The sequence below is a fragment of the Carassius gibelio genome, chromosome B4 (assembly GCF_023724105.1).
Source record: "Carassius gibelio isolate Cgi1373 ecotype wild population from Czech Republic chromosome B4, carGib1.2-hapl.c, whole genome shotgun sequence".
NCBI classification, from domain to species: Eukaryota; Metazoa; Chordata; class Actinopteri; order Cypriniformes; family Cyprinidae; genus Carassius; species Carassius gibelio.
The window spans coordinates 20,686,823-20,808,718 of record NC_068399.1 but is presented as its reverse complement, the minus strand read 5'-3'; the positions used below and the strand labels follow the sequence as shown (position 1 = coordinate 20,808,718).

Sequence of the window (121,896 nt, the reverse complement as noted above, 5' to 3'; positions counted from 1 at the left end):
CACTGTAGGTGCAGCCTACAGTATAAGCAATGCAGAAAAGAAGGACACCTTTTGCCAAACCTTTGCAGAAGAGTCTTTCACATACCTCTCCTTTCAGTTCGGCTCCCTCGTCCTCCCCCTTCAGCTGCTCCCCCTCCCTCTCCTCTTCTCCCCTCCCCTCCTGCGCTCCGGTGGATGGTGTACTGCTCTCTCTCTCTCTCTCTCTCTCTCTCTCTCTCTCTCTCTCTCTCTCTCTCTCTCTCCCTCATTCAGGCTGAGCCGTGGACACAAGCAGCAGCAGTCTGTGAGAGTGTGTGTGAGAGCATGTGTGCGCGAAGCCGGAGTGAAGACAGAGGGTACTGAAACTCTACCTCTCCCGCAAACACACAATCCCACTCACCAGTCCTCCCAACCAGGGTCCAACAACGCATCCCTGAGGAGTACACCTTTACCCCCACAACTGGTGAAACGCCCCCCACATGGAGCCATGTGAACCCATGTCTCCTGCTTTGCTTGGGATCTGATTTCGGATTGCCTCCTTGGGGAGAAGCTCCAGGCGCTGGATCTTTTGAAGTAAGGAGGGACTCTGAAGACCTCTGCTATCCCAGAGGAAGCACTTTGCTCTGGGCACTGTGGGCTGCAAGCCCCCCTGGGCTGGAGGCCAGCGCTCCAGCACCATGGATTACCTAGTTGGGATTTTTCTGCTGTTGTGTGGGGTGGCGTTACCTGGAAAAGTTGCACCCCAGCACACCAAAGAGAGCGTGCCCAGACTCAAGCTCTCTTACAAGGGTAAGTTTTGGAACTAGTCCCATCACCATCCAAGATTTTTAACCTTTTTTAATGATCATTACCTGTCTTACACCAATTTACATTTGTAGTTTTTACTTTTTTGCCTTAATATATATTTGAATTCCATCACTGTCACTCTACTGTTTCATTTTGACAGTCTCTTCCACTCTCTTGCATGTGATTTAGTCTTGTTTTGCCCTAACAGATTATTTCCATGTGTTCAAAGTGCATGTGTTGGCTCTTCTACATAATTTTTCCAGTTGCACTGTTCTGTAGCTCTAAACTCTGCTCTTGTACCCTGTCATACGGCTTGTGAACTCTGAATGAGGTATCGTGGGTAATGACTCTGCATTTGCAGCCAGAAATCTAATTTCTGATGCCTCCAAATTGATTTTACAGCAATCCTTTAAGGGAATAATCCTGGTTCAATGCATGTTAAGCTCAACTGACTGTATGCTGATTAGCACGCATATAATTTTGACTCTCTGTTAAAAAATAAAAAAAGAAAGAAGATAAAAAAATGTGTTACAGTGAAGCACTAACAAAGTGAATGGGGCCAATTTTTAAGTGAAAATGTTAAAGTGAAACGTCTAAGTGGATAAGATAATAAGCATCGATTCTCTTGTTAAAATGTGTGCTGTAAATCTATTTTTAGTCATTTTAAGGTTTATGATGTTCTATTGTCATGGCAACAAAGTTGTCGAAATTAGAAGTAAATACACAGAAAAGGTTAGAAAGTGAAATGTTAACCTATGTATATGGTTTATGTTTTGTGGCTATATTGTTGAAACAGTAAGTGTTTTTACATTTAAAGATCTTTCCCTTTTACTTCCATTCTAAGTGCCTCCTTTTAACCTAGAGTTTAGCTTTTTTAGATGAAAGGGAGGAATAAGTGGGACGTTTAGTGCTGTCAATTCAACTTGTACTGACGCCGAAATATCTTTGAGTTTACTAGCTTTGTCACAATAAACTGACATGTGTACAGATTCTAGCAAATATGCATACTTGCTCGCACACATTGCGTATTTTAAAGCATTATTCTCTCATACTGTACTCCATACACTGTATTTGAATTCTTTGACGATGCTGGCCGCTATGCGTGAATGGTGGTAACAGCAAACATGTTATTCTCCGGGCTGTGCTATTTTAAAGGAGACAGCAGAGAGATCCAGACTATAACAGCCTCTTTGTAACCCAGAGCTTTCATCTCTCACGGAAATAAGCGGCAGCATTTTTGGCATATTTCGGGCTGTTTCCCTTTTTTAATGTAAGCTTAGCGTGCTTGCTGTGGTTCTTTGTTTAGGAACATGACCAAAAGTGTACGCATCTATGTGTGGCGGTGATCTCTCTCTCCCTCATTTGGTAAATATAGCCTTCTGTTCTGTCAGTGATTCTGCGCTTCTGGTGTGTTGATTGTAAGGTCTGTGTGTGGCATGGGTTTACCCCACCAGGGTCTGTTTAACGCCCTCTCATTTCTTTTATAGATACAGAGAATGAAGGAGGAGTGAAAAAGACCATTTATTTTTGTCTGAGAATGTGTTGTTAGGAAAGAGAGAGTCAGAGAACGGAGAGGATTTAAGAAACCAATTGTTGCTCCGAGCATCAGCATCTGCTGTTTAACTTTAGGAGGAAAGGCTGGAGACTTTAATACATAAAAGATGCAGGTCCACCTGTGATCAATCACATGCTTCTCTGAGTTAATGCTGTTGTGCTTGGATGGCACAAAGCATTGTGGGAAAACAGTCTCGCGTTGCGTCATCAAAATGCTTTCCAAACTTACGCCACCTGTGAACTTTATGGATATGTTTTTCTGAAATTATTTTGTATGTTGTAATGGATTTGGATTTAGTTTGATTGACAGTTGTAGTCAGATAAAAACAGAAAATAGCTATACTGCTATGCAAAATGTACAAATGTTGGGGATATCAAAATGGCAAACATTCTGTACAATAAGATATTTTTCTGATTTTTTTTTTTTTTACTGAATTCTGAATCTTCTTAAACTGAGAACAAACTTGATGTTTCCAATTATTGCAAAAATGTTGTGTGATGTAACACTGCCACCGCCCAATCAAATGATAATTGGTGTTTGTGTAACACTTTTGTGGAAGAGGATTTCGGACAAATGGGATCTCTAGAGCAGGGCAGCTGCAGTGTGATGCCACACACATTCATATCTAATCATTTGATAAAATGTCAAATGTCCTGTCGCTCAATGTTATATATGAGCAAAAAGTTTGAATCGCTTGTTACTTTAACGTTTTATGCCTGGTTAGAAAACAGTCTGTTGTAGCATTTTATTCAGGTGTGTTAAGACTAATTTGATCACCAGATAATGCCTAAAGAGCAGTTAGCAAACAGAAATGCAAGACTAGTAGCATGGAAATAGTAACATGTCATTTACAAGTTATTCTACCTCCAAAATCTACTGAAAGCCTTGTAAAAGAAAAGTTTCCCTTTTTAATAATTGTTAAAGAGTGAATTTTGAACAAATATTACTATAAATAATTGCTTTTGATACAACATTTGTTTGTCAATCTCATTTTCTGTCATAAAATTGTACATTGTATTTATATAATGTACAATTATAGGTGTGTGTGTATGTATATATGTGTTTGTATATATTGTGTGTGTGTGTGTGTGTATATATATATATAGAGAGAGAGATAGATAGATAGATAGATAGATAGATAGATAGATAGATAGATAGATAGATAGATAGATAGATAGATACCGATTTAAAAAAAATTAATTATAAATATGAAGATCAGTATCAAGAAAACTTGGGCCCCACATACAGTAAGTTGTACTGTAGAATAACTTGTTTTCCTATTGGATTATTATGAGTAAGACATTATATGTGTGTGTGAGACAGAAATGTGTCTGATGTGTTTTTGGCCAGCAAGATGTGTGAGAATGGAGGCAGGCTTAGATAATTAGACACCTGGCCATGGTGATAGAGCTGTTTGTGTGTGTATGTGTGTGATGGAGAGGCATAGTCCACAGGTGCTTGATGGCTCTTTTGATGCTCTGCAGTATGACAGATCGCTGTTCACACCCACACAGTGTCTGAGTGTTAAAACGAGAGAGAGGAAGAGAGGAAAGGATGGAGGAAGAGTGGCAAAGAGGGAACGGGAGGGGAAGAGAGCGGCTGTTTTAATGAAGGCGGTGGGCAGACAGTAGTTGGCCAGGAGAGGATAGTCGTTAAGTGAAGTGTCATTCATTCTCACTCCCCCTGTGAATCCAGCATAGTAATTAAGCCAAATAAACGCGCAGACATGCTCTCCAGAGACGTACTCTCCAACGAGTGCTGAGAAGGGGAAAGGCTATCTTTTTCTCACACACACACACAGATTTATCATGAGTTGCACATAGAGTTTGCAATTCAGTCGTGCAGCCTCTGGGGAGGCCAGTCGGACGATCACAGACGGAGAGATCCAGTATTAGTATTATATCAGCACTATGTGTTCTCTTTATTCCCCTCGTACGCTTTAAACTACCGTCTGTGAAAATTGCTCTTGTCAGAGCTATCAGCGGCCCGTTCATCTGTCAGTACGTTGTGGGATATGCCTTCACATGCTTGTCAGATTGCCTTTCGGATCTCAAACTTGTGGTTACGAGGTTGTGAATTCACACTGTAGGATTAGCAGCGGGTGACAGGGTCCATGTGTGCCCAAAAACCCCACATAAATACCATGTGAGATGCCAGATTAGGGTGGAGGTGGTCAGTGCATATGAAGACACTGCCCCCTGCAGGTGGCAAAATATGGACACACGCCTCTGATGGGGGGGTCCCTTTGTGGAAAAGGCCATCCCATTGTCACACGCTGGTAAAATGGTGCATCGGGGACTTTAAAGTGCTTGTGAATCAACCTGATAATTACTCACTACAGCGTAATTACCAGGCTTCGCATTTCATTACCCTGCCCCATGGCCTCCTGGGATTGATTGGGATGGGCGACACTGGGACGAAGAGAGACTGCGAGTCGTCTGAATTCAGCTCAAATCTTCCGAAATAGACACTCCGCGCCCGACCGCACTGGACGCAGACTGGAGGCATCCTATAATAGCGGGTTGTTCACTGGCTGCCGGGTGAAGTGCAAGCTGGAGTCGGGCCAGGATTCGGGGTGGATGGGAATGATTATATGGAGAGGCTGGGAATGATGTTGGTTTCTCTCACGGCCTCATCTGCATCCGTCTCTTGCCTGTCTGTTTTCACCCACTTCACCAGAAGTAGATCTCTGTCTTTCTCTGTTTCTTTTGTCTCGCTCTATCTCTCTTTTTCTCTAATTCTCACATAATGAAGCTACTTTTAAAATAGATAGTTAATTATTAGATAGTTGTTACAGTTAAACTCTTATTATTATTATTAATTACATTGAAGGCATTTAAAATGTTAAAAAAAAATACCCCATTTAAAATAATTTATAATATGTTTTTATTCTCACATTTAAATGTAGTTAAATTTGTCAACTATATTAAAACAAAGGACTTCATTAGTAGTTATGTGACCTAAGTTTATGTAAATATGAACTAAAATCAGTGTACAAATTATAATTATAATTTCACAAATTATAATTTGTGGCCACAGTATCTTTTTTTTTTGGACGGGGCTCCTTAATCAATAGCTGAATTTAATTTGATTGTGTTTTTTTAAGCACCTACTTTATCTATATTTTAAATGGCAGTTAGAATACTCTTTTGTAAATTATTTATCTACTGAATCAGCTGAATGAACTGATTCACAAAAAACATCTGGATTTCCCAAAGCTTCATTATGAGATGAAGGCTGAACACATTTGATAGTGTATATTGTTGTCTTGTTGTTCACTGCTTCTTGGAAAAGTAGTTTGTTAGTTTTTATCTATGATTCTGTGTGTGTGTGTATTTTATGTTTCATGTCCTTCTTCTCATTCACTCTCTCGCTCTATTTTGCTCTCTTCTGTCTGGAGTGCTGTGAGGAACTTGAAGGTCACCTGAACTCTTTCTGTCACATGAATTATTTACTCTGTGGCTGTGGAAGGGCTTCGTCCTTATTGACCTTTTTACGTATCACATCCTGTTGTGTTGAGTCTTCTGTTGCCCCTATTAGATGTTAGACTCCTTTAATGACCCTCAGAAACCACTTGGCTCAGTGATTTGCACATTTAGCTTCCTTTTCATTACACACAGTTATTAATAAGCAGAGTGATTTGTTATTCAGATGCAGTGTGTTTACACCTGTGTGTCATATGTTGTGTATTAGGTTACTGACTGGATACTGAGCGCAGTGTATTGGGAAGTGGTACACCTGTTATTGAATTTCAATGGTGTCCTTAGACAAGCGTTTCCAGACGAGTCAGATTTCGTATGACTTAAGTGGCTATGTGTATTAGTAGTGTACTTGTTTGCTTGTCAGGGCTCTAGACAAAAAAGGGGGTGGGCGGGGGTTAACATCTTCCAGCATCACTATGTATTTCCTTAATAAAAAATGTTTGTCATATTTATTTGTTATAATTTTGTACATGTTGTCCTGTAAAAGTATTGGCAAATGTATATACTAAACAATCCTAATGTTTAGTAGACTATATCATAGGTTTATGGTCCCTTGCGAATCGTACCAAAAAAAAAAAAAAATCTTATTGAAAGAATCACTTCCAGTTAAATGAGAGACTTAGTATGAACCCAGTAACATCTCTGAATGATTCACTGACCGAGAGAGTCTGGTTCAAATGAACATGTGAGAAAGTTTGAAGCTTTTGGGATTTTTCTTTAAATGACTTTAATTAAAAAGAACTGGTTCATAAGTCTGGAGCCCTGCTTGTAAAGGCGATATTTCTGTCAGTTCAAGTCAATATAGATGGCTCAGTCATCAGAATGAACCTAAAAAAGCAGCAAGTTTTTAACATCATCATCGTAAAAAAAAAAAAAAAACGCTTATAAGAGAACTAGAACTAAAAGTTCTGTAAAAATGTATATGTAGCTCAATTTCAGCACTGTGTCTCTCACTTTCACTCTTGTAAACCTCATCTCTTGGCGATTTGTTTTAATGTCACATTATCTCTGGCTGTCAGTCTCTCTCTGTACATGTTCTGTGTTTTGTGTGTCATCTGGAGCTGTGGAGAGCGGATTGTGCTTCCTCTGCATGGTCTGTGGCCGGGGGCCAGTTTCAAACAGACTCTGCGGTTCACCCGTCATGTCGCGAGCAGATTCAGGGGTAATTAAATGGTTCCACATACTCTCCCCTCTCTCTGTGGATCAGGGCAACACAGGAATTTCATGTGGTCGCGCACAAATATTGTGTTGCATTCTGCAACAAAGGACATCAGCGAGAGCGCTGGTTTTTATGCTGGCGTTCGCAGACAGACTTTCAGGCTTAGAGTGCAACAGAAGAAAGTGCATAAATGCAACCACTGACAACATGACATTTACAGTTTTGGCACAGATGCTTATGTTTTAAGCTAAAAAACGATTCGGTTTAATAAGGCCTCTTTTAAGGTACTTTTAAGATGTTTTTTTGTCATTGTCAAGATTCATTGTCAAGCTAAACAAATTCATTTCAACATTCGTCTTGCAAAAAGCATCACTCTGTTTCTTACCATTTGGCTTTGTGAATGGCAATTTTAGCCATTTGGCAGTGACATAAATCAGTTCATACAGAGGCATCTTTTATTAAAACCAATGTGCATAAATAAATTTGACACAGTGATTAAGTTTCCTGTTGGTGTCAGTGGAATTAAATGTCATCCTGCACTCAGCTGTCAATCCAGCAGACTGAGCTCCAGCACGGTTACTGGGGAAACTTACCAAAACCTGCGGCATGCGAGAGCAAGTTAAAATGAAGCGAAACTTCGGACTTATTAATATCCCAGAGCGTGTTAAGCAATTTCTGTTTCTAAAATCAAAGTTCTCTCAAGCACAAAAAACCGACAAGACTGAACCACACACTTAGCCCATTGAGAGAACAGAGAGAAGGAGCACTTTTGCCAAAACCGTGTCACGTTCGACGACGTGTGTTTTGAAGCGCGCCATTGTTCTGGCTTAAATAAACAGGTAGCGCCCCAAACCATCTGCAGGACTCTTTCACTTTTTATACCTTCTTTCCTCACTTCCCTTGCTCTCCTGGGGCGGCTGGTAGCCCGAGGCAGCAGCTCGCACACACACTTTCCCGTCTCTGAAACACATACACACAGATGCAGAGATACGTAACTGTATCCCCTCACTAAAATCCAAAACTGCTTTTTGTCCATTAGACTGTGTGTATTATTAGTTTTGCACTAATTTTCACTTCCTAAACACTGGTCTGTTCACTCTTAATTCATTTTTGGGTTGTGTTGGACATACTGCTTTTAAATTTTTGTCCTTAATAATCAACTTATTTCAGGCATGTGAATAACCTAATCACCTAATTGGTCAACTAATAGATTAGTGAGGTTGACTGTTTTATATTTGTATATTTTTATAATTGATATTAAAAATTTTCTAAAAACTAAAAAGTTTTTATATTTAAGTTTAATATATTTTTGTAAAAAATTATGAATTTAGCGGACACTTTTATCCAAAGTGACTTCAAAAGTGCATTCAGGCTAACAGTTTTTACCTAATGTGTTCCCTGGGAATCGAACCCACAACCTTGTACTGCTATGACAATGCTCTACCACTTGAGCACTTTTAAATATATTAAGTGAATGAGAGACTTCTCTATGATATATGAAGAGTTGACAGCACAGTTCTCAGTCTGCAGGATGGAGAGAGACTGAGAAAGAGTGAAAGACATTTGTTCAACTTCCTTTTTTAAATCTCACACTCCATTTACTCTAAGCTCCTATCCAGGTTGATGTATCTCCAGATAAAGTGAGTGTGTTTGTGTGATCATGGACCATATGACGGCTACCTTTTGTGATGGTCTAGCCAAGGCAGCGTTTTAAGAAATGGTCTTCAGAGTTCAAGCACCAGTCAATCACTTTGAGCAGGGGAATAGTGAAAGTGCCAGACGCGGCCGTCAGATCTTGAGCCAGAATGGCAGGAGAGTGAGGCTTTGGAGAAGTACACCTAATGGCAGTAATACAGACACTGGCAGAGAAAAGAGAGGCTAAGAATAAGAATATTTGGCACATGGATCGATGCAAAGACTAGATGAGTGAGAATAATAGAGTCAGGGGAGTGAGAAAAGACAAGAAAGATGAGATGTCCTTCTATGTTCTTTTAGGCCTCCCCTGAATTCTGGCAAGAAGGAATAAGTGTGGCTTTCTTTTATTTCCTGAATGCAATTTGCTTTTGACCATTAATATTTCTTATTAAATGTGTTCGCCAGAAGCAGCACCAGCCAGAAATTCCTTTAGATTCTTCTACTCAAGAACCTTGATTTGTTGAATAGGCTTCTTGAGTTGATTATGTGGTTCTTCATGATATAACATTCTTCATGTTCTTCATGTCAGTTGAATGGGTTCTGGGTTCTTGGTTCTTTAAGCACCAGTATATAGATATAGATTTCTGAATATGCAGTGTTTTGTATCTTACCGAAGTTTGCTTGTCATTAATTAAACACTTCTCTGGGATGCTTAATTTCTGATTTGTCATTTATGAATTTCTGCTGTCAAATATTTTTGTACACGGTTTAGCTAACTTTATTATACATTTTTGACCCCAAGAATCATCATAGTTTGATGTCTCTTGTATTACTTGGCAACCTCTGTTTTCATCTCCATTTAGTTATTTGTTTGGCAGCCTTTAATAAGTTTGGGGTTGGTAAAATATTGAATGTTTTCAATAGAAGTCTCTCTTTCTCACAAAGGCTGCATTTCTTTCATTAAAAAAACTGTAAAAACAGCAATGTTGTGAAATAATATTATTACGGTTTAAAATAGCCGTTTTCTATTTTAATAAATATAAAAATTAAATTTATTGCTTGTGATGGAAAAGCTACAATGTCCAATTCCTCGAGTCGTCAGTGTCACATGATCCTTCAGAAATAATTTTAATACGCTAATTTGTTGTGGATGTATTTCTTCTTATTTTTTTTTTCAGGTTTCTGTGAAGAATAGAAATCTAAAAAACATATAATTTATTTTAAATAGACTCATACTGTCATTGCTGATCTCTTGAAGTATCTTTTCTTTTAAAAAAAACAACAAACAACATCTTTTACACTTTAGTGCAAGTTAACCAATTACCGGAGTGCTGATATAGATCTTTTCCTCATGTGAAATGATTTAAATAAACCCATTCAAGGTGATAAAAGACCCTTCTGTATGTATCGTCTTGCATAAAAGAAAACTTGCTCAATATTCTGACTCAGCCGGAGTCTGTCAGACAGGCCTGGCATCTGTTCATAAATCTGGATATTGCTTGCGATCGCTTAATGAAACTCTCGTGTTAGAAGCAGAGAACGAATTGAGCAGGAACGGACAGACTGAACCGTGCCTGTTCTGCATTCGGTCCTGCGGGAACGCTGTTCTACATTTGATATGCACCGTTATTGACACAGGCAAAGGAAGGATGGTCTGTTTCTCCTTAACGCTTTCCCTTGCTCGCGCTCTCCCTCTCCCACAACCACACAGTTGTCCAGAATCTTAGCGGCGAGAAACACAGATGGCTACTATAGGAGCGGATTGATCTGGGCTCTGGAGGGGAGCTGCAGTCTTGGCGTGTCACTGTTGATTATGATTCGTGTGTGTGTTGCAGAAACGTTTTCGAGATGTTGACCTCACCCTCTCCCTTGAGCAGATGTTCTGGCCCGTGGCTCCTGCAAGCTCTTTTCCAAAGCCATTTCTCTCTTTCACCTCTTCCCTATCATTCTCACTTCATCTCCTCTTCACTTTTCTTTCCCTTCAGCCATCTCTTACTTTTATCCAACCTTGTTTCCTTGCTCACTGGTAGAGTGACAGATCTGGCAGATTTCTGTGCCTCAGGTCATTATATTTTCACAGTGTCTGGTTGAACAGATAGTTTCTTTGGCTGCATCTGCCATAACAACAGCAGTTTTTGCTTGATTAGCTATTCCTTTGACCCGAGTTACTAGGATTCCAAATAAAGCTGTACTAATTTTGTCTTGTGCAATCTAACAAACTGCGTGTGGTCTCTAAGCTGGTGTATTGCAAGTGATTTACTCAGAATTATTGTGCAAATAGGTTTGACACACCCAAATTTAAAGTAGGCTTTTAGTGCTGGTGTTGAAAGATGTATGCAGCAAACTACATTAGTATCAGATTCTTGTATCATGATGTTGCAGCGTTTCTATACACACAAATGCTAAATCAGGCCCTCTGGCTTTATATAGACTATGCAATGTAGATGTACGTGCCAAAGTGGAACAAGAACTATTAAATAAGCTGTATACACCAACATGTTTAAGACCTGTTCTGATACTACCTCAAACCCAGCACACACACACACACACACACACACAGAAATTTGGTTATTCGGTCATGTGTTAAGCTCATATAAATGATTACGTGGGTCAGCTGATCATACACTAGATTTGGTCCTTGTGATTTGTTCATGCAGTGTTTTCCTCAGCAGTTTTTCGTGCTATGCTTGAAAAGATACAGTTGTGGTTCACTAAACACCAAGGTGGTTTTAAAGAAATTGTAACTAAACATATGATTAGTGTTGTTTTTCAAAGATGCAGAAAGTGCAACAAATAACTTTCGAAATAGGTGTATGAAAACATTTAAATAAATAAAATATTTAAAAAAATTTGTTTTTATTGAAATTTATAGAAAAAATAAATGTGTTTATATTGTTTATACTTTTACAATTTGTTATTTAAAATTATTTAAATGTAAAAATTTTAGATTTAAATGAATTTTATATAAAATATGTAACAATATCAGCAATGATTTTTAAAATTATTTGAAATATAAGTAAATGAATGAATATATGAAAGTATATAGCGTTATTAGCAATAAATTATGGGGCCTACTTATTAAGTTTTCTGCTAACCTGACACACACAAAAATAAGTTAACTGTTATTTTGAAATATTTATAATTTAAATAAATAGGTGCATGATTAAATTTGTAATTATAAATAAATAAATAATCAGCAATACATTTTGGTACCTTCCTTTATGTATGTATGCATGTATGTATGTATGTATGTATGTATGTATGTATGTATGTATAAATAACATTTATGAGCATTTTTGGACCTACTTGTTGGATTTCTTCAAACCTGACACAAGCATCTTTCTGTTTACTGCTTTATAAAGCAAATGAACATATGAGTTCTAAGTTATGTATGCCTACTCTTTTTTTTTGTTCTGTCCTTCAGAAATGCTGGAATCCAGTAATCTAGTGACTTTCACTGGGTTGGCAAACAGTTCAGGTTACGACACGTTCCTGATGGATGAGGAGAGAGGAAGATTACTTGTTGGAGCGGAGGATCACATCTTCTCTTTTGACCTGGTCAACATCAACAGAGACGTCAAACAGGTGACGTACTGCACTGGCCTTCCTTAACATCAGCATAGATGAATGGATGTTCCTAGTCTTATTGTGAGCGATTAATATTGCATGCTATTTGAAGAGTCGTCTTATTCAAATTAATAGGTCATAATCCTCTTCAAAACACCATGTCACTTAGGCCACACAGCTTGTTAATCATGAGCTAAATTGAGTTTTTATTTTTTTATAGAAACTCAATTTTTCATGATCAAATCAAACTGTGCCCTTCCATTTTTCAAGCTGAATATCCTGCTTGCCTTGGAAACATGTCACATTCAGCAGTAAAATATGTTGTGAATGGTAATTCATGGTGTTTCCCTCTGTCTGCATTTAGCAAGAATGATTGGTGAGGGATTTTATGGAGTGTGTCGGAGAAACCCAGGGTCATCAGAGATGTCCATCTCACTCTTATTAGCTGCACAACTTTCTCCTTCTTTCCATCTGCCCATTTGATCTCAGCAAGCCTCCCTCTGTTTTTCATTCCCTGATCATATCTGCAGCGTAATGCTTCTCTTTCTATCTCTCTCAATCACTCTTTCTTTCTCTCTCTGGATTCCATTACTTTGGTTTCCTCTTTCTTTTTCATGCTTTTATTCTTTTTTTCTTTTTTTCCTGGAGGATGCAGACCTTTTGCTTTAAATTTGCTCCTTGTAAGGGTTAAAAGCTGGCTTTTATTGAACACACACAGAAATCATGCATACTTCACCAATGCCATCGTTTAAAGATAAGAACTTGGCAAATTATCGCAATTAACCAAATTACTTTCTCAGACAGAATACCTTAGCAGATCTTAGAGGAAGATAACACAGAATAAAAAACACTTCGCAGGCCTGTGTATGTATGTGTGTGTGTATCTATCGTGTGCTCCCTGGATAAGAGGAATGGTAGTTTTTATCCTCTGTCTTCATCGTCGTCACAGATGGAGGTGGCAGAAGGACGGCAGGCAGCAGTCGTTGATTATTTTACAGCCAGGTTTCATGCTGAGTGCCTTAGTCAGTCATTTACAGTTCATTGTGTTCGCTCTGCACATATTCTCACACCTTCTCTCTATTCTTGTTTTATAGATCTCCTGGCCTGCCACACCTTCCAAACGCGATGAATGCAAGTGGGCTGGAAAAGACCTTGGGGTAAGTGTGGGCAAACTTCCTTTTGAAATCAGAACTGCATCAAACTACATTGATCTTTTGGGTATATTTAGGGTATGTGACTCACTTCAGAAATATTCAAAGTTTTTTTGTTTGTTTGTTTTTTTTTAAAGAAAGAAATTAATACTTTTATTCAGCAATTGATCAGAAGTGATAATAAGGACTTTTAAATGTTTAAAAAATTATGTTTAAAGTAAATGCTGTTAGATGCTTTAGAACATTTTATCATAAAAGAATCTTGATATAAATGTATTATGATTTTCACACAAATATAAAACAACAGTTCAACATTGATAATATTTCTCAAAGTTCATATAACCCCGAAGACTGACTAGTAATGACTGCTGAAAATGTAGCTTTGCCATGGCAGAAATAAATTACATTTTTAAATATATTAAAATAGATAACATTTCCTGGTATAACTGGTTTTACTGTATTTTGTTAAATTAATTGTAGCCTTGGTGAGAGACTTTTTTTCAAGTGGCCATAATGTATAAATAATGGAAAAATATTCCCCTGAATTTTCCAGAATCAGCAGACAAAATAGCTGAAAAGTTTTCAGAGTTCATCTAGGCCTACTGTGAAAAATTATTTTAAAGATTTTTGGGACGTTTCACAAAAACGTTTTATTCGTACAAAAAAGGCTATTATAGTTTTTCTACTAAATGTAATGTTTAATTTAATGAGTTACTTGGCTATTCTATGTAATTGTTTGTAAAAATTTACTACACTCTTAAAAATGAAGGTGCTTCACGATGCCATAGAAGAAAATTTTTGTCTAAATGGTTCCATAAAGAACCTTTAACATCTGAAGAACCTTTGTTTCTCAAAAGGTTCTTTGTGGTGAAAAAAGGTTCTTCAATTATAAAAAGGTAAAAAAGAGTTCTTAAAAGAACATTTTGACTGAATGGTTCTTTGTAGAACCAAAAATGCTGCTTCTATGGTATCGCCGAGTGTAGCGTTTTCTATGGAAACCTGTTTCTGCCACTGAATAAATATTTACAAAAGGTAATTTGGTCACAATTCAAAAAGGTCACAATTCTGACATTTTTCGCAATTGCAAGTTTTCATCTTGCAACTCAGACCTTTTTTTCTTAAATAAGAATTGAAAGTGTGTGACAATTGTGAGTTTATATTCTGCTATTCTGACTTTTCTTTACCTGCAATGAGTTTATATCAGAATTGTGACTTTAACTTGCAACTAAAAAGAGAAAAAGTCAGAATGGTGAGATAAAAACATGAAATCACCTTTTTTTTTATATATATTTAGTGGTGGAAATATAGAGCCAATAAAGTCTCAATAAAGATAAATGCACACAGTACATTCACATATGCACACACAGGATTCATACATGCACACACATGATTCATAAATACACACACAAGATACACAAATGCGCACAAAATTTACAAATGCACACACTACATTCACATATGCACACATAGTTTTCATACATGCACACACATAATCCATAAATACACACACAGGATACACAAATGTGCACAAAATTCACAAATGCACACACAAAATTTAAAAAGCACAGAAGATTCACAAATGCATACAAAATTCAGAAATGCACACACAATTATGAAATACACACACAATTCAGAAATGCAAACAACATTTACAAATGCACTCAAGATTCAAAAATGCACAGGACAAGATTCAGAAATGTATTTCTGATGCACACACACATTTATCTTGATTTACAAACTGCTTGCTGTCTGTGAACTTCACTGCATTTGTGTGTGAATTTTGAGACTCCCTTGACTTGGCTCAACACACAAATGTCTTTTTTTAAACAGGGAATGATCAGCAACCAATCAGATATCTCCCTTCTTTTAGCCAATCACAAGAATGCACCCCACGTGGGGGATTGTTTACTTATAAGCCAATCACATGAACGCATTCACAGAGCCGATATGCCTGGGCATATTATAGCCTACTTATGAAATTGTATGAAGATACAGATGTTTAGATTACAATTCAGGTTTATTTTCTATTATTTTTTACAAAATATAAATAAAAAAATGTCTCAGTACATATAGCCCAGTGACTGCAGAAAAAAAAGTTAACCATGGATTCATAAATTTGAAATATTTTAATGAAAGTAAAAAAAAAGTTACACCTTTTTGAATATTTAAATATATCTAAATATTATTTTGGATGCAATATAGAAGTCACTTTAATTATAATATTCGGTCCCTACATGAAGAGAGAGTCAGTGGTCCGCCGCGAGAGGAAAGTGACTCTCCGGCTGCGCAAAGTGAGTCGCAGGCTGCGTGAGGAAAGTGAGTCGTTCGCTGAGGAAAGTGAATCGTTCGCTCAACTTCGCTGCGTGAGGAAAGTGAGTCGTTCGCTGAGGAGAGTGAATCGTTCGCTCAACTTCGCTGCGTGAGGAAAGTGAATCGTTCGCTGAGGAAAGGGAGTCGCTCGCTGCATGAACAAAGTGAGTCGTTCGCTGCGTGACTCGTGAGGAAAGTTAATCGTTCGATGAGGAAAGTGAGTCGTTCGCTGCGAGAGGAAAGTGAATCTCCGCCTGCGGAAAGTGAGTCTCCTGTTGCCCAAAGTGAGTCGCCGGCTGCGTGAGGTAAGTGAGTCGTTCGCTGAGGAAAGTGAGTCGTTTGCTGCGTGAGGAAAGTGAATCGTTCGCTGAGGAAAGTGAGTTGTTCGCTGAGGAAAGTGAGTCGTTCGCTGATTGGCTTATAAGTAAACAATCCCCCACGTGGGGTGCATTCTTGTGATTGGCTAAAACAAGGGAGATATCTGATTGGTTGCAGATCATTCCCTGTTTAAATAAAGACATTTGTGTGTTGAGCCAAGTCAAGGGAGTCTCAAAATTCACCCACAAATGCAGTGAAGTTCACAGACCGCAAGCAGTTTGTAAATCAAGATACATGTGTGTGTGCATCAGAAATACATTTCTGAATCTTGTCCTGTGCATTTGTGAATCTTGAGTGCATTTGTAAATGTTGTTTGCATTTCTGAATTTTGTGTGCATTTCTGAATTTTGTATGCATTTGTGAATCTTCTGTGCTTTTTAAATTTTGTGTGTGCATTTGTGAATTTTTTGCACATTTGTGTATCCTGTGTGTGTATTTATGGATTATGTGTGTGCATGTATGAATCCTATGTGTGCATATGTGAATGTAGTGTGTGCATTTATCTTTATTGATACTCTTTTGGCTCCATATGGAAACGGGCTTCCATAGAATTCAAAGTGAAAATCATTTTAACTCATTTTCTTAGTGTAGCTATACACTGATCTTAAAAACTATCAAGAGATTTTTTCATCTCTAAAGCACCATTAACATGGTTCTTGATGGTTTTCTAAAGCACCATGGACATGAAAAATGATTCATGACAAGAAAAGTGTTCATTAAAGAACCTTTACTATATGTGTATGTGTGACCTGTTTTACTCAGGCCGGGTGTTGCATGTGCACTTTGGCTTGATTGATCACGGTTGCCTTTAGCGAAGGAGTTTTGCTGGTGCACACGCTCGTCTGTTCCTCTCGAGAGTTTATATTCTGTGTTTAGATCCAGCAACCCTTGGCCCTTCTTTAAAACAGAAATGGTTTATTTATCAACCCGGCTCTCGCTTGCTCTGTACGTGTGTGTGTTGTTTCTGATGGTAATTTCACGGCTGGGTTCCCGTTGAGATGGTGGGGCAGAAGGGGAGAAGGATTATTACAGATAATTCACCAGACCTACTTCTGAGAGATGTACAACCTTAAATAAAGTCACCTGATATTGCAATGAGGTGCATAAATCACGTGTTTACCACATGCATCCTAAAGGAACCGTAGCTTTTGGCACTGGCTATGAAGGGTTTATCAGGCGTTACATACACACAAATTCACCAGCTCAGAATAATGGCATTTGCGTGCTGTGAAAATGTTTGTTCTGGAGACAGAGTTGTTGAAAGCTGCTAGCGAGAGAGCATGAATGCTTGATTAGGGTATTACCAGAGCATTTCCTTCTCCGCAACCATAAATCTCTTCATTCTCACATTTGGCTTGGCCAGCCGAGGCAAAAACAAGCCCAAAACGACAGCTGGTACAACTGCCCCGCTGCTCGGTCGAAACTCTGGGTGATTCATGTGAGACAAGGGTTAAATATCTCAGCAGCACTCTTCATAACTATTCATTCAAGTCTCAGTACTATATATTTACAATAAATGCATAATTTACAAAGAATTAGTGAGAATCAGTTCAGTTATTAAATACTTATGATAATAAAGCGCTTTATAAAAAATGCTGAGTGTGGGTTAGTAAACTCATGGCTGCTAGTTGCTGTAGTTGACAACTGTATAGTGTGTAACAACATTATGCAGTGAATCTCAAATATTAGCTGTGAAATTGTCTTAAATCTATCTTATGCATGTTTATGAATCAACTGTAATAGTGTTATGTCCAAATACTGGCACTTTTGAATCATTATAGTTCCACGTATATTTTTACTTCCTCAGCATTCTTTGTGAAATATTTATTTATTATTCATTTTATAAATTATCTAGATTATATATATTTTTTTTGGTATTTGCTAATTTACTTATTTCCTTTTACTTTAAGTCACTTGTTTTGTAATATATTTATTTTATAATTTGTTTATTTGTTGTTTTTAATACATTTAAATGTAGTTACTTTGCCATTTCATACTTAAATTTGTGAAATCTACTCGGGGTTGAGTCATCTTTAAAACTCATTATGAATTCTGAATAAATTAGTGCTATCAAATCGATTAATAGTGATAAATTGCATCCCCAATAAAAGCTTGTTTACATAGAATGTGTGTGTGTGCTGTGTATATTTATGTGTAGAATTAACAAAAATATTTAAATATTTAAGAAATATTTACATATATAAATATGAAAATGTATATATAAACAAAAACACACACACACACACACACACACACATATATATATATATATATATATATATATATATATATATATTAGGTTTTATTTTGGATGTGATTAATCGCAATTAATCGATTTGACAGCACTAGAATAAATGTGAAATATTCTTATTCATATTAAAGTAAGTCACTGAATTGATCATATTTTTTCAACCCTTCACACTGGCTGCGAGAACATTTATTAAAGGCAAAAATCACTATAATGAAGCTATTTTCATCATTTAATGACACAGTACAGCATGACTATTTTAAAATCATCTGTTCTGTTATCAAGAATTTAAAATTGCACTGATGTTACAGTGAAGTTCTGAATATTTAAATTTTTGTTAACTAATGTAAAACCCTGGTAATATATTTACAATTTGCCAGATTGGTGCAGGCTAATCTACAGTAGCTGTATTTTTTTTTATTTTTATTTTTTATATATATAACTGTGTGTTAGGTTTGACATTGACAAGCCCTATACTGTTATTATCTTTTCATGACTTCACTCATGTGTGAATTAAATTAGTCACTACCGTGTTGTTAGTATTGTACGTAATTACAGATGTGTCTAAATCGTAATCCCCAACACTCTTTGCTTATCTTATCTGAAAGGGGATCATATATCTCTCACTCTTATGAAAGTACACTCACTTTTCTGCTTCACAGCTTTGGCCGCGAAGCAGGTCTTTTCTTTATGGACCTTGAAGATAAAACAGCAGGGTTATATGTGTCTAATTACACAGTAGTTACACTGTAATTACACTACACCACCCAGTTATTACAACTTGAGGTTTGTATACATAGTTAACTTCGGAGAGTGCCAGTTCAGCCACCTCTCTCTCACGTGAACACCACACTTGGCTCTGTCGCAGTAGGCGAGGGCCTTAAAAACAATACCGGCCATGGGAAACTTAAAACATTCCGCCTGTTGCAGGAAGGGATGAATTTTATAGTGCACGTGGAATTATTATGTTAGAAATACACACATTTCCTTTAGCTTGGAAAAGCCATTACATTGAAACACTAATGTGCCTTTGTGTGGGTTGACCAAGATGGGTCACACATATGTGTAAGCAGCGATCGGATTGGCGGTTGCAGGTAATTGAGGTCACTGGATTTGTAAGAAAACTGAACATGTTGCCAGAAAATCTGAGCCTTATACAAGCATTTATTATCTGCTTTGAATAGCTTGCTCAAACTGAACTGAACTAGATGTAATCGAGGGAAACAGGCCTGCATTTATCTATTGTTTGGCTTTCTTCACACACACGTGTGCTAAATAAGAGTGTGTATGTGTCTTTGTGGTGAAAACACACACAGAGATGACAACACCCTTTCCTGTGCTCTTAAATGACAACTCTCATTCAGACAGCACACATCGGGCCGAGACCATCAGTGTTTACACAGATGGACCTGCTTTATTTTCTCAATAGCTGTGGAAAGGTGTGTGCATGCGCATGGTTGTGTGTTTGTTCGTGCAGTGTGTTTATAATGTGTCGGTTTATTATTGTTAAACCCTGGTCCTCGCATATCTTGCAAATGAAAGGGAGTTAAAGAGCATTCATTCACATGAAACAATTCACTCATCGGCTCTCGCCAACTCATTCAGATGGCCTTAAGACATGTGCTATACATTTACCTTTCATCAAAACCAGACACACACACACTTTTCAGCGCTAATGAGAGTTGGCTGACAGGATATTGTGATGGATGAAACAGGTGGGATCGTCATCACTCAACCGTCATGAACTCAAAGGCAATTTAATTACAATAATATCTTAAATATTAGGTTTACGTAGATTTTAAATGTCTCATTTACCTATTTATTATGGATCTTGTGTCAATTTAGATGTTCTTAAAATGTAAGTGCAGTATTTCATCATGAATCATAAATGTAAAATAACTGCATTGCATAAGAGGGGTTATACAGAACCAGAGAGTCTGAAAGTGAGAAATTATGATATTTACAAACTGTTTTCACATTTTTTAAAGAAAATGTGTGTGGTTCTTGCTTAAACAAAAGTAGGTTGATAAGGTGTTCGGGTTGTTGCTTTATATCCAAGTTCCATATACAATATCTTCTTAATAGACATGTTTTATATTATCTTGTTTAACAGATATTTTTGTATGTTGTCTTTTTCAGAAAGAATGCTCAAACTTTGTGCGTGTGCTGCAGCCATATAACCAGACACATATTTACATATGTGGCACCGGAGCTTTCCATCCTATCTGTTCCTACCTGGAGATAGGCAAGCGAGCAGAGGTACACAACACAGTCGATATTAATAATTGATCAAATTAATTCTCTTAGTCTAGTTCAATCTCAGGAAAGCAATGGCCCTAAAACATACTCACACGCTCATGTGCATACATACAAGATCTCCAAGGCACATTCACCAAAACATTTAAAGAAATGAAAAGGAAATTAATAGTGCCTATCTGCTGCTAACATCTACCCTGTTAACAATTTCGGCCCAGTGAAGTAGAAAATGAGAGTGTCACAAAGCACAAATGTGTTATTTAGAAGTGCCTCAACTGTGGGAAATGAGATGGCCTTTACACTGTGGAAAAATGTCAGTGAATTTCAAGATTTGATCCACGCAAATTAATCATGGCCTGAGCACGCTGAACATAATAGAAGATAACTTGAGAGCTGTTTTTTTTTTTTTTTTGCTGTCAGTTTGGAGATCCAAATCTAAACAGGTTTCTATGAATGTTTTTTTTTTTCAAAAACAGCGTCTTTTTGACAACTTTTTGAATATTGAGAGACTCACCTCTCCATTTATTATTCATGCCTTGCTGTGGTTGGTTTATTCATTATCCTTTTGCTCAGGACAACATCTTCAGACTGGATGCCAACTACATTGAGAACGGACGTGGGAAAAGTCCCTATGATCCAAAGATGCAGTCCTCATCCCTCCTGATTGGTGAGTTAGTCAGAGATGGTGATGTTTTGGTTTTAAAGTTTTAGAATCAGTGTTAACTAATTGGAGATTTCATACTCTTCTTTATATGTCAGATGAAGAACTGTATTCTGGAACATCAGCAGACTTCATGGGACGAGACTTTGCCATTTTCCGAACACTTGGGTCACATCATCCAATCAGAACGGAGCAGCATGATTCTAGATGGCTGAATGGTAAAAATGCTGTGTTCTCAACTACTTCAGGCTGGTTATTGAATATATACACGTTTACATTGAAATGCACACCATGATATGAACCAAGTGACTCTTTGAATAAATCACTGAATCATTCTTTCACCAGATTTGTTCAATGAGGGAGTAACTGTATTATTAATTTAACTATTTTTTTAAATTCTGAAGTGACTTCTGTCTTTGTGAGCAAGTGATTAAATCATTCAGTCAAATGGATCTGTTCAAAAATTTGGATCAGTTCAGGAACTAATCAAGTGACTGTCTTTATGAGTGATTTACTGAATAATTTATTCAACTTATTTGTTAAAAATGCTTATTCTTTCAAGAAAAAATTAAGTATTTGTCTTTATGAGTGAGTCACTGAGTCATTTATTCAACCAATTTGTTCAGAAAGACTTGATTTATTCAGGAACAAATTAAGGGACTGCCTTTTTGAGCATTGTTTTGAATTATTAATTCAACTAGTTTGTTCAAAAATGCTTATTAAATCAGGAACGAATCAAGGGACCATTTTGAGCGAATCACAGATTCATTTATTTAACTGATTATTTCAAAACTGCTGATTTATTAATTAATGCGTGTTGTTTGGAGAGGCACAACAGTTAATAATGCTTCTACCTCATTCTGTGATATGAGATATTAGTCATGCTGCCCATTCCTAGTTGAAATATTGTCTCAGTGTGTATTTTTAAGGAGTTCACAAAGACGTTATATATACATATGCTTGCGTATTTGTCTGTCCATGTGTTTTTATAGACCCTTTATGATTTTCATTCTAGCACTCAATTTCTATCCTTAGCTGCCTGGTAAAATCATCACACAGTATATGTTACTTTGCTAAGCATGTGTCTGCCAAGAGCAAATGTGTGAAATAAATGTAAATTTATGGGTTTTCTTTAGTGTGCACAAGTTTATGTCCCTTTACATGAATGTGTATGTGCCCATATCTGTGTGAGTGAAAGAAAGAGCCTCTTTGTGAACGTCTGCAGGAGAGATTAGCCCGGCCGGGGTGTTGAGTGTTTCCTCTAACATCCCGCCTGCATTTTTGCAGACTTATGGAACACAAAAGGTCAATATCAAGATAGGAGAGTCGGTCAGTGTTTTCCCATGAAGTTAATCCTGTCTCAGCTGTTCCTGCAAGTGGCTCTCATTTCAGTCCTCACACAGGGTCACCATCCACGCCATCAATACCCTCCTATATCCGCGAGGAAAGGTGCTTTTCAAAACGCTCATCTCACCTTAATCCTCACCATCTGTTACCACGGATACATCGGACGTTAGTTCTATTTCACCCGCTCTGAAAGCTGTCTCTCTCGCACAAAAGAGCCAGTGTCGTTTAGAGGATTAGTCAAATGGATATTCTATCAAGCCTTATCAATAGAAACACGGGCCTCTCGCCATCTTCAGACAATGAAGCCGATGGCTGTTGATGGTTATTCTTCCCGCACTTCAAAGAGGATCAGTATTTACAGGGCAAACAATCGTAAGTTTGGCTGGAACAAGTCGAGTTAAATGAAGCAGTCGGTGTATTGAATGACATGGGCGGCACTGTTTCATTGGCGTCTCTATGGACACATACACACTCTCAGTGCATGAACGGAGTCACTCTTTGGTAAATGTTCGTTCCGCAGTTTAAGCACCACATCCTGTTGGGTCTGTTGGGCCGTAATGCAGCACTGCATGTTGCTTTAAGCGTGTGCCGCCCACGTGGGTGGGGGACGTGTTACATTTCGTTTCTGCAAGAGAGAGCGGTCACGGTTGGGTAAGAGTGATCCCCCTGTAACTGGCGATACTGAGGTCTCGGCTCATTTTGGAACAGCTAAAAGGGATTCAATGAAGTGTTCACTCATTTCTTTAAACAACTCAATTTCTTCTTTCAGTCTTGTGGAAATTGAAGTTCTGATGCATTGTGTGTACTCCAGATCCCAGGTTTCTAGGAATACACCTGATCCCAGAAAGCGATAATCCTGAAGATGACAAGATCTTCCTGTTCTTCAAAGAGAACGCTATGGACGGTGAACATACAGGCAAAGCTACTATCTCCAGGATAGGACAACTGTGTAAGGTATCATCACAGATGGAAACATAAATAATGCACATTCAAGTGCATTTGGAAATAATGTCAGTATTCAAAGCTTTATGGGGTTTTTAAAGAAGATGTGACTAATCTACTTGCATTTTCTCCAGAATGACATGGGTGGACATAGGAGTCTTGTGAACAAATGGACCACCTTCTTGAAAGCCAAGCTGACTTGCTCAGTTCCCGGCCTCAATGGAATAGACACGCATTTTGATGAACTGCGTAAGGAATTTCTATGAACGTTTAGTTTGAACATAATTATATGAACAATAATATGAAGTCGGAAATGCATCTTTAAAGAAATCTTGTGGGAAATCCATGAAATAGTTAAGTCGACAGCATCCATGGTATGCTGTCACCACTGGAAACAATTTCTACTCATCCCTCAAGCTTTAAAAAACATGGAAGTTTATGGGGCAAACTTGCAACAGTTGGCCCATAAACCTCCATTGCAACATTCCAGATGCTGTCAGTAGAGTTTAAGGTGTTTTTTATCCACTTTTAATAACTCCAAATGTTTCTTTATTTCCCTTCCAGAGGATGTGTTTCTAATGAGTGCTAAAGACCCAAAGAATCCAGTGATCTATGCTGTGTTTACAACATCCAGGTAATACAGACATACTTAAAATACATACAATTAAGTGTTTGAAACATTTGAAGGGAAGTTGCATAGAACTCTTTCCTTTCCTTTCCTTTCCTTCTCATTACATTCCTTTCCTTTCTTTGCTTTTTTTATTGGTCTTCTTTGTTTTTTTCCTGTGTCCTTCTTTATTTTTTGTTTTCCCATACTATTCCTACCTCCTTTCCTTTCCCATATAATTTTTCTCCTTTCTTTTCTGGCTTTTTCCTTCTTTCCTTCCTTCCTTAATTTCTATATTCTATGCCTTACCTGACCTTTTTTATCCCTTCGTTCTTTTTTCTATCCTTTCTTCGTTTTTTCTCTTCTCTTTTATGAGATGGCAGTGATTTTTTTGATGTGTTTTTAGGAGCTTTGCAGGGCAGTAATCAGGTTAGACTCAGACAGGCGCTTCACATCACTACACTCTGGATGGGAATTTCCTCCTTATCCTTGTCTCTGCCCTCTCTTACCTGTTTCCCCATTCAGCTTCGGCTCAGCACAGCTCAGACGAAATATGATTAAGGTGGTAACCTGAATCTCACTCCCCAGCCAGACACCCTCTTCTCTGTGCCTGCTGGCGAGGAGCAGAGGGTTGGGGAGGGGTGTAGGCAGTAACAAAAGCAGATAAACGATGTTCAAAAGAAAAGACTTTTAAGATGATGGATGAGCACACTGTGTGTGTATGGAGGTGTGCGTGCATGTAAACACGAGATGAGGAAGAGGACAAACATATCACGATTAATCACTGTCAAAAAGCGAGAGAGAAGCAAAAGCAGCGGTCGTCCAAACCTGCACATCCTGTTCATGTGTTCCCACCTCACTGATTTCCTAATGTATGCAGGGAACACAACACTCGAAAATTCAATTACGGGCTTTAAAGAATTAGACTGCTTTAATTGGTTTTCTAAGTGCCCCATTTCTGAGATGAATAGAAGTGCATTCTAGGGACTTGCTTTTAATATTGCCACTTAATGAGGCATGAACGCTGGGGTGATGGATCAGTATTTTATGTCTCGCTTTATCTGGGTATGTGTGTTAGAGTGTGTAAGCACATGTATGTGTGTGTGCATTTTTATGTCTGGGACCCTGACTGAGTGATGGGGAATTAGTTTATTCATGTGCCCTGTGGTTAATTGATTTTCTCGCTAATTAACATTTTACAAATGCTATGGGCTGATCACCACAGTGTGTTTGTTCTCATGGCTGTTTAGGGGGAATAAGTGCTTGGATACACACACATACACTGCAATACAAATGCTAATTTTATACATCACATGAAATCAAAATCAACCCTATTAACTGTGTTAACACACGTTTCTGCTCTTATTGTGTGTGATACATCTGTGCATATTAAATTTGTCTTCATGATCTTTCATCAAAATGTACAAACCCAGATGACATTGCCAAGCCCTCTTAATTTTTCATTAGTCTTCATAAAGACTTTTCAATCTGTTTTGTCAAATCCTGATCCAAAAAAATAAAGAATCCACACATGTCCTGCCCAATTTATTCTTGGTAAATTAAAATAATTTTAATACATTGAAATGGATCATTTACTTTTGATATATACACTTCTAGTAAAACTTTACACAAAGTGTCAAAATATTTTGTTTTCTATCAATGATTTAGCTTCTGTTGTCTCTTCTTCTTTCCTCAGTAATATCTTCCGTGGATCGGCTATATGCATGTATAGTATGGCAGACATCCGAAGGGTATTTCTAGGTCCATATGCCCACAGGGATGGGCCAAACTACCAGTGGGTTCCCTTTCAGGGCAGAGTGCCTTACCCCCGTCCTGGCACAGTGAGTACTGGCCAATATATCTGGCATTATCACAAAACTGACAAACTATAGCTTCATATATGTGCACTTGGTAAAATACTTAATTGCATTATTTTTTCAACCGGTAATTTACTGTTATTACCCTAACTGTTTGCTTGCACATTTAAAACTAAATTTGTCTAAAAATTATCCTAAAATACATTGCTGCATTACTTTAAATGTATACTTAAAGAACTAAAATCACACTACATTATTCAGAGTGTGACATTGAAACTTGAACCTGTGCATCAATGAGATTTTTTTTAACCCTTAATCCCTCTCCTCCTTTACCCACCATAGTGTCCCAGCAAAACGTTCGGAGGCTTTGACTCCACTAAAGACCTTCCTGATGATGTCATTACATTTGCACGCCTGCACCCAGCCATGTATAACCCTGTGCAACCCATGGGTGGGAAGCCCATTGTGGTGCGCACAAATGTGGAGTACCAGTTTACTCAGCTGGTGGTGGATCGTGTAGAAGCTGAGGACGGCCAGTACGATGTCATGTTCATCGGCACAGGTTAGTAAAACCAACCAGCACATCAATACAGAAATATAACTGTTGTATAAAGCCAAGAAATCACTCCACTTTTATAATTCACAAGCAGCTGTTCACAAACGTTTTGACTTATTCTCCTCAACAAAGGCTCTATGACTTTCCCAGTTGCTTGTGATTTACAGGATGAGGATATGCTAATGGTTTTGTTCAAACTGTATATTCTATGGCCCTACACCTAACCCTAACAGGAAACTTTGTGCATTTTTACTTTCTCAAAAAAACTCATTCTGTATGATTTATAAGCATTTTGAAAAATGGGGACATGGGTTATAAATGTCATTTCAACTCATAATATATACTAATTTATTTAATTGGCACGTTAAAAAAAATACTCTTACAATTACTAAGAAATGTTTTACAAATGATGAATATTAAAAAATTCGAATCTTATAATCAGATTTAGGAACTGTGCTGAAGGTGGTGACCATTCCCAGGGAAAGCTGGTATGATCTGGAGGAAGTGGTGCTGGAAGAGATGACGGTGTTCAGGGTATGAGTGCCAACTGTTCATTACCCAGAGAGCTGTGTTTCTGCTTGCTATTGGAATTGAAATCCTCCAACTATAATTTTCACCTTAGTACATTTAATTGCTCCCCCATAAATCTGTCTGCATAGCCACAGCATGTCATCCAAAAAATATCCTCAGATCTTAAAATGAGATTAAACTTGTTCTGTTTTCCCTTCTAGGAGCCAACACCTATTACTGCCATGGAGCTCTCCACTAAACAAGTACGTCTGCTTGATATTACTCTTCACCAGCCATTAACAGTGAGCAAACCGTGTCCTAATAGACTTATATGTTCATCTGTCAACAGCAACAGCTGTACCTCGGGTCAGATTTAGGGATTTCCCAGATGCCCCTGCACCGCTGTGAGGTCTACGGGAAGGCCTGTGCCGAGTGCTGCCTGGCAAGAGATCCATATTGTGCCTGGGACGGGACAGAGTGCTCTCGATATTTTCCAACTGCTAAGAGGTAAGTACATTTTTGATGAAGATTATTTTATTCTTTAACATTTTGGTAGCTTTATTTTGGAATATGGATCAAATTACATATTCTTAAAGAGACCGTTAATCCACCGATAAAAGTTTTTCCATTTATTTAGCCTCATGTTATTTCATACCTATATGGCTTTCTTTCTTCTGTGAAACATGAATAACCGTTTTTGTCCCGAGGAGTTATTTTGGACCCCATTAACTTTCATTGTATGGACAAAAAAGCATTTTTCAAAATATTTATGAGAGTAAACGAAAACTATTTTGGGTGAACTATCCATTTAAGTCAATGACATACAGTATTGTTCAAAATAATAGCAGTACAATGTGACTAACCAGAATAATCAAGGTTTTTCGTATATTTTTTTATTGCTACGTGGCAAACAAGTTACCAGTAGGTTCAGTAGATTCTCAGAAAACAAATGAGACCCAGCATTCATGATATGCACGCTCTGCAATTGGGCAATTAGTTGAATTAGTTGAAAGGGTTGTGTTCAAAAAAATAGCAGTGTGGCATTCAATCACTGAGGTCATCAATTTTGTGAAGAAACAGGTGTGAATCAGGTGGCCCCTATTTAAGGATGAAGCCAACACTTGTTGAACATGCATTTGAAAGCTGAGGAAAATGGGTCGTTCAAGACATTGTTCAGAAGAACAGCGTACTTTGATTAAAAAGTTGATTAGAGAGGGGAAAACCTATAAAGAGGTGCAAAAAAATGATCTCCAATGCCTTAAAATGGAGAGCAAAACCAGAGAGACGTGGAAGAAAACGGAAGACAACCATCAAAATGGATAGAAGAATAACCAGAATGGCAAAGGCTCAGCCAATGATCACCTCCAGGATGATCAAAGACAGTCTGGAGTTACCTGTAAGTACTGTGACAGTTAGAAGACGTCTGTGTGAAGCTAATCTATTTTCAAGAATCCCCCACAAAGTCCCTCTTTTAAAAAAAAGGCATGTGCAGAAGAGGTTACAATTTGCCAAAGAACACATCAACTGGCCTAAAGAGAAATGGAGGAACATTTTGTGGACTGATGAGAGTAAAATTGTTCTTTTTGGGTCCAAGGGCCACAGGCAGTTTGTGAGACGACCCCCAAACTCTGAATTCAAGCCACAGTACATAGTGAAGACAGTGAAGCATGGAGGTGCAAGCATCATGATATGGGCATGTTTCTCCTACTATGGTGTTGGGCCTATTTATCGCATACCAGGGATCATGGATCAGTTTGCATATGTTAAAAAACTTGAAGAGGTCATGTTGCCCTATGCTGAAGAGGACATGCCCTTGAAATGGTTGTTTCAACAAGACAATGACCCAAAACACACTAGTAAACGGGCAAAGTCTTGGTTCCAAACCAACAAAATTAATGTTATGGAGTGGCCAGCCCAATCTCCAGACCTTAATCCAATTGAGAACTTGTGGGGTGATATCAAAAATGCTGTTTCTGAAGCAAAACCAAGAAATGTGAATGAATTGTGGAATGTTGTTAAAGAATCATGGAGTGGAATAACAGCTGAGAGGTGCCACAAGTTGGTTGACTCCATGCCACACAGATGTCAAGCAGTTTTAAAAAACTGTGGTCATACAACTAAATATTAGTTTAGTGATTCACAGGATTGCTAAATCCCAGAAAAAAAAAATGTTTGTACAAAATAGTTTTGAGTTTGTACAGTCAAAGGTAGACACTGCTATTTTTTTGAACACACCCCTTTCAACTAATTGCCCAATTGCACAGCCTTAAGAGCGTGCATATCATGAATGCTGGGTCTTGTTTGTTTTCTGACAATCTACTGAACCTACTGGTAACTTGTTTGCCACGTAGCAATAAAAAATATACTAAAAACCTTGATTATTCTGGTTAGTCACATTGTACTGCTATTATTTTGAACAATACTGTATTAACACAAATTATGGCACCATATTCACTTTTCAGGTGTTTAGTGCACTACAAACTCTGCATCTGGACACACATGCGTCGACAAGCGCAAACACCTGGATCCAAGTATTTCAGGCTGCTTTTAAACACACTATAAACACATGCTCACAATATGCCGCATATCCTCTGTTAACACACACGCACACACACACTGCATGCTTGGCCAGCAAAACCTTCACAGAGGAAGAAGAGGGCCATGGCTTTGGTCTCAACACACCCTCTTGGTCCACACACTAGTATGGGTCCACACGTCGCGGTTATTACAAGATATTTGAAGGTTGTGAGGTTTGAAATTCAGTAATGAACATCATGAAAGATCTCTCCATGAATCATGTTTCTGAATTAAAACTAGGGCACATTCAGCACTTTCTTTCCTGCATACACATAAAAGTGTGATGTGAACCACAGAACCACATGGAATTATTTCCCTTTCTGGCTTTTTATGTGGACAAACAGTTTATCCCCATCGGATGAGTCATTGTTGGGCAAAGTTGAAAGTGCCGCGGAGGCACATTGTTTACGTTAATGTTTTAATTATTGTTGTATAAAGCTAAAGTATTTCACCATATAAACCTCACATCATCTTGAGATTGTCTGAGACAATATGGTACAATGTAGTTGTTTGATTGAAACAACAGTGCCCTCTAGTGGCCAGACTGAAGTAGTGTTGCAAATACTAAACTTAATACTAGGTCAATTTTAGTGTTTTAGAATATGCAAAGATCTACATTACATGCGTCTAATCCAATTTATTTATTTATTCATTTATTTTTTTACAGGAGAACGAGGCGTCAGGACATCAGAAATGGGGATCCTCTTTCCCAGTGCTCTGATCTGCACCACAATGGTAAGTATATTTATTTATTTATGATCAAACATAATTAATAGGTTGTCAAAACCAACATGAGGATATGCACAGTTCTTGCAAGTCACCTTATTTCAAGAAAAAAATGCTTGAAAAAAGCTCTCCTTAGATATTCTATAACATTATATACAGTAAGGACCATTCATTACACCTCTTCTGTAATATAATGTTTAAAAGTTGTGCAGTTGTGAAATTGCACCTCAAAAGAAACGTCCTGTAACTAAACATTAATTAAATCAGCATGCCTGAACATTTGAGAAGGACTGATGCATTGGAATCTTTCATTTATGTAGGCTACACTGGCACACCGTTCTATTTCAGCACTGAACATTACCTCCTTGTGTGTGTTTGTGTGTGTTAGATGATCTGGAAGGATACAGCAGTGTGGAGGAGAGAAGTGTGTATGGCATAGAGAACAGCAGCATGTTTCTGGAATGCAGCCCGAAGTCTCAGAGAGCTCTAATCTACTGGCAGCTACAGAGACCCAGTGATGAGCGTAAACATGAGGTACACACACACACAAACTTATAAATAACGTAGGTCAGCAAAACATGCACTTAAATAATATGCTGTCATTGTGATCATTGGAAAATCCATGCAGAACTGCAAATAATATAAACGACTTAATGTATTGGAACCATTTTCCCATTTCTCTTGGCGTGGTCAGTTTCCAGATTCTTCACACATTAGATCAGTTGGCAATCTTAAAGGTTTTAACAGTCTAACACTGTTTTGAATTAATTTAAAGATTACTGCTATTCTGTTTAATCTGTCCAAAGTAGCAGTCATTTTGTATGAATGCAGAAAGAACATTTTTAATTTTCACATTACAAATGTCATTTCTGTGTCATAAGCTTTGCCAAACACACATGGAATCGCATTAGTCTGCTATTGGTTGGCCAAATAGATACAGAAGCACCACCCTAAACTCACTATTGGTTATATAAGTATTGCAGTGTCCGATTGACCATGAAGTTTTAGATGAAGATATTATAATAGTTCAAGTTAAACTGAAACATTTTTAATAGCCCCCCCCCCCCCACACACACACACACACTACTACTACTACTACTAAATGAAGGTATTTTATTGAACAGGATATGACATAGTGACCCCCCTTACCACCCACTATCACATACACCAGCTGTGTTTCTCTTTCAGATATTATCAGGCAAAAAATAGTGCTAAAGTAACACCTCACCGCAGACGGTCATTATGTTAATGTAATAATGGTCAGATTTCAGCCTTCCTGCTGTGTAAGAAAATCCCCAGCTGTGCTGTAGTTTTCTTTGCACCCCAGGTGTAAAATCAGCAGTTACGTTCTGAGGTTAAAATCTATGAAAATGTGTTCATAAACTCAATCTGTTTTTCTCCATGTCAGATTGTGATTGATGAAAGGCTGAGTCTTACAGGCCAGGGTCTGCTGATCCGAAGTCTAACCCAGGCCGATTCGGGAGTGTACCACTGCCACGCCATCGAGCACGGCTTCATCCAGCCCCTGCGGCGTATTAATCTCCAGGTCATCCCATCTCAGCGCGTGGGCGAGCTGCTGCTCCGAGCAGGCGCCAACGATAAGGATCCTTCCCCTAAACACAAACTCTGGTACCGGGATTTCATGAGCCTCCTGGAGCACCCAGACCTCAACAGTGTGGATGAGTTCTGCGAGCGCGTTTGGAAGCGAGAGAAGAAGCCAAAGGGAAAGAAAACCCCCAAAGTCAACCCCATAGCTGGCGTCGGGACAAAAACAGATAAGACCCCTCAAAGGACGGCTCAGAGTTTGCAGAACCCAACGCAGAGGGTGCAAAACACACCAAAGGTGCAGAACAACCCAACTCCTCAGATTCTCCCAAAGTCCACAGGTTTGCAAAGAAGTCAAATCCCGGGAAGTACAGTGAGCACGGAGAGCCAAAGCATCAAACCGGACACTCAAAGCGTGCAGAAGGTCCAAAGTGCTCCTGAGAACCAAAAATCACAACCCAGCCAAGGAAAAAGAGGTACCCAGACCCCACAAAGAGGACCTCCTAACACAGCCAAGTGGAAACAGCTTCAGGAGAACAAGAGGGGGCGCAACCGCAGGACCCACGAACAGCAGAGACCACCGCGCAGTGTGTGAGATACACTCACACACACTCAAGAGTCACTTGTAAACATCCGCATCAGTCACTCATACAACAGACAGGCGTGCATAATCAATAGCACAAAACTCAAAAATGGTGAATCCTGCTCACGTCTCTTGTTCACCAGGGAAAGCACATTGATTTTGTTGTTGTGATGTGACAGCAAAGACCTTTTACACTCCTAGTGTTACAGATCCGTCGTCATACACGTGATGTTTTCATCAGAGGATGTGCGGTGGTCGTTTGCCAAAAATCCTTTGCGATACAATGGGATAGTGCCAATGGAAAAAGAAGAAGAACTCTTTTAACAAGATATGAACAAAAGTCATGGTGGAGTGAACTGGGCACCTGGAAAACTGGAAGCCAGTTGCTTAGATTTGTAAAGACTGTAATATATAAGCAAGCATTGTGCTGTACATAGAACAACACTAAGTAATTATGGACACAACTGGTCAAAGGTGAAATTAAGGCATGCCTTAGTAACCGCTTGTCTAACCTCTGATCCTCAGAAGCGTTTTGATGTTCGTGTTAATTATGTTTCAGATAATCAAGTGGGCCTGACTGACTAAAAACAGTCAATAACTGTGGTGACCATTTCTGCCAAAATTTAAGTTTCAAATACAACGTGCATGAGTTGAATGAATAAGCTCTTCCAATCCAGTTGCATAGTGGAACTATCTGACGATTACAGCCGCCTAGATGATCGTTTTAAATGTTGGTTGCCTAAAAATGAAAGAACATCTTTTGAAAGATGTTTTTAGATACTTCCATAATGTCTGTAGTGTATTTCTAAATTATTATTACTCATATTACATACGTTTGCGTCATTGATTTCCTAAATCAGTCTATGTTAGGCTGAATGCTGAGTGACCCTAGTATATGTACATATATAAACAGCAGAACACCACTTGATTATTTATTGCTGGTTGGTTATTGTTTATTGTTCAAAGGGTTGCATTTATTTTTTATATAAGTTTTTCTTTTCTATTCATTTGTAAACGTGGCTCATTGGCCACGATTCACATAGGCGGACCAAGTATTTGTTTTTAGGCTCAGATTCTTGTTGAGTGTTTGCAGATCTGTATTCTTTTAATTCAGTTTTACATGCTTCCTTTCTTAAATTCAGTCATTCTTTCTTTTTTCTGTCTTAAACTTGTTTAGGTCTTGTTTTAACTTCATCGTGCAAAACTAACGAGAAATATTAAATCATCTCCAATGATTAGCTGTGAATCTCCCTAAAAAAATGTGTGGATTAGGACAGATTATGCCGTGGAGAACACACTGCATGTGAATTCTTCCTTTGTGCATCTTTATTTTTTATAGTCAGTGTGTCGTGCGAGAGGTCATTTTTGTGCCATGCAAGATGTACAAGATGTGAATATTTTTTCCATTTGCATCTAGACATACCCTGTCCCTTTTTATGTATTATAGGTCTATAGGTCTTTTCACACATACAGGTTTCCCCCCACAAAATTGTCATTTCAATGCAATGCAGAGGTATCTCCAGCAGATGGCCCTGACCCAGATGGAGTTGATTTGGAGCTGGCTGGTGCAACAAGGGAGGAGAAGGGAGCTGTCAGTTATGTAAAATTGGTGTTTCTGGCATGCATTTGGTTGTCTAAATAAATATTTCCTCTATAATTTCAGGGTGGTTGTGGGTGGATTATTTGTATATTTCTTTTATGTATATTTCTTTTGATTTTTGCAGCATTTGGAGGACACATGTACTGTAGGCCTAGTCAATCTGTGAATGTTGTTAACTCTCATATTGTGTTTGGTGAGAGGTGAAGTTACCACATCACGTAGTTTACAGTCTATTTTTTTTTTAATAGTCACAATACATGGTCAACTTTTGGAGCATTGGTAAGTTTTCAAAAGGAAGCTACCTGAGCTTGGAGGTGTGCAACACTGGTGAGCTGGTGTGTATTGTGATACAGATCTGATATTGTTGCAGCAAATTCCAGCTGCTGTTAATTTTAGTTACACATTTGTTAATTATTTAGTCAGATGTTTTCCTAAAATACCTATTTGGAATCTTGTGTAATCCAAGATGGACTTGTTCTTTGCAGTGTCTCATATATGCCCATGTGAAAGTGATTGGAAATTAAATTAATACAAATGCATGCCAACATAACTAATATCTCATTATATTATCATTCCAAAAAAAGATCTAGCTTGTGTGCTTGCGTGTGCGCGTGTAGAGGCGCATGCACATTTAAAGTGAGGGGGCACGAGGATTTTGAATGCAGCTTCCAAAAGACAAATTGATATTTTTAATATTAGATACAATCACACCGGCATGATTAGATCGTTCAGTACGTCGATCACATCACCAGCTGCTAAATTCAAATCCTCGTTCGCTGGCTGGCTGAGCCAGAGACGGGCGCGTTTGCACAGCGTTGCATTATAACCAATATTTGAGAATATTTCAAGGTTAAATTTACGTGTGGTATTTTTTCGAATAAAAAAAAAAATACAGGTGTCCCCTAAAAAAATAATGAAAGCATGACGCCCCTGTGTACGTGCGTGTGTGCGTGCGTGTTGAACTTGTATTTACTAAAGGTTATTTTGGCACATAAACTAATGTCTAAATAAGATAATAATCTTTGAACATCAAAAAAACAGTTAATAAAAAATTCGAGATAAAATTGGATTGTTAGCCAATAATTTCATTATTATGGGTTTCGAGTCTCGTTAATGAACTATTTTATGAAGAAATTGAATTAAACATTCAGAAAGCGTAATTTCTATCATACAGATCAAACTTTCTGCGATCAAAACATCTCCCTAAACCCTATATAATATGCTTAATTGTATCAGAAGTCACCATTTTCAAGCGTGGGCGTTTGTTTGCATAAAACCGGAGGCTCAGCCTTCTCGATGCCATATTAGGAAAGGTAGGCGGAGCAGTGGAAACTGCGCGCAAACTTCATTTGTTCTGGAGAACCTCGTGACGCGCTAGTTTTAAAGCTGGATGAATAAAATGGATATTTTTTTTTACAAATGAAGGGTTATATTTCGGACTGTTCTCAAAAAAAAAAACTGACATTAAGCTTGACTGTACAAGATGTTAAATATAGGGGACTACTTTTATGACACTGTAGAGCTCGACAGCCGCAGTTGACAAGAAACAGCAGCCTTGTCGTTCACTTTTAGAGTGTTTTTTTTTTTTTTTTTGGTCAAACACGAGTTCAAGAAAATTGGTAAGAATCTGACATTCATCTATGACTGTTTACAAAATTACCAATCATTATATTTTTTTAGCCAACTTACTCTATATTTTAAATGTTGAATTATTTCAAACAATTAGTAAACCGTCGTAAATATTAATGATTTAGTAAAAAGTTATTTATAACATTTATTTAATTTTTTAAAACCTTAAAGTTCCTTTTCATCCACATTCTGTAATGTAGCCATTTAAGTTCGCACTGTGTGCTTATTAGCACTAGATGGCGTGCAATCTCTTTTTTTCATCGCAATGAATCAGATGTATTTGGCTAAAATGTGTGCTGTAAAGATGTTGTATAAAACATATAGTTTTATATTATCAATCCAATTCAAAATCTATATGATGACAAAATTTGTATTTCTTTAATGTTTCAAATTCAATCAAAATATTAAGCACTGTTCATTTATTCTGTGCCCAGGGTTTGACCTGAAATGAGTGTGCACATGAAGTGTTTGTGACTCACAGGAGAGCAACAGAAATTAAGCTGCCCTCGACACATCCATCATCTCCCCCACATCAAAAGTGTCCTCAGAAAACAAGTGTGTCATTCTGTATCCTGGAGATCTGTGTGCGTGTGTGTGTGTGTGTGTGTGTGTGTGTGTCATAAGTACACTTATGAGAGCAAAAGGCATGTGTGCATAAGTGTTTGCCATGAATCAGAGGTCTCCTCACATTGTCTGACTCACACACATACACCATGGCCCTAAGGATTCTGGGTAGAATGGAGATTCAGGTCAAAGCCAAGGCAAAACATCTCTCTCTTGCTCTCTCTAAATGGAATTACTAGAATTACTATTTTACAGTTTGTAATGGATTTACTGCTGTAAAATTAATATTTCTGATTAATTATTTGCACACATGTGCAGTTGTCTGAATCAGAGTTGTTACTATAAACTAAACTAAAACTGTCAGAAATAAAATTCAGTAATATACCGTAAATAAAACTGAGAATTATAAAATGAACATTTTCTTTAAGCCTTATATACAGTATAATTCATATGAAAATTTTAATGCATTAATAATGCCTTGTGATTCACAGTTATAATGCATTATAACACCCTATTCATTGTTAGACTCTTGCAAAGTATAATGCATTAAAACACAACAAACAGATCATTTCAGATGTAACAAATAATCTGCAAGTATTATAATGCATTTGAATGCATTTTGTTTAATTATTTATGAAAGGATATTATTGCATCTACATGATAATGAATACATATATAATGCATTATACATAAGATGTGTTACCATTTTCCTTTTTCAGTTTTAGTTTTTTTTAATGCCTAAACATACTTATTTCGGTTAGTTTCCAAGGCAACATTTATCCTTTAACTTCCCTTTTTAATTTAAAACTGCTATTGTATCTGATTTCCTCTTTATTGTATTTACAGAAACAATTGGGATAGCTTTAGTTTGTTAAATGAAATAAATTAATAAACTAAAACTAATAAATGATCAAAAGCACATAACAAAACTAAACTTGATATAAAAATAATCAATTAATTTTTATATATATATATATATATATATATATATATATATATATATATATATATATATATATATATATATATAAGTACATTCTATAATAGCATTTAAATAATACTAAAATAAAAAGAAGTGCCTTAATTACAATCCCTCAGGTGGACAGGAATGAGAAGTGACTATTGAAATAACATAATCTGGTGGCCCAATAACTGGCAGCAGTGAAGTGTTTCTGACAAGATGGTATATCTTTATTTTTTACTACATATTAGAAAAGACTCCCAACTGCCTTGGTTATATTTAGCATCACGGCACAAGTGATGAAGTCAGCAGTCAGTCACCCAGCACAACCCCCCTTAGCCCCTAATCTCAGGCTCATTATGGAGTTAAAATGAGCTCTGCCCTTGATGAGAATGGTACACTTCAGCACACCTAATGAATTTCCCTCATTCCGTTCCTCCCTCCCCCTCCTTCCTTTCTTCACTTGCTTTTTCAATCCCTTCCTTCATCCGTATATCCTTCTCTATCGCTCTCATTTGGAGTTTCGAGGCCTAGCCCTTGGAGCGTGATGGAGGCAATCTCACCTACAATTTGCATTTATTAGAATATGGTGCTTTTCCACATTTTCTAAACAGCTTGAATAATTTCCGTTTCGTAATTTTCTTAATCCCATTTGTTACAACCCTTTGGTCGAAGTTGGGTTTTCATTTTGTAGTAATCCATGTCTCAAATTAAACTTAATTTACTCAGCCTCATGTTTTAGATCCTATATTCTCTGTTAAAAAAAAAAGAGAAATTTGAAGGAATATTAACGCTGATGTTTTCCATACAGTGAAAGTAAATAATAACAAGGAACTGTCAAACTGCAAATTGGACAAACTTTACGAGCCAGTATTGTGGTCTATATTCCAACATGCATGAACCAGACCAAAATTAGTAATTATTTACAAAAAAATCTAAATGATGCACATTCATATTCAAAATGGCTTGAAATATTCTTCAAAATTTCTCTTTTTGTGTTCCACAGAAGAAAGAAAGAAAGTCATACAGGTTTGGGTTTATATGAGGGTGAGTACATGACAATTATTAGTTGATCTACTTTGGAACAGGTGAAAACAGGAAGAGAGCGGAATAGCACTAGCAGACATGAGCATCAGCTCCTTAGAAACAATCTCAAGATCCCATTAAAAGAGAAAGCGACAGTGTGTCTTTCACAAACAATTGACTTGAACCTTATTCTGACTCTGGACTGAACGAAACCCCACCAGTGTCCCTCCCCACTCACACACAAGGAGCAAGAGATACTCTGAGCCTTATTATGTAACGAATTGGCAAAGTTTTGTTGTTAAACTTAACTTTAAGCCTAGAGAGGTTAAACCGTCATTGATAATGTCTTTTACCAATGTCAGCTGAATATTAAGTTAGGGATAAATAAATACAACAAGTTATAGTACTTACAGACAAATGTTTAATAACATGGCAATATTGCATTTGCAGATATTCACCATAAAAAAAAAAAGTTTATTGAAGTAATTGGATAAAGTATATCATTCAGTCATAGTTACCCAGAGAAAAATTGAGTTTGTTTGTAATTCTTATTTGATTTACATTACTATAATATATTTTTTTTAAATTAAAATCAGCCTAAATTGAGGTAAATTAATGAGTAATGAGGCAATATGTTAATGAAAGATATGGCACAATTTTAATGGTTCTGCTTAGTTTTTACACAAAATTGAATTAACTTTTTCCTTCCTCATGTGTATGTGTGTGTGTGTGCATATATATATATATATATATATATATATATATATATATATATATATATGTGTGTGTGTGTGTGTGTGTGTGTGTGTGTATTTACTGTTTAAAATTTTTATTAAATAAATCTGAGACCACCAATGAAATTTCTTTTTCATAAATTTTACTATAATTATAAAGGAATTACTAATTATATGATCAGCATACCAATTTAAGTCTTATGACCTACATATATTGCAGTTTTACATTTTTCTTTATTCATTTTAAAATATAGTTTCTTCACTCTTATAAACTTTATTTCCATCTTCAAATTATATTTAGATTCCCGGATTTTCAGTGTGGCTTTGACCTTAGTACTTGCACATGTGCTTGTAAGTGCATGTTCCCGTGTCTTATCCCAGACCCATGATTGGCCGTTGGCTCCTAAGAAAGCTGATTAGAGGTGTTTGTGAATTAAAGGGGGTGTGCTTTCTGCCAAAGCAGATGCAGGGCGCAGCCAGAGAGGTGAGAGACACCTTCCCTTTAAGAGAGTATTTTTAGCCATCCAGTTATTAGTGCTCATTGGGAGGGAAAACGGGGTGTTAAGGGAGGAATTAAGCACATGCAGACTGTCTAAGAAGGATGTGGAGATCAGGACGACTAATATACCACAAGTGAAACGTCGTCCCTAGGGAATGAAGTGCACAAGGAGCTGTCCACTCACGAGTACTACAGCAAACAACAGATAGTCAGCTTGTAGTGCAGGTATGTGACCATTTGCTCTTCTACATCCAGTTTTAAATCTTTTTGTTAGTTTACCTCTGAAGCACTCATAACTCTTGTGTGTGAAAGTTGTGTTAATGACTATATACACTTGTACAGTCACTTCTGAATCATCATATTCTCAACAGAAATTGTATTATGTTTGCAGGTAATTACTGTAAAAGTCTCTATCAAAACTACAACACTCTTCTGATTTGAAGACTAGTCATGATTCATATAACGCTCACAGCTTGTGTGTTACTTTAAGTAATAATGTTTAATCTCCCTTACATTCATTTGAAGGGTCATGCCAGCCATATTTTCTGTATTGAAGCCCATATTCAACTTTAATGACCAACGCACTGTTTGTGTGATTAGGTTTCAGGCTTCAGTTCCACTTCTCTGCTTCTCCGAGCGCTGTAAGTCACCCATACACACCAGCATACATAGGTCGCACAGCAACACACACACACACACACTCACTGGCATATTGTAAAGCACTATTAATGTGTACAATGTGTGTATATGAGTGTGTATGTATATTCATTAGAGAGATAGGCTGCTAGAGGAAGTCAGGTGAGCATTTGTGGGTATAGAATATACAGTACTGCTCAAAATATTGATTACATTTTTAACATTTATAATGCTACAAAACATTAGTACAATTAGTACAAAAATAAAGGCTCTTCTTTTGAACTTTCTATTCAAAATTCAGCATTGATAATTATTATTAGAAATGTTTCTAGAGTACCAAATTAGCATATCATAATGATTTTTAAAAGGACCATGTGACACTGAAGACTGGAGTAAGGGCTGCTGAAAATTCAGCTTTGCCATCACAGGAATAAATTAAATTTTAAAATGTATTTAAATATAAAACAGTTATTTTAAATTGTAATAATATTTCACAATATCACAGTTTTTTGGGACAAATAAATGCCCCCCCCCCCAACTTTTGCATGGCACTGTAAAACCAGTTTGACCAGGTTTCATAGCTGTATCTACAGTGGCATGTGTGTGTGTGTGTGTGTGTGTGTGTGTGTGTGTGTATGTGTGTATGTACTTGCGCTTCAGAGCATTAAGGTCATTAGTGTTCGCTCCAGCGGTCAGCCCTGTGTGTGGAAGGCTATCTGTTCTGGGCCGCCGTTCATCACTGTTGACGAGAGGGAGAGGAAACGAGGGAATAAGGGCAGGACAACCCCCTAACAACAATAATAGTAATCTCTGACTCTCCTGTCATTGTATTTATCCTGATTGTGGCGCCAACAGCAGATAGTCATGATAGAGAGCTTAAATTACTGCTAATGCCGTTTGATCTGGTTAATTGATGTGTGGAGATCGTTAGAGCAACTGTGGATCTTGATAAGAGTCCATCTCCTCGATATAGCTCAGGGACAACAGCTGGTCACGCAAGGACGAATTCCCCCTGGAGCTGTGGGCTGGGCTGAATAAGCCTCCACTGTCACATCACACAGCCGTCACTCTGATGTTAAATAGGGTGGAGAGGATAACACGTAATAGTTAAAAGGAAGCTGGAAACTGCATTAGAGGCATCTGAGATTCGCTGTTCTGTTTTACAGTGTATGGAGCTGTTGCATTGTTTAAACCATAGCTGAAGATAAAGCGGATGCTCAGTCGTGCTCCTGGGGATCTTCCTTCCTGCCGTGTTTGTTCTAACCCTGCTGTTGCACACCTGTCTGTAATTTTCAAGAGATCCGGAAGACTTTAATTAGCTGGTTCAGTATTTTCCCTGTGGCCTTGTTTGCCATTTTTGTTGATGAGACACTTTAGAAAGCACTTAAAATGATTGTGAGGAGAGGGGCCAACAGGATTAGGAAATTATTACTGCTCAAAAGATGCATGGGTGCTAACAGCTATGCTATGGTTCAGAATGTTTTTTTTAATTTATAGATAGATAGATAGATAGATAGATAGATAGATAGATAGATAGATAAAGCACCTCTGGTTTTAGTTTCAGAAATTATTGTAGCATTATCACATCTCCATATCAGATTATGCACTGATAATGGACACTTCCTGTAAAATCGGATCTGTTTTGGTCTATTCACAGGGTCCTAAATTCAGAATGACTCACCAAATGTGTTTTTGCATTTAATTTGGCAACTGTTTAAGAATTTTAGGAAATGAATTCAGCCCCGAAATTACAAATTTTATCCAGTATGTTTTGTTCAGAACTGGATCAGTGATGTGTTGATCTTGGTGAGAGTGATCCTGCAGACAGCTTCATCTCTGCACAAAAGTGGGAATCAATAAAGGTTGCTAATGGAGACGGGCTTTTCTATCGTCACTCCTCAAGGCTGCTCAGACACAGTTATATTAAGTTGCATGTCTGGGGCTTTCTTCGTTTTAATTCAGAGAAAATGCTATTGTTGGAGCAAATGAAAATCCTGCAGCCTTCAGACCTACCGTCTGCAATGTTGATTCTCTGTGAAACCAACAGGTTTTGTGTCCTCTAACATTTGATTTTAAGGACAAACAGCACTGTCGGGACGTACAGCCCTGTAAAGTGGGCAATGTGTCCCTGCAAATTCTCCCTCTGACTGTAGAAGTCATTGGTGACAAACTACTTCAGTGTCTCCTTCTGTCTCCAGGCCCTTGGCATAGCTGTGAGCCAAGGACATATTGATGACTTATGGACATATTGATGCAGTGACTCATGATTCCTATTCAGCAGGAAATCTGTGAGCAGGATGACTGAGTCTGTGAATGGATGTGTTTGTGAATGTGTGATCTATGCAGTGGTTGGATCACTAAACCTTACGGCAAGTAATTCACTCTTATGCACCACTGTTTCAGTTTTATTTTACACTTTTAACAATTATATTCTTCCTCAAAGCAGCTTGAAAAGGGTGCAAATATCACCAAAGTAACAGAGCAGGGAGCTAAGAATAATAATATTCAAGTACTAAGAGCCGAGGGAACACTTATAATAATGCTACAATATCAAATACAGTGCTGAGCATTTGGAAGTGAGACTAGCCTAAAGTAAGAACTAATCAATTTTAGACCATAAAATGTTACCCCCTGGTGTTCTGCTCTGATTGGTTACACTGCGTTCAGCTGCAGAATTTTTCACTTCAAAACAACTCATGAAACTGTTTATACATTTTAGTTTGGAGCCACCTTAAAAGAAAGCACACTTTTGGACTTTTTAGACCAAACTTCAAAGAACAGTTTTTCTAAAAATTAAAATTAGCTGAAAATGTACTCACTCTAAAGCTATCCAAGATGTAGATAAGTTTTGTGTCTTCATTGGGAAAGATTTAGAAAAATTTATCACTTGTTCACCAGTGGATCCAGTGGAAACAGCTGATAAAAACATAGCAACAATACACACAGTTCCAATCCATCAGTTAATGTCTTGTGAAGCGATTAGAAACAAATCCAATTTAAAATCATTTTAACTTTTAATCATTACTTATTTAAATTCAAAAGATACAGCGCTAATTTTCTCCAAATCAGCTTGAAGAAGAAACAAACTAATGGACATCTTGGATAGCCTGGGGGTGTGTACATTTTTATAAAGGTTTACATTTTGTGTGAACTATTCCTTAAAAAGTAATGAGATCTTGAATGTATAACAAGGTTAGGTTTAGGTTTTAGGTTTAGGTTTTTCCTGTCTATAAATTAACAAAAAATCTTGATATTAGAAAAAAAAGTTAATGGATATGTAATCTGTCGACTACCTAATTAAACATATTTACAGGCCTATGTGTAACGTGCTTTCCGTAATGCAAAGTGTTCCAGTTTTTGTTACTACAAAACCAGCTGCTCTGCACCAAATCGGTTCGTTAATTAGGGAATTATTGGCTCGGCTTGAATGCAAAATAAACATTGTAAATATGATATGAGACGATTTTTTTATGAGGCGCTTTGTCCCTTTAATTCATTTTTTATTTCAACGGCGACGTCTTGTGATCACCTGTGAGGGGCGGGACATGCGCGTTGGATGGATGAAGGAGGGAGGCGCACAACTCTAGACCTACACCCGCACGGAGAGGCTCTGCTCTTGGGATGTGCGTTATCGCACAGAGACCCTCGACTGAAATGGAGAAATAAAACGACATGCATCCAAGACAACCGCGGATACCGACGCCGATGCCTTATTCCGGACATTAAGAGCCGAATCGCCGCGTAATTAGCTGGAGGGAGGGGGGTTAAAAGGGAAAAGGGGTCGATCATGGGGAACGAAGCGAGCCAAGAAGGCGGCGAAGGGGCATTCGCTGGATTACCAGCGGGACTCGCACCTGATGGGAAGGGTGGTTTCATCCAGATGCCCGCTGGGGTGGAGGCAGACCTCAGTAATCTATCTGAGGAGGAAAGAAAGCAGCTTGTGGCCGCTATGGCCAAAGCGCAGTCCAGGCAAGTTGAAGTGTCTATAAATCTATGCCGTAATCACGATGATGATGTCCGTCCCTTCAGTGCCCGAGCTCTTGTGTTGGACGCGTCTATGATGTGCTTGTGTTTTGATCAGGGCACTGCAGGTTGTCACATCACGACAGCAGCACCGATGCAAAACATGATCACACCCATTCACGCTCTTGCTGCATGTCTAAGGCCGTTTTATAGCTAGATATTTAATCCTGCCAAAATTTCAGCCATGCATATGACTGCAATTCAATACCTCCTTAGAGCACTTCTGTTTTATAACTATACATATCGGTAGAACCTACCGCTGATTTGAACGAAACGCATTTTTTATAATTAGTATCATCATTGTTAATATGGTGGGGCACTGTATGTGCACAGTGGATGTGCATAGTATTTTAATGAATGTAGTTTTCTTTAAACCACCTTATTCAACCCATGCAAGACACCACGGTTATAGATTGAATTAAAAATAAGAGTTTCCTTATATGAAAATATGAATCCATGCTGACAAACATCCGTTCTCTATGTATCCAGATATCCATTGCGTTCTCCATGCACACTCCATCTTCCTCTTATGGGCTGTGTAGGTGATGTCATGAGCAGATTTGGATAACACTGCCTGAGAATAACACAGGTCTATGACAATTCGATCACTAGAAAGCACTCGATCGACATTAACTTTGACATGATCTCATTCGTAAGCTAATTGAATTGTGTCTTTAAAGCTGCTTAGGCGTAAATATGTTATTTTTGCCCAAGCGCAAATGGGGGAGGGGGTTTAAATATTAATATGACTAAATATAGCACCGCAAGCACAAATGCCATCATGCTCATTGATCGCTTTTGCTTATTTTTGGAGAGCGTGCGTGTAATATTACACCTGAAAACAAGAACTGTGCTACAGTCATATCATATATTGTTCGCTGTCCGTGGTGCTGAAACGCTTGAAGTGATGCCTAAGTGAAGAGCGCCGCTCGATCAGAAACAATACGAAAATTGGACGTGGCGTGATGATCTTTTATGGGAGGCTGAATGACAGAACGATCAAATATATGTAAAATAACGCTCCTGTGATCGACTAACCGTTTGAGATGCTGTGCTGAACAGCCATTGAGCTAACAATAGTAATCCACTGAAATTAATTATGGTGAAAATGGGCCAAAAACTATGAAACGTTATTTTAAATTAGTCTTTATTTTTAATAAATAAATTCTGTTAAAATTATCATATTTTGATAAGTAATTACACTTTTTCACCCTCAGTTGGCATCACTAGAATAACAAAGGATAGAGAAACTTTGCAGATGTAAAAACTGACATCAGGCTTTTGTAACTAGATAACAATGGACAAATGCACTAAAAGAAAGGTGTCTCTGTCTTCTTACATGAGAGGCACTTTCTCTTTGTATTAAGATGCGCTAAATAGCCTTATAGCCAAAATGCAGGACAACCCTATTTATTAAAGCACTAATAACCAAGAGAGCAGTATTCTGGCATAGGAACTTTAATATCATAACTGGGAAACTCAAATATGTTTGTTAAAATTTTGACCACAGTATAAAGGTGATAGGTAACCATTGGTATATAATTTGAGTTTTGGGCCTTTTGGGGGGCTTTAAGTTCTGGTGCATGCTTAGTTAGCCTTTATATTTATTTTCTGTCACATTAAATTGTGATGAATACATTGACAGTTAACTTTGTTTTTGACTTATTCTGTGTGTTTTGTTGCTGCAGTCTCTTAGAATTAATAAACTATTTAAATATTGTTCACTGACAGCAGTAATAGACTTCATATGTATTGTGGATACGTCTCAATATTGTTTGTCTTGCGTTGTGACCGCAGAGCCCATTTTAGATGTACATTTTTTCTGCTGCATGAATTTTGCTTTTGATTTGATTGTCTGATTAATTTGCAGTGGCCTTTGAAATGTATTTTTGGATTTTATCCACTATAGCTATTAAGTAAAAGTACATTTCAGTTAATCACATATTTTTTAAAATCTATGTTGACTTGAGGCTAATAAATGTGAAGTTGACCTTATGTCTGTTCACTCCACAGGCCACCAGAGACTCAAGCTGGTGGCACCAGAGTCCCAGCAGGTCTCAGTAAAAGTCGGACTGTAGATGCATTTGGAGAGGGGCCGCCTCCCAAGCCAAAGCCTGGACGGAGCCCCTCCTCACTCAGTCTCCTTGAGTCACGTTTCCGGCAGGAGCCCAAAGACCCAGAACAACCACGAACTGGCATGTTCTCATCTGGCTTCTTGAGTGGGGCCAACCCCCTGAGTGCGGTCTCTTCTGCTGTCTCCTCTGCCAGCATCCCAAAGTTTAGTTTGTTTGGTGATGATGAGGAAGAGGTGCCTACAAAGCAGGAAGGAAAGCCTCCTGGCCCACAGAGTGGAGCAGGGAAGGGTCCTCCTCAGCAAGGGGGTAAGCCACCTCAGCAAGGTCCACCTAAAGGACAGGGGCCTGGAGGTAAACCTGGAGGTCCTAGTCCCCAACAACAAGGACCAAAACCTAGTGGACCAGGACCCCAACAGGGACCTAAACCTGGGGGACCCGGACCCCAACAGCAGGCACCTAAACCTGGTGGACCAGGACCTCAACAGGGACCCAGACCTGGGGGACCCGGACCCCAACAGCAGGCACCTAAACCTGGTGGACCAGGACCTCAACAGGGACCCAGACCTGGGGGACCAGGAACCCAACAGCAGGGACCTAAACCTGGTGGACCAGGACCTCAACAAGGACCCAGACCTGGGGGACCAGGAGCCCAAGAGCAGGGACCTAAACCTGGTGGACCAGGACCTCAACAGCAAGGACCCAGACCTGGAGGACCAGGCCCCCAGCAACAAGGGCCTGGGAAGCCTGGTGCAGGGGTTACAGCAAAACCCAGTGGACCTCAACCACAGGGTAAACCTGGACTGGGGGCTCAAGGGAAAGCAATGTGTCCTCTTTGTAATTCTACAGAGCTGAATCTGCAGGCTAAAGACCAGCCACCTAACTACAACACATGCACCCAGTGCAAACAGCAGGTGTGCAGCCTGTGCGGCTTCAGTCCACCAGACTCAGCGGTAAGAGACATATCTGCTGCCTTCACTAAATCATTCACCTAGATCTCACACTGGTGTCACTTTTTACCTAGATATAGATAAGAGTGGCATATATTGTCAGCTTTTTGTACAAGGCACTATTATTCTAGTATTTCTTTGAAGACATCAGCAAAATCAGTTCATATTTTGCTCATTAAAGGTGCAGGGTTTTGTTTTAATAACCCTTCTTTGGTTCTGCCTAAAATGCTGCTTGCACTTATTCCTCTCATCCATGAGTTTGGGAGGAAAATATTGGCACAGAAGGTGGAAGATTATCAAGGTCACTTACATCACCCAGACAGGAAGTGGAGGAAGTTGTTATTCAGTGTGTTTAGAAACTACATTCATCAGTTATAAAGGCAGTGATTATACAGACGTTTGGCATTATTCCTGGTCCATGTTAGAGAGAATAACAGTATTACTCACACAGTGATGAGTGTACAGTGTTAAACTTGTTTTCTAAAGGATTTTAAAGTGTGCATTACAATAAATGTCTCCGCCAAACCAATAATACAAGTAAATTAAATGTTATTCATATAATTAAATCAGAAATTCATGACTTTCAGAGATAACTAATCAATCCAATAAGAATAAAGGATTACAAAGAATAAATGATAACAGAAAGTTCTCCACAAATTAATATGTTGCTTACTGGGTGTTTCTGTTGAGTGGCTGGCTATATAAATTAAAATATTGTGATTGCTATTTTCTAATGAGCTTGAGATGATGCAAATCAATATTCTTATAAAAATGTTATTTGCAGCATCAGTGTTCCTGTGCCTTGACTTTCTCTGTTTGTTACAACAGGGTAAGGAATGGTTGTGTCTGAACTGTCAGATGCAGAGGGCAGTGGGGGGCATGGAGCCTCCTGGACCTCCAATGATGAAACAGCCCCCCAAGCAGGGTTCTGCACCTCCCTCCCCACAAAGGAAGGAGCCACCTTCTGGGTTTCCCTCTAAGGATGAGCCAGGGAAGAAGCCCCCAATGCTGACCAAACAACAGAGTATTGCTGATACTGGGAAAGGAAGTACTCCTCCAACTACACCAAAATCTGGACCACAGCAGGGCCCTCAGCCTGGACAACTAGGGGCCAAGCGTGGGCAGCCACCACCTCTTCAAAAACCTTCACAGAGCCCAAAAGGTAGTCCTCAGCCTTCTCCTGCAAAAACTACTCCAAAACAAGATGGAGGGGGCTTTTTTGGAGGATTTGGTCTGGGAGGATTGACAGAGGTGACAAAACCCTCTGGAGGTGCCCAGGCTACTGAGTCAGTCGCAGGAAAACTCTTTGGTGGATTTGGTGGGTCGTCCAAACCTCAGGTCGGTTCTACTGCTCAGGCCAGCGAGTCGGTCACTGGAAAACTCTTCAGTGGGTTCAGTGGTCTCACTGAGTCGGCTAAACCTATGCCAGCAAGTTCTCAGTCTGCCGAGAGCGTTTCTGGAAAGATGTTTGGTTTTGGCTCTTCCATCCTGAGCTCTGCCACCAATCTCATTTCCGGGGAGGAATCAAAGTCTCCCCCAGAATCTCCTCCAGGATCACCCCCTGATTCCCCCATTGGGTCTGAAGCAGACTCCCCTCCCGGATCCCTCCCTGACTCAGGCTCAGAGTCACCTCCTGACACACCACCTGCTTATTCCAAAGACACAGCCTCTCCAGAACCTACAGCCGCTGAAGGAAAAACATCAGCAGACATGCCCCCTCCAAAATCGACAGAAGTAAAGGAGCCTCCAACTCCAATTTCAGGCTCTCAGGCCCAGTCCTGCTGTCCACTCTGTAAAGTGAAGCTGAACATGGGATCAGGAGAGTCACCTAACTATAGCACCTGCACAGAATGCCAGAAGACTGTGTGCAACCTCTGTGGATTCAACCCCACTCCACATCTCTCAGAGGTAAGAGTTCTGCTGCAGCTCTTTGTTAAAGTGTTTTTGAGCAACTCTTTACCTTAATTTATTGGTGTATTTCCTATTAACACAGGAAGTTGGGCCAGAACACCTCATAGAGCTTGTTCTGTTTTTAGCTGTCTATAGCTTTTAGTTTTTTCATCACGGCTGGCAACACTAAAAGACTATTTATGCTTCTTACATTAGCTTGTCGTAGGCAGGTGGTGTACATAATTTAGGAGGATGGGACATGCTTATTCCAGAGGGCATTTTATTGGACAATAATTTTTATACGTGTCTGTGAACAAGATGAGTCATCAGTTTTTTTTGTTTTGGTCAATTTTTCAGGTGTGTGCTCCTTTTTTTTATGGTGATCAAAGGTGTGATTTACAATGGGTTTTGTGTGATCTACATTTCAAGCATTTCTCTGGAGAATGGCTTTTTGCTGTTGCTCTTTGAAGTTTTTATTGTTCTTTTGCATTATACCTAAGTCTCATCATTCCTGTCCCTGTTTACTTAAAAAGCTTGACACTTCACTGTGTAATCCAGTGCACTCTAAGCCTTTTCGAGTCGATGTGTTTAAGAATGTCTCTGCACTCATAGTCTGATCCCATTTCAGATGACTTACCAACTCACTTCCTGTTGGAAATTAGACTTTGCTTTTTAGTGAACTCAGAAGGTAGAGGAGGTATGTTTTAATGTTTTAAAAAATGAGCAAAGGAATATATTTGAGAGGAGTGTTCATCTAAACATTAAAATTATGTCATTTACTCACCCTCATGAAGAATGAATTTAAGGTGAGCTATATAAAATGGTAAAAACTTTATTATGTTTATTATGCATAAAATTTACCGTCATTGATGATTCATATTAGCATGGGTTGCCTAGATGAAGGATAGACCTCAAGGAATTTTGTTTATTAATAGATTCTATAATTAGTTACTATATATTCTATAATTACCTACTAAATTATAATGTTTTGTAGCTAATTACTGTGTTCCTACTGTCTTGGATACCTGGAAATGTCAGGTTTAAAATTTTTATTTTTTCTTCCCAGAGAAGAAAAAATGCTCCCAAAAATGCTTTAGCTCTTTATGATTTGGCTGTGTAGAGCAACACTTGCATGCAGACCGGTGTGTCAACATCAGTCTGTCCGCTGAGGTTAACTGCCTGTGTGACTCAGAGCTAATAATTATCTCCTATGGGACACAAAGTTGTCTTCCTGGAGCTATATCAGATCTCGCAATGTGTGTGTGTGTGTGTGTGTGTGTGTCTCTGTGTTTTATTTAAGGTTTTTTTTTATTTTTGTATGTGACAATGAATATGATAATTTAAATGTATTAATTCGTTTTGTCCACCAACATACACATTTTCATTGTTTTTCATATGGAAAGATGCCACTGAATTAAACTGGTAAACAAATCAGTTACTGCAGAATAAACACAGTCCACATTATTATACAGTGCATGTTTTTTGTGTGTGTGTGTGTGTGTGAAATTTGTTTTCTGCTTACTAAATGGTGGTAGATGTGGTAAATAGTTAATTTTTGTATAGTTCTTTGTAACAAGATTTTTTATTCCAAGTGAGAGCATGTCTTTAAACAAATTATTACATTCCTCAAGGGTACTTCACGTGTTCTTCCATCCATATGAACAGGTTATGCTAAGCTCACATGCTTTGACCTCCACACTGTGGCCTTTGATGGCTCTCACATGTAAAACACCCCCTGTGTTTGATCATGGGTTTGTACACCAGGTTGCTCATTCTCTCTGTAATCCCATGAGTCTATTTCAGGTTTTCCAAGCAGATTAGCCTGAGCATGTGCGTCTGGTTTCACCTCACATGTTACAGCCAATGACTTCACTTATTATACTGTCAAGAGTACCCTACCAAGATGGCTGACAACACTGATCCTCATTAAGCTTAGACCAGAACGGAAAGCAGAGACAGTCCTGTCATTTTTAACTGCAGACAGGCCTTATTACACTCATTAAAATGAAGGTGTCTCATGATGCCATAGAAGAAACTCTTTGTCTAAATTGTTCCATTAAAAACCTTTAACATCTGAAGAACCTTACTGTTTCACAAAAGCTTCTTTGTTCCAAAAGAAGGTTCTTCAGATTATAAAAAAAGGTAAGAAAGAGATGGTTCTTTAAAGAAACTTTGACTGAATGGTTCTTTTGAGGAACCAAAAATAGTTATTCTATGACAGGGGCGGCGAACTTCGGTCGGAGAGCCACAGCCCTGCAGAGTTTCTTCAACCCTAATCAAACACACCTGAACAAGCCAATCAAGGTCTGAATGGTTACTAGCAAGCTACGGGCAGGTGAGATATTAGAATTAGAAGATTAGAGAATCAGGGTTGGAGCTGAACTCTGCAGGGCTGCAGCTCTCCAGGAATGTAGTTCGCTACCCCGGTTCTGTGGCATCAGTTAAAGAACCTTTTGAAGCACCTTTATTTTTAAGAGTGTATAGTAAACGTTAATGCATGAGACTGCGTGCTTTTGGAGTGTGTTGTTTATTCGTCAGATCATCCTGATCAAAAAGGCTCAAGGCCGTACAAAATTGCGTTATCAGGATCAGTGCTGAAGAGCTTCCATTCGAAGAACATCCTCACTTGAGATTAGATTTATTTTTTTTCTCTCTTCCTGTGACATTTAAACACTACTTGTGCTACTGTGACAATGTGGGGCGAGTGTGCATGTGAGAGTTGGTGTAGTAATCTGTTTGAGCTAACAGGATTTAAAGGGCAACAGCTGAGTTTTTCTAAAGGCCACTTTAGGGCCATATTTTAAAGTCTCTCAGTATGTACAAGGATTTAATATGACACACTTTACCTTTCAAAGATTTTCCCCATTTCTCTTCATTGTTTCTCTTACCTATCTCTCTAGTGGCAACACACCTTCTCCATCAGATTTTTCACTTACTCATGTGACTGGAATTCCTTGTGGCGCTGATCCTCTGCCTCATTCCATCCTCCTCCGTGGATTTAAATGACTTGAATTAGAATCTCCTATAACTCCCATTCTGTCTCTGTTCTTTCTTCATCTTCATTCCTTGTATTTCTCACTGGTTGTTTTGAAGAAGACAGGAAATGTTCCCTAGACAATCACAGACTGTGTATAATATAAAACACAAAGCATTTAAGTATATGCCCAGAATCTATGCTCTATTTATTTAGACTAGGGCTGTCAAACGATTAATCCCGATTAATCGCATCCAAAATAAAAGTTTTTGTTTACATAATATATGTGTGTGCACTGTGTATATTTATGTATATATAGATAAACACACACGCATGTATATATTTTGAAAATATTTACATGAATATATTTATATATTTTTATGAAAATAAATGTTTTGCTACCAGTGCGGTTGATTAAAATTAACTTCTAAACATGAAAAACTCCTTTATCTTGACAGTATTTAACCCGGGTCATTTAGTTGTATCCGCAGACTCTAATCAAATTCTTTTGTTTAACTATATCAATGTTATTAGTGTTCCAAATTCATAATTGGCAGGACTGCACTTAGTTGCACGTCATTTTACCTGATAAGTAATTTAACATCGTCCTTTAATCGCTAATGAAGTAGGCATTGTTGGACAAATCAAGTGTGCCGCTTTTTCTGTGTGGCACAGTGTTGACCGTTTCACAACAGTCCCACAGAGAACTGGACCAGGGATTAGAATGCACACTTTCTGTGTTTTTTTTTTTTTTTTGGTTGGCCATCTGCCTTAGGCTTTGAGTCACTTGCCAGCCACCTGATGTGTCATCCCTCCCCACAGAGCACCCCCACCTCAAAGATGACCCATTCATTCCATGCATACAGTCACAGACAGCCCAGTGTAACATGAAATCAAGTGCATGTGGTTTGTCTTTTGCCATGCCTCTATTCTCCAAGGTGTTGCCCACACAATCACGCTCACTGTGACCCATCCACCTCCCACTCCACCAGTGTAATAGATTTAGTTGACTCCCCTTCCTCAGTATTTCCAGCACAGGGTCAGATACAGCACTGCATGGCCTCCCTCAGAGCAGAACTCCACAGTTTTACATAATCAACCTCCTCCCTAAATCTGAGCATCTAGCAGCCAAAACTGCTTCCTGCTATTGTACCGTCTCTCTATAGCTGCAGAGCAGGCGTGATCGCATTCTGTTTTTGACCTGATTTTATTCAGCTTTGATATACAGAGAATAATATTGTCAATATGCATTTCACGTTTGCATCCAAGTCCAAATTAAATCATAATTTACTTTTTAAATATGTGTTCCTAGTCTCAATGTGCATGATTCATCATTGCAATTTATTCCAAAGAAAAAAAATGTGGTGACATTTTATTTTATGCCTTTATGTATAAAGCATTATAAACGGTTATTAAAGGCTATATTGCATTACAATTATTCATAATGTGTATTGTAATACATTATATATTGTCATAAATAATTATTACCACATTTAAAATGCATAGTGTAACAATAAATTGATAAGTGTTACAATGTCTTAACTGTGGTTACATGAGATTGTACAAATGCATTATAAGGTGCATTGCAAGGCATAATTAATGCATTTAAAACTACTTTTTTTAATGCATTATATATAAAAGCCTTAAATAAAGTGTTACCAAAAATATTTATTTTGTCCCCTTCATCAAAATGTGACTCCTCTGTCATTATTTTTTTAAGCATTATTTTTATATAAATACAGTATTTTGCTACATTTTCACAAAACATTATTTACATAATTGTTGTGGTGAAAATGGCACCACAACTGAGGAACAGTGTTAATGTGTGTATAAAAAGGTGTCACCAAAATGGTTTGTCTTTTGACTCTTTGATTGTATTATAATGGTTTTTTAAAATGTAGTTAAAATTTTATGATGTATTTAGGAAATGTTCCTCCCAAATTTTGGCCGTCTGTTCACAGTTTTGCCTAGAAATGAGAAGTTAAACTCCTTAATTCTTCCAAATACTTCAGCTCGAACACTTCATATCCGCTTTAAAGAGCTACTCAGCTGTCCTCTGTCTGCTTGTTCTGTTCCCATAGCTACAGTGCCATCTTTGATCACTTAATGTGTACAGACGTGTGTTTCTGTGTGCCCTCCATCGCCATGGAGATCTGTCCGCCTATCTGTTTAATTATGATGTTTGCTTTGTTTATCTTTAGCAATCTTGTGATTTCAAGCCTGCATTTATTAATAACACCACAGAGTCTCTTAATCTACAGGACGATGTGTCCATGTGAATGTCCTGTCACTCTGAGGCACCAAAAATTTGTTTTATCTGGAGTTTCAAAAATTCATAATGTATTCTTGGCTCAATCATACAGTGTAACTTAAATTGTCCGGTCTATCTGTGTTTTATTATACCTTTCTGTCTGGCGCGCAGTCAAAGCTGTGTCTCTGTACTCTCTTGTACGTTGAGGCAAAAATAGCCAAAGTGGCAAAAGAGTGGTAGAGGCAGAGCCAAGAATGACTGCAGGACATCAGGGGAGATGTTCCTCTTTGTGGCAGCAAGCTTTTATAGCCATGTATGTGACTGTGTGTGTTTTTCTTTGAGCTCAAAAGGCTCTCAATCCTGCAGTGTCCACCACGTGCCATCCTTTTCCTGATGTTTTGAAAGCAGTCATATTTTTAGATGTGAAGGTGTTTTTTTTTGTTTGTAGGATTGAGAGAGAGTGCCACCAGGCACCCTTTCCATTAAACCAAGCTCTAAACCAAGTGAACAAAGACAGCACTCTCACCACTGAGAAATACACTTGTTATGCTGACTCAATTTTTTATGTGTATCCCTCTATGTGTTGTTAACATCATACACTTAGTATAATGAAAACTGGCACATTTTAACGGTGCAGGCACCACCAGGAAATCAGTATGGTGCAGTCTTACAGGAAATGTGAACTTCACACAGACCTGCTGTAGCTAGCTAATAAGGAGAGGAAGAGGGGTGGTGGATGTGAGAGGAGGAGAGAAAAAAAGAGCATTGAAAGTGAGAGAGGAGGCGGTGAATGATATTAGAATTTGGAGGAGGAAGTGTGTGGAAAGGTTATTGAGAAAATGCAACTTCCTATTTGTTTGCATATTGTGCATAGAAGTGGAAAACAGTTTGACTTGATTTGGTCACATTTGAATTTTTTAATTAAATAAAAAGACTTTTTCTATGTATCTAAATGTACATAAACTTACAGTATACTTGCTATAGTTTTGATAATCCTACATTACTAGCCTTTTAAACATTTACATTGGTAACCAGTGATTCTACCAAAATACAGTTATTGTGTCACTTCAGTAAAATTGTGGTAAAATTGACATAAAAAATAATAATAAAAAAAGGGTTTGGAAAGTATCTGATTGAAAGGATTGCCATAGTAATGTTTCATTATTATTATTATTATTATTATTATTATTATTATTATTATTATTATTATTATTATTATTATTATTATCCTACATTTGTAAAAACAAAAAAACAAAACTGTAAATAACAAAATTTGGTGGAAAATTAATATGGTAGGTTTGTAGGTGAGTGTGTTTCATTAGTGAAATAAGTCCTTGGGCATTCTTTGGGCTTTTAGTAAATTTAGCTCAGTTTCACACCGTTTATTGACAGATTTCACACATGCACACATTCTGGCTTTGAGAGTAAGCACACCCATCTGTGCTCAATGGATAGAGATTATAAAGCACAGTTTTCCTGATTGACAGAAACAGAAACTTCAATTCAGATAATGTCCAACAGAAGAAAGAGTTTAAATGTATCTAAGAAAACATTTTGTAATCAAGAAGCTAAAAATCCCTCTTTGAATGGTGTCACAATAAAAATGAGAGATGGTTTTCTTAGGAAGGAAAGATGGGATGCTTTTTTTCCTACTCTGTTTTTTGGAATTTTCTTTTTCACAAATACTCTTCTTTTTTTCACTTCATCAGATACACTTCCACTGAAAAAGTTACGAAATTAAAATGGCCTGTTCCATTAACATGCAATTTTTTTCTATACCCTTTTTTTTCTCTTTGTGGAAAATATTCTTTTAAAAAAATCTGTAATATTTCTCAGATACAATCCCTTATCAGCAACCTGAGATGCTCTAAAGAAGTCTGGCATAGATTATATAGGCCATCATAAAAAACGTAATGTTGCTCTGTCTGATATTCCTGTCTGCAAACTCAGCAAGTATGAAAGAATGAGTGGTGAGAAGACAAGCGGTGTTTTCAGCCCAAGCCACAAATCACATGACTGCCTGAACTCTCATTATTTCGCATCAGTTCCAGTCTCTTCACCTCTGAGACTGCTGGATTTAATGCCTCTGTTTGTGAGGCTAGTAAATCTTAATGCTTTTTGAAATACATGAGTATGCTAGGAAGATCATGCAGAGGTGATGAGCTGTTAGTGGTCAGAGATTGAATAAAATCACTCAATTGATGATTCATGTTATAATGTAAGTCGATAGCCTGTGAGTCAAATAGATTCTTTTTTTTTTATTCGGTTCCAAGTCTATATTGCCTCTTATCTGATCTTGTCATTTGTTATATGGTAAATGGGCGGACCGCTTTATTGCTGATGAATTGCATAAAAAGAAGTTTTGCGCAGCTTTCATTTTCAAGTGCAAGTTTCAGTTTTTAAGCTGTATTAGAAGTGAGATCAGACATCTGTTTTTGCTCATCATTATAATAATTGGCAGTAATGCATTTCAGGGAACTTTACTGCAGTGTTTGACCAGACTTTTTAAAAGTCTTTACATTTTTGTTTTCCTTATTTCCTTGATTTGTAGTTGTTGGTCATTTTTTCCTTAGGGAGGATAATATTTCCCTCTCTTCTGATGTACCTGATGCAATATTGTTGAAATACAAGTACCTTTCATAAGGTTACAAGCACATCACTCTTTCATCTTATAGGGTTTCATTAAGATCATGTGTCTTTGTCCTTGAACTCTGTCCTTGCACACTAAATACAGTAATTGGTCTTGCCATACAACTTGTGTGTGGTATGAAATATCCATATCTCAGAGTGTCTCTGCCCTCGCGTGGAACAGGGATCCTCTAGATTTAGACTAAACCCTACAGCAAAGCCACTGGAGAACCAAAAAGTAGCTAAGTATGCCTCAGAACTGAAGCCTAGATCGCTCTGAATTTACATCAGCCAGTGGGGCATGATTCCTCATGAGAGGACTGCCTGCATGTGGCATCTGCATCCCCCACGAACATGTAATATTAATCTCTGACGTTACCATTTGTGGCTCATCCAGTGTCATGGAGTTCTCTGCTTGACATCACAAGTTTCAGTAAATTTATTTTTTGTAGCTTTCAGCAGCTTTTTTTTCTTTGGAAAATACATCTGTGAAATCTTAATAAATTCCTGTGGGCTGGAATATCGGGGATACAGCCATTATAAAACAGTTGTTCGTTTTAATTGAGCTGTGTTCAAATCTCAATCACAGCTTAAGTGGGGGATGGAATTTTTCCCCATGTCGTCTCTCTAGTAAATTATGCTGAAAGGATGCTAGTTTCTGTGAACAACTATAGACCACATTTTCTTTATTGCATTTTCCAAAGTGTTTGCTTGCAGATTGAATTGTTTGTAAATAGATAATTTTGTGTAGCCTACTTTTGTGAATTGGAGGAATACCATACAGTATATCCACACAGCACTGCTTAAAGCTGCTTAATCTTTTAGCTTGTTTTACGTCACAATTAGCCTAAAAATAAAGACCAATACACCCACCTCCACACATAGAAATGTATATGCATTCACTTCATATATTCACTAGCATCTGTTAATGGTTGGGGTGCAGTTTTTGCTGAACAGGTTTTTCTGGCATTGAACTGATAAAGGTTCATCCCATTACTATTAATAATAAATGAACAATCTTTTAGGTCACATACATTTAAAAAGCACTTCAGAAATAGAGTGAGTTATCCTCTGCTGTAGTATTAAAGGTTTATTAGTTAAATGTGTTGTGATACATGGTAAAATCTTTAGAGGCGGGAAATGTATTGTAGCACCTTAACTTTCAAAACGTCATCTCAAATCTGCTATTATTCCTTTTTTGCAGAAAGAATGGCTCTGCCTAAACTGCCAGACCCAAAGGGCTCTCTCTGGGCAACTTGGGGATATGCCACCTCCTCCTTCTCCATCCAAGCTGCCAGCCAAACATGAACCCACCCCTCCCTCCTCCCCAGCCCATGCTGCATCCTCCACCCCCTCCTCTCCTGCACCTACTGCCACTGCCACCCCCACCAAAGGGCTAACACGGATGCCCAGCATAACTCAGGCCCCAGCTGACAAGTCTGAGCCAGTCTCAGCCAAAGTTGATGCTAAAGATATCAAAAAAACTAATGCAGAACAAGGGGTTACAGCAGAGCCAGTACCGAAGAGCACACAGGTAGTACCAGAAGAGAGCAAAGAACAACAAGCACGTGGCACCCTGAATGAAAACACAGTGGGCGCAGCAACTATAACCAAGCAATTAGTTAAGGAAGATGCCCCTCCTTTACCTCATGTTTTAAAAGAGACAGCAGATGTTAAAGGGGCAGCTGTAGAACAGCCTGAAACTGAGGACCAAACAGAGGTACAGAATACAGAGAACAGTGAGCCAGAACAGTGCCAGGTCCAAAAAACAGAATATGCTAATACATTTGAAACAGACCCTGATATCAGCCAGGAAGCACCTATAATTGATAATGTCATTCAGACCCTTCTGGTTAGTGACATGGAAGCCATTTCAGGAAAAGAAATAGAGCCACAATCCACTGAGACATCAGAACCAGCCACAGAGATCAAAATGACAGAGTCCAATGTAAGTCAGACTACAGAGAAACAATCTGAAGAGCTCGTACTACCCTCAAATGTAGATACAGTAGATAACATGCCTGTAAAGGAAAGCTCTATTGATACAGCAACTAATGATCTTGGTCAAAGTAGCATAGGGAATGTGCCAGAGAGGAAACCTGAGGCCTCTGTGCAAATTGAGGCACCAGGGATTGAGTCCAGTGAGCCCCGTGATGATCAGCCATCCTATTATATTACCTATCAGGAAAAATATGCAGAGCCAGAAAATAAAGCAGATCAACTTGAAAATGGGGTCATAGCGGAGGACATTTTAAATAACAAATTAAAAGAAGAGCAGGTTACAGAAACAACAAAGCTAACCCCCCAAAATAATGTAAATGTATGTGACAAAGAAGTGCTTATAGTACAAATTTCTGAGATGAAAGATCAATTTGAAAAGTCAGAAGTCACTACCAAAGATTCTAGTCTTATTGCAAATAATATTTCTGTAGATAATAACGAAGGGAATTCTGAAAAAAGTCCATCTTTAGTTACTGAACTCAGCTTTACAGAAGAGATATTGGCCAGTGGATCCGAAAATGTTAGTAAATGTTGCCCGAAGGATCACTGCACTAAAGAGGTCTATGTAGAAAAAGAGGAAAAGCCTCTGGAAAAGGAACAGATGAGCACAGATAAAGTAGTGCTGGAAAAATGTATGCCAGATCAAGCAGGTGAAGATTTAGAGATCCTCAAGAACACAGAGCAGAAAGTCACTCTCAAGACTATGCCTGACGACATCAATTTTGAATTTAGTTCTGAAAGCACTTTCTCTGAAAAAGAGATTAGTCCAGATAAAAACATAGAGGTACAAAAGATGGCTGAGACATACCCTCCAACCATTCAAGAAGCTGCTCCCAAACCAGATAATACAATGTCAAAAACAGAGAAAATATGTGAGCGAAACACAGAGTCAGATGCTTTTATTACAAAGAATGAGAATGAATCTATCGTCATTAAAGATGAACTGTCAGAGATTGTAGAAAAAATATTTCCAGAAGAAAAGGAAATTAGGCAAGTTCCAGACATTGTGACAGAAAAAGTTTTAGAACAGTCTGTCATGCCAAGTGGTTTTGCTGACCAGAAAATTGAAGTCCCCTCATTCCCTGTGGTTAGTCAGAATGAAGACATAAAAGCAATAATTGTGATTAAGCCTGAAGTGTTGCAGTCTGCACAACAAGTCAAAACCCCTGCTGTAATATCTACTGTGTCTAGTGTGAAAGATAAATTAGCCAGTGAGGAGCTGATGGAAAAAACACTGGTTGTAACTGACCTGGAAGTCACCAAAAAAGCTAAACTGGAATCTACAACTAATTTTGTGCCCCATGGCCTAGACCATGATGTAGAAGTAGTCTCCCCACCATCTACATTTAGCCAAAAGGAAAGAAACAAATCAGAGGAGGGAAAGTTGACCTCTGAACCACAAGAAAAATTGGAGGATGTGCTACAGCCATTGATAAAGTCTAATGAAATTGATGAATCTGGAGAGGTAACTGTACATGTAGCTATAGAGGTTACATGTAGCTATAGAGACTTTATTTTGTAGATAAACTAGATTAATTGTCTAGACACCTACAGTATCCCACAGTTGATCTCAGGTAGAGGTATAGATAAATTATAGAAAATCTAGGTTCACTGTGTAGACACCTCCAGAACTCCAATGTTTAACTTATGTAGTTCTTATTTATCTTATAAATATAATGCATGTTTTTATCATAGTTGAAATCATAGCTTGTCAAATTCTTATTCTTTTTTTCTGTTTTGTAGAATAAAGAAGAGGCTTTTGTCCCAGTGAAAGAGAGTGAGCTACTGAGGAAGTCTGGTGAGAAAGATAAAGAAAGCAGCCCTATGAGTACTTCAGACTTGGCCAAGTTGGAAAGCACCGTCCTTCCTATACTAGAGGCTCAGACAACATCTAAAGAGGAATCACAAACTGAAACTCAAAAGATCAAGCGTCGACTGGAGGTGTTGCCAATGTCTCCAGAACCCAGCTCAGAGGATGAACAACATGGAGAATCTCAAGAGCAAAAAATCGATGTACCAAAAAAAGAGCGGAAAAAACTTCTGGTTCCAACTGATATTCAAGGAGATTCTTTTGACAACAGTAGTGAGGGAGAATCTTCACCTAAACTGCAAAGGAAAAAGACTGGTGGAGATAAGGAAGTAGAAATGGAAAGTCCTATGGATGAGGAGGATTTCATCCGGAAGCAGATCATAGAGATGAGTGCAGATGAGGATGCATCACCATCTGATGAAGAAAACATTGCCAGACGGAAAATTAAAGATCAAGAGAAGACGCAAATGAAACAAAATGCAAAGAAAGATGAAAAGGACAACAGTGATTTGTGCAAAGGGAGACACCTTCTCAAAAAGAACAGCAGTATCAGTCCAGAAGATGAGCCTGAATGGAAAAGTATTATTTCTGTAACTAAAATTGAAGAACTAGATAAAGGAGAACAACCTTCGGTAGACAGTGGAGTTGGTATGCGACACTTTAAAACAATTGAACTTAACAGTGCAGCCACTGTACGTCAGATATCAGAAGACGGTGAGCTAGAGAGCCTAACAGACTCTCCTGATGACAGGTCCAGAGGTGAAGGCTCTTCCAGTTTACATGCATCCAGTTTTACCCCAGGAACATCTCCAACATCTTTGTCCTCTCTTGATGAAGACAGTGACAGCAGCAGCCCAAGTCATGTTCGGTCTAGTGGTGAGGGCAAGCAGCAGAGGAAAGCGAAGCACAGGTCAGGCCAGCTTCCTACCATTGAGGATTCATCAGAGGAAGAGGAGCTGCGAGAAGAAGAAGAGCTTCTGAAAGAACAGGAGAAGCAAAAGGGCACAGGAAAAAAGTCAAAGAAAGACAAAGAAGAGATACGGGCACAGAGAAGGAGAGAAAGGCCCAAAACTCCACCAAGCAACCTCTCACCAATTGAGGATGCATCTCCCACAGAAGAGCTACGACAAGAAGCAGAGATGGAGGAATTCCGCAGGTCCTCCTGCTCAGACCTCTCCCCAAGCATGGAGTCAGAACCAGAGAGCTTTGAGATTCTCCCAGAAAAGATTGTTGCTGTCCAAAAAGTGTATCAGTTACCAACATCAGTCTCACTGTACTCTCCAACAGAGGGGCAACATGCTGATATTCAGTCCAAAGAAAAGAGAAAACAAGCATTAAGAAGTGCAGATGAGGCATATGAAGAGATTATGCTCAAGGTCAAATCTCCAACTAATGATGGAAAAGAACATCCACCTGGTAAAGAATCTCTTTATGGGGGCATGCTGATACAAGATTATGCATACAAATCTCTTGTTGATGATGCGTCCTATGAGCAAGAACCAGATAAACTTTTTGTGTCAGAGAAACCCAAAAAACCCCTGAGATCACCTGATGAGGTTTATGAGGACATGATGCAAAGAAAGAAAGAGATTATGCTTAAGGAACAGGAGATAAAACACAGTAAGCCAGTAGAAGATGCTCCTAATATAGAAACCATGTTGCCTGAAACTGACTCAAGCAAAGAACAAAGCATTATGTCATCAAGCACCACAGGTCAATCCAGAAAGGATGGAAGGCCATTATTAGATGCAGAAGCAGCCTATGAGGAGCTTATGAAGAAGCAAAGAGCAGTACTAACTCCAGGTATCAGTCCAACTCAAGTAGGCCCTGATCCGAGTGGCATGGCACAAGGTACAACAATAAGCCAAGTTGAAAAAACCGAGCCATCACCCCTACGAAGAATACTGCCTATTCCTGATCTAAGAGTGACACAGTGCTCCTCGGGTGAAGAGGAATCTGGTGAAGAGAGCATTTCTGATCAAACACAAGACTCTGAGAAAGCTACCGTTTCAGTTACAAAGACTGAATCAGAACCACTTGTAGATGAGGCTTTCCAGAAAACATCAGCTTCAGAGCCAGTCGCAGATGATTTGTCACTACAAAAAGAAGTGACATTGTCTGCAGTATCAAGTGATTCACAGGATGCCACAGAGAAAGATATAGAAATTGAGCAGACAGTTGTTGTTGACTTGTCCAAGTCATCAGCCTCTAGTCAAATTGACTCTTTTACAGCACCAATTCCTAGTGTAATTTCAAGATCCTCTGCCCCAGTAGTTGTAAGTGTATCACCTTTACCCACAGTACCACAATATATAGTACCCACTGTACCTAGTGTTGTATCAACTGCTCCACTAGTTCCTCCCAAACCAGTAGTACTACGCAGAGCTGCATCTCTGGAAAAAGCAGACATTCCAGTTCCTCCACCCTTGCCACCTCCAACTTTACCCAAACCCTCTGTGTATCCCAAAAAGACTCCACCACAGGTCCCCCCAAGAACTACTCCAGTTGGCATACCAACCACAGGGGACAGTGTACCAGTAAGACAACCTCTCACTCCAGGGTATAAGCCCCATGTTCCTCCACCTGTACCACCTAAGCCATCCTCTATCCCTGCAGGCCTAACCTTCAGTCACAAACCTGGGGAGACTGTTAAACCTCCTATAGCTCCCAAACCCATAGGTGGTTCTCAGCTACCCTTTACAGCCCACACACCTGCAAGACCTACCATACTGAGTACAAGCAGTGCAGATAGTGTCCTTAATTTGAGTCCTTCTACCGAAAGTAAAACCACATCTCCTCTCAAGTCCCCTACATCACCCAGGTTTGGAAAGGTTTTACGTGACACATATGTTGTTATTACTTTGCCATCTCAGCCTGGTTCACCTACAGAAGGTATCACAACCCAAGCCTCAATTAATCCTAGCCAAGAATCACCTCAGAAACCACCTCCTTCACCACCTCAACCACCTCCACAGTCACAAACAACTAGAGTACCATTGGCGTTCACACGAATTACTGAATCTATTGAAAGTCAAGAAATATGTGGTACAGAGAAGGTAGTTTCTAGCATGAATCATGTCTACGAGGCTATTTCAGCCTCAACGCAGCCTCAGTCAATTAATCCAAATGTTGGGGTTCAGGTAGTTACCACTGAAGTCCAAAGAACCACAGTGTCTGTTGTGCATGAAAGGACACCACCTCCACGTCCCATTCCAAGAGCCACTGGCATCTCTGTTGTTCAAGAAAGCATAAAACCTGAACCAGCTCAATTGCAGAATGGTCATGCCTACCATCCTGGTGAGGTGGTGGATCTCCGTACCCCAAAGATAGATGCAGAGACATCCATGAAAGGTGTGGATCTGTCTTCCTCTGAGTCAAGACGACAGTCCCTTGCTATTGATAGTGTTGGACGTCAGCAAAGTGCTGTGCAGTCATCTGTAGTAAACCTAAGCACTGATACTTCCTCAGTCTCTGTGGTTACTGACAACATCACCATCCTCACGTGCACAGCCACTGTAGCTTATGGTAGTGATGCATCGCTGTCTACATCAATGCCTCTCCAAATTACAACAGCTAAATCCTTTGAGCCTGTGTCTCAAATTATTTACAGACCAGTGGATTCTCAACCAGAGAAACCCATAAATCTCTCTACAACAATGGGTAAAACTGTTCCTGTAACAATGGCTCCTACAATTGCAAGCAATGGCATTTGTGCAACTATACCCCCTCGTCTAGAAACAGGCTTATCCGGTGCAGTTGATCTCACCACAGTAAAACCTGCACAAACTGTGGTTGCAATGAATGGGTCCACTGCAGGGGTGGTTACTGCTGTAATTACAGAGGATAATGGAAAACCAGTAGATCTTACTGCTGGAAGAAGAGCAGTCTGCTGTGATGTAGTCTACAAGCTTCCTTTTGCAAGCAGCTGTACAACTCAGCAGCCCTCAGCTCCATTACCAGAGGATCGCTTTGGCTACAGAGATGACCATTATCAATACGATCGTTCTCCTTATGGTATGAGAGGTCTCGGTGGCATTAAACCCTCAATGTCGGACACAAACTTGGCAGAGGCTGGTCTCTTCTTTTATAAAAGTAAGCATAGTTATGATTACAAGGAGACCACTGAAGGTGCTGTAGACCTGACATCTGGAAAAATGTCGGTGGCAGGTCAGTATGGCATTGAAGATCTTTCTTCTCGATATAATTTTGAGTTGCCTCTACTTATTAACAGCTGATTTTTTTGTATGCCTGTCTGTATTCCCTTTTTTGGAAAGCCATTTTGCATGCTCTCGATATATTTTTATTTATTTTTTTATTTTTTTTTTTGTTTTTGCATGTCACTGCATGCTATTCGATATACTTTTTGATGCTTTATTTCTCATCCTTTGGATGGTGCATGGTTATATCAATGCTTTTACCAATGCACTCTTTGTATGTGCTGAACTCTAATCTAAGAAAATGAACTTTTAACAGGTGAAGCTGTAGACTATTCGAACAAGTCTACAGGAGTGTGCATTGGAATGACAGTTCCACAGTACACACAAGCCAGGATTACTTCAGCAGTTGGAACCCACTACGGTGTTTCTAGTGTCCTAAGATCTTCCAATGGTATTGTTTATTCTTCTGTAGCAGCTCCAGTCCCTTCTACGTATGCCATAACCACCCAGCCTGGCTCTATCTTCAGCACATCCTACAATACTCTGTCAGGCATGCACACAAGTGATACTATGCCTTCACTGTCAACTCTACAGAATCAGCCTCTCACTAGGTCACACAGCTTTCTTTCAACAATTGCTTTAACCACAGCAGGAGAACACATTGACTTACCATTAAATCTGGAGACTGTTGTTTCAAAGGCTGGCCTTTCAACAACTCTCTCAGATGTAGTTTCTACAGTCACCACAGTGGCAGCACTGGACACCTACACAAATGCCTCACTAGAGGCAATTGCAGCCTCTTTAGAAGCTCTGTCTTCACCCTTGGTTCCAGGAGATGGACAGTACCAGATGGAGCGTGAACTTCTTGAGATAGAGAAGATAAAGCAGCAACGCTTGGCTGAAGAACTTGAGTGGGAGAGACAGGAGATACAGCGGTTCCGTGAGCAAGAACAGCTTCTTGTGCAGAAGGAGCTGGAAGAACTCCAGGCCATGAAACAGCAAATACTATGTCAGCAAGAAGAGGAGAGACAGGCCCACCTTTTGATGCAAAAGGAAACTTATGCTCAGCAACAGGAGCAGTTAGAGCAGATCCAGAGACTCCAAGAACAGCTCAGACAGCAGTTGGAAGAACAGAAGTTCAGGCAGATGTATACAGGTGAAGTCCTGCCAGAGGCTCTTGTTGTGGCAGGAGAAAGAAAAATGGACAGTGGCTGCCAGACTGATGAGGAGGATAATACTGAAAAGGCCTACACTGCAGGAAGGAAAAAGAAAAGTACAAAAAAAAGTGTTGACAGTTGTGTACAGACAGATGATGAAGACCAAGATGAATGGGAAGTTCCTGCTCGAGGCAGGCGCAGTAGACCACGTGGTGGTAAACATGGCATGGGTGAAAGAGGAGCCGTTTCAGTTCAGGCCCTTACTGAAATCTCTGTACAAACAGACTCCTCAGGAACACTTAAGGGGCACTCAGTGCAGGTAGATACTAGATTAGATTATCCTGACTCTGATAGAACTTCCTCTCCAAAGAGGCGTCCCACTCCACTTGATATAGGTCAGTCTCCTCACCTCAGAGCAGATGCCTCTACTCTTCAGGTGGTCTCGGGTCCTCCTAAATCCCCCAAAGTACTGTATTCTCCAATTTCCCCTTGTGTATCCCCTAGCAAATCCCTTGAGTATCTGTCCTATGAGAAATCCCTTGGAGAGACAAGCCCACAGAGAATACACTCTGCCACAGATCTATCCAAAGGTCCACCAACAAGTCCTAGGGCTCCCAAGGTCATACAAAGGTCAATGTCTGACCCCAAACCCATGAGCCCAACTGCTGAAGAAAGGGCAGCAGCAAATCTCCAGTATCCTGAGGTTTACTCTGTGAGTATACAGTATTTTTTTCATAAGTGTTTAAGTTTTGTGAGAAGACTCAACTTGGAAAATATGCTGAAATGTCATGCCTTATGTAATAGCTTTTTACATAATTGTTTGTTAATATATTATTTCAAATGTATAATGCCTTGAGGCAGATTAATCAAATTGTTTTTGTGTAATATCTTCATGCTGTTGTTCAGCTTACATTGACTTTATCTTTTTTGTTTTTCAAATGTTGCCTTAGGCCTGGTAGCCATTGACATGTTAGATGTCCTTTTTTTAATATTTTCAGTGCATGCGCCTTTAAAGGCAGTGCAGCAGAACAGCAGATATAGAGTATGTGTTTGTTTACCTGTCCTCAAGGCATGTCTGACATGAGAAAACAAAATCCTCTAGAGATTTTTTTTTTCTTTTTACCATTATACTTTATTCTCATTCAGACTTGAAAGCTTAGGTGGTGGTTGTTTGTTTTTAAAGTTTTTTTTTTTATGAAAACAACTTTAAATGGTAATTCCTATGAACTGTTATTAAGCTTGAAAATAAGTTTAAACTTAAAGAAAAACTGTATTGTCATTTAACACTGATTATTCTCTTTTTATTTGTCAACCAAAGGGAAAGGGATCTCCAAGTGGAACTCCATCTGGCACCCAAAAGAAGGTTAAGCGGACCCTTCCTAACCCACCTTCAGAGGAAGAAGCTGTTAATGCTGGTCAGACAGCCTACAGCACTGGCTCAGCTCGTCGCCGTCTCTGCCGAAGCACTAACATGGCACGAGCAAAAATCCTGCAGGACATTGACCGTGAACTAGACCTGGTTGAGAGAGAGTCCTCCAAACTGCGTAAAAAGCAAGCTGAACTGGATGAGGAAGAAAAGGAGATTGATGCCAAGCTGCGATACCTGGAGATGGGCATTAACCGGCGAAAGGATGCATTGCTTAAAGAAAGGGAAAAGAGGGAAAGGGCCTATCTTCAGAGTGTTGCAGAGGACCGTGACTACATGTCTGACAGTGAGGTGAGTAACATTCGTGAAACAAGAGTTGGAGAGGAGGTCAGTGGACATGGGCTTGAGAGACCACGTACTGCACCACAGTCAGAACTTGATGAATTTGTTCCTCCACAGACCAAGCATGACCAGTATGGAAAATATTCACAGTACCAGTACACACAGTATCAGCAGTCCCTGTACCAGCCTCAGTCATCATACCAATCCCAATCCATCTACTCTTCTGTTCCTTCTCTGACTGCATCACAGCAACAGAGCTACCACCAAATGCTTTTGCTCCAGCAGAAAGCCAGACAACAAGCTGCTCTCCTCTCGGAATTAGATTCTACCAAAATTTCCACCAGCTATGACACGTCATCTTACTTGGGAGGAAAATATGGTAACCACCTTGACTTGCATAGCCTTGAAGAGCGTGCTGGCAGCTTGGCAGTTAGTCCTATGTCAAATGTATCTGCTGACTCCTTCTATGCAGACTTAGATCAACATCAAACACCAAGGAGCTATATGCTTTTAGAAGATGCAGCAGAACTTGCAAAAAGCACTGGTAGCCTTTCGTCTGCCAGCTATGGCATTGCTGAGAGGGAGCTAGCCAAAGCAGAGCGCCTTCTGAGACACACTGCTGCAGATGTTGGTACAGACTATCTGGGAAGCTCCTCCAGACTTCACTCTTATGGTAAGGCTCAAGATGAAGAGGACCCCATGGAAGAGCCATTTGAACTAAAGCTTTTAAAACAACAACTGAAACAGGAGTTTCGGAGAAGCACAGGGGGCACTGAAAGCTTAGAGCAGCTTGCTGGACTCTCACATCACTATACCCCCAGCACTGGAGTGTCTAGTGGAAGCTACAGGGCGTACCCCAAAACTGAAAAGTACAGCATCAGTAGACTGACCTTAGAGAAACAGGCTGCCAAGCAACTTCCTACATCTGTGCTCTACCAGAAACACAAAACCACCAGTAACATAGGCAAGTACTCCTCTATCCAGGATAGCAGGGCTCTTGAAACAGATTATAGTAGCTACTTGGGGTCCAGTAGTGCTTCTCCCAGAACAAGCAGACTTCTTCAGGATGAAATCACCTTTGGGCTACGCAAGAACATTGCTGAACAGCAGAAATATCTTGGCTCCACTCTTGGGGCCAATTTGGCAGGTTCACTCAATCTGGGCCAAAGCCTTAATCTGAGCCCAGGCATGAGGTCCTCTTTGGGAGAAGACTCTGCTTACCCTAGTGGAAGTAGGTCACGGCCTTCCTCTAGACCCTCCTCTGTGTATGGCCTTGACCTGTCACTTAAAAGGGATACCTCAAGTTCATCTCTGAGGCTCAAAGCAGAAGGTGACCCCTCCTCAGACACCTCAGCTTTCCAGGCTCCATCAGGCAGGTCAAAACCTACAAGCCTGGCCCTTGTTCAAAGTGGGCGTGGACGTATTCCTATTGTGGCACAGAACTCAGAAGAAGAGAGCCCACTGAGTCCAGTGGGTCAGCCAATGGGTATGGCACGGGCATCAGCGGGTCCACTCCCACCCATATCTGCCGACTCCCGTGATCAGTTTGGGTCATGTTTGTCCCTCCAAGACCCACAACAGCAACATCTCAGAGAAGATCCTTTAAGAGGGCATAGCTATGTACTAATGGATGATCTGCAGGGCACCATGTCTGATAGTGAAGGTAATTTGTTTGTCCACAGACTGTTATCTTGGAGTGACACAGTTCCAGATTTTTATTTATCTATGTTTCATCTTGTAAGTGCTCATTCCTGTCTATATGAAGGCATAATTTCCCTGCTGATAACTGCTTTTCTGTCTTGTTTGAGCTTTCTTTTCTTGTGCTTAAATAATGAAAATAATCACACTGTCCCAGTTTTCTTTCTATATTAACATTTCTGTGGCACAGTTACAGTTGTGGTTAAATATTTTTGCATGTGATTTCTTCATAGACTGACTTTTTGTTTCTGTGTGAACTCTTATAGTGCATGCTTCCAGTTTTTGTATTTTTATTTAATGTGGATATGTACTCTATGAATAGGATAAAAAGTTACAAAGTTACACTTACACTGAAGTTGTACATCTCTTTTCATTAGCATAAAAATAGCTTTATAACTTTATATAAAGTTTTTAGTTAAGATGCTTGTAAACTAGAGCTAGATGTTCTTGATTAATCATCTGTTTAGTTATATTTTGGCTGTTATCTAAGTGCCTTATTGCAAAAATAGTATAACTAAACAGATTATCTCTTCATTTAGTTTAATTATGTTGAATTTTATGTAAAACCTCAGCCACTATAGACTGTAGTAATAAGATTTTGTTAAATTTATTAAAATAAGTTTCAGTTTACTTTAATTCAGAAAACGTAATAGCATACAGTATATACAAAATGTCATAATCAATACAAACTTATTTCTCTCAGTGATCGATAATACTCTTCATGCATGTTGCTAACATGAAACAGATTAAATAATACCATGCCAGTTTGTGTTTGCATGTTTGATGTTCCTTTAATAAATAGTACATGTGATGTGCATGTCTCATCCTGTCTTTTTTCATTTATAAACTCTATCAATTTCTTGCTTGTTCATCTGCCTTCTTTTTCACATGGGAACTAATAAATGCCTTCAAATAGAAAGGGCTATGCTTTTTTCTCAGCTGTATATTAATGTTTGTCTTATGATTTATGAAACCATTTAAAGTATAATTTTAAGATTGATGAAATGGAAATTGAATTGGATTGCATGCCCCCCCCATGATCTGTGAAATGCATGAAATTACATGAACTTCACTGCACTGAACAATATAAAAACAACATGAATATTTTAATTGCTACACAATATACAGTTAAAGAATCACACAACCACAGAACATGAAGCTCAAACCCAAAATACTCACCAATTTTAACATTCTTTTTTTTTTCATTTATCTGTAAAGTAACTGACTCCATACATTTAACAGCATATGATGTGTTGTCATCATATGTGTCATCTGGAAGTAAATGCATTTGCCTTGGTTGCAGCACTAAGTGAATCCCTGGTGGGTTTGAGCAGAGACGATCCAGGAAACTCACATGAGAATGTCACAAACGGTAGAGTATAACCACCTTAGACTCCTGCACGTCTCCCGTCTCCCCCACACCCCTGCTACCATGACCACCCACATGCCAATCACCCATGAGCTGTTAGGCAACCAAATTGACCGCAAATTCATCTCCATAACAACATGTTGCAGGAAGTATGACGAATTTGCCCACTAATGCAACGTTGTGTTATTGAATGCAGCTTTTGCATCTGTGATTAAATTGGAATTCCACACTCCTTTCTCTCTAAAAAAAATAACACTCATTTTCTCAGTTTAAGATGCTGCACTTTCACAAATATGGTTTACAGAAAAATCATTCACATAATACTAGTAATCATTTTTCCTATCAAATCTATTGAACATAATGACTTCCTTACCAAATGAGTCACACTTATGAAGCTATACACAATAATAGTGCTCCATGTTAGTGAGTGTTTCCCCATGTAATAGGATCTACATCTGTCATATCATTTTACATAAAAATGTCAGGTCTTCAAACACTAAAATTGTCTTCTGTTAAATGTTGATGACCTGAGGTCAATTATTCACATGTCCATGACAAAATCTTGCCATCTAAAATTGCTTTTGAATGTAAAAATCTACAACAAAAATATTCCCTACCTCTGTCTGTCATTAACCCCTGTCTTATTTCTGAAAACCTGAGATTTTTAGGGGAAGGTACAGTAGTAAACAGACTTCCTCTAAATCTTCTTCTAAAGAATTCCAGTGTAAATTTAAATATATAGAGAAAAAAAAACAATCTGAAGACTTGTATCCTCAGGGTTTGTTTTAGTTTTAGGTTTGCATGCAAAAATAACTGCTCTACTTTATATAACCATTTTCTTTTCTGTCCCAGATGGCTCTATATTGTTTGAATTTGAGACTGCATATGTACCTTAGCTGTCTCTAGTACCTGATGTTACCAGAGGGCCTTGTTTGTTTTAACAGACCGGCAAGCAAGACTTTTAACATTTTAATTTCCATCTGTTTTTCTGAAGCATACCACCTGCGACGGGAGGAAACTGACTGGTTTGATAAACCACGAGATGGGCGCACAGAGAACGGACAAGGGGATAGAAGACAGGTGATACATATAGTTTTTGCATTACCATTTCAGTCAGATTAGCGAGAAACAGTAAATATACAGTGCAAGAAACCTAAAAAACAGACATTTATAGAGACATGGTCATCAGAAAAAACATATTATTGCATGATATGTGTCTGATTCTGCTTATTTGATGTCTCCTTAGGGAAAGTCAGCTCACTACCCGTTTCCTCATGCCAGAATAAAACTACAGAGGGATCCCAAAGATCGTAGTGTATCAGGTAAGTGCAACCTGTCAAATACTCAATGCTGTGCGGATTGGCTTCCTGACATGCTCCAACAATGTAGACAGACGTTTAGGGCAGCTGCCCCTGTTAAAATAGGATCTGTTTGCCTACCAGGCCATCATCAGGAGAGATGCCTGAGGCTTATATCTATGCAAACATTAGTTTCACCATGCTGAGATTGCATTGGCACAGTTTTATTTTATGCCTCCTACTAAACAACACATTAGCTCTTCTCCAATTTCCCTTTAGCGTCCTCTTGTGGCACTCCATTTTTCATTGCACGCTAAATGTCAACAGACCCGAAACCGCATCAGTGGTCTATCCCCTCTTCATGCTTTGTTATGTCACGTACTGTAGGTGTGGTTGATTCCCCTTCATCTCCTGTGTAAATGTTCCTTTAAGCATTAGAACGGGGCAGACATTACACAGCAATGTGGCAGATTGGCATCCTTCCAGTTCCGTCAGTCATCAAAGCTCAAAATGGTGTGTAATGCCCAAATTGGATTATCCCCGTAATTAGAAACTGATGAACAAACAAGTGCCTAAAAAAAGGCAATGAAAAAGGCTATAGTGAATGTCCTGTGCTGTGACTGGTGGATTTGTTGCACCATAATTAATGTAATGGAAGGACCTGGTTACTATGATTCTAAATGACAGAATATCATAGAACAGTTTCTGTATAGACACCTAAACATCTTGACAAGGTGTACAAAAAAGCTTGAGCATTTCCTCGTTATTTCCCAGGGATAATATATAGTTTATTGAACACACTTGTGCCCCTTTAAAAAGCCTATTATAGATTTGGCAACTTACTTCCTGACATTTATAGAAATATACTATAGGTCTTGGCCAGCATAATTAAACCTTTCTCTTAAAATCTAGATTCAGTTGATTCTTGTCTGAATGTATCGATGTTGTCTGAATTATAGTTTTATAGCCTTTTTTTACCCAACAGCTGTGTAAAATGTAAAGTTATTGGCATTTATAGTTTAGTTTAACTGTGTTCACAAGGTTCTGTATTGCATCAGTGGTTTCATGAAGATAGTTTAACATCCATGGAACCTTTCCATTGCACAAAAACTGTTCACTGAAAGGTTCTTTGGGGAATCCAATGGTTCTTCTGTGACATCAATGAGAAAACACCCTTTATTTTTGTAAAGTGTACTACAAAATGGTTTTCAAATATGGAAAACAATATGCAAAACCAATTCTAGTTTGAGTAAGTGGACTTTTAGACTCAGAATCTTATTAGAAACAAATGAAAATTCACTGATCCAAAAAACAAAGACAAAAAACAAACACACACACACACACATATATATATATATATATATTATAAAAAACAGTCTTCTAGGCTTGTTACTATCTGGTGCAGGTTTTGAACCACCTTTTTATGTATCCGTTACTATTTTTTCACAGGAAACGGACTGGGCATCCGTGTGGTTGGAGGAAAAGAGGTCCCAGGCAGCAATGGAGACATTGGTGCGTATGTTGCCAAAGTTTTACCTGGAGGAGCTGCGGAACAGATGGGAAAGATTGTGGAAGGTAGGCGCCTCAGTGAAGGGTGGTTACTCTTTTAAACCAGTCACTGTGTGAGTTCACTGTTTTGGTTTGTATAGATGTTCACTGTCTCTTAAAGCAGGGAGCGGAGCGCATCTGTTGACATTAAGGGGCAGAATGTGACGTGATATTTCAAAGTAGGAGACAGGAAAAACAAATGATGCTAATCCGCATGATTCTTCACCTCCAGGCTCCAGGAGTGACTCACTCTTGATGTGAGAGATAAAGATAGAGCAGCAGAAAATGATGTTGAAGTTTCAGGTTCATGACTGTGTTTCCTCTGCGGTGTACACTGGCAGCGTAGGTGTTGCGCAGATCAAATGAAAGTTGAGTGTTAAATTTATATCAAAACTTTGACTGAAATGTCTCTGGAGAGTTCAGCTGAAAAGAGTTTGAGGTTTTACTGCTTTGGCATGGTGTTCTTTCACAATGCCGTTATGTAAATGTGCACTTTACAAAATCAGAATTGACCTCATTGTGACAGATTCGACCAAAGATGGCTGACGGCTAGAGTTTCTCGTTGACTTGGAAGAATCATAACAGACTTTTGGAATAAAACCCAGAGTGAAATTTGGATTTCATGACTGCTTTGGACTGTCTTGATTGACTATTTCAGCCATTTTGATGAAGCTGAATTTTACAAGCTCTATTGATCTCAGTTGTGATGGAGAAGTTAATGCTCTCTCTTTCTCCAGGGGTGAGGTTGAGCATAGAGTGTTGTAAATTAGGTCTGCTTGGGCTCCGGCTTTTGTGCTGCTTTCTCCTGGACATAATTTACGAGGGGCCGAGATAGGTGGCGAGGGGAAAATAGAAGCCGGAGGGATTGGATCTGTCTGTGTGCAGACTTATTTATGAGGCTATATACAACCGCCGGGCTTTGTGAGAGAATATTCTGAGCTTTGACTGGGACGGACACTTCACATCTGTCTTCCTGCTCCTCCTCTCACACTCTTCATCAAATATCACTTTGCATTTAGACATCTGATTCCTTAGCTTTGTCCTCTCCTCTACTCCTCATTTTCTGTTCCGTTCTGTTCCTTTCTATCCTCATGTATTCTCTACTGTCTCATCTCTTCGAATCTCACATTGTCTCTTCTAATATCATCTTGTCTCTTCTCTCCTCATATCTTCTCTCCATGTCTCATTTATCTTGTTTGTTTTGTCACTTGCTGTCTCTTCTATTTCCATCTTGTCTCAATGCATCTCATATAGTCTCATCTTTTCTCTTCACATCATCTTTTGCCTACTCTTTACGTCTCTTCTCATGTCTACTCTCAACTCTTCTCATCTTGTTCTCATCTCTACTCTTATAGTCAGTTTGCTTCTCATTTTCCTGTCTTTTCTCATTTCTTTTCATCTTGTATCTTGTGATCTTGTTTCTTTGAATCTTATCTAGTCCCTTCTTTACCCTTTTTCTTGTCTTGTCTCACCTTTTCTCATCTCATCTTGTTCCTTCCCTTCTCTTTTGAGCTTTTCTCTTCTCATATTTACTTTTGTCTCATATCATCTTGCTTAGTCTCTTGTAGTATCAACATCTCTCACCTCCTCTTGTCTTTTCTGTTCTCTTTTCTCATCTTTTCTTGTCTCTTACCTTCTGATTTTGTTTCTTTATGTATCTACTCTCTCATTTCATTTTGCCTTATCTCATCCTATTTCCCTTTTTCTAATCTTGTCTCTTCTCCTCTCATCCTGGATTTTCTCTTCTTTCTCTTATCTACTCTTTTCTCATCTCATCTTATTCAGTCTCTTCTAGCATCCTCTTCTTGTCTCGTCTCTTCTCATATCATATTGTCTCTCTACCACATAATGTCCCAGCAGCAGTTGAAGCTTCTAAAGGGTCAAATGTCAAATGTTTCTACTTGCTTTAGGTGTGATTATGCATGCAGTCGGCATGGTTACAACAGCCATGTGACTCATGTATATTATCAAGTTGGTGTTAAGCAGTGGAGTAATGTGAACTGGCTGTTCAGTCTCTCACATTAAACTATAAAATATGTGAGTGTGTACATATACAGTACATGACACAAGTACACATTCACCTCCAGGGACCCCAAGCATCCACCGTAACATGGGAGCTTTGAAACGTCCAAAGCGGGCCTACCTGGCCTACCTGAAGACACGTTTTCATCTGTGTAAGTGCACAAACAGAGTGGTTTTAGTTTGCTGTGACTTGGAGTGAACTCTGCTGCACGTGTTTCCCTCTGCTTTCTCACAGGGTTTCTACAGCACGGTTTGTTTAATTGAAAGACATCATGTCTGTTGTTGCAGTGCTTTTCACAGCGTGTTTGATCTTTCAGATAGTGAAGGCTAAAATGTATCTGATGGCTGATTTTACATGTGTGTATGTTTGCACAGGAATGCAAGTTCTGGAATGGAACAGCATTTCTCTGACTGGTAAGACGTACGAGGAGGTGCAGGGACTAGTTGGTCACCAGGTCGGAGAGGCGGAGATGTGTGTCAGACTGTGAGTGTCAGATTTGATTAAATACTTATTATTTAAATGTACTTTAGGTCATTTGTACTTTTACCTTCTATCTGTCTACTATAAACGTTGTACAACTAAAGAAATGATTAGGACTTGTTTGGAAAATTTAGTGCACATTTAAATGCCAAGTTAAAATTAAACACAGTTCCTAACCCAATTTTACTCTGTATTATTTATTTCTCAATAAAACATGATATTTAAAAATGAGAAATTTTACTTAAAGGGATAGTTCACCCAAAATGAAAATTTTGTCATAAATCACTCACCCTCATGTCGTTCCAAACCCCTAAGACCTCCATTCATCTTCAAAACACAAATTAAGATAATTTTGATGAAATCTGAGAGCCTTCTGACCCTGCATAGACAGCATGCTACTGAAATGTTCCCAGACACAGAAACATAGTAAGAACATTTACAAAACAGTCCATGTCACATCAGTGGCTCAACTTTATTGAAAATCTATGAGAATACATTTTGTGCGTAAAAAAAAAAAAAAAAAAAAACTTTAACAATTCTTCACTGCCACATCATTTTGGGGAGTACCATGATTTCTATTGAATGTAAACAACTGATTACAATGATTACGTTCAGGAGAAAGCAAGTGCATGCATCGTGGTACTCCCCAAAATGGTAGAAGATGGTAACTCGATGAGAATTTTTAGTGAACAGAGAGCTAATAGGTTTGGAATGACACAAGGGTGAGTAATTAATGACAGAATTATAATTTTGTGGTGAACTAACCCTTTGAATTAACTTTTTGTCTCTTTGCCATTATTTATTTCCAGTGACATAAATATGCTGTCTGATTCTGAAAGCTCCCACCTAGATCTTCAAGACCAGAACAAAGGTGAGAACTTCCAGTCAGTGGAGAAGACAATCAAATGATAATTAGGTTATTCCTCATTAACCTCAATGACACTTTACCAATAACTTCTGACTTGCATTTATGATTATACAGGGGACAGACCTCCGCGGTCACCAGGTGTGGACCCTAAGCAGCTGGCTGCCGAGCTGCAGAAAGTGTCCCAGCAGCAGGTGCCATCGTCCTCTGCGTCAGCACTGGATAAAGCCTCAGCGTCCACTGGCTCCAGTGCAGTTCCCAGTCCTGGCCAGCCTGGTTCACCCTCTGTCAGCAAGAAGCGTCACAGCAAGGTACGCATATGCCATGCGTGTACAATTATTTGATGCCTTTTTGTGTGTAAAGATTGAAATGCATAACTGTGTATTTTCTTACTGCTGATGTTTTGTTTCTTAGACCTCTGAGGCTGCAAAAACTCAGTCCCATCCAGTGTCAGGAGAGATCCAGGTATGGTTTTGGCTCTCATTAACAAGGCTATAAGAGTAACTTGTCAGGGAATATTAAAATTGAAGTCGATATATTTTGGGAGCCCTCCCCTCAGACACCACACCAAATATGCATAGCCTTTAATCTGTTTATTATATATGTATGTAAGTGTGATCTCATAAAAAAACTTTTATAGTTAAGCTCAGCTCTAAAATATTTTTTCAGGTGGAAAATGCTCATTATGAGTGCATTCTCTATTGTGTAAAGTGTATTCATTGGTCAGAACCCTGTTTATTAATCAACAGAATGTATGCCATATTCATTCATCTTTTTAACAGTAGAAAGTTGAAAAATCATTTCTTTCTTCAATTATGCAGCTTCAAATAAACTACGACAAACAGCTGGGAAATCTCATTGTCCATGTTCTTCAAGCACGAAATCTGGCACCCCGGGACAACAATGGCTACTCGGATCCGTTCGTTAAAGTTTACTTGCTGCCGGGTAGAGGGTGAGTACTTTGAATAACAGTCAACTGACTGGAACTGAATTGTGTCTCAAGGTTTCTGTCTTAGTGTGAACAACCAACTGTGATTGATCACTTTACATGTCCAGCCTCTTCCTTTTTAATCAACCTATCCAGAGAGTGTGAAAATATATTTTAATATCTGTTTTCTTGACTTAAAAAAGATAAATCCACTTGTTTCAACCTTGGCACTGGAAATGAAACCTCCAAGAGTTGTTATTCAATCCTAGCTGCCAATTTCCATGAGTTAATGAAATAGAAAATCACTTATCCAGCTGTAATTAGCACCAGGTCTGTGGGAAAGACCTGGAGAGGATTATACATATTGTGTAAGGCCTAGTTTTTAGCTGTATATGATTGTGTGTGTGTGTGTGTGTGTGTGTGTGTCCATGCATTTATATGTGCAGTAAGTGATTCAGCAAAAGAGGAAAATCAATGCCAGTTCAGTTTGTGTGTAAAATGATAGCGCTGATTGATGTTTGTAGATTGGTGTGTATGTGTGTTGGATCATTTCTGGCTCTCATCTGATCATGCAATACTTGGATTGAACCTACAGAAACAGGAGCTCTCCATTTCTCTTCTCCATATGGGCATGAATGCATGGGCTACTGCAAACACACACACACACAGACACACACCCCTCCCTTTGCAGTTCCCACTCATCACTGATTGTTGTCTGTTTTTGCTGCATGCTGGATCTTCACAGTCAGGTCATGGTTGTGCAGAATGCCAGGTATGTGATTCTTTCCTACAGTACCAGCACATTATACAAGACTTGGCCATGCTTGGACATGAATGGCTTAATGATGTAGTGTTTTGCTCTTTATATCATCATTTCTCAATGTAGTATATGGTCACTGCAGCAACACAAGTGGGCCTATACTAGACGTCCTCCATTGTGCAAACCATTTGCCACCAGTGAGGGGTTTCATGGTTAAGTTTGTGCCCAACTTAATTTCTACCTGGAACTCATGATGACCTCTTGTGGTTTGTTATCTAATTGCAGTGCTGAAAACAAAAGAAGGTCCAAACATGTTCAGAAGAGCCTGAACCCAGAGTGGAACCAGACTGTCATCTACAAAAATATCCATCTGGAACAGGTGAACTACCAGCTCACAATCATGTCTAGGATGCAGGTGTCTAGAAAACCAAAAGAAAAATCTGATTTCACTTTGATGGAATATGCTTTGTTTAGTTTAAACGTCTCGTGTCCGTTTTGAGATTTCAATTATCTGAAAGCTCTTCAGAGAGAATCTTAGGCTTTTGGTGCAAACAGGGAAAAGTCTGTTGTCTCCCAAAAGTGCTGTAGTCTAATTAAGACTAAAGAGCTTCCTGAGTCTGTTAAGCTCACTGAGACTGCTGCTGACAGATGTGATTGATATGTTTTTACTGGACTATTGAAGCGAAGCAAACGGCTCTTAATTGAGAGAGAAAGACAGAATGTAGGTAGGTGAGGCTTGTACTGAAAACCATCTGGATTTAATGCTCCAGTGCTACATATCATGTTGGAGATGTTTGCCGGATTAACAGAAAAGAGATATTTTTGTCTTGCTTTCCAGGAAAGTATCTAAATGTACTAAAAAACGAAATCACTTTACTTCAGAAGAGGTTCAGAATGTCTCAGAAAGTCTCTCTGCTCACAAAGGCTGATCAAAAACACAGTTGAAACAATAATTATGTTAAGTTAAATTAAGTTTTCTATATTCACATATTTTAAAATGTAACTTATACCTGTGATGGCAAAGCTGACTTTTCAGCAGACGTGACTCCAGTCTTCAATGTGACACGATTCCTTAGAAATCAATCTAATATGCTGAATTGGTACTAAGGAAACATTTCTTATTATAAAGGATGAAAAGAATTGTGCTGCTTAATACGTTTTTGGAAATCATGAACAATTACTGCTTTGATTAATAGAAAGTTTTAAAGTACAGCATTTATTTGAAATATAATGTTTTGTGATGTTATAAATGTCTTTACTGTCACTTTTGAATAAAATTATTCATTTATTCTTAAAAAAAATCATACTGACCTTTTGAATGGATTGAATTTTGAATGTGCTTTGAATGTGTTTTGAATGTGCATTGAAATATAGCTTCACAGGTAAATGTTAATTGTTTAAGGATGTTTACATATGTTTTACTGGAAAACTGTTTATAAGATGTTTCTTTCCCCTCATTTAGAGATTAACCATGGAATAGTTCAGTTGAAGTTACTAAGAATGACAACGATAAAATAATGTATGGTAATAGTCACTAAGTAAATCATCTTGGCATTGAATACTCTGTGTTTGTGTGGTGTGTGTTTAGCTAAGAAAGAAGACACTGGAGGTCAGTGTGTGGGACTACGACAAGAGCTCTGCCAATGACTTCTTGGGAGAGGTGAGAAGCTACAAGCTGTGAACACACTTTGAAAGATTAAACACCAAGTCCAATGTGTGCTAAATGATACACAAGTGTGTGTGTGTGTATATATACATATATATACGTACATATATACATATATATAAACACAATTACACTACTGTCACTGAATAATAATGATAAATTAAGCATTAATTAAGCATGTATGGGGCTTTGTAGGTACTAATCGACCTATCCAACACGGCCCAACTGGACAACGTCCCACGCTGGCTGCCTCTGAAGGAGCAGAGCGAGGGCGAGCATCACCGGCGTTCTCACTCGGGACAGGGCCGCCAGCACTCGCCCAAACCCCCTGGGGGACACGGGAGCCAGCATTCTCCAAAGACCTCCAGTCACGGCAAGGAGGACTCGCCCAAATCCTCGGTCATCAAGAGCCGTAGTCACGGAATCTTCCCTGACCCTGCCAAGGGTAGGACCGCAAGTCGCATGGCACCTCTGCCACATCACCTTCCACATTTCCAGTCGTGATGTCTTCCTCTTTTCCATCCTTCTATTGCTGTCATTTCTATGCATTCTGTCTTCTCTTCCTCTCTCTGTATTGTTCTTGCTTTCATTGGATCTCTCCATTCTGTACTTCTCGAGTTTCCTAGCTTTGGCTTCTCGCTCTCCATATATGTGTGTTCAGTTCACAACGGCGCTGAGCTCACCAGCGCTTCACTCCAGCCACCTCACACAGGGTGTGACAGGGCCACTCTGACAGGAAGCAGCCTGCTTAGATGCTAACTAGGGCACAGTAGTTGGAGCTTAAGTATCACATCAGTTGTGTCAGATGGAAACTCGATAATTTAAAATAATCTCATAATGTAATTGTAAAATATGAATAAGAATACATGTTTTTGAAGGATGAAAGTAGGCAAAATTAGGGAATTAAATGCCCTTGTGGTAATTTGGTTCTGGTTGTTTTAGACACGCAGGTCCCTACTATTGAGAAATCACACAGTAGTCCCAGCACATCGAAGCCGTCCCTCTCCGAGGGCCAAGCTCGCCCCCACGGAGGCCCCCGTGCTCATGGCAAAAGTGGCACGGCCCGGGCACACCTTGACGATGCCGCGGCACCGGCCGAAGCTGCCGGCCAGCAGCCCCGTCTCCAACCAAGTAAACGACGCAAATAAAACCTCCACAGCATGGCTGCCTTCGCACTCATCTGTTCCTCCTTCTGTTCTTTTTCACTGCCCTCTTTAGTTTTTTTCTCCCTTCCCTGTAGTTGTTTTCTGGTTTCTCCCATTTAACTTCCTCTGGTTCCCCTTTGGTCACAGTCTGTCACTTCACTTCCAATTCGCCTGTGTGTTCTCACCGAAGACACAAGAATAATATAATTTTTTTCCCAACATTTTTTAACACTTTAGATAATTATAACAATTTAAGAACTCAGAAAACTAAATAAAGCTAAACTGGCCAAAAATTATATCAGTAGCTATATCATATTTTGAAGTGATAGGGCTAAACTTTGAAATGATCTATTGGTAATTATATGAGATTAAATGATTTTAACCTTCCTGTTCCTGTAGCTCAGCTAGCATGGTGTTAGCCAGTGTCATGGGTTTGATTCCCATGGACCACACAATAAGCATATGTATAAAATAGTGTCCAGCCTAAAAACTTTTAAAAAAATAAACACAGTTTCGGAACTAGTTTTTTCTGCCTTCCTCAGGATCCTAACTAAGATTACTATCACTGTGAGGATTGACACCTAGTCGGCAGACATGTTCTTTTACCCCACTTGGACATGTTGAAACCTTGTCACTGAGGTTATTTTAGGTAAAACCTGAAAGTTACTATTTTATTAAAGTTAGAGAGGAAACAACCATACCTGATTAGCACACAACACATAGCGCCACGTTTTGCCCAATTGAGCCCTTTACAACAGCCCTGACAACCTTTCTTTGAACTTTTCTTTTATTTGTCCCATTAAGTTGTTTTCTGTCCCAGAAGGCCGGCTTTTCAACAGCTTCCCCACTCCACCGAGATGGCCGTGCATGTGGCCGCCCGCTCCTTAAAGCACCATCCCAACCTGCCTCCACTCTATCTGCAGCTCTCGCTGGCCTACACTGCACCTCAGTCGACGCTGTAAGCGTACTGTGGCTGCATGTGACCATGACCTATAGTAAAAGCTGGTGGTGTCCATATTGTGACGAGTTCATACTCTGAGTCTCCATCTCGCCCCCCTTCTCCCCTCTCCAAACCTTCCTTCCTTCTCGCCACCCCATGGCTGATATATGGCCCCAGCCCAAAATGGCCGCCTCGACCCGAGGCACCACAGGCACAGCGTAGTTGGTGTGCTCACCATTCAGAGAGCCCCGTCCGAGTCGCCGGCCAATGAGATCCCTGAAGGCCGTCACCTGACCCTCAGGAAAGCCATGTCTGAAGAGAGGCCGCAGCCGGACGGAGGTGAGAGTTGAACGTCTCGTATGATTGCCGATGACAGCAAGAGAGCGAGAGCGAGAGGATGTTGAGTTACTAACGCACATCTAACTATAGGAACTAGCTGAGGGCTAGCTGTTTTGCCAAGGGTGTTTTGTGCCCACAAAGGGCACTGTGGGAAGGGGACGCTATTTAAAGGGTCTTTCCAAATGAAAGTGAGCAACTGGATTCCTTTACACAAAACCATTACAGAAGTCAAGGATGCAAGTCTGCAGTTATGATCACTTGATCCTGGGTGCCACATCTTCACAATTTGTTTTGAAACCTGAAGTGATTTGTTCCTCCCGGGACTAAATATTCTTTTACATATTTATATAACTAGAAGTTTTACAGCACACAAGTTCAAATAAATTTGAATTAAAGAAACAAGATTTTATCGTTAGTATTAGCATTCATTAGCAGGAAATTATGTGAAAGGCCTGTTCATACCAGTGCGGAAATAATAATTTAATTTAATTAAACACAAATATTTGCATGCCGTCAATTTGAATGAATTTTTCAAATGAATAAGTGTTATAATCTCTTTTCCATTGCACTGCCACGAAAACTGGCTAACCAATAAGAATTGCACTTTTGGTCATGTGTCTGGAGACACATGTTTTTGCTGTTACATAAAACAACAACTTGGTGGCGCTTACAAAAGTCTATTTTGTTGAGTGACAGTGAATAGCAGAGGAAGAATCTTTCTCTGTAGTATTGTATTTGCTGATGTTTATGAACATCATACCAAATAAAAAAATGTTAATGTCTGTTTAAAAATGCTATTTGATCTTGTTTTGTAACCATGAAAGCGAGTGTCAAAAATGTAAATTTGCACAAAGCTGTTTTGCACAGTTTCTTTGTGCACAAAAAGTATTCTCGAAGATTCATAAAATGATGGTTGAACCACTAATGTCACATGGACTATTTTAACATTATCCTTACTACCTTTCTGGGACTTGAACCTGGTAGTTGTATTGCTGTCTATGCAGTGTCAGAAAGCTCTCGGATTTCATCAAAAAAATCTTTCATTGTGTTCAGAAGATGAACGAAGGTCTTACAGGCTTGGAAAGACATTAGGGTGAGTAATTAATGACAGAATTCTTGGTTGAACTATCCCTTTAATATAAAAGCTTTTCTGTAAGCGCCACCTACTAACAGATGATTTGAAATTGGTCTGAACATAGAAAAAAAGCATTTAGGCAGATTTTTCCTATCGAAAATTTGTGTTGGTTATGACCAGGCCTTAATTTGGTTGATTCACAGTAGAGTAGTAACACTTGTCCTGCAAATGCATGCTTTGTGACCTTCAAAGTCCTCAGTTTTTTGAGTGATTAGGACCTAGTGATGCTCACTTTCGACTGGAATCCTCCCTCTTCCACTTCACAGGAAATTCATGCAGCGAGTCTCAGTCTTATTCAAAAGTCCAGCAACATGATTCCCCAAAACCAGGGAAAAAACAGCAAATTCATCAAACTCTGTGAGGAAGCACCGACAGCCTGGCCCTCCTGAGAGAGTCATTAGACGCCTGGTGTTAGCGTTACCGTTGCTGAATCTGTTTGGAAAAGACTGTGTGCATGAATTACGTGCCGAAATCATGCATCCCACGTCACACCATCACCATTACTTTCAGTCAAACACTGCACCAACATTAAAAAAATCTATTTAAATATTATTAATCATAAGTAACCACAATTAAAATAAACTTAGCGTAATGCTAACAGAATTAGCATAATGGAATAACAATGTACAAAACTCAAACACACATTTTACTAATGAACAGTTTAATTTGTTGTGTCTGTGCTTTTGCTTCTGTCATCTGATGTCTGCTTAGCATATCTCTGTCTGTGATATTTCCTTTCATTTAATGGAGTGCTGTCATGCTTTCTTTAAATGTTGCCAGCAGTATCTATTTGCGTGTATGTGTGTGCGCATGTGCTGGGAGTGGATATGTGGATATCTACCCCTAAAATGAATAGTTAACAGTTGCAAACTAGTAGTAGTAGTTAACTCATACAACTAACATAGTCTACTTCAAAAACAGTGTCCCGCAGCCATAGATCTGGTGATGCTCCTGTTACTGCAGCCTCATTGGACAGTGGTCTGAGTGGCAGTGCCTTTAGCCTATTGGATGAAGAGGGCGGGACCAATGCGGTGGATAGTGCTATCTTCCAGGTTCCCAGATTGTGAGTGCTTTCCATATGACTCCCATGATATTTGCTTATCAGCCATATTTAGTTTGAAATAACTTACAGTTCCATGGTTTTATTTGGTAAGCATCTAGACTGCTTTTTTATTATTTATTCAAATCCCTCCATTTTCTTGGCACTCCACGTGTTCTCTGATCTGATGTTGTTTATTATTTAGTGGAAAGATTCCAAACGGCACAGAAGCTGTAAAATCCGCTCATGGAGATACAGAGGGTAATGTTTTCATGGGATGTTGTGTGGTTTTGTGATCATTTGTGCATGGTTGTGTCAATAGCAGGGTATGTGGCACTAAAGAAGTTGAATTCAATATACAGTATTTTGTATATATTATGATTTTGCATAATTTTATTAGATCATACTTTTATCTACAGTACAGTTTAAAAGTTATGCTTTTCTATTCTGCATTTATTTGATCAAACATACAGTAAAAATGGAAATATTGTGAAATATTATTTCAGGATAATTTGATGAATAGAAATCAGGTTTGATACATTTTTAATGCATCCTTGCTGAATAAAACTCCCAAGTGCTTCTAAAACTAAATCTTACTGCCTGCAAACTTTTTAACAATAGAATATATTATCACACTTTTATCTATGACTTAAATAAGAGCGGAATAATAGTTCCTCCTGGATTCATCTGTTTCCTGTTCTGTGTTATTTATCACTGTCTCTATGCTCCTCATGCTCAGAGATACACAGAATTTGGGAGGAAGAGATATAGAGATAACAGATAGGAAGAAGAATTGCAATATTGACGTGTCTGTGTCTGCCCATTTAGGTAAGACTCAGGTGATGGGGGAGATAAAGATCGCCCTGAAGAAGGAAATGAAGACAGAGGGGGAGCACCTGGTGCTTGAGATCCTACAGTGCAGAAACATAACCTACAAATTCAAGTCTCCAGACCACCTCCCAGGTAACAAGGCACAACTGCAAACATGCTCACTCATGTTCATTAAAGTTTGCGTCTAATTTATATGTTACCCCGGACAGCAAAAAAAAAAGTCACATATATTGTTGATATACACATTATATTATTGATGTAAGCTTCTCAAATGTTCTTACATCAATGCTGTTTAAACAGGACTTGAGAGAAGAAAGCTTAATACTTGATTTTGGTGTTGTTTTACAGACCTGTATGTGAAGCTCTATGTGGTGAATGTGGCCACTCAGAAAAGAATCATTAAGAAGAAAACCAGAGTGTGTCGTCACGATCGCGAACCGTCTTTTAACGAAACCTTCCGCTTCTGCATGAACCCCACAGGTCATTCCATTCAGGTACACCAGAAATCAAGACACTAGGGTGTTAAAATGTGACCCAAACTTGAAGTCATGTGATTTATATGTATTCCAACCCTTGCAGCTCTTTCTTGTTTCAAACGGAGGCAAGTTCGTAAAGAAGACCCTAATCGGCGAAGCCTACGTGTGGCTGGATAAGGTAGACCTGCGGAAACGGGTGGTGAGCTGGCACAAGCTGCTGGCCAGCACAGCTCAGATCCACTCCTAAAGATGGCGGTCATATGAGGCGCGAGGACAGAACAGGCAGCGAAGTCGCACATCCCTGCCGCACTCTTTGGGACTAAACTGAGCTGAATTTGGAGGGCCGACACAGGGAGCTTCCCGATTGCACTGGCACATGTGATTGTGTTAACCCAAGCCATGGAGAAACAGGTGTATAATGGTGTTTACAGAAAGGATCTGACCCTTATTGACAAGATGCAGATCTTTACATTAGGAAAAGCTCAAAAAAATTGAGCCAGAGAGTCACACAATGTTCATACGTATATGTGTACATGCACTTTCACAATCACTCAAACTTATCGACATATTTATACCAATGTATGTATAATAATATGTGTACAATGGGCCACAACAGACAAGTTAGATAATAGAGTGAAAGTTTATTTATCCCGTTTGTGCATTATTTACAGATAGAGACGGATATCATATACATTATTTTTGTATGATAGAGACAAATTCAGTTTTAGATCTTTATTGTTATTTTGCATTCCCTCTCAGATGTTATTATGTGTTGACAGAGTTGATATTTAAAGCATATTATCAATGGATTAGAAGAGTATTTTATGGTATATTATAGACAGATTTAAATGAATGAAATATGATTTTTTTGGGGTGTTGTGATGACTCGTTGTGTCTGTATGGTTATTATAACACTTACATCTTTCGCTGTGTGATACTAAACTCATCAAAGTCAGTGATACAGTTTCAGAGACGAGGAAATTAAGAAGCAGATAATTACAAAGAGTTTAAACGTTTAAGAAAACTGCCGGTCTAATATGACTCACAGAAATGAATGGGAAATTGAATAGAATGTGTTGGCTGATTGTTATGATTTGCGATCTCATTTGATGAACGTGACAGATGAAATATCTCCGATATGCAGCAGCAACAGTTGAAAATGTCCAATCCAGCACTGTTATATGATTTGCACTTTGTGTCTAGCATTTTAAGATTGTAGGTTGGTAGCTTTTTCGTCAAAAAAAAAAAACATCCCGTCATTTGAAAAAGTCAAACACTGTCAATCCCCCACACAAACTCATACGCATCTGTCTCTCTTAAATACTCAAGGATTAGAGTTTGAATGGGTCTGTGTAGTGTCTGTCCACATCATATTGCTGATACAATGTTGATATTATGTTTTATTTAAAAAAAAACTCCTAAACACTCAGGTTTCGATGAAAAAGCCTTGCTTATAAGTTATTGGCTGATCTTTGATCTAAGCAGGTTCAGCTTAAAGGTGATAACAGTGAGGATCAGGGTGATGACATCAAAATGTGTACATTTTTAATTGAACAGATCATTTGGCGTACTGTTATTTTCTTTTCAGTTTACATGTCTAAAAGGACACATTTAGACGCTGAGTGCACCATCTCATTCTTTCAGAAAAGTGTGGCCACTTCACAATGCAGACACTGAAATCAAATGCCATTAGTGTTATGTATTTGTTGTTTATGTTGGTTTTTATGCCTTTAAACTTGGGATGTGTGGGTTCAAACTTTACAACACATAGCCCAGCCATTTTACAGCTCAAGCACTTACGGATATTCACTTAAACATACAGCGTTAAGGGTTAAGTCAACTTTTAACCTGTGCCAAACTACCAAAATCCGCAGGTTCTGTATATGTTATTCTATGCAACCGAAAATACATCTGATGTACTTCTTGTTTAGTGTTTGTAGGACAGATAAAGCATTACGAATGAGGACCTTTTTTTTGTATGATTTTTCCACATGGTATATATGTTTGCTTTTATATATTTGGTTGTGTCTTTTGCCTGATGCTTGTTTAATTAATTTTAGACTTGCTATTTTGAGGTCATGTAATGAGTTTGCAAAAACGTAGGGTTGATTAACCTACTCAACTATTTAACTGCTAGATTTGAGGATTCAAATGTACATAGCAAAATGTGTTTACAGGATCATATCATAGCAAACTGGTGAGGTTCATCATCCACTCATTACTTCATCTCACTGCACTCAGATTTATATACAATGCTCAGCGTTCACTATATATTCTGATCTCCCAGAATGTGTTATAATTGTTTTATGTTTAAAAATTAGATGAGGGGGGAAAAAGCATCATATAACAATTCGTCACATGAATTCATCTTAACCAACGCAGCCTACATTGAATAATAATGCTCCAAATTCACTTCGCCAAACTAACTCTTTCACCTCTGCAAAAATGATACAAAATAATAAAAACAAGACGTGTAAATAAAACAAATAATTTTCTTTTTGTACAAACAGGATCTTGTATGAGTTTTCTGGTTCAGTGAAGAGCATGTGTGAGGGAAAGAAGCAGAGCGACTGTGTTTTGATCTGTGTGTTACATGTTGTACATGCACTAGGGTAAAAGCTTTCCCCATGCTTGCCTCTGATAGACTGGACTTGACCTGCACAACAGACACTGATTTAACCCTGTATAATAAAGAGCAGATGTTGACCTTACTGACTCCAAGTAGAATCAGGAAACGTATGGTGTTTTCACTTTGGATGTTGCATGTTTTGTTGGTGGTTTGTTCATACTATTTTTGTGTCCAGATTCTATTTACAAAAAGAGAAAAAGATTGTGAAAAGTTAATCAGATCTAAATATGTATGCTGACTGTACAAAGATATGCTTGTATAATCCGTCTGGTTTTCCACTTAATGTAAACTAATTAAAAAAAAATCCAGCTGTCATGGTTTTTGTGGTTGTACACAAACGGTATTGATAAATTATGCAAATTGTGCTGTAATAAAAGGCTATTGCCCTAAGTCTAAATATTAAATGATATATGTAAAATTCTCCCTGATGTGAATTTATTTGTAAGCCACTTTTACACTATTCTTTCTATCTTTCTTTCTAACAGTAGTTTGTGGGTAGTAAGAAACATAAGAATAGGTAAGCAGTAAAACATACTGTCAATTTGCGTCGTTTTTCTTGTTTTATAGTTTTATGAGAATATTATATTTTGCACAGATAAAAAGTGGGACTTATGGCGGGACTTTTATTTTGAAGTAAAGACTGGTGTCATTGACAAGTAATGTCCGACCATTCAGTAAAAACATTGGAGGTTTCGTTGAGATTTTACTAGTAATGCATCGCTGTTGTGTGTATTTCTTTACCTATAAGCTGTCTACTTAGAAGGATTTAATTGAGCTAAATGGAGGAAGAAAGCACATTAAAGCCCTTAATCAAAGCAGTTCAACATGGAGAGCTGTGCACAATCCGACAGCAGCTCAATGAGCACGTCAACAAGCAGGCTATCATCTATACTCATGTTGGGAAATCTGGAGATACTTTAATGCACTATGCTGCCAGACATGGACACATGGACATTTTGCGTTATTTAGTAGAGGAGCTCAACATGGACATTGAGGTTTATAACAACGACTACAAGAGAGCTCTGCATGAGGCTTCTTCCATGAGTCATTATGAGTGTGTGCGGTACCTCATTGCCAGGGGAGCGAAAATAGACAGTTTGAAGAAAGCAGACTGGTAAATTATGATTACTTTATAATCAAATAATTTGCATATAATGTATGGAATATAATATCAGGAAGTAAAACATAGTTCAACGCCTTCGATAGCTCAGTTGGTAGAGCGGAGGACTGTAGCGGTATAACACTGTCATCCTTAGGTCGCTGGTTCGAATCCGGCTCGAAGGAAATGTTTTTAGCTGAATGTAAAATATAAATGAAAAATACGTTTTTATAGGTACAAATTAAAAAATGTGTTGAAAAAATTCTAAATTGTAAAATTGTAATGTGTGCACATAAATCCATACAGAACATGGTTGGGCAGTTAATTATATTTTTGAGTGATCATTTTTATGTAGCTCTCAGTGTTATTTTATATATGCACTATTACTATATTTAGTTATATTTTTAGTTAGCTTTTATTTTATATTTAAATGTTTCATTTTAGTTTTAGTAATTTCTTTGTACTTTTTTGTGATTTTAATTATTTGTAATTATTTTTATTTGTGATAAAATATTTCTGTTTTATTTGTTTTTGGTATTTTAGTACTTCTTCAAACTTATTTCATTTAGTAACAGGCCAGCATTTCATCCAATATTTATATTTTATTTTATTTCAGCTTTACTTCAGTTAGCAAAAATTATACTGAATTGTTTTATTTTTAGTTAATAATACCAACAATGCCATTTTTTCTCGAGCAGCTTTGCTGCATTTTAGCAAAAATGACTTCTATCCTCTTCAGGACCCCTCTGATGATGGCCTGTACCCGTCGAAACCTTGATGTCATTTTGGAGCTGCTGAATCACGGTGCTGACCCAGTGCTGCAGAACAAGGATGGATGGAACTCATTCCACATTGCATGCAGAGAAGGAGATCCAGCCATCATACGCCACCTCCTACTGGCCAAACCCGAGGTCTGGAAGACAAAGAGCAAGACTGGCAGAACGCCCCTCCACACTGCTGGTATAGAAGCAAATTATTATTATTATTCTTTTATTCCAAAAATTTCCCAGATTTGATTTTATGTATCTGCCTTTTTTCACCCAAGCTATGCATGGCTGTGAGGATGCAGTGAAGATTTTGCTTCAAAGGTAACATTTTGAGTATGTTTTGAGTATAACACAGTACCTTCTTATTTTGCTCACAAGGTTTGCATGTTAATTCAGTTGTAGCTATGAGCCAGATGGGAAGGACAGTTGTGGAGTCACACCATTTATGGATGCCATAAGGAATGGACACATAGCTATTGCTAAACTCCTTCTTGAGAATCACCAGGTAAGCTCATATTTGCATTATAATTCACTTACAATGTTTTTTCTAACACTAGATACAAGCATGTTGATGTTTATTTGGTTTAGGCATCTCCCTCCGCTGTAGATATTCTCGGTGCACAGCCCCTACACCAGGCCTCTGTAACTGCTCAGGAAGAAGCACTTTCTTTCCTTGTGCATAATCTTGGTATCGATATAAACTCAAGAGCCACAAAACTGGAGCTGACTGCATTACACTATGCTGCAAAGGTTCTATCTATTGCATTAAACATGAAGTACAGTTAAGATAAACACACTTCCTCTTTTAATCTGGCTTTGATCTCAATGCTCATTTTCCAGGAAGGTCACACAAGCACAATAAAATCACTGCTTGCTCTGGGCGCTGATCTACATGCAAGAGACACAAAAGGAAGATCAGGTAGGATTAAGCTTTACAGTGTATTTCACTGAATGCCACCTTAGTGAGATGCCATAATTGGGATCTTTTTATTAGAACACAATGTGAAAATATTTTTTATGGTTTGCAGCTCTACATATGGGATGCATCGGGCAGCATGTGGACACCGTTAGGATGCTGCTGCAATTGGGACTCACAGATACCGAAGACAATACTGGCAATACAGCAAGACAGTATGCCAAAAAACCTCAGATTAAAGAAGTGTTTGTGTCTGTGTCAAATGAATAAAACAATGCTTTGAATGAACATTAAGCAAAAGTGGAGGCACAAAGTAACTAAATAAATGCTTTTATGAAAGTCATGTGGTATAACTATGAATTTGTGTCTTTTCATATGAAAAGCGTGACATGAAACCCTGAACATGAACTTAGCATCACAGCTGTTTTGGTAATAGTTTGTACACATTTGTGGCCATTGTGGTAATTTGTACACTTATCAGTGTTTTTGAATTACTTGGTCGATCTGTTTAATCGGGACACTGGGTGGGGATGACGTTAAACACAAAAAAAAGACAGTGGGTTTCTTTTACTGTCTATGGTTTTTGCAAATGCAGATTTATTTCATAACGCAAAGATGCTAAACTTGTTGCCACCTACTGGCGTAACGATATAACCTTTAGAAAGAGTCACTTTAGTATTTTCTTTTAGTTTTCATCAGGGGTAAACCGTTACAAACCATAACATCCAAATAAACTGATAGATAATTTATAAACTGAGCCATATGTGTATTATGCCTTATTGTTGAACGTATTTAAAGATTCGAGTCACTTGGATTAATCAAAATCCCACCCACTTTATGCAGGTTCTGTTCTGTTTGGTGATCAGGGGCGAGGTATTCACTCACTGTGAATGACAACAGAGTCCTCCAATAGAACGCGCAAACACATACGCCCCGCCCACTTCAGCCACACCCGCTGGGGGGGTGACGTGACAGCGCACTTCTTTCATTTCCAGCTTTGCAAGATCTCCATTTTCTTCGGGCCAACGCGTTGGAAAAGGGGATTAAAGACGAGGAAAAATGAATGAAGAATACGACGTTATCGTGTTGGGGACCGGGCTGACGGTATCTGAATATTATCTAATCCAAATGCGTTCGCGTACATGATGTAAAAATCTCAAGAAAAACCACAGCCAGAGGCTGTTTCGGTCTTGCTAGGCGGTGCTGTTACTGTACCGCTGACTTTAGGAGGCTAATTACTAACATGCTAATTTTAGCATCATGCTAATAAGCAGCTAGTCGAACTCTATCGGATATGCTAATTAGCAACAATGCTAGCGTTAGCCTCAGGCTAATCGGCATTCATTGTATCTGTACACTTGTGCTAATCTGTCTCTATGCTAACTTTAGCATCAGTTATAGTTATTGGCGCTCAGAGCTACGGCTAACGCTGCTTTACAGGCCTCAGTTATAAATTTGACGGTGTTTTGTGACTACGCAAACCCTATTCATATTGCAATGCCGTATTTTTTTATTATGTTAATAACGCTCCAAGAATCCCTTAGTGTTTTATTATTTTAGTGTGATATTTTGCTAGCTCGCTTGCAATGCGGCATTCATATTTTGACAGTGCCAGCTAACGTTACACAGCTTGCGTTCTGTGTCTAGGTTGTTAATGTTTTTTAAGGTGATGTTTTTAATTATTATTAAAATCATAAAATTGTTAACATGCATATTTGTATCTGCTTTTTAAAACGTAGTTTATAATGTTTCCAGAGGCTTCCTCGATGTTGAGGTGTTATTTTTCTTTTTACAAGAGGTTGACTTCATAGTTGTATTAAGGGTGGAGCATTGTTTCATATAGATTTATTTAAAATTAAATGACACAATGAACCAATTTTGAGATTACTTAATGCGTCAACAAAGGTCAGTAAACAACCACACCCTCAAGTGAAACAGAAAACCTTCATTACATATTCCATTGCAATGCTTTATATTCCTGTTCATTCAGTCAGGAAGTCGTTTTATGCTTATAATACAGATCAAATGTCATAACCCACATCTCCCTGGCTTTTACCTGCAAAATTACAATATTCAATGTATACATTATTGTAAATATTTACCTTTAAAATATGCACCGGGAAAACCCCATGATGGAAATTATTCCTGACTGCAACTGTACTTTTCTTTTTAGTCAAAGTAATTTGTTTCTTGGGAAAGTCCCTGAAAATGTTGCTTACTTGCTTTCTGAACAGGATCAATGGCACACTTTTGTTTATTTCTCATTTTAAAATAAGAAAATGTGCACCCAAATCTTTATAAACCAGCATGAGTAGTCTCGTAAACCATGCCAGAAACAAGTGTGCATTAAAACCAATGTTGCATTTTATTGATGTTGGATATCAATTATTCATATTTTATTGCATTTACTAAAGCTTGGGTTAGTGTAAAACTGTTAAATAAACCTATACAAAGTGGTTCCTCTAAAACAGGAAGTATGGGATGGGAACAGAGAACATTTTTGTGCAGAGGTGAATAAGGCTATCAGTAGAGAACCAGAAATGCATCTGTCTGCTTTGTAGAGGAACTGAGACTGACGTCTTCTCTTTAGTTCTGCAAATCAGACAAGAATGGCAAGCTGAGGGTGTCATGCAAGTGAAAAATGAGCAACAACAGTGTTCCGGTCTCGGTTGTTTTATGAGGAATCCCTCATAGTTTTTGAGGGCATGGTCTCTCAGAGCGTAGTAAGGTTTTGGCATTACATGGATTATTTAATAATCCCTTTAACCAGAGCAGGACAGTCTAGTGTCTGGAAGTTAGGGGCATTGATGCCTAAACTCCTCTGAGTTTTAAGAAAAAAGTTACAAGGCTCTTCTTGCCCATTGTAAAACATGTAATGATAGGAATTGTTACACTGGCTTGTTATTCTTTTATAGTAAAACTACTTTATCTTTACGGTTTCTCTTTTTCTTTTGACAGCTATGCATTTTCGTATTGTGTAGATTCCTCTTTCTCCACATAATGTGATGAATCATCTACAAAGGATTGATGGGAAAAGGCGACAGCAAAAGAAATATCAAATAGTGGATGATTTAGCTTTCACTTGCAGAAGAGAGGGAGAAGTGTTTTTTCTGGAGCGTGATGATTTCTGTCACCGACAGAGTCATCTGAAGCCAGAACGCTGGATCCCAGCAGGTGTTTAACGCCATGAAAGAGGGAGACAAATGTCAGGAGCATTTCTTAGGGCCTTTCATGTGACCTGCAGCCTGATTCTTTAGTAAGGAGAAGCAGGTGGTGATCAGCCGTGTGGATCTGCTGTACAGTTTACAGCGAATGTTAACGTTTAACCCTTATTGCTGCTAAAAGATCTTTGGATTTAATACGTAGTCATTTTGTTGCTAGATTTTTCCTTGAGTTATAAATGAACTCATCCTTTGAGCTGAGAGCAGTTGCATCATGGACATTTGAGCTGAGGACATTGATTAGGCTATGTGGGCATGACAAATTGGCTTTTGAGGTGTAAAACAGCATTTTTGTTTTTATCCAATACCAAAAATTCTGGTAACCACCATCTTGGCGTGAGCTGATCTGGTGATGTCTGAATTAAGTTGTTTGTATAGTCATGAGGGGTCGTTTGGGTGTACTTTTTCCACTAAACAGTTTGTGAATTAATAATTGCACAAACATTTTCTGCTTGTACTAATACAGTGCCATCTATTCAGCAGCTTTGATCAGCTGAGATGTAGCTCTTATGTTGATATCCCATCCTGACCTGTTCTAGCTTAGCAAAGCAGATATTGTCTGGTTTAGATATTTTCTTATATATTTATAATGCTAAGGACTCCACTCACATGGGTTTTGTTACTCTTGTACCTCGTCTTAAAATTTGCAGTGAAATGATTTTGATTTGGGCCCGTAATAAAGAAAACAATGTCGTTGTTTGCCGGAAAAAGAGTTATTGTTTTTATCGCTTTGAGAGTACATATCATTGTGAACCGTGTCATTCGATTGCATCTATTGTGTTTAAAGTCCACTCCATCATGTGATTTGTAGGTTCGCTGTTTCTAATTATTTATTATGGCCTGTGAGTGGACAGTGTTTCAGCATTTTCTTTAAACGTCCATGCTCATCATTTTTTTAAAGCATTTTTTTAAACAAAGCTGTCTGTCTTAAGTGTTGTAAAAACCAATAAAAAATTTGTTAATTGACATCAACTGAAGCTAAAATAAGTGTTAAATATCACAGAATAAGTAAAATTGCTAAAACGGAAATAAAAATAAGCAAAATATAAAAATGCGTAATATAAAAATAAGAGATAATAATATAAATGTAATAATAAATAACACTAGTTATAGCCCTCAAATGGGCTGAATGTTTAGTTCATGTCTGCACTTCTGTATGGTTCATACAGGTGGAACTAGGTTAAGTTGTTTTTGCTACAATGATAGACAGTTTATGATGAGTAAAGTTGAATGTTTTAGTTGTGGCATTCTTTTAAAGCATACAGGACATTCCTCTGCTGAACCCCTTTGACCTACTCCACAAAGCCATTGAAAAGAAGTCAAAAATGTGCTAGGGCTTGTTTTAAAGGCATGTCTACAGAATGTCAGTATGCTTGGATTGGATCTTTTAAACAAAAAATGCATACTTTGTTAAAGTCAAGGACAGCAATGTATAATTTTATTTACTACAGAGATGCAACTTGCATCAAAACCACTAAATAACTGGCATTATATTACACAAACCATGTCTGCATTTTGAATGACCTGGAGTCATCATGGTCACGCCTGAGATATGTTGTACTGAATCTGTATTGATGTGTTTCCTCTAGGAATGCATCCTGTCTGGGATCATGTCAGTGAAGGGGAAGAAGGTTCTGCACATGGACAGGAACTCTTACTATGGAGGGGATAGTGCCTCCATCACCCCTCTAGAGGATGTAAGTCACTGTTTGACACCACAGCTTTACTCTAAATCTCCACAGACACTAACAAACTCTTGGTTTGCTCACAGTTGTACAAGCGTTTCAGCCTTCCTGGCAGCCCTCCTGAGTCCATGGGAAAGGGCCGCGACTGGAATGTGGACCTCGTTCCCAAGTTTCTAATGGCCAACGGTAGGAAACTGCAACAAACTATACATTTGCATTTCAGTCGTCGCTTGGAATCTGTAATCTCAGCCAAATACGCAGCACATTCTGGATCGCTCTGCACCAGGCGCTGCTGGATCCCTCAGTCCTGTTGCTTAGCAATTTTCTGTCATGCCTCAAGAATACAATGGATGATGATTGTGTCCTTTTTTTACATTCATAGGTCAGCTGGTCCGTATGCTGCTGATCACACAGGTGACGCGTTACCTGGACTTCAAAGTGATCGAGGGCAGCTTCGTCTACAAAAAGGGCAGCATCTACAAAGTGCCCTCCACTGAGACCGAAGCTCTGGCATCCAGTAAGTGACTTATTTAGGATTCTGATAACATAAAGATAGGATCAAACACAAGGTCTTGCAAATGCAGCAGAGATTTTTCTTGACATTTCTTTTTTTCTGTTGTCCTGGCAAAAGGTTCAGATTGAAACTGGCGATTTCAAGCCAGATTTTGCCATTTTTGTACACATTGTTCATCAGATGGTCTGTGAACAGGCTGTGGGCGGCCCATGGACCTGCCATCTGAGTCTATAGCCATATTGACTGGAGTGTTTTATTGTCTGAATCAGGGTTATTGATGATAAACTATTGTTTCGTGTGCACTCATTTTTAGATGAATTTGCAGCACTTTAACAGGGTTCGTACAGTCATGAAAAACACACACACACTCTATGCACACTTGATTTGTTTAAAGGTGTAATAACAAGTGTAAAATCAACAGATAACTAGTTAAGTTAATGCACTCTGAATTAACAAAAACCAACAATTATCATTAACTAACATTAGAAAGATGAATAAATACTGTAATGTATTGTTCATTGTTTGTTCATTTTAGTTAATACATTAACTAACATTAATGGAACCTTACTGTAAAGTGTTACCTTAATATTAAATATCAATATCGGTGAGCATGAGCGGTAGTTGAGCCGAACACACAGGGTTGTGCCGATAGACGATAGTATCATGTATCGACCATAGTCAGAGATATCGATATAAGCAGATTTCTCCGTCGATAATCAAGACGATATTAGGCTCATTTTCCTGTTAATGTATTAGATTATAATAATAATAACTATTATTATTTTTATTAAATTTTTTTTATTAATTTTAATTAGGCGGCTTATTATAATTCGGCTAACAAACTGCCCAGCTATTTCACTTCAGCACCGCATTTCACACACACACACACAGCGCAATATTTTAAAGAGCCCTCACTAACTGAGTTTAATGCCACAGTTATGTTAGAATGTGTCTCGTCCTTGTTTCTGTGGCGGTGCATCGGTCCAGAGCGCTGTATGACTGATGCAGCAGTTCCGTTCAACTTTAATAAATAGATTAACTTACCTGTTTTAAATACTTTATATTTATATATTTATACATGTTCGTTTATGTCCAATATTAGTGTCAAACTGTTGGAACTTCAATTGAAATCTACTATTGATTTTCACCGCTGACATTTAGAATAACTTCTGTGCGCAGATGCGGCACATTTGTCACAGGATGCGCAATATGACCGTTTCGTCTGACTATATATGAACTAGCTGTTGTAAATAGTGTTTTTATATTTAACGTTAGTTTAGAAGTATGTTTAAAAGTATATATTTTTGATTATTGGTGATTCAATAGGCTCTCTCTCGTGCGCACCTGCGCAATTTAAAAAGAGTTTTAACAAAGTCTCTCTCTTGCTCCACCTATGCATGATAATATTTTATATCGTCGATCTCACGTACTGACGATATGACGATTTGAAAAATGACCATATCGCCCAACATTAATAGAGCAAAATATTAAGTGGATCATCAAACCACGCAGTGACAAGGAGAGTGATGCTTGTATGTCACGCCATATATATCATTATTATTAATATTATTATTATTATACATAGCTTATCTTTTTGCTCGCATTTTCAGATGTCAAAAAGTCGGTGCATCCCTACTTAAATCCCCTCCTTGTTTACAAACCTGAAGTCCATACATCAGGTTTAAACAAAAGGGCTTTCCTGATAACTTTCTGCAATGCGGTCATCTTTATTTTACTACCTTACTGCATGCTAAAGGTAACCCAGCTGACCTCTCCTGAAAAAAACTCCAACACCAACATCTAGTGGATTGTCAAGGAATAAATGTTATTATTCTACCAAATAGTATACTAAAAGATTGATACTTGGCGTCTGTGCATCGATACAGTATTGCAGCAGAATATTTTGCGATACTAGACTGTATCGATTTTTCCACCTCTACTAGTTATGAGTAGAAGAGGAATTGCAGTGTTAATGATGATTATGGATGTCTCGCCCTACTTCCAAAATGATTAATTTTGCAACATAATACAATTTAGCAAAAAGGTTCAGTACATCCCCTTTTTCTTTTCGAGACGCTGGCATGTTTTTTTTCCTGAAATACATTCCACCCACAAAAGTGCATGTTGTCATAACTGATGGGGAAAAAATATAATATTTTAACATGAAACAATTATCCTTTAGGCCTCATGGGACTTTTCGAGAAAAGACGATTCAGGAAGTTCCTCGTGTTTGTTGCCAACTTCGATGAAAATGACCCTAAGACCTTGGAGGGAGTGGACCCAAAAAAGACCACCATGCGAGACGTGTACAAAAAGTTTGACCTCGGGCAGGATGTTATCGACTTCACCGGCCACGCTCTCGCACTCTACCGCACAGATGAGTGAGTCAAAGCCTGAGTCTACTTTTTGAAGAAAGTTCACCGAAAACACTGACGTCGCAGTCTTGTTTGCTCCATGAAGTTAAACCTGTTTGTGTTGTCTATCCGTCCAGCTACCTGGATCAGCCCTGCATGGAGTCGATAAACAGGATTAAGTTGTACAGCGAGTCTTTGGCGAGGTATGGAAAGAGTCCATATCTGTACCCCCTCTATGGCCTAGGAGAGCTGCCCCAAGGCTTCGCCAGGTGAGTTTCCCCAACCATTCCTCTGCTACTAACATTCACATAGTTTTTCAACCTGTCTGTGTGTAGTATACATGTCCCAGTATTCAGATTCTTTTTTGTTCATTCACACTTTACAATAGGGCTTCATTAGTTAATTCATTAGTTAACAAACTAACAATTAAAAATTGTTCCGAACATTCATTCATCTTAGGTATTCCAATATTTGAAAACATGTTGATAAAATCGAAAGTTGCAACTGTGTTATTTAACGAGCTAACATGAACTAAGACTTGAAAAAAATAATAAAAGCATTTTCATTTAATTGCAACAGGAAAATTTGATACTGGCATATCCCTAGTGTGTAGTGTGCTTAGATTGCAGTACTCTGTAAATACACTAGCAGTTTATTTTTGTCTATCACAGATTAAGTGCCATTTATGGAGGGACCTACATGCTGAACAAGCCCATTGAGGAGATTATTATAGAGAACGGCAAAGTGGTGGGCGTCAAATCTGAGGGAGAGGTGAGTTTCTGTTGCAAGCTGTGTGAAATCTGATTTGTTCTTAAAATGTGCTGTGACTTTAATGCGGTTTATTCTTCACGGTCAGATCGCTCGCTGCAAGCAGCTGATTTGCGACCCCAGCTATGTCATGGACCGAGTCAACAAGGTGGGTCAGGTGATCCGGGTCATCTGCATCATGAGCCACCCCATCAAGAACACCAGCGACGCCAACTCCTGCCAGATCATCATCCCTCAGAACCAGGTCAACAGGAAGCATGGTTAGTTTGACAGGAAACCACAGCGCTTGCATGTTCGATGGGCTCTTACCTTACTTTAATCTCATATTATTTTAAACTTGGTGTATTTTAGGGTTGACAGTAACAAAGTGAAACTACAGGATTTTTGATACCAAATTTATTTCCAAAATAAATTTTTTTTTAGAAGTTATATTTATAAAGAATTTAAATATTAATAGAAAGTAATTGCATGTAGCTTTCCAATATTTTTTACATTCATAAAAGGACTAATACACTTTATCTGAGATATTGTCATGGATCAGTTTCTTGCCACTTGTTTAAATTTTATATAATTGACATACATATTTAATATTATTATTATTATTATTATTATTATTATTATAATTATACGGTATACACTGCCATTAAAAAGTTTGAGGTCATTTGAGTTTTAAGAAATTAATATTTTTATTTAGCAAGGAAACAATAAATTGGTTTAAAAGTAACAGTAAATACATTTACAAAAGATGTTACAAATGATTTCGGTTATGTTTTTTTTAAAGAAAAGAATCCTAAAAAAAAAAAAAAAGAATTTCCACAAAAATCTTAATATTTCATTACTGATAGTTTGAAATGTTTCTTGATCACCAAATTTATATTTTAATAATGATTTTTGAAGAATCATGTACTGGACTGGAGTAATGGCTGCTTAAAATTCATCTTTGTCATCGCAGGAATAAATTATATTTTAAAACTAATTAAAATGTAAATGCTGTTTTAAATGGTAATAATATTTCGCAATATTCCTGTTTTTACTCTTTAGTTTTGATAAATAAATGTAGCCATGCTGAGCATTTAATTTTTCAAAAGCATTAAAATAAATTACCGACCCCAAACTTTTAAAAGGTACATTGTACATTCAAATCATCTCTTCCTTTTAGATATCTATGTGTGCATGATCTCTTACGCACACAATGTGGCAGCCCAGGGTAAATACATAGCCATAGTCAGCACCACTGTGGAGACCAATGACCCTGAGAAGGAGATCAAACCAGCCCTGGACCTTTTGGAACCGGTTGAGCAGAAGTACGTTCGTGTGCACTCTCTGATATCTACAACTTACTTTGACATGCATGCAGTCAGAAAAAAAAGATAATTTTGTGCATTATGTGTCCTTCCTGCAGATTTGTGAGCATCAGTGATCAGTTTGCACCAACTGATGTGGGATCTGACAGCCAGGTAAGTGTTTACATTGTGCTCACTTGATATACAAGAGTGACTATAGTATTAAGTTTGTTTTTGTCTGCACCTAGATCTTTGTCTCTCGTTCTTATGATGCCACGACCCACTTTGAGACGACCTGCGATGATATCAAAGACATCTACAAGCGAATGACGGGCACAGAGTTTGACTTTGCCGAAATGGAACGCAAGAAGAACGACATCTTTGGAGACTGTGCTGATCAGTAAACTAGCTCCAGCTGCTCTTGAATATCAGATATTCAGACGATCATAATCTTAACATTTAAAAAAAAGAAAAAGGAAAAAAAAAAACGGCAACCAAACTGGGCGAGCTGGCTATCCAAGCGTATGTTTTGCCCTTAATGGAATTTCTTGTTAACCGTTATACAAATTTAGCATTTTTTTGGGGGGGGGGGCGTGGCGTGAGGAGAAGGTTCTGCCAGTCTGCTTTTTATAATCAGGAAACGAGATCCATTTTGCACTGGTTGTTTATTAACGCCCTTTAATCGGTTTCCATCATGTGATCTTTAATCTCAACCTGCTTAGACGAGGGATGTAAAAAGTCCAAAGATGCCAAATAAGATGTATTCCAGTGATATGAAGAAATGCATATTTTTTAAAATGCACTGGTGTTGGCTGTCAAGGGGAGGGGGATCGGGTTTAGCGAAATTGCTAAATTATCTGTTTTGAGTTTGGCCTAGTTTAACAGCACACGTTTTTATTTTTAAAAGAATCTATCTACTTCTAAAATAACTTCCAGGGATTATTCATTCTATTTTCCTACAAATTACAACTGGTGCTTAAACTAGTATCCTGAATGTTTAGTTGGCAATATTTCTCCAGTTTCCTTGCGTTTACAGATCGAAGGGAAGTATCAAGCACACACAGTGTAGATAATCTTTTATGTAATCCGTGTCCAACCACACAGTATTCATTTTGCAATATGCTCATGTGATTTGACATAACTGACCCCCCTATTAGCTGTACATTGTGCTACTTGTCGGAAGGGCCAGGGTTTCTTTCAGCTTTGCCGTGCATCTCTTTTCTGATGGGTTATGCGTTGTTCTAAGGCTACAACATGGAGGTTAACACACATCAGTGGGAAAAGCTGCTTAACTGTAAGTCTGGAATCTGCTTGTCTAGTGTGTGTATTAGGGAGCTCTCCTTCGCCTCAGAGCAGAGAGAGGAGCAGGCAGGGTCTCCTCAAGGGCTCCGATGTGTTAGCAAGGACCAAAATGTCTATGGCAGTAATGACATGACCGGGGCCCTGTGCAAAATGTCACCAATGTTTTAAAAAAGAAAACGAAAACAAACGCTGAATGGATGGGGGCTTAAATGATTTCTGTACTGCGAAGTAAAAATGTTATCTTGTGGAAAATTGACTTTGTGTTTTTATTTATGAACAACTATGTTTCACTAACAATTATTTAGAATAGTTAAATATGAATAATAATCCATGTTTTATAAACAATAATATTTTCTATCATGTATTTTTTTTTTATTCAAAAACAAAGCAGTTAAATTTAATTTTGTACAGTGATTAAATCTATTTCACAAGTACTTAGTTAATATAAAAGTTAGGTTTTGACATTCGAAAAGTTTATTAAACAACTGGTTCCAGTTCATGTTATTTAGCGCTAAGGATGAACTACATCTCCCAGAATCCTTTGCGTATTTGCCGTATTCCATCCGTAGTATCGCAAACAAACCACACAGGCGGCTATTCTGAACAAGTTTACTTTATCAGCACGTTGGCCGCATGTTATAAAAAATAATATTTGTTAAATGTCAAGTAGATATAATAAATGATGGAATTTACCGCTGCCAGATCAGCGTTTAATGGTGACAGTGGTGAGTATTTGTCACAAGCATAAAAAAGCATCAGTTAAAATCGTGTTTGTGGATAATTTTAACACCTAGGCATGATGCATGCATCCAAGCCCATTCGAAGTGTTGAAATACTGCTGGAGGCTGGAGCTCAGGTGGGTCACGGTCACGGCACAATTATTTAGCAGGAGCATTGGAAGTTAACTACAACTCCCACCGTTAACGGCAACACGTCACAACTAGAACCGAAACAGAACAGACCACGTGATTCATACACTGTTTTTCTAAACACACCAGAATTTTTTCTTTAGTTATTTAGTTAGCGACAGTGTTTGGTTTATTTTTCTCTACCATTTTACTAAAGCGGAGATGGAAGTGGAAACGGCACGACCTTATTTTTTCGGGGACATCGGTAAGTCAACGCGTATTTGCCGCTATGTCCGGTCTGCAGCGGCGTGTCGCCCTGTTTTGATTATCATATTTCACACCATAGTGCTCTTAATGCCATGCAACTGTAGTCAACGACCAATAAACATGTTTAATATAGCCTTAAATACAGTCTATGTCACATAGCCAACCATGGTAATATATAAACTATACAAATAATAAATCGAAGGCTTATATGACCAATATATTATGCCTAACAATACATTGTTATCGCATATGCTAAAATTATTACCACAACACATTATCCATGAATAAACCAGTGGAAATGATCTGTTGTTACTGACTCTTGTGGTTGTGGTTTTTCTGTGTATCAGGTTTCTGGTCAGAGAGGACAGAGGTTCATAAGGCTGCATGTCAAGGACAGGTGTCAGAGCTGCAGAGTTTGATCCAGAGGGGAGCTTCGGTGAATATTGTGGCTGTGGACTCCATCACTCCGCTCCACGAGGCGGCTGCGAGTGGACAGACACAGTGTGTGAGACTGCTGCTGGACGCTGGAGCTCAGGTGGCAGTCACACACACACTGTTCTTAAAAGGGTCCCAGACACAAGTGTATTCTGAGTCCTGACTTGGGCTTTGAAATGGGGTTTTGTGTTGCAGGTTGATGCCAGGAACGTGGATGGCAGCACTCCACTGTGTGAAGCGTGCTCTATCGGGAACTTTGAGTGTGTGAGGCTTCTTTTGGAGTATGGAGCAAAAGTGAACCCCATGCTGACCTCTCGTACCACCTCTCCTCTACACGAGGCCTGCATGGGAGGTGGGCTGCTTCGGTGTACACTGTAGAAGTGTATTTTATTTTATTGTTTTATTTCAATTTAATGTTATTTTATTTATTGATTTAAAATTTATAGTTATCTTATTATTAGAATAATTACCTTAATTCAGAGAATGAATTATTTTAATGATGAGTCGATGGTTGTTTTTATTTTATTTTTAAACCACTTTATTTAAAAACAATTTATATACAATGCTAAAAAAACATTTAGAGAAAGAATTTAGGAGTTTTTAGGATTCTTTTATTATTTTTACATTTTATTTTATTTACATTTTAAAAAAAATATATATAATCAGTATTAGTATTATCAAAAATTATTTTATATTAAGATTTGTTGATGTTTTTTTATTACAGAGTATTAATTACTTTCATGATTATTTATACGTTTACAATTTATTTAAAATATAAAATTGAATTTATATCAAATAAAAAAAAAATTATAATGTGTTTTATTGACATTTTATCATTTCTGTAGTATTACAGAAGCTGGTTTACATGTAGGTAAAACGTAACTTTATAATTAAAAAAATTCTTTTTTTATATAATTATTTTATATTCACATTTTGTTTAATTGTTTTTATTTTAAGAACAATAATTATTTTCACTATTATGAAAATTGTATTTGGTTTTGTTGTCTTTTGTTTATATAGTATTTTTTATAAATGCCTAGAGTATGCATTATTTTGATGATTATTTTATTGTTTTAAAATATAATTGTCAACCCCCCCCCCCCCCCCCCCAAAAAAAAAAAAGATTAAAGCATCTGTATGAATTGTATACATTAATAGAGTAAGAATTATTTTGATAAACTGATCTTTCTGAGTGAACTTGTGGACTTGTCTGTCATTTAATATGAGAATATTATGTTATGTAGGTAATGCAGATTGTGTGAGGCTAGTGATTGCTAAAGGAGCCAGTCTGGAGGCCTATGACCTGTACTACGGTACTCCTCTACATGTGGCATGTGCCAAGCGACATCTGGAGTGTGTCAAAGTGCTACTGAATGCAGGTAAAACCAGATTCAATGAACCATGAGATTGTAAAGAACTCTGTCAGCCATGCAAACGCAGAAGAATGTGCCTCTAAAGAAGGTCGTTTAGATCTGAAATCACCAAAGTAAAGCTTTAATCATGAATCATTGTGTGCAGGTGTGCAAGTAAATGCTGCTAGGCTACACGAGACGCCCTTACATCATGCTGCCAAGTCCAACAATGTGGATATGATTGAGCTGCTGGTGGAGTTCGGGGCCAACATTTACGCCCGAGACAAATATGACAGAAAGCCAGTCGACTACACGAGGCCAGATACGTCCTCAGCACAATATCTTCAGCTTTATGAGAGTGAGTGGAAAACAAAACTGCCTTGTAAGGAAATGAAATTACATGACTTACCGTAATCTGTGTTCTGAAATGGTTTACATTCATTTAAGGATATGATATATTGTTTACATTCATTACTTAATAGGTTAGACAGACTGTATGTACAAGATTTCAAATTTTAAAATGTAATTTAAATCTGAAACCATTTTAAAATGTAAAAACATATTCGTTGTGTTATAGAAATAAAATATCTTACATTTAATATTCTGCACTGTTTTGGTCTCCTGTCAAATAAAATAAAATAAATTTAATATAAAATTTTGATGGAAAAAATATATTGTAATAAAAGATTTCACATTTTGAAAAGTATCGATTTTAATGTAAATGAAAAAACTATTTGTTTAATATTTTGCACTGTTTTGGTCTCTTGTCAAAAAAATAAAAATAATATAATTTCTAATTAAGTAAAAAAAATAGTCACTAATTAAAGTTTTAAAATTGTAAAAAAATCAGTTTTGAAGTTTAATATAAATTAAATATTTTATATTTTTATGATTTTTTAAAGTAATTTAAAAGCAAAACAGTGTTTTTATAAATAAATAAAAAAGATCTAATAAAAAAAAAAGTTAATGTAATTTTTTTCTTAACGAGAAAGACAATATAGAAAGTGTCCAGCAGATGGTGCCCATGGCTTAATGTACAAGCTGTTGTAACCTACCTTTTATGTGTTATATTGTTTTGAATGAGGAAGAATCAGTTAAAAGTTCAGTTTAGATTTAAGATTCAGATTTAAATGTTCTTAAAAAACAATATATATACATGATATATATATCTCATGTTAATGTTACATGTCCTGGTTGTAGTGATGCTGCCGCTGTGGTTGTATTTTACGATGGCTGCAGGAGTGATTCACAGCCAGGTCTGCTGCCTAGGTGCTGCTCAGGATGTTTTGGGTGTGATGTTATAAACAACTACCTGAAGTTTATGATGATGAGATTAAAAGTTAGATTCTGGTGTAGGTCTGGAATCCATCATTAGTCTCATTCCACAGGCACTTTCGCGACCCAGTTGAGTCCAAACACAACACAGCAGTGCCTCTCTTCAGAATGTAAACCAGATTCATGCGAAACCGTGGCCTAGGAGCATATAAATATTTTCCTGAAAATGACATTCAGAGGCTAAAATTAATAATGCGAGAATGCAAACATTTTGATTTTGTGTATTGAGTGATATGACAAGAGGTTGTGATCTTGAGCGCGAGACATTATCAAGCGAGAAGGTTTTATCTCCTGCAATTTTCACTTGTATTTGTTTTTATTTGGTTTCTATGGAAGGCGAAGTCAAATGTAAGAAAAATGGAGGGTGGCCATACCAAATAGTTACCACAGTTGTCATCATTGCCTCATTTACATGTTCTTTCTCCTCCTGTAGCTAAATGCAATCGGTAGGAATAGTGTTAGCATTGAAATGTTATTGAAGTGTTTAATACTGCATTATACTGTTTTTGCAGGTAACCCTCTTTCTCTGCAGCAGCTGAGCCGTATCGCCCTGAGGACGCTGTTGGGCGTCCGAGCTGTGGATGTGGTGGTCAAACTGGATATTCCCAACCGTATTATCAGTTACCTCTTATACCAGTGAACCCTTTCTTTAGAAGTTCACAGATACCATGGAAGTACGTTTTACCTCAGATGCAAAACAAACATATGAAGCACTGAAATCTCTCGAAAAATAAATATTAGTTATATTGGCACTTAAGAGCATTAAAGGTGAATGATGTAAAAGTTAAGTTTAAAGGTTGCTTGTAAATGAAAATTCTGTCATTATTAACTCAGTTTCATGACTTTATCCCAATGGGGTCCAAAATAACCTTTAGTCCCTACCAGTGTTGGGTAAGTTACCCAAAAAAAGTAATCCACTACAAATTACTAATTACTGCTCTAAAATTGTAATTTGATTACATTACTGATTACTGCAAGTAAAAAGTAATCAGATTACTAATTACTTTACTTTCAAGTTACTTTGAAAACCTATTAAACCTACAAGGAAAAAAAACTACAAAAAGTGAAACTCAGTTCTTTCCATAATTTAATATTGACTGAAAAATATTACAGAAATATGAAAACTTGAATTAAAGATCCAATGCATTTCTATAACTTAACATTCTTAACATAAACTTGCCTAACAATGAAAACTGTAGTCTTTTTAAATGTATATACAGTATGTCTTAACTACATATGGGCTGTCGTTCCATGGAAGCTTCTATTATTACAAGTCCAGATGTCTGCGGTTGTGGAGACGTATTCCAAACGATCGAATGTTTTTTTTTAGTTCATACTCCATATCCGTATAGGGCTGTCACTTTTCGTTCGAAAATCGATTGCACAATAGATCGGACCAACCAAAAAAAGTTTCAAAAATGAAAATAGGGAATCGATTTTGACCAAACTATTAATTTTACATTTACATTTTACAATTTTAATTAAACAATTACACAAATATAGATGTAAAAAAAACTCGTGTTGGGGCTTAATTTATATCATCTAAACGCGGGTTCGGGCTTGCGCACCGGTTTGTGAGGTAAATTAATATTAATTGATAGGTAAATCGATTAGCGCGAGAAAGATGTGAAATGGATGCTGAGTAGGTGTAACGGAGGCTTGCCTCTGGCGAAAATAGGTTTTGGTTGCACCACCAACTAAAGCAAAGTTCTGAGGTGTGGAAAAGTTTTGACCATGCTTATAATGAGAATAATGAGTGAATAATCACCATCAGTGAGCGCAGTAACGCGCTGAAGACATCTACAGTGGATTCAATCATTTTCCTCCACAAAAACATGTTGACCTAGCCTAATCTCTGTGAGTAAAGGTTTTTCAAATGATAACTATATATTCATTAAGGCTTAAATGCATATGCGTATTTACGCTAATGTTCGCATTATTCTTTTATTAATGTCATCTGATATGAGAAGCAAACCCGGCAGAGCCTTTATCTTAATTTCGTTATTGCCAAATACCATATCTTAATTTAATCTGTTAAAAAAGATCGTTTTTATTGGTGCGTTGGTTTATTTATAGGCTAAATGAGTCTATGTCTATTTAGAGTGCTGAGATACGATGTTACAGAGGACTTATTTTATTTCTTTATTCCAACTTCCAAGTGGTCTACGTTAGTTATGAATAAATTATGTTAAAACATGTATAAATGACTCATTGTTGACAAAAGGCAAAAGAGCTGTGCGTGTATGCGCACATCTGAATGTCGGGCTGCGCTCCACACTGGTTCGGGGTTTAAAAGGCTGTCAATCAAAATGTACTTCGGGCTCGGGCCGAAACCTGTCGAGCTTCGGTCCTGTCAGGCCTAACTTTTAAGGCCCGATTACAGCTCTAAGGCCAATAAATAAGAAATATTGCTGACTTGTGCGTTTGCGCTCTCGTTCGTCCGATATGTGGCGTTGAAAAAGGAAACCTGTCCAGAAGTTACCTTCCCTCCCGATCTTAAACAAAAATCTCCGTCCATTTTAGCAGCACGAGTTCTCCAGTAATTCATTAAAGCGCATGCTCAATAACTGACGCAGCCGCCCCAAAACGTGATTAGAAATGCATTTAAATTTATTTACTTTAATATTTTTTCGTAGTACTAATACATTTGTAACGCAAGTAACTTAATTTTATTGACATCAGTAACTGTAATCAAATTACATTTATTTTAAATGTAATGAGTTACATTACTGCGTTACCACGAAAAGTAATTAGAATACAGTAACGCGTTACTTTGTAACGCGTTATACCCAACTCTGGTCCCTACTCTATGAAGAAAAAGCGCTGAGATATTTTTAAAAATACCTTCATAGGGAGTAAATGACAGACTGTCCTTTTAAGTAACAAGCACAACAGATTACATGAATAGGAAGCACTTCTTAATAGCACTTCTCAGCAGAACAGTCTATATTTTGTTGTAAAATATGTTGTCTTAATGGGTCTGAGGTGAATTTAGGACTGATGGAAACCATTATATGTACACTAAATATTGCCGGAAAAAAGAGCAGGAGATAGAGACCCAAAAGAGAGGAAACACTTAATCTGGCAGCTGTCTACATTCAGGAACTCCTCTGACCACTAAATTAAGTCCAGGGAAACTTTTAGTCGCTCAGACAACGGACACTATGCACAACACACAGCATTGCTGGAAACGAGCATGTTAACATCCTCATGCTCATATTAGAGATTCATTGTAGGAGATCACAGCAGCTACAACAAAGTCTTATTGATAAAACACCGGCATTCGTTTTATGACATCAAGCACTTTGAGTTATACCACCGTTTTGCCACATTCATTGTCCGTGTTCCGCTATAGTGACGCCACAGTGACACTGAAAGAAACCAGTTTACAGCTGTGTTTTATTGTAGTGCTGTTGTTTTAGTTACACCGGTTGTAATATTTTACAATTCAGGTGAAGGATTTAATATAGTCTATATGTCTGTTTCCTTATACTGTTTTTTTTTTTCTGAATTGAGGAAAAGATATTAAGATTGCATGAATTTAACTGCTGTAATTTAATTATTTAAGTTAATCAGAATATTCTGCAGGAAAATGCATCAGGCTGGACTTGATTTGATGCATTACGATTTGATTGGGTCTTGAAATGTTGGGCTTTAATTTTGTATGTCTTTTATTTAATATAATGTATCCTCAATTTGGACGCCTTGGCAAAAATATAAGTCTTTTCAGATGCAAACAAAGTATTATTTTCATGAAAGATAATGATAGCAGTTCTAAAATTGCATTGCATGCACTTATGAATTGCATATGCAGATAAATTACAGCATGCACACTACTGTTAGGGGTCGGTAATGTTTTGTTTCTGAAAGGAATTATTACTATTATTCAGCAAGGATGCATTAAATTGATAACAATTGTATATGTTTATAACAATTATAATTATTAAAAAAAAATGTATGTATCTATGTATGTATGTTTGTTTATATATTGATAAAGACAAAGGTTTCTTGAGAAGCAAATCAGCATATTAAAATGGTTTTAATTTACATTTTAAACTGTAAAAATAAATAAATGCAGCACTTGTTCAAAAATATAAAAAAGATACCAACCCCAAACATTTGACAGTAGTGAATGTATGTAAAGAAGGTTTTAACCCTATACAGAAGCTTCAGTTTATCATTAGACAACTGTCTTATTTCAAGCCAAACGATTTGTTCCAGTGATTTGTTTCATTCATTTCTAATCTGCCTGTTCAACTATTCCTTCCCTCAATTAATCGAAAGGGTGTCAGGATTCGTTTTTTGAATGTGACCCACAGTTTTCCTAGTTCTCTTTATCCATCTGATCCCTTCACATCCCGAGTTCCTCCTCCGGCCTCTTCTTATAAAGTACAGAATGTTCTATAAATAGCAGCCAGACCAGAAATAGAGTGAAGTCCACTGAACTGGAGAAATCCTCTTCCTGTGCACGTATCCCGAGCCCATGAGCACTGGATCTGACCTGAAGCTGAGCAGCGGGGAGCGTTGTTATTAGAGCGCTAACCCTCTTCTCATATCAAGCTTACAGAGACACGACAGCTGCTATTGAAAGAATGCTGCTCTTTTTCTTCTTATCTGACTCACATCTTCAAAAACAGCCTTTAGATGATTGTTGTTTCATCTTCACCAGTCTTAATTGTTTAAAGCAGATTGTGGAATTCATGGATGCTCTGTAGAGAACATGCCAGTGATTTTTGGCTTTTTGGTTGGTTATTCCAAGGCATGAATACTTTTCACAAAAGCTTAAAAGTATTTGGTGCTATAATGTTTGCTGTTATACTGTTCAGAAATATCTTATGTTTGTTTAAGATAATTCAGTTCTTGTGAAGTAAATATTTACTAGAAGATTCTGTCTGTTGTCCTCCGTCAGGATATTCCATGGTAAAGCCATAAAACAATTAGCATTCTTCCTCAATGAGAAAACAACTGAATTGACATGGATATTGTTTGAATCCTATTTTAATATGACTCACTGTGATTTTGGTCATTTACAGTGTATGCAAGTGAACTATATATCGATTTTCCTATTTTATTTTATTCCTATTTTTTCATAAGCATTCCCACTTATTTCAATGACAGTTACATAGGCTTTTTTATAAATTGTTATCCTATAGTGACCAATATTATAAATGACCAATATTATTTTATTCACAAGCATTTTGATTTATTCAATTTTCATGGCTGGTTTTATGGATGTATATCAACAGTTCAGATTTTAAAATGAACAATATGTTGACATCTAAAACTGCTAATTAACTTATATTTTCTTTTCTTTTTTTCTTTTATTCCCCCAGGCCCATTCCTCAGTGCCATATCTCTCCATTGTCACAAGGGGGCTCTGCAGATTTTGTTTAAACAGTTATTCTTTTCTTTGTTTGTAGACAGTCTTGCTTCTTTGTGACCCAAAGAAGGCCTCTTTGCGATTAAACACACCTGATCATATTCTGATCACATTCTTGTCCCACTGACCTATGATTGAGCATCACATAGTAGAAAAGAAGACTTCAATTTTACAGAAGCTTGTGGCCCAAAACAGTACATTTTTACCCAACGGGGTTTATATCTCCGTCTGCTCCTCGTAATCATTCTTTATTCTGCTTGTTGCTGTTGTGCTCCTGCATGTTGCCACTCAGCCTTTTCATGCAAGAAAAATAGCACACCTGATTACACAACCGAACGGCTTTTGTGCTGGAACAAAGGTCTGCATAAAAAAAAAAAAAAAAAAACTGCTTTAGAAGACTGTAAAAGACGTGCTTGGACAAAAAGATAGTGACCCAAGGTTGGAGGAAAAGCAGAGGAAGCAGATTCTGGTTCTGAGATGGTCCGCTTCTTGTCTTTAAAGGCTCTCAAGCACAAATCACCTCAGATCCACTCAGGAATTCCAACTCGATGAGAAACAGATGTTGTGTGTATGAAGCGCAGCCATGAAAGCCAAGCTCAGCTCAAAAACTGCACGCTCCACTCACACACACACACACACACTAAAGACTCAGTTAAGACCAAGTTCTAGTTGTGATAAACCATATTGTACCCAAGAAATGTTTACATGACCTAGTTTTGTTACTTATTATTCTATCATTGTATTTTCTTATAGGGAATCTTTCATAAAACTAGTTGCAGATTCAAACGTTGTGCTTTGTTTTGGAGGTTACTGCATTTTTTGTGCCACAGATGGGAGTTAATTACATGGCAAGATAATTTGTATAATGACGAAAGGCTACAGGACAGAAAAAGTTGCCTGAATCTTTTCATCTTGGTTGCTTGTCATTTAGCAAAAAGTGACTTAAAAGTCAGTAATTGCAGAGACAGCCCCCTAGAGCAATGCGGGGTGAAGTCCTATCTAAAATCAAACTGGTCTGTTCATCTGTTTTTATGTACTGTCTCTGACTCAGTCTAGAGCTGAAACAACAGACGAGACTCAATCAAAGAGTTTTTGTATATGTCTAGTCAGAAAAAAATGTGTTTCTGTGCAGCTGAGAGCAGAAGCAGTGTCGGACAGACTGCACACACTACACTTCATCTGTCTTTGTTTCCCCTTCTCCCCGAAATGATCATACCATCTGTGTGATTTTTTTCTTCTAAAGGGACTCCCTCTATTGGATATTGAAGTGACACACCACATACTGACCTCAGCAACTTTCCATTTTAGCTCCTCTCCGTCAATACGTGATATTGATTTTCTGAATACACTCCAGTTTTTCCAAAAGTAATTTCTTTTGGGACAATATATTGACTTCTGCATCCACTTACTATTAATTATTTTTGTATTATAAAAAAAAACAAAAAAAACATGGCAGTTCTTTTTAATGGCAGTTGCGTGGCTGGTTTTATGGATTGTATGTCTGATATTCACATTTTTAAATGAACAATATAACTATTTATTATTATTTCATTTAATTTCATTTTATTTAAATGGCGGTTGCATGACTGGTTTTATGAATCCCAGTGATTCACATCCTAAAATGAAAAATATATTCACTTCTACACCCCAAATTAAATCTCAGTATCATGGCTTTAAATAATTTTTTACCAATTAACAACCCAATATAATAAATATAATTTTTTTTTTCTTCTGTTGCGATGACGTTTTGACATCACACATTGTTGGTTATGATGTGGTTATGATGTCTTTTGAAGAAAAACCCTTTGGCTCCAAAACGTAAAGCTGATTTAGCGCTTCCTCATGTCTTCACGGGTCACAGCACATGTCACACTGAGAACAAAGGCCTCACATAGACACATGCACATGATTTCTGTTTTCATCTTCCCCTGAAAATGAATTAAACTGGTTAAAATCATTCGAGGAAACCAATCACCTGACTGCACATCTTAAATGTATTTATTATTTGCCATAGTGTACTATTCATTCTTTGTGTTTTACAGCCCCCTTGTTTATGTGTTGATGGCGTTTGTCTGTGCTTTTATTTACACTGTGGCTCAAATCTCAGTCTGTCATTTTTGGATCAACCCTCAATTACATGCTTGCTTTGTAGTCAGCATATTTGGGGGAATTTCTTTTCTTGAGGCATGAAAAGGCAACACTAGTCCCATCCAAAGGCATGCCTAACCACTTATATGTTTTACATTTTGTTCTCCATGCACGCAAAGTGAATTAGCACACATTAAAATGTATTCAAGGATTCAGGCTTTCTAACCATATGCAGTCATTTGAACAGCTTGAGTTTGGGTGCTTGAAGGCAATTTTTTGCGAGACGGCTGAGTAATGATAGCGGACTATATTAGCACATTGGTGCCATCGTAGAGCAAAACTATTTGGTTGTATAATCAGTTTCAAGGTCATATTCGCCACAGGCTCAGTTACTGTGAATATTTCATTGTTGATCACATGCTGAAAAACAAAACAAGAACAGTATGTGCTCCAGGTAGCTTCTTCTCACTCCTTCAAACTGACAATTAGCTGTCTGGCCTTGTTGGTAATGACAAGGTGTGTCAGCAGGTTGAGTAGTTTTGAGCTTTGAGATTGCATGCTACCGCTGTCGCCGCAACCCATCTGTCCTACAAATCTGGCTTTTCAAGTTCACCCCTGCCTCTTTGCCTCTTTTCGTCAATGGGATGAAGCAGAGCTGTTTGGGAGGTCAATTATACAACACTTTTTGTGTGACACAAATACTTTTATTGGTTTGTTGATGTCCCAGATCGTATGATCAGAATGTGATGTGTTGTAAATCTGCTTCTAATTGAAAGGTGACACTAGGCAGTCATTTTTGAGGATCATAACATACAACAATACTGTTTGTACTTTGAACATTAAATACCTTAAAATACATTTTGCTTAATGTGCAATACATAATGGAGCATGTTACAAAATGTTGTCTTCACAGCGCAATGCACTTAACAGATGAATGCACAAATATATATTTTTTTATTGATCTGAGTTGTGAGAGTTGAGACTCGCCTGTGCTTGTGTTCAGATATATATGGTCTGTAGGCCTTCTGGTTAGCAGGGTCATGCTAAGTTGAAAGAGGAGTTGTGTTGTCTGATAGGAAATGACACTTTTTTTAGACTTGCTGCAAGCTGTTTGTTGCTTCTTCAGCGTTCTCCATCTGAACAAGTTTGGCGTGAAAATGGTACCACTTCAGCTCTAGGTAAACATTTCCAGACTCTCAGACACAAGCTATAAAGTTTTATGTTGTTATGGATATATTTTATTCTTAAACAAATAACGCGGAAATAAATAGACCCTTTGGCGTTCTCACTGAAATTCATGATTTATAAAGACAGACAGACTTTAAGCTATATTTGAACTGTATGCATGCCCGCCTGAAACATGCACACCAACAAGTTGATTTAAGATCAACCAAATCGGCATGAATCAAAGTCTTGCCTTGTGCATGGCACAGAGTTGTTTAAAAGCTGGATTAGCACTGAGATAAGAGATCTCTATAAATGCTGCCTTTATGCCAAGCTGGCAAGAAATAAGTCCACCTGAGAAAGGCCATGTCACTCAGTCTGGACCTCAGCAAGCTTTTTATATGAGCTAATAGGCCTACATTATAGTGTAGCAGAGTTTATATGTGCATGTATTTGAGTGTTTTGTGCATAAGTCATTTGATGTATTCAGAGATGGTAATTCCAGATTTCATTGCATGCATTCTTCTTCTCACAGCTCACCACCTTTCTGTGGCTCACTTTAGGTCAGCTAAATCAAACCATTAACTAGTAGGGCGAATCATTGTGGGAAGGCAAATAAAGCATTTGTGTCCTTTGGCTGCTTTATAAAAGCGTGCCGGTGCTGTCCAGGTTTGTTAGAATCAGAAGGCACGTGTTTGTTCCATGTGCTTTTATATTAAGTGCTGCACGCGCATCAATGGAATCATTTGTTTTTACTTTTGTTTGCATTGTGGGTTCTGACATGGCTTTTAGCGCAATATTCAGTGCTACTTTAAGGCTCCGTGGATCTGTTCTGTCTCAAAACTGACCCAGAATGGACACTACACCTCATGCTTCCTCCATCCTTGCCAATTTCACAAATCCCATATCAGTTTGACTGAAATCCTGGCCTCCTGTCTGCGGTTTTGCACCACTGAAAAATGATGCGTTATTGTATGGATTTAAATCATTGTTGTGCATTGATAAATGCAGCTTGTCAAGCAACCTTAAAAGAAGGGACGGTTGCTTGACACAGCTGCTGGGTCCATCACTAGCCATCCCGTCACGCTGTAGGACACCACCACACATTCTTTTAATTTCTGAAGCCACACAATGCCCCAGAGGTCACCCAGAACATACCGTGGGGAAATGACCCTATAGTAAACCTGCTTTCCCCATGTGTTAGCCCTTTAGCATTAGCATTCATGCACCCTGAGATCAATTCAAAACCTTCTCGTAAAGGCGGACATATGGTACGGTCGAACCGTGGCTTTTCTTCTCGCTTTGAACATATATTCCCCTCTGGAATATAATCTTCAAAGAGTTAACGTTAAACAGTCTCTCAGATCCTTATAAAAACTAAGCCGTTTATGATGGAGATTGTAAATGGACTTAAGCGCACAATTTTTTTTTTATTATTATTCAAGATTAAGAGTGCAAATATGTTGGAAAGACTTTACTTAAAATGCATTGACTCATTAGCCATAAATACAGTAGGCTACTGCAGCCACACTGGTCATTAGCATTTAGCTTGATATGCTAATGTGCTTGTTTTCTCATCTGGTGGATTAACTCTCATTAAACTGTGAGATAAACCAACCATTATCACCAGAAAGATCATTCTGGTTGAGTTTTACTTTTTTGATGGTCAATTGCATACCCTTATTATGAAAATTAACCATGGTTTTACTATAGTAACATTTTTAGAAACCATGTTTTTTTTTTGCCATATTGATTACCACAAACATAGTACTACAAATACCATAAACTATCGTTAGTATAGCAAGCCATGCTTAATTTGTGGTAAGCAAAGTTTAACCATGGTTTTTGGTTTTATTTAGTTAATTTTCGTTAAGGTGCTGGTTAGCCAATTACCCAGAGCAGTACTTATGTAAATAACAGTTGGTTTTCAACAAATGTTTCCTCACACTTAATAAACTTTTCCATATTAATAAGCTAAAAAGACATCACCGTGTGGCTTGCTATCTCACTGAATATGTTTCAGACTAGCGGCCTGGCTGACATGTTGCATTGCTCCTCTTGGTTTCAAGGCCCATACTTACGTAATGTCTGGGCTCTTGCGATGTGGTTGGGAAGAAAATGTACATATGCTGCCTCTATGCAAATAAATGTCATATTAGTGAGAGGAATCATATTCTCGGGATCCAAAGTGTGATATTATAAAAGAGGATTCTCCTTTTTCCATAGCAGGCACTTTGCCTACATCAGCCGAGCATGTCAGCAAACCAGACAACTGTAAGTAGATATCCTGTTAAATGAGTGTGTTTCTGTGGACTTAAATATACAGTTTTAACACCAGCCTGCATGCTGTCTTAAATATTAGCCTGAGAGTTCCCGGCTTAACCTCAGTTTTAGGTGGGATGCTTTAAGTGAGTGTTTTACAGGAGCTGTTAAAGTATTCCTGACAGAATGCTCCATGTGTCCATCTGAGCAGTCTTTTCCCAGTTTCACCTTAATACTTTACAGACTCGTCACACAATGATACTGATGACAGAGATAGTCTGTCTGTGTGTGTGAGAGAGCTCATGCTGGTGGGCGAATGGCCTTGAAACAGAGGCAGGTGTGACTCTTTATCTTTTCAGAAACAGTAAGCAGAGCTCAGAGGCTGAGCTGTGAATGAAGCGGTCAGGTGTGTGGCTATTTCAGCAGCAGGTATTACGGTGCAAACATGGCACTTTCTGCATTGACCTCTGACCATTATGTTTTGATAACTTAATCTGGAAGCCCACTATGTATGCTCTTTCCGCTTAACTGGTTTATATTTGATCAGATCACTGTTGGCAAAAGTTACTAAATTAATAAAAACTTAAAACTACTTATTCAAAAGTTTGGGGTTGGTAAGATTTTTTACAATTGTATAAAAAAAAAAAAAAAAAAAAAAAAAAAACAATCGCGCTCACCAAGGCTGCATTTTTTTTTTAATCAGAACTACAGCAAACGGTAATATTGTAAAATATTATTACAGTTTTACATTTAAGAAATTAAAAGTATATACAACTTAAAGTCTAGAATATGTCCTAATTTGAAATGTAGTAACCATAAGAAGGATTTAAATAAATATTTTATAATTAAAATGCCAAAATACCACTAAGGGACTCATCATATTCGTTCATCACCCATTCTTGTTTTTAATGAGCTCATTTAGATTGGGAACTGTTTTCCATCAAAACTTTTCCATGGAAATGGGCAGAACACAGGACTCTCAATGTGCTTTTGACAATTAATCTTATCTTGATGTGGGGTGTTAAAAACACATAGCTTGTGCCAGGACACCCAAAAACCAGTGGCAGTCTAGACTAGGTCTAATCTCCAGGAAACAATCTTTTACCATGGCTCCTAATGCCTTTACAGTCTGTTAGCATCAGTGAAGTACTGCGTTATGTATGTAAGGCTGTATAATCGAAGCCAATGAATCTGACTTCCTATTCATCATTGTTCTCTCTGTTCTTTAAGATAGGGATCCTTTCTGACGCTATAATCTCAGATTTCACCACTGATGAGACTGCCACGTTGTTTTCCCATTGACTTCGTCTCTTCTGGTTGTCTTATTATGTAACCCCCATTTCCACTTCTTCAAACCGCCTGAATTTCAGGTCCGACCTAGATAATGGGCCCTTAATCAAACATGTCCAGGCTCTTGGTGTAATTAACATACTTGGTGTCAGTCAATTGCAGATTTAGTATAGTCTACTGTTGGAGTGATGTTTCACCTGATACTTTTCATGAGCTGAGCAGATGTTGTTTTGGTTGAAATAATTCAATTCATAGCGAGTAATTAAATTTGTAAAAGACATGCAGGCTGTAGATCTCATTGTTGACAGCCGAAGCCACTAACTAAAAATATAATTAGGTTTTATCCAACATAGAATCAAGAAAAGGGCTTTTATTGAGTCATGTGGTATTAAAACAGGTAGCACAATACCCTAACAGAGTCTGAACAAACTATTTCTCATTGGAGAATGTGGCTGATTTGTTGGGGGTTTGAAAGCTCCCAGCATGCATAGGAAAATAAGAAGACGTGTTATGTTTATAGAGAATCTGTTTATTTACTTGCTTACCTTTTTATATACTTATAATTTAAGATATTATCTGTCAAGAAAGAATAAGTCACCTCGAAAACTGTTTATTGTTCACTGGGGTTTGTGCTTTGTTTCATTGTCTTGAAGTTTTTGCAACATGTCTTCAAGTACATATGCTCTCATGTAGGCATATTCTGGTTTTCTTATGATTTATTCCAACTGTCACCACTTTCTTTTGTATTTTTGGGACAAAAGGGAACTGGGGAAAATACGCAGAGTTCCATCTAATTTCATGGTTATGCTTCAAGTACTTTTTCCAAAATATATTTTCCAACAGTCAATTATTTTTCATTATTGTAGGATGAGCACATTGTCAAAAATCCATCCGTGTCTTTTGATTCAGTTGCAGATGTTTACCAGCATGCATTGGCCTGCATTTATTGACACTAGTTTTTGTACAATACTAGAAGATCTAGATTTTGATTTTAAAGTCACTCGAGGAGTACATGACCTAATCACATGACTGACTTTTGAGCTATTGATGCACATTCAGTAGCCAATAAGATCATACTGGTGAAATGTAGCCTGTTACTCCAACCAAATCTAGACACGATAATACTGATCGTGATTAATTAACCTAGAGTGTGATAGTTAATATTTCGTTATGTAACACTACTGGCAAAGCATCAATGCGTTCATGAGCTAGTTGGCATGATGACTAGTGTACATTTTCTCATTTCAGTAAGATTAAGAAGGGTAATGAGACCAATTAACAATCACAAAAACATCTGCATTGCTTCTGGCATGATGAGAAGGCAGAGGCCGGACCGCTGACTTGATGTAGCGTACAAGTAGACTCTAATTTGTTTGATTCATAGCCGGCCTGCCTTTGCTTTACTCCTGACATCTGCTGTGGCTAGACATTCAATTTCAGCTGTTGCGTCACACACACATGCTCTCAGACCAAACTCTGTGTCGGGGATCCTACGTCGGCAACTTTCAGACAAAGAAGCCTTTCAGTGTAACATCAGTTTTCAATTCGGACTGCCAGACGGTCTTTGGTCCTATAAACAAAAATCAACACAGACTACAGGCCTGCTGTAAAGTTTTCTCAGGGTCAGTCTGACTTTATTCCTCGGCTCTTCTGTGTATATGGCATGAGTTTTGCAAGTGAGAATGACTTTAAGAAGGAAAGCCGGTAAATGTCATTAAGTCTGGTGGTTAAACACTAGTACAGGGTGTACTGTGTGATTTAGTCCTGGACAAAACAGGTGAAATTGAGGTCAGTGTTGTTGATTCATTTGACTAGCTCTGACCTACAATCCATTTTACAATAAAGTTTATTGCTGTAGAGGTGTTTTTGTCTCTCATTTTTATGAAACAATCTTGATTGTGACACAAAACACATGCTTTTTTATGACATGGGCATTTGCATTGATGTTTTAGAAATGTTGCTAACTAGCCGAGCACAGAAAAGTGCACGTGAGGCCTCGAGGGTATACATCCAAGCTGCTCAAAGGAAGAGAGATTTCAGGGCCAAGTGACTGGGGTTAACCACTTCTCGGAAAAAAAGTGAACGCGAGGGCCGCTGTTATAGGAGCGAGCCGATCAGCATGTTTGATGTGCCAGTGCAAGGAGCCCCATTACACATTTGTGCGTGTACCAAGCAGCGAGCCAACAGACGGAAAATCAAGCATTCCCTAAGAAAAAACTTGCTCTTTAATGTCTGCCCATAAGCCCAAACCATCTGCGGCTGGCCTTGCTGACAATTTAAAAGCGTCTGTTAGAAGCATTACAGACTTCAGCCAGATTCGCCCAGATTCAGTCTCATTCAGTGTGCAGAATATGCACTTCATTCATTTAGTCAGAATTTAATTTAACATGCAAAATTAGTTCTTATTTGGAATGTCAATTTAATGATGAATGTTTTTTTTTATTTATTTTTTTTATAATGATTGAAAAATATTTGGTCTTGTTTGTGATGTTAATTTAATGATGATGACTGATTATTATAGTTTTTTATTTAATATTCAGTCTTAATTTGAATGTATGATAATAATAATAATAATAATAAATTATTATTATTATTATTATGTTTCATCTTAATTGTAATGTTCATTTGATGACTGGCTATTATTGTTTTATCTAATATTAAGTCTAAATTTTAATTAATTTAAATAATAATAATGCTACTACTACTAATAATAATGTCATTAACATTTAAATTAAGACCAAATATGTTTT

General features: G+C 38.2%; 5 protein-coding genes and 1 non-coding gene across 7 annotated transcripts; all 6 read left to right on the top strand.

Annotated features, from left to right (window-relative positions):
• The first annotated feature begins 230 nt into the window (after window positions 1-230).
• Window positions 231-34,039, top strand: sema3aa (sema domain, immunoglobulin domain (Ig), short basic domain, secreted, (semaphorin) 3Aa). Its single transcript, XM_052554955.1, has 17 exons — window positions 231-768; window positions 12,021-12,181; window positions 13,258-13,320; window positions 20,390-20,509; window positions 21,080-21,173; window positions 21,266-21,385; window positions 23,326-23,468; window positions 23,591-23,705; window positions 24,021-24,090; window positions 25,760-25,904; window positions 26,223-26,442; window positions 26,879-26,970; window positions 27,168-27,209; window positions 27,296-27,453; window positions 30,191-30,258; window positions 30,638-30,783; window positions 31,658-34,039. The coding sequence occupies exons 1-17, from the start codon at window positions 657-659 to the stop codon at window positions 32,387-32,389; spliced, it is 2,601 nt and encodes an 866-aa protein (XP_052410915.1). The 5' UTR covers window positions 231-656; the 3' UTR covers window positions 32,390-34,039.
• A 9,557-nt stretch (window positions 34,040-43,596) lies between these two features.
• On the top strand, window positions 43,597-89,237 carry pcloa (piccolo presynaptic cytomatrix protein a). Its single transcript, XM_052554991.1, has 27 exons — window positions 43,597-43,995; window positions 46,063-47,074; window positions 47,900-48,979; window positions 58,019-58,348; window positions 60,559-64,792; window positions 65,099-66,651; window positions 67,258-69,310; window positions 70,649-70,717; window positions 71,709-71,794; window positions 71,961-72,036; window positions 73,462-73,587; window positions 75,958-76,066; window positions 76,873-76,934; window positions 77,046-77,239; window positions 77,343-77,393; window positions 77,750-77,880; window positions 78,602-78,628; window positions 78,902-78,995; window positions 80,205-80,276; window positions 80,478-80,727; window positions 81,225-81,413; window positions 82,545-82,706; window positions 84,763-84,904; window positions 85,086-85,141; window positions 85,709-85,843; window positions 86,060-86,205; window positions 86,291-89,237. Exons 1-27 carry the CDS (start codon window positions 43,814-43,816, stop codon window positions 86,432-86,434), a joined length of 12,765 nt encoding a protein of 4,254 aa, XP_052410951.1. The 5' UTR covers window positions 43,597-43,813; the 3' UTR covers window positions 86,435-89,237.
• Window positions 89,238-89,447: 210 nt separating this feature from the next.
• On the top strand, window positions 89,448-91,941 carry ankrd16 (ankyrin repeat domain 16). The gene is made up of 7 exons (XM_052554730.1): window positions 89,448-89,930; window positions 90,655-90,875; window positions 90,961-91,003; window positions 91,079-91,187; window positions 91,271-91,432; window positions 91,523-91,601; window positions 91,711-91,941. Exons 1-7 carry the CDS (start codon window positions 89,596-89,598, stop codon window positions 91,866-91,868), a joined length of 1,107 nt encoding a protein of 368 aa, XP_052410690.1. The 5' UTR covers window positions 89,448-89,595; the 3' UTR covers window positions 91,869-91,941.
• Window positions 90,013-90,100, top strand: trnay-gua (transfer RNA tyrosine (anticodon GUA)). Its single transcript is given in 2 exon segments — window positions 90,013-90,049; window positions 90,065-90,100. It is a non-coding gene; the product is annotated as a tRNA-Tyr (tRNA).
• A 594-nt stretch (window positions 91,942-92,535) lies between the features above and the next one.
• On the top strand, window positions 92,536-102,977 carry LOC127956484 (rab GDP dissociation inhibitor beta). The gene is made up of 11 exons (XM_052554423.1): window positions 92,536-92,702; window positions 96,409-96,516; window positions 96,591-96,690; window positions 96,887-97,021; window positions 99,201-99,399; window positions 99,510-99,641; window positions 100,044-100,143; window positions 100,229-100,400; window positions 101,300-101,444; window positions 101,543-101,597; window positions 101,672-102,977. Exons 1-11 carry the CDS (start codon window positions 92,658-92,660, stop codon window positions 101,825-101,827), a joined length of 1,347 nt encoding a protein of 448 aa, XP_052410383.1. The 5' UTR covers window positions 92,536-92,657; the 3' UTR covers window positions 101,828-102,977.
• Window positions 102,978-103,295: 318 nt separating this feature from the next.
• Window positions 103,296-110,924, top strand: asb13a.2 (ankyrin repeat and SOCS box containing 13a, tandem duplicate 2). Of its 2 annotated transcripts, none has more exons than XM_052554424.1 (6): window positions 103,296-103,450; window positions 104,188-104,375; window positions 104,471-104,627; window positions 105,520-105,654; window positions 105,794-105,985; window positions 107,475-110,924. In XM_052554424.1, the coding sequence occupies exons 1-6, from the start codon at window positions 103,405-103,407 to the stop codon at window positions 107,600-107,602; spliced, it is 846 nt and encodes a 281-aa protein (XP_052410384.1). In that variant the 5' UTR covers window positions 103,296-103,404; the 3' UTR covers window positions 107,603-110,924. The 2 variants fall into 2 exon arrangements, with proteins under 2 accessions (XP_052410384.1, XP_052410385.1); XM_052554425.1 differs by lacking the exon at window positions 103,296-103,450 and adding an exon at window positions 103,541-103,838.
• The last annotated feature ends 10,972 nt before the right edge of the window (window positions 110,925-121,896 follow it).

Excerpts from the sequence above, each read along its gene's own strand:
- asb13a.2 (XM_052554424.1), top strand. The coding sequence starts at position 103,405 with ATGATGGAATTTACCGCTGCCAGATCAGCGTTTAATGGTGACAGTG. Across the intron at positions 104,376-104,470 it reads TGCTGGACGCTGGAGCTCAG|GTTGATGCCAGGAACGTGGA; the intron begins GTGGCAGTCACA and ends TTTGTGTTGCAG. Across the intron at positions 104,628-105,519 it reads ACACGAGGCCTGCATGGGAG|GTAATGCAGATTGTGTGAGG; the intron begins GTGGGCTGCTTC and ends TATGTTATGTAG.
- ankrd16 (XM_052554730.1), top strand. The coding sequence starts at position 89,596 with ATGGAGGAAGAAAGCACATTAAAGCCCTTAATCAAAGCAGTTCAACAT. Across the intron at positions 91,004-91,078 it reads GTGAAGATTTTGCTTCAAAG|TTGTAGCTATGAGCCAGATG; the intron begins GTAACATTTTGA and ends ATGTTAATTCAG. Across the intron at positions 91,188-91,270 it reads TCCTTCTTGAGAATCACCAG|GCATCTCCCTCCGCTGTAGA; the intron begins GTAAGCTCATAT and ends TATTTGGTTTAG.
- LOC127956484 (XM_052554423.1), top strand. The coding sequence starts at position 92,658 with ATGAATGAAGAATACGACGTTATCGTGTTGGGGACCGGGCTGACG. Across the intron at positions 100,144-100,228 it reads GCGTCAAATCTGAGGGAGAG|ATCGCTCGCTGCAAGCAGCT; the intron begins GTGAGTTTCTGT and ends CTTCACGGTCAG. Across the intron at positions 101,445-101,542 it reads TTGGAACCGGTTGAGCAGAA|ATTTGTGAGCATCAGTGATC; the intron begins GTACGTTCGTGT and ends TCCTTCCTGCAG.
- pcloa (XM_052554991.1), top strand. The coding sequence starts at position 43,814 with ATGGGGAACGAAGCGAGCCAAGAAGGCGGCGAAGGGGCATTCGCTGGA. Across the intron at positions 43,996-46,062 it reads ATGGCCAAAGCGCAGTCCAG|GCCACCAGAGACTCAAGCTG; the intron begins GCAAGTTGAAGT and ends TTCACTCCACAG. Across the intron at positions 81,414-82,544 it reads GCAGCCCCGTCTCCAACCAA|CCCAAAATGGCCGCCTCGAC; the intron begins GTAAACGACGCA and ends ATATGGCCCCAG.
- sema3aa (XM_052554955.1), top strand. The coding sequence starts at position 657 with ATGGATTACCTAGTTGGGATTTTTCTGCTGTTGTGTGGGGTGGCGTTA. Across the intron at positions 20,510-21,079 it reads AGATAGGCAAGCGAGCAGAG|GACAACATCTTCAGACTGGA; the intron begins GTACACAACACA and ends CCTTTTGCTCAG. Across the intron at positions 21,174-21,265 it reads GTCCTCATCCCTCCTGATTG|ATGAAGAACTGTATTCTGGA; the intron begins GTGAGTTAGTCA and ends TTTATATGTCAG.